We start from the raw sequence: 144179 nt of genomic DNA, 5'->3' as shown, positions 1-144179 counted from the left end.
GTTAAAGACTTTCTAATACTCTATAGCAATTGTATTAGATAATGGAAATCCTATGGACTTAGGTTGGCCTAGCAACCATTTGTAAATCCTTTAGTAGGGTGGCATTCCAAGTGAATGTATTGAAGTCCTCCATAGATATTCAATAGGGCTTTCCACATCTTGAATGTAGTATCACATCCTTTGATGTCATCAAATTCAGCATAGCTAAGTGCAGAGGCAATCTCTAGCATTGCCTGATTGTGCTCCTTCATTTTGTTCAAATCATCTATAGAGAGAGGTCTAGTTGGGCCTACATGCTCCACTCCTATTGAGGTTTTTTAATAATCACCTATTGATCCAAGGTGCAATTTCATCAAACTCTTCCATCCAATGAAGTTGTCTTTGTTGAGCTTGGGCACTTCTCTCTTAGACGTCTTGATCTTCCTACTTCTAGTACCTTAAAACTAAATTAGCAGATGGCTCTAATACTAATTGTTAAAAATACTTTATAATAACTGAGAGGTGGAGTGGGGGGGTGAATTAGTTATTCAAGGTCCAAATGTCCAATTCAAACTTTTTACTAAGTGTAGTGAGCCCATTCAACCATTCATTCATCCAAGCTTAAACATTCCTATTCAGTAAGTTATTGTAAATAAACATGCAAGCATAACACATAAAAAGATCAATGCATAACATAGTGATTAATGTGGAAACCCAATTTGGGAAAAAACACCAAGTTGTCAAATTTGGATAACTCAAATGCAATGAGTCTTTCCACTATACCTTCAAAGGTTAGTGTGTTTCCTTGCACACACCATAGCTCTTGGATGGCTAAAAATCTAATAGCATAGATGGGGAGTAGGGTCCTTAAGTATTTTCTATTGATAGTCTCTTCTTCCAATTGACCACCCAGACTTCTTATTGCGCTTACCACTTCTTTCATTCTAGAGCCATATTGAGCAACATTTTCACCTTCCTCCATTTTCATGTCTGAACATTCTAATCTTCTCCATAGATATGTGATAGGACTTTCCACATCTTGAATGTAGTATCACATCTTTTGATATCATCAAATTTAGCATAGCTGAGTGCAGAGGAAATCTCTAGCATTATCTGATTGTGCTCCTTCCTTTTTTTCAAATCATCTGTAGAGAGAGGTCTAGTTGGTTCTACATGCTCCACTCCAATTAAGGTTTTTGCATAATCACCTATTGATCCAAGGTGTAATTTTATCAGACTTTTCCATGCAACAAAGTTGTCTTTATTGAGCTTGGGTACTTCTCTCTTGGACGTCTATATCTTCCTACTTCTAGTACCTTGAAACTAAATTAGCAGATGGCTCCGATACCAATTGTTAGAAATGCTTTAGAATAACTGAGGGGGTGGGGGGGAGTAAATCAGTTATTCAAGATCCAATTGTCCAATTCAAACTTTTTACTAAGTGTACTGAGCCCATTCAACCATTCATTCATCCAAGCTAAAAAATTCCTATTCGATAAGTTATTGTAAATCAACATGCAAGCATAACACATAAAAAGATCAACACATAACATAGTGATTTATGTGGAAACCCAATTTGGAAAAAACCACTAAGAACATGCTGCTCAATTCTCACTCTTCTGAAGTGATTCCCTATGAAAGACTTACCCTGTTAAAGGCTACAAAACACTGTTAAATGTGACCTGGTTAAAGGATTTAACCACCCTATTAGAAGTGGGCTTGTTAGAGGACTTTAAAAAATTCACTTGGAATGCCACCCTATTAAAATATTTACAAATGGTTGTTAAACCAACCTAAGTCCATAAGATTTTCCTTTACCCTATTTTGGAGGAGTTGTAAATAAGAATGGAAGATACAGTACAAGAAGCAAAAATAGGTTATTCAGCATGAGACACATACAACATAGACTTTTGGTTATAGGAATAGAAATGGCACATCAGCTTAGGGGAATTTACAAAACTTTTAAGGCACACACACACACACACACACACACACACACACACACAGGGATAACTTTAAGAAACCCCTCCTGAAAAAAAAGCCTAAAATGCTGGCGAATCAAACATCTTGGGGGCAGGAAAATTTTAATATCGAGGGCAATTTTTTTGTTCCATATAGGAAAATAAAATATTATATGTTGCCGATTTGTTTCTTTCCCTAGCAAAAATCATTTTAAATGTGGTGAATTAATTTTTTTTTTCACTGACAGATATATAAATGATGGCTATTTTTCCCTTTCCAAAAATTAATTAATACGGTTAGAGGTGAATTACTTGTTTTGTAGTAAAATGAATAATAATGGTCTTGGCTGATCTTTAGTGGTAAAATAAAAAATTGTTTAATCTGAAAGCAAAATTTGCACATGTATTGGTCAGTGACTATATTGACTGCTAAGTAGTCACTTTCAAGTTTCAACTTGTGTACTATCTTAGGTGTGTTATTAATAATGTTGTAACATCATTATGTCAGTGTCACAATTACCAATTCGACTATTGTCACTTTTGTTATGTTAGTAGTAAATACAATAGTTTTATTGACTGTTGATTAGTTAGAGATCAATGATAGTAGATGCATCTTAGGGCCACTCACTTGAAAAGACTTGGAGTTGCACATATTTTTTTGGAATTGAGACACATGGAAAAGTTTACATCGAAATCATTAATCGTGTCAAGCACAATTGACCGTCCAACATTAATGTCAGCACATTTCGATGTTTCAAACACTTGAAAATTAATAAGAATACAAAAAAATAAGATATGGAAGATCGTGAATGCCACATCGCCAAAAAATTAGATGCAACTACAGTCTGCCATTAAATAGGCTCTTCAATTTCTCTTTCAATATCATTTCTCATATTCTAATTTCTTTAATCTGAATTTGGTTTGTAGTTGCACTTTGCAGAGTTTTTAGTTTCTTGAATCATAGTCATGGATACGCCAATTTTCCTGAAATGCACTAATATGCCTCTGGAAAAGCCCTTTCTAGTCAAAATTCTTGATGATGTCCTTGCCATGGTTTTCAAGGTAGATGGCCGAAGTCCTTTTATCCACCATGCTATATGCATGGTAGTCGGCCATGAATTCTTGAGAAATGATAAAAGGTACCGTGTGTCCATGGATATTACCTCTTTCTTCCTTGCATCTCTTCTCGACCTTGGAGGTAGGCAAATAGACATGCTAATGCTTCTACATAACATTTTTAAGGAAACATTTTTAGAAGATGATATCAAAATTATTGTATTGGCCGAGTAGGTACCGGGGCTAGGTATTGGCATCCTTTTTGTAGATGTAGCAGACAAGTGTTGGGAGGAAGGCATAGGGTGCATTATACATGAGCATCCTTTCTTACTTAGCATGAATGAATGACAAATGACTCACCATTAGAAGTGGGCGTGGCTTAGAAGGGATTTTTTGCAGAAATGGTTGTTGTTAGATGACAATGTCAGCAAGATGGACTTCACGTGGCTGGATGAGTTCAGTGACATCATCTTCTCCAATAGATTCCTCATAGATAGAATTGAAGACCTTTCTGATTAAAGGCTTCAATCCCTCGGCCCCTCAGCCCACTCATGCTTCCAGTCTCCCTGGTTCCCTGTTCCCTTGGCCCTTTAAGACAAAAAAATGTTTTGATTAGGGCAAAAGTTTGCCAAAAAAAAGTTTTCAAGATATCTGTATTTTTCTTTGGATTAGGCCCTGCCCTTTTTTGTAAATTACAAAATAGTAAAACCAGGTTGGTTAGTGATTTAATCAGCTATTTTGAATATTTAAGCTATGAATCAGTATTATGTACATTGTACAGTCTAAAATATTATCAATGAAAACAATAGTTTTTGGCTTCTCAAATCATTTTTCTTCTTAGTCTACGACTTTGTAAGTTTGTTTTTGGCATCTTGTTTCTCAAATTATGCACTATTGAAATGTTACTGTTAGTCTGCTACTTAGTTAAAAATAGTGAACTGTTAATAATTAACTATTTTTCTTTAATCTGATTGGTTAAAAGTTAACAAATGGAGCTTCAAGGAAAACTAAAGATTAATAGATTATAATCTTAACAAAGTTAAATATAATTTTGATAATTTATGTGTCAAATTTTTGTTTCATACCTATCTTGTCACCTATTCTTAGCTTTTTTTTCATTATAAAATCTTTTAAATGATGAAGAATAGTTTATAAACAATTATCACAATTTTCAATATATGTTAAATTTTAATAATTTATAGATATTATAACTATATTATATTTTAATTTTGAAACTAAATAATAAATATGAATAAAAATAGAGCATTTGCAATTATATTTTTAAATTGTAATTATAACCATATCATATACATATAATATGATTATTTATACTATAATATAATATAATATAATTATAATTTATAACCATGCATATAATATTTATATAATATAATAATAATAATGACAATGAGTATGACCATCTCAATCTGATAAATCGACGGCCCGGGATGAATTTCAAACTGATTTGAGAAAATTTTTTCTATCTGTCCAGATTCAATCGAAATCATGACACGTCATTGAATCTTTTCCCATCTGCCCAGATTCGTGATGGTCATTATATATTTTATTAAATTTATTATTATTATTATATTATATTATATTATATTATATTATATTATATTACATGGTTATATTTATATTTTATATGGTTATGATTATATCATATGGCTATAATTATATTATATAATAAATAATTATAAATAAAAATAATATTATTTTTATAATAATAATAAATCTTAAATGATTACATAATATAAGTAATATTATTTTTAATTGAATCCCCAAAACATATTATAATTTATAAAAAATATATATTATTAAAATATAAAATATAAACCAATGCACTTACATTAAAAAAAATTAAAAATATTTAACAACAATAATAATTTAATAATTTAATTAAAATAATAGAACATATGATATAATTATTTATACTATAATATAATATAATATAATTACAACCATATGATTTGATATAATCATAACCATATAATATAATATAATATAATTATAATCATATAATATTTATATAATATAATAATAATAATAATAATGACCGTCGAGTCATCGACGGCCATGTGTCACAATTTCAGATGAATCTGGGTAGATGGGAAAAGATTTCCCAAATCAACCCGAAATTCATCCTGGGTCGTCGATCTATCAGATTGAGTCTGAGATGGTCATTATATATTTTATTAAATTTATTATTATTAGTATATTATATTATAGTATAAATAATTATATTATATGTTCTATTATAAAATAAATAATTATAAATAAAAATAATATTATTTTTAATTGAATGCCAAAAAACGTATTATAATTTATAAAAAATACATTATTAAAATATAAAATATAAACCAATGCACTTACATTAAAAAATATTTATAATGTTTAACAAAAATAATAATTTAATAATTTAATTAAAAATAATAGAATATATGATATAATTATTTATACTATAATATAATATAATATAATTACAACCATATGATATAATCATAACTATATAATATAATATAATTATAACCATATAATATTTATATAATATAATAATAATAATAATGACCATCGAGTCATTGACGGCCGAGGATGAATCTCGATTTATCAGATTGAGATGGTCATTATTATTATCATTATATTATATTATTTAATATAATATTATATATAATATTATATAAATAATATTAAATAATATAACATAATAACAATAATAAATTTAATAACCATTTGATAGTCTATAGATCGACAGCCCGAGATGAATTTTGGGCTGATTTGGGGAATGCTTTCCCATCTGCCAAGATTTATCTAAAATCGTGACATGTGTAACTTATGTACATTACTACATTATTTAATATTGACTTTAAGTCTTGACAATTTATTACGGTTAGATGTACATTGTACATAAAAGTTAAAACCATTAATTACTTATTACTTTTGTTTTAACTATTAAACTTCAAGTATTACCTTTTTAGAGTATGAAGTTGAGAGTTCTGAAACTGTAAGACGAGAGTCCGATACAATAGCCATAGGGTTTTCAAATTTTAAATTTTAAAAGACTGGCAGAATTCCATTTTGTGTTCTGATTTCTTAAGACTAAAAGTGTGATTCGTGAAACTTGGGTATAAGACGACAACACCAATTATCCAATCTCAATTCCAGGTATTTAATTTTTTTCAAAAAAAATTCATTGCAATTTGCAGCAGTAGAAATCTTGATTTTAATTGCCTTAGGTTTACACTTTACAATTATTTTGAATAGGGTCTAAAGTCTAATAACTAGTAGCAGCCAGGCATGGGCAAAACAAAGTCAAAAACCTCCCAAACGAGTGCACCCATAAAGGAAAAGAACACCATTATACAAGTCACACAAGTGCTACAAACCCCAAGTTTCACCGATGAATGTCATGATATTTTTGATCTTGTTATCCATGGAGATTCGGGAATCATGGCAATTAGACATTCATTGTTTAGTAAGTGGAAAGATCCCCAGAAGGGGAGAATTTATTACAAATATAACAATAGTATTGGTGCATACACAAATAAACTAGCTACTCTGGTTACTGGATTAGCAAACCTCGCTATACCCGAAGTATTCCCTTGCCCTGAAATTGTAATGCTATGCGCTCAGAATTATGATGAAAATAGAAAGGCAATTATAAACCAAAACACTCTGGAGGAAATTTTATCAATAATCGAGAGTGAATTTTTCACTTTGTTAGACCTAGGGTTAGGGTTTAGAATAGAAAGCTCTAAGGAGTGCATTGACTTGGATAAACTAGCTCAAGCTTATGACAAGCTGGAAAGAAGTTTTCAAGATTCATTTATTAAGGGTTAAATACCCTCAGAGTCCACTACTAGTGTTACTATTACACTAGACAAAGACCATAAGCCTCATTATTAGTATGATATTTTTGTGCCATGGGTTCAAAATACTATTTCTTCGTTATCATTTTCCCTGGGATTGGACAGTAACAAGGAAGTGAGGGCCAATGTTCTTGAAATGATTTATAATATCCATTATCGACGTCAGTCAGTTGACAATGTAGCAATAAGATATGATTTTGTTTGGTACATTGTTGAATCTATGTAAAAACAATTACTAATGATTAAAAAAAGTACAACTACAGGCAAGATGAAGACATTTAAGTTCACAAGTTACTTGTGCTACCTTCTTTTAGCAAAGCATCACCCAATATTTTAAATAAAGAACAACAAGCTTGATATTGAGGTCTATAAGTTTGATGAGAAAACCCAGAAGAAATCGAAGACACCAAGTCCAGTATATGAGTGGACACATAAGATGAGGATGACTGCTATAAATAAAAATTACAACCATTTTGTAGACTTCCTTTTGGCACCTATTTACCAAAAAATTATAGGCACTACAATGCTTAGATTGCTTGTGTCTTGTAAAGATTGCATTCAATTGGGAAGTCAGATTCAATTGGCTGATTGGTTCTTCATGGAAGAGTACACTATCTTAAGGTTTTATGGTTCAGCGGTTGAACCTTGCAAACTTTCAATGCATGTTATAGAAAGGGTTTTTGCACTAGAATAGGTAAGGTAGATGGAGAGCGTAGATGAACTTTTCAGTGGACAACAAAAGAAAATGATATTTCCTTCCTTACCTTTCGCAATTGGAGGCCTCACATTTGAGAGAAAGGCTTTCAAAGTGGAAAATGAATTGGTAAATTTTTTTGGCTTTCATTTTGTTAGTCACTGGAATTATTATCCACTGAACATAATAAAAATAAGACTTATTGCCAATGGGAACTCTACGAGCAAATATCAACACTAGGAGATGCCATTGATAGAAAAGTTTAAAAACAAGGATTTGTGGGATGAGGTTAAGAAAGAGATGGAGAAACATGCAACAGAGAATAATATTTCAATGCAACAACTATCATCCCAAATTATGACATTGCACATATCAGAGTCACATAAATCAAGGCCTCTGACATACTTAAATTTCTACGAGAAAGCATCTGAACCTTCTAAGAAGTCTATGCCGAAAGCAATTAAAGAGGCATGCATATCTAAAATGTGGTGTCGAACTAAGAAACTGAGTTTTGGAAAATGAGGCAAAATTTGGGTGAACCAAAGACATCAACAAATTTTGAGAAAATTGATGAGGATGACCTTTTTAGCACTTATTGGGATAAAGAGCATCCAACTGCACTATATCAACTTGACAGTTGCAGTGACAGTGATATTCAAAGACAGGAGGACCTCCAATCTGATGCTAACATTCAAGGTATTTAGGATTTCAGGTCAACTAGGGGTAGAGATATTATTAAACTTAAAATGAGTGATTCTACTAAACAAACGTATGGTAAAGGAGCAACTATGATACAAAAAATGGGTTATGTAGGTATAGAGCCCATTGGTGCAAGTGGTGATGAGATTTGGAATCCAGTTCCACTACCAGACCCACCCAAAAGAGGAAGTAAACCAATCATTGGAAGCTCCAAGATTGAATATGATTCATCTAAAAAGGGAAAAAAACATTATACTTCTACTTCTAAAGGTCATCCCAACACATTATTTGTTAAATCTTCAAATCCAGTTGTAGTTGATTCCACTGGCATTGGCACTAGCATGGATGAACCTTGTGCAAAAAGGTAAAAACTTATGACAATTACACTGCAAGAAATGTCAATTATTACTTCAGCAATGTATGTACCAGTGGCTTCTATACAAAACCCTGAAAATAGTCCTAAAACGCTAGGATTTGGAATGGGCTATCTTCAGTATGTTGGAAATCTTCAAAATACAATTGTAGCTGGAGTAAGTTTAGTTGAAGATGGAGGAGCATCAACATTCAATGATACAGTTGATAATTCACCTTTCAAACACTCAGTTGTGTCAAAAAACCTAGATTTTAGTTTGAATGAGTTTGCATCAAAGTTTTAATAGACAAGCGAAAGAAATAGGCAAATTATGAAGACTTTGAAAAGTGATGCAGTTGTCAAATGTCAGGGATCTACTAACAAAATATTTCCAACATATGATCCAAACAATGAAATGATGAACTTCATGGTTGTTATGCCCCTAGGTAGAGATAATAATCCACCACAAAATGTAATAAATTGTAACTATATTCAAGTTACCAATCTTCAAATGGATTTGTCAAAAGTGACAAATATTGACAAAATCAATATATTAAAAGAGAGCAACAAAATGGTCTACTCTACACTTCTAAAAGTGGAGAGGGAAAAAAAAAGGCTTACAAAACAAATAGAAAAGTTACAGGCAGACCTTGATAATGTGAAGGCGAAGGAGAAAGCAGCAAACAATAGCTTCAAAGAATTTCAAAATAGGATAAAAAAATCTTCTCCTACAGAGGCAATTGTCCAGCAAGAAAAGATGAATGAACAAGTGCAACATTTGATTAAAGAATTGGATGAGTGCCAAAAAAGACTTACGAATGAACAAGCATTTACTGCATAGTTGTTCAATTCTATAGAGAGTAGTGCACAGGTCATCAATCAATTGAAAAATGAGCTGGAATCTGCTGCCAAGGAAAATAAAATTTTGAAGGATGATTGGGAGAAGGAAAAGAAAAAAGTGGAGTCTATGGAAAGTATGATTTTTAATTTGCAAAAGGAATTGGGGAATGAGAAGAAAAAAGAGTAGTCTATTGTAGACACAATCCACAATTTGAATAACCAATTGGAGAATATGAAACAAAAAGAATTGTCAACAACAAAAACTATCAGTGATTTGAAGGAGGAATTGGAGAATACAAATAAAATGGAGTCTAGTTTACTGCAAGCACTAACACAATCCACAAATTGAGGAGGGAATTTGAGAATGCAAAGAAAAAAGAGGAGTCAGCTACAAAGCAAAACCTCTATTTGAGAAAGGAATTTGAGAACACGAAGAAAGAGGAGTCTACTCAAAGTCTCCACGATTTGAAGAAGGAATTGGATAGTGTGAAGAAAAAGGAGGAGTCCACTTTAAAGACAATCCATGATTTGAAAAAGAAACTTGAGGAAACAAGAAAAAAGAGGTAACTACTGCAAATAAAATCCAAGATTTGAAGAAGAAATTGGAGGATGAGAGAAAGAGAGCAACTGATTGGAAAAGGAAACTAGAGGAAATGTAGAAAAAGAGTGAAAAAAAGATGTCTGAAATGAACAAAAAGGTGGAGAATGTAATGGCAGAAAATAGAATGACCTCTTCCGAAGACCATCATGTAAAGGATGCTATAATAAACATAGTTAAGCTTATCAAACAAGAAATTTGGGACAAAATAATGACGATCAGTGATGGTTTGGTTGAATGGCTTGATTTAAATAGCAATCTCAGAGTTGTCTTTGAAAATGTAAAAATTGATTTTTAGGCTAAAAGACAAATCTTCACCAGTTCCTTAAAAGATCTTTCTGACCAAGTTCTCAATAAACTAAAGAGATCCAATGATAGGGATTTGGAAAACCATGGAATAAACAACTACTTAGATGCCTATGTAATAGCTATTAATGTCTCTCAACATTGTGAAGAAGTAACACGAATTGGTGAATTGCTCAATTCTGCTTCCAAAGAGTTGATGAAGATGAATAACACCATAGTGAACTTGCTAAATGTTGGATTACCAAATCTAGCTAACTTAGAAAGCACATTCATTGGAAATGAAAATTACATGAAAAATTTGCAGAGCAGGATGAATTCTGATTTAGGGGAATTGCCTGCGGAATTCACTTCGGAGGGAATTGCAAGTTGCATCAAACCACTGTCAACAATGAGTGATGCTATAGATAGACTCCTCCTATCATATGATTCTCTCTTAGAAGTATTTTTTGTTGATGATGCTACAACTAATTAGCTAAAACCTCAAAAAAATAGGGCTTCCAAATGATGTAGAATGGAGCGCCCTAAAGAAATTCATTGAAACTGGGTCATCTTCTCAAACTGTTACTGTTGCTATCAGTGGCAGTCATAGCTGATGGCACTAAGTAGTAACACTATAACAACTTAGTAAGTGATAGAAATATAATTTTTTTGTTACTTTTTGCTCTTTAATTTCAAATTTTGGATTTAATTTCAACTTTGTTTAATGTTAATTGTTACAAGAATCAAGAGCTAGCATATCAGGATAGTTGGGCAGCCAGGCACTAGCACACTATGGCATATCAGGAATCAAGAGCCAGAATATTTGATCATATATACAATTACAAACTGACCTATAGCTATTGTTGCTCCCTTGTATCTATAAAAAGGAATTTATGATCATTTCAATTTGACATTGAGTCATTTGCAAAGGGTTGTAATTGTTTGTAGTTGACAATCGTTAAATGTATTATGTTACAGGTTGATTTGTAATTATAAATTATAATACATTTTTTTAAAATAGAGATTATTCTATTAAATTCATTATGTTACAATTTCTTAAAGAAACTAGAATCAATGAAAATCTTAAAATGTTAAAAAAATACAATCAATGAATATCTCCACATGTAAGTACTATGTTTGTAACATCAACATATTCAAACTTCAAAAAAAAGAAAAAAAGCATCTATAAAGGGACAATGAATGAAGGCTATAAATTAACTTCTACAAACATGTTACATAATTAATTAGTAGGTAGAGTCTTAGATCAGAGCTACTAGCCTACTACTTGACTCATGCAGAAGGTTGAGAAGCTGCTATAGTTGTCATTCTGCTTGGATCGGCTCAGCATCACTGTCATCAGAATCCTCCTCATTTATTGCTATAACATTTCATTTTTTGTTGTGTTTTCTTTAGATTCACTGTTAGCATCAGACTCACTATGCATGCTAAATTCAACATCATCTTCATTGCTTTGACTTTCAATATTACGATATGAACCACTGCCACCGCCACTGCCACTGCCACTGACACCGCCACTACCACTGCCACTTGTGTTTGAAATGTTGGCAATCCCTCTTCTTTGACATTGGTTTCTCCAAATTCTGATAGCCTTGTCATAAGGAAAACTTTCTACCTCATACCTAGAATTATAGAGCCTCAGACAATTATCCAAATTTTTGTCTAATTTGTTTCTAACCTTTGACTTAAGGAAGCCCAAAGTACTGAAAACTCTCTCATCCTCCACTAAACCCAATATCATTGTCAAACATAAATTGGTAAGCTTGAAATATTATGGTATTGCCTCTCTCAACTGATTGATCTTACCAAGGTTTTTTCAAAGCTTTGTTACCACTCCCTCTTCATTTGGGTTCTCCATAGCAGCATATTATTCCCTCATTATGTTTGCAAAAGAGTATGATTGATCTCTCAGTCAAGTTTCATCTAAAATTTCATTTATGGTGACTCCATTGATTACTTTAGGTGTGCAAAAATGTTTAGTCAGAGTCGTCATCCTTCTTCAAAAATTAGTTGGACTATTTAGAGACCAATATTGTGGAAAAACAATTGACATTGCTTCCAATAGTTCCTCTGGAGGGAATTTGAATCTGATTTCTGACAACAGATTGTAGCAAACTCGCTTGACAGAGTCAAGCATAGAGTCTTTGATCTTCTCGAAGGCTTTACTTATAACACGTGAAAGTACCTTCTCTGGTTTTGATTCAACTTCACTTTCATTGGGGTTGGAGTTGGGGTTGATGCAGGCATAGTACTGTATTGGTATGTCAACTCCACATACCCTTGCATATACCTCATTGTTTGCACCAATATGTAAAAAGTTCCTAGGATTATTCAAATCTGATATTTCTAACCACTTTGCAAACTTTTTTTTGTCTAATGGTAATAATCAGTACAGAGTATCCAAGCTACTACATGTCATTTTATGTAGCTTATTATATTTTGCAATGTACATAGCTCTGTATTGAACCTTTTTTAATAATATTTCTCATGTCCTGTAGCATGGGGAGAATAGTTGCTAAATTTAAGAGTACTTAACATTAGTTAGGCTTGAATATAGCTGAGGGAATGTGTCTCACATAGAGTGGATTAGTCCAAGCAATAATAGGTATTCAGATATTACTCGATGCACTAGTCCATCCAAAGAGATCAATTTGGTATCATTGTCTTTAAGAAGCTTCCTCCCATCAATAAGTCCTATAGCAAAGTGTTAAAAATTTTGGACTTGTTTTGGACTTTGACAGAAGTATTGGTAAATCTCTTTGATCAAAGATTCCACTTTACTTACACAACCAAAATTGCTGACAATTCCAAAAGATAGATTCATTCGATGGGCCATGCAATGAATGGGAATAGCGTAGGGTGTCAAATCATTCTTGATCTTTTTGCAAAGACCACCTTTATGACGTTGCATAACCGAAGCACCATTTGCTCCAACACACACCAACTTTTTGGCAATCTCCATGCTATCCAAACCTCCAAATTCAATTAGAGTAGTCTTTAATAATTCATATAAGTTTTCAACTGTCGCACTATGATTTAATTTAGCAATAGATAGTAGAAATGGTTGATGACAAAGATTGTTTACAGTATAAACATGCATGCACACCCAGGAAGTATTATCAATTTTTGTAACTTCATCTAGAGACAATGCAATGAAATTTGATTTTTTTATAGATTCCTGCATATCTTCTATTTCAACCTGTGCAAGACATTTAGCCCATTCCCACCCGTTGTTTACTGACCACTGACTTTTAGGATAGTTTTGTGTTTTCAAAAAATGCAATAATGTAGTCATTGTAGGGTAGTCCGTCATAGGGCATCCTCTACTCAATATATAAAAGACCACACCTAATTGAACTACTTTTCCCATATTTTGCACTTTCGTTGCTCTCCCAATGAAATCTTCAATGGAACCTTTTACTGCAGAACGCTTCTCTCGTATTTGCTAGTGTAACTCGTATATTTCAGCATTCTTGATATGCAGATAGTTTTCCTTTGTTTTCCAAGTTAGCACAAATTTTTTGACTCCATCTATAATTTCTTTCTTGTAAACTTTACCGACATGCTTTTCTATGGTATCAATTTTAAGCTGCAGCCTCTTCTCCTTCTTTGTTATCTCTGTGCAAATCTTACATCTACATTCTATAGGAGGCTCACCATCATTTGGATTGGGCAGTGGTTCAATGAACTAGTACTTTTTCACCCATTCTAACTGAAAATTCCTTTTGGACAAATCCCTGCAAGATCGATCTTTCTTCGATTCCTATTTTCTTTTCCCCTTTTGTGCATGAACCTGATTTATGGAATCAATTTTGGTTTTCTCAACCAACTGGTTTGGGACTAACTCCAACTCTATAATCTCAGTTTGTGACTCCCTACTTAGGGGAAGTTCCTCTAGATCTTGTTCAAATTCATGCTTGATTGAGATATCAGGTTCACCAACTTGAACTTCAATACTGTCTGAGGGTCCAACTTGTGATGAATCTCCTTTTTCAGTAACCACTGGAGATCTAACTTGTGAATCTTTTAGGTTGCCAACATTTCCACCACCAAAATATGCCACTATGGTTCTATGTTTTGGTAATGGTGGCCTTTCTTGGATTTTAGGGATCCGACCCCTCTTGTTTGACATGACAAATTGATAAAGGCTGCAAAAAAATCAACTTAGTTGTTGAAAAAAAGACTTAACTACTTAGACTACATATAATAACAATAATATGATTCATTCTAAAAAAAGGGTACTACTACTATAGTACTACAGTCTATGATACTACCCAATATAATTCACAAACCTAATACCTATAGGCTATCTTAGCATGTGAGATGTCCAGTCACCAGCAGACATTGGACAGTGAAACTAAAAAAAAACTAGTACCACTTACAAAATAATTTAAAAATCACTTGTCTTTTACAAAAACCAGGGTCCACGAGTCAATGGCCAATGCACTTAGCACTCTAAAAGTTTGACAGCAATAAGAAATGCTAGTCTCCAGACCAGAAAATAGAAAATTGTGTAGAATAATAATTTCTTATAGTCCAATCTAGGTTGGCAAATTAAGAAGGATTAACAAGCAGGAATATCAAATGTAGGCAAAATGCACCTTCCGATGCAAGCCTATAGTAGGAAACATTTAGCTAAATGGGTCGGGTGATCAACACATGTCGATAAAATGGTTGGCGACACCCAACCCAAGGGAAAATTTATATGGTTGTAGTAATGGTGAAATAACATCGACCAATAAGAAACAACATGCAAAGGTTGGCAATATGTTTAAAATAAATGTATCCAAACTTTATATCGAATTGGTGATTGCATCGATATTTTTGACCAATCATGTGATAACTAATGGGCAACCACCCTGGGCATTGGACCCAAATATGATAAATATCTGGTGATGTGGTTGGACCCAAATATGATAAATATTCACCAAATAATGATTGCCCCATCAGACAGGATCGCCAAGAGGTGAAGATTCATTGCTAAAGTAATCCTTGTATATATATATATATAGTTTTTACAAAAGTTTTAAAGTTTTGTATATATGACAAACTTTATGCATATTTTACTCAAGGATATTAGACTTTGATATATTGCGAAGTGTTTTTGACACTCATGTCAAAGGGGGAGATTGTTGAATCTTAGACTAGGTTTTGACTATTTCATGTCAACACACTTAAGATGTTTACTAATTTTATGCCAAGATAGTAACACATGCCAAGTAAAATATGTATAGATGTCAAGTAAACAGTTGATGTTGAGCTAGATAGAACTACAAGTGTCGAGTGAACTTCAGGTGCCAAACAATCTTCAGGTGCTAAGTGAAGTTCAAGTACTGAGCATAGTATAGGTTCCAAGTCACTATAGAAGATGAGTGGAACAAAATTGCTATAGGAGTTGAGTGAGCTAGTTTTTCTATATGAGTCAAGCATCAGAGGTAACAAGTGCTGAGTAACATAGATTGGACATAGTTGTTTGTAATTGCACAAATACCTATGTAAACCATTTTTTGAGTTGACATAGAAGAATCTTGAAGGATATTAGAGATAAGAATGAATATTTTATATTACCTATGCAATCAACATGCAACCAATAAGAAAAATGGAGAAGGTATGCAACTAGTAAAAAAAGTGCAATGAATTGAGCGGAACATGAAGAATGAATATGGATCATGGATTCATACCTAATCCTAAGTCTTTGAAATATTTAAAAGGAGGATGAAACACCATTGTATGCATGGATGAATGAAGTGTATGGGTGAACTATAGCAAAATTTAGAGGGAAGTGTGAAAATACTTAGAGGAATAGAGCAACATTGTAGTATTTAGTTGATCAAGAATATAGTATCAGAACTTTGAAGAGTGACATATTAGATCAAGTAAGGATTAGGTTAGTTAGAGGTGAAAAAGGATCTAGAATCAACAATTGGAGATTGCAAGTAATCAGGTTAAAGACTTTCTAATACTCTCTAGAAATTGTTTTAGATAATGGAAATCCTATGGACTTAGGTTGGCCTAGCAGCCATTTGTAAATCCTTTAACAGGGTGGCATTCCAAGTGAATGTACTAAAGTCCTTTAACTAGGCCTACTTTTAGCAAGGTAGTGAAATCCTTAAACTAGGTCACTTTTAACAGAGTGTAAAGTCTTTAACAAGATATTCCTTTCATAAGGCAGACCATTGGAAGTGGTTAAACATTGTAACCTTGAATAGTTACACATTGATGTAGTGATATTTTGTGGGTGTCATCCCCACCCTAGTTTTAACTTCTCATTTTGGAGGGTTTTTGGATTACCTAATTTGTGTGTTGTTTATTTTCAATCACATCTTTACTTTCAAGATTTATTAGATAGATTGAATGCATGTGAATTGTTTCAATTAAAAGAATTTAAATGGGTTAAAGTTAGTTACTTCTGATTCACCCCCCCCCCCCCCCCCCCCCCCCCTCTAAAAATTGTATCTTCCCACTTGTTAATTTCAACACTTAACCCTTTTTGTGGGCCTTCTCAGCTTCCTTCCCCCCTCCTCTTTTCCTTTTGATTGAGCTCTACACCTTCCTACTTGTTTGTGCCTTACTAGGTCCTTCTCTCATATTGCCTTCCCTATCCGAGTCCATCTCCTCTTCCTCATCATTATACTAATCCTCTAATTCCTCCTCCTACTTATCATTTTCTCTAAACCTTTCTATGGCTTCCTTTTGTTCTTCTTATCCATATCCTTCATGATTTTTTCCACCTCCTCTTCTTCATTCGAGTGCATACCTACACTATCCTTTGTGTTTGATGGGAGGTAGGAGCACTCTATTTTCTCAAAAGGAACCACCTTTTGGGAAAAATCCCTTCCATGAGTTTGATCTTTAAAATTCTCATATAAGTGTAATAAAAAACCCACATGGAAGGCAAGGTTAGAGTATACTTTCTTCTTATAATATGTTATACTCTTATTAGCAGAGAAAAATAGATAGTAGGGAATGGAAATCTTAGTACCATACTTGAGATAATTTAGAATAATGAAATGATGGGTTTGAATCCTATCAAACCTGGTTTCAAGCATTATATAGGAGATAATTTCCCTTAAGAAAAACTATCATAGCTTCATAATAGAAGCAGGCTCATAATAGGCACTCGTCTTTACAAGATCCTTCATTTCCTTCAAGTCCTTAGCAAAATCTTTCACCACATTCAGGGAAATTTTCTTGTCCCTATAGAATTTAATGCACTAGTTAGGGGATTTTATCACCTTAGAAATAACCACTTCATTGATTTGAAAGTCCACCCCATCAATCTTCACCTTCCCCTCTCTCCATGTCTTCACCATTAGGTCAATAATCTTTAGGCTCCAGCCATGAAGTTTCTTAATGAAGGATGAGATACCTCCTTCCCTCAATTTCTCCCACACTTTTGAACACCTTTTCCACTTCTCAACTTCACCCTCTAGCTCCCTTTTATGCCCCTCCCCTACCATATTGTTGAAAATAGATTAACAGAGACTCTATGCTTTCCCATCTCCTTGAGCTAAGACCTACTTTTTCTCCCAAAACCTGTAGTTGACATCAAACTTAGAAAATCAAAAGATGTAGTAATTACCAAAGGCCTTTAAGATCTCCCATAAAATGTGCCAATAAACCTCCCAATTATGATGCCTCTGGATGAGCTCATGTCAAACTCTCATTACAATATATATTAGATTTACAACATTATCTGCCATAATTACACTTTATGTTGCTTATTTTCCCCTAAATCCTCCCCAGATCCATAATAATTTTTGCATCCACTAGAAAAACCTCTCCACTTGACCATATTTGTGTCATGTCCCTCCTTAGTTCCTCGTTCACCATCTAATCAGTAGGCATGTTACCTTCATGGTACACATGTGACACAAAGACCTTTTTGAAGGAGATAAAAATATTTTCCATTTTCTCTATCATATTCTTTATACTCCATGCTAGACGGTGTTCTCCCCTTAGGCATTTTATAATGTTATTAGAGTCTCCCTCCACTCAAAGGCATTTGACCCCAACTTCTTTAGCCAATTTCATAGTTTGAAGAGCAACACTAGCCTAAGCATAATGGTATGAATGTTGTGTATTAATATTGATTTTTATTTAATTTTAATGAATATTATTATGTGTTAATGAAGTCCTGATTAGTATTGTGTATTAATGAATTTTGTATCATATTAATGAATCTTATGTAATTGTATTGATTGAATTTTATAGTTCATAAATGGATAAATGAATGAATGAAGTATGTAATTAGATGGTAATGGGTCATTTAAATTGATGTTAGGAGGAGGGGGTGAGACCAGATGAGCTTCCACCTTCATGTGGTTGGCCTTGTTAAGTAGATAATATTAAATTATTCTTAAAACCAAGTGAAGCTCACATTAATTAACGTATCAAGGAATCTTAAGCTCAATCCATCTACCTCTCAACTTCTTATCCCAGTAAGTCATCTTTTCCACTAATTTTTGCATATTCAATATTCTATTATTCAAAATCTTGATAATGGTAGCCTTCATCTTATCGATAAGTTGTTCCTATCCTATTCTTTTATTTTTTTAAATATGTATATTTCTCTCCTACCATAACTCCCATATGACAATAGATGGTGTTGTATTCCACAAGCCACCATACAAATAGTCCTTATTTCGAATAGGCCAAGCTTGAAACATGCTTAGGATTGACTTTGGTATTGTTGAGTTCCATCCAAGTTTTTTATGTAACCAGCTCCAACATTGGTGAGAGTATTTGCAAGTTAATAATATGCATCTTCTTGGACCTACATATCCTTTTTCTCTGAATGTATCAGCTATAAGGATTTTATTTTGTTGTGCTAGCCATGAGAACAATTCTACCTTAGGTAAGCACATTTTATCCCAATACAGTCACAATTAAATGTTTGTCTTTGGTCTTAGCTATTATCAAATTAGGTAATTATAGCCCTCCTTAGTGTTCTAGTTTCCAGTCTTTGAGCCATCCAAAACTAGTTTATCTTGCCTTCTATGAAACATTACATTTTTTAGATCCTAAGATTCTGATCAACTCCTCTTTTTCTTTGTCTAGGATATTAATGTTGTGTAGAGACTTCCATCTCCATACTTTCACAATGCCCCCATCCACTACGTCAACACTTTCACAATGCCCCCATCCACTACCTCAATAGTGTGACCAAAATAGGTCATGTTCTCCATTATCAAAATTTTGCATCATTGATGTAATAATAAGGCTTTCTTCCTTACTTCCTAGTTTTTTCTAGTGCTTACTGGATCATTTCTATGACTTTGATGGTGATTCTTGGCTCACCAAAATTAGGATCAATCCAAGATCCTTTTCTTTCACCTTTCTACCATCACATGCATACAAAGATTCTAGAGTATCTTTACTATAATTATAACATACAAAAATTCATGTTGAGATTCATGGAGCATCCCATAATTATGACCTTCACTATGTTTGTCTCAAGTTCTACACTAGAGTTGAATTGGTAACCTTGCTCCACTTCCCTCTGACATGGTTAATCTCATGGAGTGATAGAAGATAACACTATTTTGAAATAATAATAACTAACATAACAAAGCATAATTCTTCAAACTTCTATTTTTCTTCCAAGCATCATCCTCTTATACAAAATCCTCATTGAAAAGTATATTAAGTTGAGTGTCATATTTTCTCTATAATATTCTCTACATACAGCATTGATTTTCTGGATTCTAGGTCAGTTCCTATTTGATGTTCTGTGATGCCTGACCTAAAAATATTTTAAAAAAAATTGTAAAACTTGTGAGGGAAAGGGATAGGAACTACGGTATGAAATTTTTCTTAAACCTAAGAGGTGATGCACTTGGACAAGATAAGGGATTTTGATATTTTAGTGACACAATGATAGGAATACTGGCAACAATAAGATACAACTTTGACGAAAGCCTCTGCATAACAGTGTTTCAGAAGAAGGCTCAAATGAATAACATCAAAAAGATATAAACCACAATTGATATTATTTCCATTGAGATGCACAAATTATGACCTATGCATGAAAATTTTACTAACTCAAATAGATGCAGAAATGAGACATAAACTTAAAGGTTCTTTAGAAGAACACAAAAAATAAACATCAATCACCGATTTTGCACACAAAGAATGAGTCCCAAAGTAGATCCAGTTCACTATATTATTCCTTCAAAGGCCAAAAACATCAGCTCCCAATGATAAAATCCAAAAAAGATAAATGCAGAAGACCATAAAAATGGCACAATAGCTTTCTCCTTCTCCAAAACTGAACCCCCCGTACAATTAAAATACCCAGACTAAATACCAATCCCTTGGGGTCGAATCCATAACAAAAGGCTCTAAAAAAGGAAGTAAAACTCATCCAAATGAATGAAAAGTGACTGATGAACTGCGCCAAGTCATAGAAGAACTTATGACTTACTCATGATTACCCAGAAAACACTCCAGTTAGTCATGAGGACTCCAAATTACCATCACAAAGTTTAATTTTGACATAACTATGAGTCCAAAAATACTCTTTAAATGACTCAAAAACCATCAGTTAGAAATCCAAGTCTAAAATGCTCACTAAAACACTTGGCAACAGATTGCTAGCACTGTCAAATCACTCAAAGAGACTCCAGCTAACAACTTGAAACTAAAAGTCTAACCCCTGATATCTAGGTAATTAGAGTACTCACCTAGTTAAGTTAACTTCAACACGAAATTAACTTCACCCCCATTTCACATTGCATTTTAAGTTTATTATTAAATAATTGACTTATAATTGGTCAATGAAAATAATAATAATCATAATATACGTGCAATAATGAATAGAAACAATAAAAGACTTAATAATAAACCTTAAATCATATTATAACAAAAAAAGAAAAGAAAAAAGAAAGCGTGACTTCAAAAGTCACTTTGTGGACCCAAAATTCCTTTAGAAAGGAATTAATTTGCAATGTTAAATCACAAAAGGCAGAAAGGAAGTCTTCATTTGCTCATTTTCGATCCCTAAAATGTAGACATATAGGGTTTGAAACCCTAGCCGCACTCCTCACTCTTTTGGACCTACATGTGAAGCAATTCTATACTCTTTCAATGGAGGCACATATATCTTCGATTGTTCTTCATTGTTCTGGCTTGTTTGCTGGAGTCAAATTTGCATGAGTTCTGTTTGCCATAATTTATATTTATTGGGAATACTTTGATGAGGGCATTCACGGCATACAACTGTGAGAAATGTTGTATTGAAGACATGGTATATACTTGTAAGTACTCCTACCTTGTTGTTTGTATACATGGCATTTAGATATGTAACTGGAAAACATTTCTTTTGCTGTTGATATTAATCTTGAGGCTACCATTTTTTGTATGTTTATGGAAAGTGCTTAACTGTAGAACTTGATACTTTACCTCTGCTATTGTAGCTGTGACTAGAAATTGCATCGTCTTCTATATATCTTTGAACACGTCTTTCTCTTTTTTATCTTTGCTGTAGGTTTCATTTTATTGAATGAAATTGCACAAAAAGTGCATTCATTTAGAGTACATCTCACTGTTTGCCTTGCAAAAAGATATGCGTACACATACAGGTTTTCAAAAGTGTCTGCTGTTGACTACATATATTCTGCATGAAAATGATGTTTCCATGAACGAGGTCAGCAATTAAATATTCTTGGAATATTCTTAAGGTTCTCTATAGAGATGTGGTATTTGCTGTTTTCATTGATGCATTTTTAGTTTAGCAAAAGTCTTGGTTGAACTTGAAATCTTTGCTGTTGTAAATATTTGCTTGGTTACCATGAGCATACGTTCTTCTACACTTATGTTTATAGTTGTTTCCTTGCAATTTTATGTAGGGTTTGCATGAATCTTCAGAATACTGGCTCGCTGAAGTGGATGCTTCAAATGACAAAATTTTGCTCACTATTTTATGAATACTGAAAGTAGAACTTGCTGGAAATGTTTATGAATTTGAACTGTTCACTCTTTGGCTAGAAATGTTTACCTCTTTGATCGGCACGTCTTATGAATGTTGCAATTGCTCTTTAACCTGTAGCTTGTTGTAGATGCACATCGTATTCTGTATCTCATTGTATCTCCCATGTTTGTTCTTGCCCTATTTCCTCTTTTCATTTATGCGTAATAGCTTTCCTATGAATGCATTCTTCTTGCACCTTTTAATTGTATCATGGATACCTTTCTCGCAGCCTACATCATGTCCATGACTGAAAGAATTCATTGTATGGTGTTGTCATGGTTATTTGTTGTTGCTAGTACAACTGTATAGGATATGATCTCTGCTATAGTTGAAGGTGAATTTATGTATTTCTTCTAGTCTGCTATAGGAGGAACATGAAATATATGATCTGCATTCTTTCTTTTACTCTTCTTTGACATTGATTATAGCTTACTTTCTTTTGCAATGAAATGCATCAATAGATGGAATATATTTAACAGTAGAGATATTCAATCATTGCTTAGATCCTTTGGGATCTAATATCATTTCTTTTCATCTTTTGCAGTTGTTGAGGATTCAAACTTGGAGCTGGACAGAGAAATCATAGGAAATCTATAACCAGTCAAAGCAAAAGGCAATGACTGGTTATCTCTAAACTTGCTTCTTCCCTTTGAACATATTTTATCTGTTCATGTATTCCTTTATGAAAGAAAGTTAGCTAGGAAGCTATGCTCACGGCTTGTGTGAGAATCTTTACTTTCAGCATTTCAATCATTTTAATCAATTGTAAATGAAAATTGTACATATCAGTTATGATTTATACAATGAACATTGTTCTTCTTTGCTCAGAATAAAAATGATTTTAAAAATGGAAATGAACTAAGACAAATGCTTGAATGGATTATGAATTCTTATGCAATGTTACAAATAAACTAAATTCCAGCATGTGTGAAAATTTAGTAATATTCTTGGCGACCTTTGCTGTTTGTCTGCCTGCTAGACACCTTATCTAGTAGCCTTTGATACTCATTGGGCATGGAGTCTGAAAAATATGCACCTTAAGACTAAACCTAACATGACACGACCTTCTAAAATTATTGGTTGGGCTTGGAATGCATGAATAAACCTAATGAGACTTAGACTCTGATTGATTTGATTGATGCATATGACCAAACTCAAGTAGCAACTTTAGGAGCTGAAACTTTCATAGTTGGTCATCTGATATATGCATGGGTGAATGTGTGTGTTGAATGAATGCATATGAATGGTAGATATGTGGGTATACATACATGTATGGTTGGCGGCATGAACCTAGAAAGATGCAACCCTATATGGATGCATATGCATGTGTGTACTTGATATGTATGCATTTAACACATACATTGATGTATTCATGTGTGAGATGGGCAGGTATGGAAATTCACACTGAACAACTCAAACTAGCAACCTGACTAACCTGAAACTCTAAGGAAAATGGGAAACTAACCTAAGAAAGGAAACAACTAACATGTTCTTGGACAACACTTAAACTATTATGCAAATGCATTTATTGAAAGCATGAAACCTAACCTAGCATACACAAGATTGGGCTGATAGATCATACCTCAAAGCATGGCTTGAGGTGTATCCCATTTACAAGGATAGGTAGAATATCTCCCTCTACGGTAGCAAGCTGAAATGCATTGTGTTCTTTACATTTAGCTATCAAGAATGGACCTAGCCACATATGGTCAAACTTGTTATGGTGGCCTGGCTTGCTCTTCAAAACATCCCACTTCAGAACCAGATCACCCTCCTTAAATGACCTTGCTGTTGCTTTTCTGTCAAAAGTATGTTTAGCTTGCAGCTGCTGATACTCCATTGTTCGCAATGCTTTCCTTCTTTCTTCCTCCAATTCAGTTAATTTAGCATATCTTAGATTTAGAGGATCATTTTTTTCAAACAATAGTAATTGATCAGCCAACTCAAGTGAAGGAAACTCAGTGGAAATAGGTAACCTTGCTTGTTTTCCATAAACCAGGACATAGGGAGAATTACCAAGAATTTGCTTGGGGGTAATTCTATCCAGCCATAAGGTTGATCTCAGCTTTGCATGCCAATCTCGTTTATTCTCTTCCAATGTCCTTTTGATAATGCGCAGTAGATTCTTATTAGTACTTTCGGCCAAGCCATTATCCTAAGGGTAATAATTTGATGAAGTGTTCAGATAAATGCCATTTCTAAAACCCCACTCAGCTATTCTAGCCCCCACAAATGCTAAGGCATTATCAGAGATAATTGATTCTGGAACCCCAAAACGGGTGACCAATTCATCATAAAAGTTTAAAACAGAGCTTTCATTGGCATCCCTTAGTGCAACAGCCTCTGTCCAATGAGTAAAGTAATCTGTGGCAGTTAGGATCCATTTGTGACCAGCACTGGAATTAGGATTTATAGGCCCCACAAAATCGATGCCCCATCTCATGAACAGTTGTTCGACTAAAATGGGCTACAAAGGCATAGCAACCAGCCTTTCTTTTCCTGCAAACAATGCACATTGCTTGCACTTTCTTTCCCAAGAATGAGCATCTTTGAACAAGTTAGGCCAAAAATACCCAGCCCTCATGATTTTATAAGCTATTTTTTAAGGTGAAAAGTGGCCACCTGCTTCATGAAACTGCTCTAAAAACTTGTCAATCTGATTATTATCAATACACCTGAGTAGAACTCCATTCATATCCTTTCTGAACAATATATTGTCAATTAAAACATAGGGTATAGACTATAATCTGAAGTATCTTTGCTTGGCTCTATCAAGCAGTGGAGAACACTCTCCTGTTTGTAAGAAATGGACCATTTCTTGCAACCAACTAGTTGATTGTTCCTCTACAACATTCTCATCACCATTAAATAGAAAATTTTCATCATAAACAACTAGAACATTATTTACCAGTGTATTTCCTCCTTTTCCTGAAATTTCAGATGAGTAATCTGCCATATGCTCACATAGCCCTTTACCTCTCACCAATTTAGTAATTTTGATATCAACATCATATTCCATCACCTTAGTTATCCACCCAACACGCTTCTCATTAATATCTCTACTAAGAAAGAAATCTTTGACACTAGGATGTGAGACCATTAGATGTACCTTGTTGTTTGACAACAAATGCCTGAACTTTTTGAGACTTTTAATGGCTGCAAATGCATGTTTCTCCAAAAAACTATAACATTGTTCATAGCCTTCAAGCCTTTTGCTGTAAAAAGCAATAGGTTGTTCATACCCTTCATCATTTTTCTGTACTAGAACAGCTGAAATAGCATCAATAGATCCATATGCATATAAAATGAAGTCTTTGGAAAAATTAGGATTAACTAACATTAGAGCTAACGATAGGGCTTCTTTTAACAACTAAAAACTTTGTTTACCTTCCCTAGTCCAAGAGAAAACTACATTCCTTTTAAGCATTCCTGTGAGAGGCTTAACTAAGGTAGCAATGTTAGGCATGAATCTTCTTACAAAGTTAATTTTTCCAATGAAACTTTGTAAACCTTTCTTATGGCTGGGTAGGGGTAAATCCAGAATTGCTTTAACTCTTTTTGCATCAATTTTGATACCATCTTTCAAAATGATATGGCCCAAAAGCTTGCCCTCATGTACTGAAAAAACACACTTCTTGGGATTAAGTGAAATCCTAAACTATTTGCACCTTTCGAAGACCTGCCTTAGATGAGCAAAATGTAAATCTGCAGTCTTAGAAAAAATAGTAATATCATCTAGATATACAAGAACCATGTTATACAATAATCCTTTAAAAGACATATCCATTGCCTTTGGAATGTGGCACCAGCATTGGATAAGCCAAACGGTATTCTTTTGTAAGCCATGGTGCCCCACTTTGTAGTAAAGGTTGTCTTATATTGATCCTTGTTTTTAACCAATACCTGGTTATATCCTAAAAAACCATCTAGAAGTGAAAATCTCTCAGATCCAGTGACTACTTGTAGAATTTGTTCCATAGAAGGAAGTGGGTAATGATCTTTTAAAGAGGCTCTGTTAAGATCTCTAAAATCAACACATAGTCTAATCTCCCCATTCTTCTTCCTAATGGGAACAAGATTAGAAACCTAGTTGGTATGTTTGATTTCATATATAATACCCCCCTTAATAAGCTTGGTTAATTCCTTAAACATTAAAGGCTCTAGCTTTGGATTAAGAGGTCTTTGCTTCTGCTTTACAGGCTTGGCATTAGGAAGCAGTTCAATTGTATGTTGGGCTAAATTTGTGTCAAAACCCTTCAAATCTAAGTACTCCCAAGCAAATATATCAGGAAACTCCTTATATAGTTCAATAAATTCAGACTTTTCTTTTTGTGTACAGACTTTACCGAGTTTGAGGAACTTACCATCAGCCACTTCAAGGTCCTCATAATGATCCTTTTTGAATTGCATACCTATTTTTCTCTGTCTCAATTCATCACCCCTGCTAAAAATAGACTCCAAAGTGACTAACCCTTTTGGAAGTTTATTGGATTTGAGCTAAATAATTTGATCATCGTAATGCTTTTTAAACTTGTCCTAATTTGAAACCGAAAAAACATCCTCTTCTAGCAAAAAACTAAGTATTTTCTCATCATTATAAAAAACTTGCCAATTAGTTTTATTATTAGGGATAGAGGGTCTTACTACGATCTTGACATGTTGCTAGATATTCTCTTTACTGATTTCTGTAGGTATGTCAAATTGCACACCAATTTCCGCCAGTCTATCAGCGTGGTGATTCTGATTTCTTGGAATAGAAACTATATTGAAGGCAGAAAAAACTTCTATAATATCCTAGACTCTATGCTTATATAGCTTCAAGGTGTCATTTTTTGTTGTATTCAAGCCTCTCACCTGCTTGACAATCAATTCATTGTCCCCATATACCTTGATACATTCAATTCCTCTTTTCGTAGCTCATTCCAGCCCTTGAACTAACCCATCATATTCTACAACATTATTCGAGCATGCAAAAGAGAAACAAAAAGCAGAAAAATATTTTTAACCATGAGGTGATACTAACATAGCACCACCACCAACATCATTTTTACTCTTAGATCCATCAAAAAACATTTCCCAAAGCTGATTTGTCTCCTCTTCAACCAAATTTTCTGATTTGACCAAGTTTGGAATGACTGCATCTTGCTCCTGAATAACATAGTTCCCCAAACCAGTATGATAAAAATCTAAATGATGATCTTCAGCAGTATGACTTGCTACCCATTCATCAAGGAGGATATCTGGAATATCATCCATACGGGCCTTATCTTCAAAATCACTAGCATGGTCTTCTTTCTCAAAGGAAACTAAGTTTGCATTTATAGCACAAGGTACATAAGGCTCTATGTAATCTTTTGCGAGTGACTCTGACTTAATTATGACCTTAGTCCCATACCTAGTCCTAAACAACATATGTGACCAATCAGATGATAGATACCCCCAATCTTAGCAGTAAAGTCTCTAGATAAGAATATGGCAAAGTATGGAGGTAAATCTATCACATAAATATCCTGCTGAATGGCAAAATTAGGATAGGCATGAAGGGTAAGATTTGCATTTTTGATAAAACCCAGAGTATTAATAGCTGTTCCATCAAGCTAAAGAACTCCTTTCTCAAGAGGTTGATAATTAAGACCTAACTGATCTACTACCCTTTTAGGCATGACCAAACTCGTAGCTCCACTATCAACTAAATAGTTATGAACTAGCTTATTGCCAATTATCAATGAAAGATAGAAAGGAGGAGGCTTAATATTCTTACTTGATTTGATATCACCTCAGGAATTAATTCATCAGAAAAAGCCTTTTTTAGAAGATTAGTCTGCCCTGGAATTGCCAAAGTATCCCACATAGACATAGTTATATTCAACTTCTTCATATTGTCCACTATGTTGAAAGGTACAACAGCTTGTGATTTTTTATGTATTTTAGCAGCAACAAGCTTAGCTTGCTTGTGAATAGTATCCTTTGTGGGAAAAGCAGGAGTAGCAGCCTTAGCATTTGTAATAAATGATGATTCAGTAGCATTAGTTACTTTGTCTTTACTTGATATTTGCTCCATCTCTAGAGCCCTTTTTTTCTCTCTAGTATTAGCTGATATTGGTACATCATCATTTAGTGCGCAAAACTCCTCTTTTTGCCAATTAAGAAGACCAATTTTAGGAACACGTATATCATGTTGCTACTTGAGTACATCAGTATTGACATTTTGTTGTCCTATTATGATATTTTGTACCATTAAGGCCTGATTAATCATCCCATTCGTACAAGTGGATTGACTATGCGGTTCATTGTAGGGGTAAAACCATTCAAAATCTGCTACAAGGTTATTTTGCATAGGAATGATGTCCCTTACTAGATTAGCAGCATTAAGTGGTGTTGGGTTATAAGGCCTAAAAGGTCTTTGATTGACATTTTGCCTATAACCAGCTACATTGGCTTGATATGGTTGTCTATTTTCTTGAACTTGGCCTTGGTTATGCTGCTGATAAGGTTGATCCAGACCTTGACTTTTCTGTTGATAAGGTTGTCTAGTTTGAAATTGCTGCTTTTTTAGATTTATCAGTTCATTGCTAAAGGTCTACATCAAATTCTCAATCGTAAGCTAACTACTCTTAATTTCCTACAACTCTTGTGACAGGCCTGGTATAACTGTTTCTTGGCTAGGAACAGTAGGCAGAGCATTTAGAGGCAGGACTGTCAAAGGCATATTTGATTCAATGTCTAGAAAAATAGGCATTAGGGGTCTAGGGGCTATTTTGCCTGCTTGAATAAGACTGTTCTCAGATCTAACAGCAATATTATATGCTTGAGGCAGTGAAACACCTCCCATAGATTGGATCATTACAAAAATATCACTGTTTAAACTTTTTAAGTAATATAGATATGCATGATCTGCTAAGGGTCTTACCGAAACAGGTATTCTCGTCCATGTCCTTTGGAATCTATTGTTGAAATCCATCATTTGTTCTTGAGGAGCACGCTTTATGGTTGTGAGCTGCTCTACCAGAGACAAATGATCAGATTTATCTTCAAAATGCTTTGTCAACGCATCTCCAAGAACATCCCATGAGTCAATAGATCCAATGGCCAAACTTCTGAACCACTAAAGTGCTTTTCCTTTGAAAGAGGCTACAAGCAACTTGACTGCAACATCTTCTTCTGTAACGTGATAAACATTACATAAAGTTGCCACGTCTCTTATGTGCTCAAACATTGTATTTTGAGTTTCACCAGTGAACTCTGGTAAACTCTTCAAGGCAGCCAAGGGAACATCAAGGTGTTGTACAAGGTTCAAGGGACTCCCTTGATCAAATGGCACAAACGTAAAAACTCTTTGTGCAGCCATTTGTTGTTGCTGTGATGAATGAATTTGTTTCTGCTATGCAGGATTTGCACTTGCTATTGACACAATAGAAACAGTTGAATTCCTAGATTCAAAGTGCCCAATTCTACAAGTCGGGCTCGCTAAATGCCTTGTATCTCTTTTACTTGACTGATTTCTTCTTCTGTAAACTTGACTACTAGGAACTAAAGATTGTTTCCTTTTGGCTGACTTTGTCCTGGTAAGAGTTCTACCATGCCTTTTTGGAGTCTCCAACTATAAATATTCAAAAGAGCTAGAGCTCCTGGTCTGAACTTTTCTCATAAACTTTAATTATACTAGTCTTTTGATAATAGGGTCACCAGATACATAAAACTTTCTCTTTCATTAGGTAATACTCTGTTGTTTGTGTATCAGAATAGCTAGTAGTTTTAGAACTGATCAAATGTGTCCCACCGGGCGTGCCAAAACTGTTAACTCCAGAATTTGCACCCTAAAACTAAGCACTAAAGCACTTAGAAACTCTGGATAACATGGGAACAATCACGAGTTTGTGGGTAAACTATAAAGGTGACTAAACCTCTGGATTCTAGGCCGATTCCTATTTGATGTTCTGTGATGCCTTACCTAAAACTATTAAAAGAAAAATTGTAAAACTTGTGAGGAAAAGGGATAGGAAGTACAGAATGAAATTTTTCTTAAACCTAAGAGGTGATGCACCTGGACAAGATAAGGGATTTTGATATTTCAGCGACACAATGATAGGAATACTGGCAACAATAAGATACAACTTTGACGAAAACCTCTGCATAATAGTGTTTTAGAAGAAGGCTCAAATGAATAACATCAAAAAGATATAAACCACAATTGATATTATTTCCATTAAGATGCACAAATTATGACCTATGCATGAAAATTTTACTAACTCAAATAGATGCAGAAATAAGACATAAACTTAAAGGTTCTTTAGAAGAACACAAAAAATAAACATCAATCATCGATTTTACACACAAAGAATGAGTCCCAAAGTAGATCCAGTTCACTATATTATTCCTTCAAAGGCCAAAAACATCAGCTCCCAATGATACAATCCAAAAAAGATAAATGCAGAAGACTGTAAAAATGGCACAATAGCTTTCTCCTTCTCCAAAACTGAACCCCCCTTACAATCAAAATACCTAGACTAAATACCAATCCCTTGGGGTCGAATCCATAACAAAAGGCTCTAAAAAAGGAATTAAAACTCATCCAAATGAATGACAAGTGACTAATGAACTGCGCCAAGTCATAAAATAACTTATGACTTACTCATGATTACCTAGAAAACACTCCAGTTAGTCATGAGGACTCCAAATTACCATCACAAAGTTTGATTTTGACATAACTATGAGTCCAAAAATACTCTTTAAATGACTCAAAAACCATCAGTTAGAAATCCAAGTCTAAAATGCTCACTAAAACACTTGGCAATAGATTGCCAGCACTGTCAAATCACTCAAAGAGACTCCAACTAACAACTTGAAACTAAAAGTCTAACCCCTAATATCTAGGTAATTAGAGTACTCACCTAGTTAAGTTAACTTCAACACGAAATTAACTTCACCCCCATTTCACATTGCATTTTAAATTTATTATTAAATAATTGACTTATAATTGGTCAATTAAAATAATAATAATCATAATATACGTGCGATAATGAATAGAAACAATAAAAGACTTAATAAGAAACCTTAAATCATATTATAACCAAAAAAAGAAAGAAAAAAGAAAGCGTGACTTCAAAAGTCACTTTGTGGACCCGAAATTCCTTTAGAAAGGAATTAATTTGCAATGTTAAATCACAAAAGGTAGAAAGGAAGTCTTCATTTGCTCATTTTCGAGCCCTAAAATGTAGAGATATAGGGTTTGAAACCCTAGCTACACTCCTCACTCTTTTGTAATGTGAAGCGATTCTGTACTCTTTCAATGGAGGCACGTATATCTTCGATTGTTCTTCATTGTTCTAGCTTGTTTGCTGGAGTCGACTTTGCATGAGTTCTGTTTGCCATAAATTCTATTTATTGGGAATACTTTGATGAGGGCATTCACCACATACAACTGTGAGAAATGTCGTATTGAAGACATGGTATATACTTGTAAGTACTCCTGCCTTGTTGGTTGTATACACGACATTTAGATATGTAACTAGGAAACATTTCTTTTGCTGTTGATATTAATCTTGAGGCTGCCATTTTTTGTATGTTTATGGAAAGTGCTTAACTGTAGAACTTGATACTTTACCTCTGTTGCTGTAGCCATGACTGGAAATTGCATCGTCTACTATATATCTTTGAACACATCTTTCTCTTTTTTCTCTTTACTGTAGGTTTCATTTTATTGAATGAAATTGCACAAAAAGTGCATTCATTTCAAATACATCTCACTGTTTGCCTTGCAAAAAGATATGCGTACACATACAAGTTTTCAAAAGTGTCTGTTGTTGACTACATATATTCTGCATGAAAATGATGTTTCCATGAACGAGGTCAGCATTGAAATATTCTTGGAATATTCTTAAGGTTCTCTACAAAGATGTGGCATTTGTTGTTTTCATTGATGCATTTTCAGTTTAGCAAAAGTCTTGGTTGAACTTGAAATCTTTGCTGTTGTAAATATTTTCTTGGTTACCATGAGCATACGTTCTTCTACACTTATGTTTATAGTTGTTTCCTTGCAATTTTCTGTAGGGTTTGCATGAATCTTGAGAATACTAGCTTGTTGAAGTGGATGCTTCAAATAACAAAACTTTGCTCATTGTTTTATGAATACTGAAAGTAGAACTTGCTGGAAATGTTTACAAATTTGAACTGTTCACTCTTTGGCTGGAAATGTTTACCTCTTTGCTTGGCACGTCTTATGAATGTTGCAATTGTTGTTTAACCTGTAGCTTGTTGTAGATGCACATCATATTCTATATCTTGTTGTATCTCCCATGTTTGTTCTTGCCCTGTTTCCTCTTCGCATTTATGTGTAATAGCTTTCCTATGAATGCATTCTTCTTGCACCTTTTAATTTTATCATGGAAACCTTTCTTGTAGCCTACATCATGTCCATGACTGAAAGAATTTGTTGTGTGGTGTTGTCATGGTTGTTTGTTGTTGCTAGTACAACTGTATAGGATATGATCTCTACTATAGTTGAAGGTGAATTTATATATTTCTTCTAGTCTGCTGCAGGAGGAACATGAAATATATGATCTGCATTCTTTCTTTTACTCTTCTTCTTTACAAAGTTTGAGCACGGGCTCGTGGCACTTGTAACCAAACTGTTACTATTCTTTGACATTGATTATAGCTTACTTTCTTTTGCAATGAAATGCATCAACAGATGGAATATATTTAGCAGTAGAGATATTCAGTCATTGCTTAGATCCTTCGAGATCTAATATCATTTCTTTTCATCTTTTGCAGCTATCAGGGATTCAAACTTGGAGCTGGACAAAGTAATCATAGGAAATCTATAACCAGTCAAAGCAAAAGGCAATGACTGGTTATCTCTAAACTCGCTTTTTCCCTTTGAACATATTTTATCTATTCGTGTATTCCTTTATGAAAGAAAGTTAGCTAGGAAGCTATGCTCATGGCTTGTGTGAGAATCTTTACTTTCAGCATTTCAATCATTTTAATCAATTGTAAATGAAAATTGTACATATCAGTTATGATTTATACAATGAACATTGTTCTTCTTTGCTCAGAATAAAAATGATTTTAAAAATGGAAATGAACTGAGACAAATGAATGAATGGCTTATGAATTCTTATGCAATGTTACAAATAAACTAAATTCCAGCATGTGTGAAAATTTAGTTACAAGTATCAACATCAACAAACACATTGAAAATAATGACCTTTCTTGGGCCAGGTCTCCAAGAGTTTGACTTAGGATCCCTTTTTAACCTATTTTCATAAAATATCCTTATTATCTTAGATAGGCCACAACCTCATCCAACACAATGAGGCTTGTCCAACCTTTTATTTGATCTCAGTGAGTTAATAAATATACAGGTTAGTGCTCTAAATACTTGTTGATATTGTAGTTAGCTGCTCTGAGTACTTGCTAATATTGTAGTTAGCTCCATTCATGGGAGTAGTAGATTTAGTTCTTCAATCACTTTTATGTTCTTAGAATATTTTACTTGTCAAAATAATAATTTAGTCTCTCTAATGAAATAAAGTTAGCTCATAGATTTCTTTGGTAGGTACATATTGAATTGATTATTGTTGATGTGGTAGTAGTGGAAATTATCTAGTATCACAACATGTTTCAATGGTTGTGATAGTTAAATATACTACTAATGGTTGTGATAGTTCAATATCTCTTAAATAGATGCCATAATTTTTTGCAAAAAATAGGGCTCCATCACTACTAACTCTTCAATATCCTTCTAAGAGAGGTAAAATTATATTATCAATCAATTGAAATTCCAGTCCAAAAAACCATTCATCACTGCATTTTCCATTCAATGTGTTCATAAAATGAATGAAAATAAAGATCAGATTTCATTTTAGGGGTTTATTCACCTTTTATATGTTTGGAAGAGTAGAAAAAGGTCATAATATGTGTGGATGGTCTAAATTCATATGCAATTTGGAACATTTCATACTTGGGTTCAGTAGGTAAAACATCTGATTTGCAACATAGGATACTTGTAATCATTTATGAATATTTAGAAATTGCTATAACTTGGGGCAATATACTTTTTTCCTAAATTGAGCTAAAAGGTGGACAAAAGGTAAAGAAGGGAAGCTTTATTTGCATTGGAGGGAATAACTATGGAAAGCATTTTCTAATATATAGAAATTGGTCATGTTTTTGTTTTTGGCAATATACTAATGAAATTGAACTTTTAGTCTAAATAATTTTTAGGAGCTGAGTGAAGACTTGATTGGTGAGTGGGAAAATAGTAATAAAAGAGGGAATGAATGTCGATAACAATTTTTTAATATATAGAAATTGGTCAATTTTTTGGTTGTATTCCATTTGTCTAATATATTCATTCATATGCATCAATAAATTAATTATAAACTATTTAATATTGTCTACTTCTTGCCTCACCTCTTAATTCCATAAAAAAATATTGTTGTTTTCAAGCTTGATGTATAATTGATCAGAATTTGGAAGTTTTTCAAGTTTTTGATTACTTTTCACATTAGATCTTATGTTGATTAAAGTTTATTATACATTAATCCTTGTCTAGCATTTCTATTATCCTTAGCTTAAGAAGTTTCAAATGATAATTTTTGCTACAATGCTTTACATGATTACCACTTCCCACCTAGATAGGTCATATTCCCCACTTTCTTGTACATGTCATATGAATTCTATGGACATAGCTTTACATAGATGTTTTTTTTTTTTCATTTTCTTGTAGTATATTTAGTCCAATAGTTTGTCTTTGTACAAAAAAGTCCCAAATAGAAGTAGCTAAGAAGAGTAGCATACATTCAAATAAGTGTTGAAGAGGCTTGTGTGATTAATTTAGGATTAGGGTAGGATGTATGCATCCCATTTTTTCACATTAATAATCAAAATGAGAGAAAACAAGGGATTATAAAGAGGCTAAATATTCTGCTTGGTTGTATTTGACATAGAAGAAGCAGTTGATGAGCAAGCTTTGTATAGAGATAGTAAAACATTGTTGATAATTTTAGGTATTATTATGTCATCTAATTATAGTGCCATCGCATATCTTCCAAGAAATCTTGAAAATAAAGATGAGGGCATTCGTCAGGGTGTACTGATAACAAGCATCTTAACTCTAATGACAACATTACTTATAATTGTTGTCCAAGTGATCATGCCCACTTTCTATCTTAGGAGAGTGAAGATTTTGGTAGCCCTATGTATCATTTTCACTACCAATAGCTACATAGGTTTTTGTTCCATGGAGTTGGGTCCAATCTCTCAAGGTACGATTTTTGCCATATCATCATTTTCGTTTATACGTTTTTCCTTGAAATTTTATTTGTTTTCCCTAAATTTAAAGTTAGACTATACATGCTTTTTTTCTTTGTATGAATGCTATGCTAATTTAGTACACAAAAAAATGCCAATGTTCATGAATATTCTGGCGATGTATGCCAAAAATTAATAATTTATGTTTCACTTGGCTTGTTTATTCAATTATTTGGGCATTCGTCATAAACTAGAAGAGAAGATTCTCTCATCTTCAACTTCAACTAATATTGCCTTCATTTTCTAATTTTAATGCATGGACTAGTCTAGAATTTGGATAATTATTAAACAATATATGGTTTAGATATGAGTATACATGGAATTTGGATAATTATTAAACATTATATTTGTACATTCAGAATAATGTGAATTTGTTTTAGTGCATAGAAATAATCTGTAATACATGAGACCCATGGGAATACAACTTACCTTTTGTCTTTTTAGTCATTTAATTTATTAAATTATTGTATACAAATACTATTGTGAAGAATGTATTCTTTTACTATCACTCAATCAGTTGGATTAACACTAATGGATGATACATATTATGTACACCAATAACACTCATAACTTGTATAATTGTCTATTAAGATGGTTCATTACAGTTACTAAAAAGTGGGGATATGAAAAATCAGAATTGACTAGCTATAGACATGTCCTATCTACGAGTCATGGTTGATAGAAAGAGAGGAAAAGACATTACAAATGACTTACCTCGATTAGTGCTAACACCTAAAAGATAATACACAAATTGCCATTCTCTCCTTCCATCAATCAAAATCATGGGTTTGTGTAAGCCATGGTGCAAGGTTAATCACCTATACATATTCCATTTTCATCTTCTAAGGATGCTTATTTGATGCTATTATATTTCAATTGCTCATCCTATCAAGACTTGATCAGAAACATGAAAATGCCTCTTTTTTTTTTTTTTTGTAGAAAGAATTATCCTACATTATACAAGGCTTGATTGATTCTTAAAATAATCTCCTATGGAAAAATTGTGTGGTATTACTTGATACAAAACCCTCAAAGTTAGAATCCAAACTTATAATTAGGTCTTGCATGTTTGTGGACTTTACACTAATAGGTGATAGAGGGTTCCTAGAACTTGTGTTATTGCTTGCATCCTATTGATTATTGAGTGTATTACAAATGACTCCAAACCACTTATGTATAGGGCCAATATCCTTTGCTCTTAGGACATCTTTCATTTAAAGGGACAATTTCATAGAACCATAAAATATAAATATCCACTAGTGGTGATTTATTCAATCATTCTTCTAAATTTAAATCACTCAGAGGAGCACCTTTACCTCCAACATTTCATGTTGATGTAAAAATACCCTAAAACATTGGACAACTATTTCTTAAGAAACACTAGTTTCTATTCTTCCATGCTTTATTTTCTTAGAAGTCTTCTTCAACCATTTTTTTGTCTTTTCTTTTCGAAAGGAATATGAGTCCTTCTGAAGAACAACTCCACCTTTATCAAAAAATGATTCTTCCCTACCTCTTGTTTTGTATCCTTTTAGAATATCATTTGCATGGAATTCATTACCTTTTCTCTTTATATTTAAATATTTCCCGACTAAAGTCTATGGCAAGTAAAACTTGTTATTCTTCTCATTAGTAGCTTTCATCATTGAGCTAGTATTTACAGATCTCTTCTTACATGTAGAATTCAAATTTGAAAACCTTGATGATAATAAATAGAGTACAATCATGCCAAGGAATCTTCTACACTGTTCCATCAGAGAAAAGGGCAAACAAGCCTACTTTTTCCAGCAAGAACAATAGATAAAGAGAAAGAAACAAAATAAGGGCAATCTAAATCCCTTTTTTTTCATAAAGGAGAGAAAGGTATCTATGTGTTCCCTATCTCTATAGTTCCCACTTGACCTCCATACTACTACTAGAAGATAATGATTCCTTTTCCTTCTCAATATTATCTAATGACAATCTGGTAGGTTCAATCACTAGATGTTGTAGAATCCTTGGACTCCTTGATGTATTCAATTGGTGAACTGCCCTTCACAACTTCATTGGCATTGACATTAGTCGGGCTTAATCTTTGGAGGCTTAGAGATAATTTGCAAAAATTCTCTCATTTTTGGTCTCTCCACATTGTATTCCTCAACATAAAGTAGTTACATATAAAACCCATGCATCACCTCATGCAATAGAACAATAGAGAGCCTTACATGTAAGATCTTGGGAACTCCTTTAGTTGTAGATTCTACCATCTTTCTCACCCATTAAACAATGTCCACTCCATCACCAAATTTTCCAACATGCCTTCTTCCTATAACCATCTCTAAGAGAACCACATCAAAGCTACATACATCACTCTTCTCATCTACTTTCAATATGTGTGCATACTCTGGATAAAACATGCATGAATCAACAATTATAGACTGACTCTTAGAAAAGGTATATTGTACATAACTAATCGAGACTTGATATATTAATAGTATTGTACATGAATACTTCATGAACCCAATAGTTAAAAATTTTGTGCATCAAATCCTAGTTCATAAATCCTACGAGTATTAAAGATCCTAAAAGATAGACAAACACATTTGAAAAGAATGTGTGAGGAAGTGTCATGTGAAACACTAAAAAAAGGTTACCTAGTGTAATGTACCCATAGGAGCCTGGTATAGAAAACATGCATTTAGATTCTCTAGAGTCTTGTAGAATCATAGGTAAATAGAACTTAGAACATTGAAGCCATATTTGTTGATTCTATCATAGAAGAAAGTAAAAGTGGCAAATTTGGTGTAGTGTTGCATCAACCATAGCTGGAAAATTGTTATGTGTAGTAGGAGACATAGCTATGAGGGTCACTCTACCACTTTCACCCTCATATTTGAAAATTGGGAGGCATTTGGTTAATGGATTAATGACTCACTTCAGTGAAGATGATGTCTCTTTGGACAAATAAGGTTCAATAAAATAATTTGAATATTATTTTATGGTAGTTTACAATGTAATATGCATTAGTTTAATGTAATCATTTTTTTTACAATGTGTTATAGATTGGAACACAAAATGTGACCAAATTATGCAACACATAATTAGTAATTGTGATAGTGAATGGAAAGTTGTCTGGCCCCACTATATATGTTCATGAAGGCAATAATCTTTTCATTGATGTGAACAACAATGAGCCCTATAATGTGACTCTTCACTGGTAATTATAAAACACTATGCTCTAACTTATACTATCCATGTCTTCATTATTTTTATTTTTATGAATATTAGACAGATCTTCTATTGAGATTTAATTATTTGTGATTATTACAAGCATCGGGTGAAGCAATTGAAATCATGATGGGTAGATGGACCTTGATACATAACACAATGCCCCATTACACTAGGGAGTAATTTTACATACAACTTTACAATCACAAAACAATAAGGGACATTGTGGTGGCATGCACATATTATGTAGTTGAGAGCCACAATGCACAAAGCTTTGGTCATTAAACCCTGGCTTGGAAAGGCTTACCCTTTTCCTAAAGCAGTTGTTGAGTTTCCCATTGTTTTGGGTAGGTTTTTCTTTTCATATTGTCTATATAGAGATCAAAATGTGTACTACCCCATTTTATTGTATTCTCATTTAGATAATGTATTTCCATTTAGTTAATGAATATAGAATAAGAAAATTTCATCTCTACATATGCATCCCCCTTTCTTCAATGTAAACCTCTTTTACATTTTATGTTCTCTATCTAAAATCTTTACTTTGTTAAAAGTCATATATATTTTTATTATTCATTTGTTTTGTCAATATAATAAATGATATAAGAGATCTTGTATCATATAACTATCCCAATTATTTCAAACTATAGCTTTCAACAAAGTCTCATATGAATATTGGCTTATGAAATAAATTTGGTTGATTGTTAAAGTCCTTATCAATGTTGAATTATGAAGTAAAATTAGTTTATCATTAAAGTCTCTTATTGAATGTTGAAGTATGGGCTAATTAAAATGGTTTATCTATGGTGTGTATAGGGGAATGGTGGAATTAAAATGTGGATTAGTGGTACAAGACACAACAAGAAAACACTTTCAATGTTGATTAATATTTATGTATAGTTAGATGATTGTGCAAATGTGTTTGCTATCTTTGAGGATATGTTGAGAGTGGGTTTTCAGTCTAATGTTGTGACTTATAATATCATTATCAATGCATTTTTTAAGCTTTATAATCTTGACTATGTTGTTAGAATTCTTGAAGGAATGTGCAAGGAAAGGAAAAATCCATTAGCTCAAACATTTACCACCATAATTTATTGGTATGCAAAGTCTAGAGATATGAAGATGGCTTTAAAAATAGTTAAACAGATGAGGTCATGTGGCTACATCCCACTGTACAAACATTTAATGTTCTCCTATATGGTTTATTTCAAAAGAAGTAGGTAAGTTCCCATTCACCTTTGATTATTTGGGACACATTGGTGTTAGAGTGTAATATAGTCAACTCTCAATTCAAGGTTTTAGAAAATAAGTACCAGATATTTACATCATTGAGTATTAATATCTTCTCCTATAATTCAAGAGACAAACAATTCATCTTATATTTAGGATTGTTACAACTTTCCTCTTTTGTTTCAAATAGGAAAGTAATTAAATTGCCTTTGATAGATCATTGAAATTCTATTTCAAAGTAGATGGATAATGCTCTCAAGATTATTAAAAAACATGTCATTAATCGGGGTATCTTCAAATGAGCGTACATACACCACTATAATGAAAGTTTATGCATCTTTTGGTGATATTGATAGAGCTTTTTGAGTATTTTACAAAGATGAAGAGTGAGGATTTGAAACTTCATGACATATCATATGGAACCTTGCTTAAGGCATGATGCAAGGTAGGAAGGATGTAGAGTGCTCTATTAGTCACAAAGGAAATGAATGTGGTTGGAATCAAGAAAAATGCCTATATTTACAACATTTGGATTGATGGGTACTTAATATTTATTTCTTGTAGTCCTTATTATTTTGAATTTGATCTTTTTAGGTTACTAGAAAGACCATTCGGTTCTCATTGTTCTAGATAGTACTTTATAAACTTGTTAGAATATGATCAAATTTTGTTATACATAATTTTGTGAGGAGGGTATTTTAGTGTCACCTAGGAATTATTCTTTTGAAGAAGTTTTTCTTGGTGAAAAAGCATTTGGATTGTGGTAGCATGGAAAAATAACTGATGTTGATAGTATCATTATTTTTTTACTACATTTTTTGGATTTGATTGATAGCATTCACCTAATATTAGTTGTGCATATCTTGTTTAGGAAGGTTTCATTTAGTCTTGTTCCAATTTTTGTTGATGTGATTCCATATCAGTTATTTGCATGCTTTTCTAGTAGGAAAGATTTAAGGTTCTTTTAGGGCCATTTGAAGTGCCTTAGGAAAATAATTAGGAAGCATCTATTAATAGAAAGAAAATGCTTTACTGTAAATCCTTTTAATGAACTTCTTAAATATTAGCATGATAAATTATTTTAAAATAGTAGATTTCCACAATTCATTTGTAAAATAAGTTGTTTTCTAGATTATATTGTGTGTGTGTTTTTATCATCAATGTTTTGGATCACACTACATGATCTATCATTAGGATGAGAAAGTGCAAGATAGCAAGATATTACCATTGTAATGCACCTTTGTCAACAAGATGAGCTCTTATTATAATCAAGTGAAAGCCTACAACCTATGAGCACAATAGTCCCATGAAGACACATGTCTTGCAGATACATCATCCCAATGAAGACATTTGACTTATGGATGCAGTGATTAATGAGATTTTGAATTTTGGTGATTTTCACAACAATGATTCCATTTATGTTGAAACCTTACTATCATGGAAGATCTTCATGTTCATATTCATGGTGGTTGATTCTTTGAAGGGCCTTCCTGAGAATATCAAACTTGATACCCCTAATTTTTCATGGATTCAAACTCTGCTCTTAACAATTCATTTGTGGTTGCTAATGGTGCCAATAACTCTACTCTATCTAGCCAGGCTTGCATAATAGAAGCTCCCCTACTCGCTCACAAAAACATCCCAAGTACTAGATGCAAACTCTTCCCTTAGCATCATTTTATAGATCACCGTAATGACACACTAGAATGACAACCATTGTCAAACCACACTCCCAAATTTGTGGAAATGGAGTGAGAAAGAAAAGCATCTTTAGGGAGTCACACATAAAAAATGGGTTGCTACTTCATTCTACTCCTATAGATTCAATGTCATTAAGTTCATTTGGAATCTAGGACTACATTCATCATTTTCTTACACAAGCAATGGTTCTATTCAATGGTAATGAGGAGCTTCCTATAACAAAATCTCCCTTGTCACTCATGATAAGTAGCCTAATTGCTAGATGATGACTTGCCCTTTAGATTGCTTTCCATGCAACCACAATGACACATTGGAATGACAACCAATACTGAACCATTCCACAAATTGTGCTAATGAAGTTGCATAGAGATGACTTTAGGGATCCCTCACATAGAAATTGAGATGCTTCACAACCCTCCAATAGAAAGGATGCTAATGCCAATATTCAAAATCTAAAAAATGTGTCTTTCTTGAACACCAACACTAATTCTATTTAAGGGTCACTAGGAGATTTCATTATCAAATATCCCATTAGCCACAATAGGTTCATAACAAATTTCTAGAGTAGACAAGGGCTCACCATTAGATCAACTTCAAAGTCGCTAAACATACGTGCTATAGAATGGCAACTACTGCCAAGCATCTTCTAAAATTGTGTTGGTTGAGTGATTGAAGAAGATGGTCTATGAGAGAGTTCACGAGTATACATTCATTGGGGGATTCATGCACATATCAAATTTCTATAGTAGCTATGTAGCATATTGATGGTAATCAATATCCACTACAACTTGTTAGATATTTTTTTAAAACAAATCAGTTTGGTCAAAATTTTGACCAACTCTTCAAGATTTTCCACCAATAATTGGTCAAAATTTTGACTAACCCTTTAGTTGTAACCATGGCATCTTGGTCATGGGATTGGCTAGAATTGGTTAAAATTTTGATGAATTCTTGAAATTTTTCCACCTATAATTGGTAAAAATTATAAACCAACCCTTTGGTCATGACCATGGAATCCTAGTCATGGGATGGGCCATAGTTGGTCAAAATTTCAACTAATTCGTGAAAATTTTCCACCAAGATTTGGTGAAAATTTTGACCAACCCTTTGGTTGTGACCATGACATCCTAGTCATTAGATGGACTAGAATTGGTCAAAATTTTGAACAATAATGACAAATTAGGCTCAAAATAAATATAATATTTTCAACCAAAGGGTTGGTCAAAAATTTTACCAACTTGAGGTTTGGTCAAAATTTCAACAAGAAAAATTGTGATGTACTGCTTGGTCACACTTTTGACCAACATGGGTCAAAATTTCAACCAAAATTCGTTGAAAATTGGGTCAAAAATTACTAGTGATAAATGTGAGATTCTACTTTTTAAATTGAACCCTTAGGATGTGGTGGATGAATGGGTGCAATTTTAGAAACTTTGTAGGAATTTTCTATAATTTTTGGATAGATTTCAAGATAGGATAAGGATGCATGATAGATGTTGATAGAATAATTATAGGATTGATGCCAATTGGTTAAAAATGAACTCTTTTTGGTGTTTCCTTTTTAGTGAATTAGTGGATGAGATGAAATCCATTTGAAGCTTGAGCATGAGATTCTCTATAAAGAGAACCACAATGTTTAATATAGCAATATTGGGGACTTTCCAAGGTTACCAAGAACATTAAGACCTTGTGGGCACCACAAATTCTAGTGTGTACTTCCTTTAAATGAACAATGACCTCATTCGAGTCTAGACATTAAGAAAGAGTATTTTGATAACCTCGATGGCATAAGGTGTTTACCACAATAGGGGAATATCTATGAATGAGGTTTAGACATTTGTGTTTTTTAAGATGGGTGAGGATGATACTATCTTTAAGGTAAGCATGAATTTCATGTTATTAAGGGGATTCAGGACAAAAAAGAACATAAACCATCACCGATTCATCCTTTTCATAAGCACTATCATTTATTGTTTGACTAAGAATTGGTACCATGAAGCTTCATGTGGAATATCTAGGAGTGAGCTAATAGTAGCCATACCATCCATGACCTTATTTTGAAGTCATGGGATCTATGTGAACTAGATCTTGGTAAAGTGTTCTTTCATCTTGTCAACCATCTCTTTACAAGGAAACAATTTATCATCTTTTGTTTGATACTCATCCAAGACTTTTTTGATGGTGAGTTGGGAATCACCAAACACTTGTAATTCTATAATGTTGCATATAATGGCTATTCTGAGTCTTGCAATGAGAGCCCCATATTTTTCTATATTGTTTGTGTATGGAAACCTTAGTTTGAAGAATGTATGTGATAAATTAGTGTGCTAAGAATAAAAAGAATAAACTAAGCATTCACAAACTAATAACAAAGAAAACAAATAGAATAACCAAAAAGGAAACTAAACAATAGAACAAACAAAACTTGTATCTTTGTGGCTTCCTTGATGTGTAGATATGGTCATGATTATGGATGTGTGCTCAATTGTATGCTTGATGCTTCAACAATAGAAGATTGTGCATAGATGCATGGAAATCTAAAAATTGCCAAATAATGCTTTGAAAGTAATTAGCTTTCAAAACTAGTTAATAATTCTACTCAGAAGGTGGATGATTTGTGAGGAGCAAAGGGTTCAATTTATACGCAATTGGGTGAGGAGGAGATATTAATTTCTAATGGATAGTTAACTATGTGAGGTGTGAGATAGGCTTCAATTGATTGTTATAGGTGGATGAGATACAATTCTAGGTTTAGAAGTGGATGAGGGAGATGTGGCATGAGAGCGGACTTGGGCTTGAGTTAGAGGGAATAAATCATGCCTTAATTTATGCAAGTGATTTGGAGAGAGGTTTTAGACATGGAAAAGAAGGTGATGTATTTTAGTTAAGGTGTGTAATGTAGATTAGTTAACTAGAGGATGTGGGAGGTGGATGGATTTGTTAGAGAAAAAGGATGGTGGGTGAGCTTAATTAAATAAATGAATTATTTAATTAAAAGTGGAATTATTAGTGCACGCAATCTAATTAAATACATATATTATTTAATTAAAACACAAATTATTGGTGCATGTGATTTAATTAAATAAATTATTTATTTAATTAAAAGAAAAATACTTGGTGCATATTATTTAATTAAATAAATAAATTATTTAAATAAAAAAAGAATATTTGGTGCATGAGATTTAATTAAATGAGTGAATTATTTAATTAAAAGAGGAATATTTGGTGCATGATATTTTATTAATTAAATGAATTATTTAATTAAAAGAGGAATATTTGGTGCATGAGATTTAATTAAATTAATTAATTATTTAACTAAAAGAGGAATTATTGGTGCATGAGTTGAGTTTGGGTAACTGTTAATTTAGAGGATGAGTTTGTGGGTGGAGGGATTTAATTATATTAATTAAATAGAGAGGAGTTTTGGAGATTAAATTAAATGAGTTTTTTTATTTATTTAATTTAATAAAGGGAAATTTTATTAATAAACCATATTATTGGTTGTATGTTAATTTATTAATCGGGTTATAATTAATTTAATTAATTAATTAATTAGGGGATATCTTTAAAATAAATAAATATTTAATATTTAATTAAAATATTCTTTAGAAGATTACTAGAAATGATTACAAATTTATGTGATCAGATTTAGGTGTCTACATTTTTCCCCTCTTTGATATAGTATTGGTACAACACTATTTCAAAGATGTTTTTAAATAATAGATGACATGAAGAAGGTTTTAAAGAAACTAGGTTGCCTTAGTCTTGATAAAAGATTGTACTATGTGATGCCCCCTTGAGAAGGTGATAGGGAGAGATAATGAGACTAGATGACATCTCAAAAACTAAGAAAATTAGAGTGAGATAGAGGATGCCCAAAGGATGAAAGATTTAAAAGTGGTTCACTCTCTCACTATGAGAGCACAAGAAAAGGGGAGACTCATTCAAAAAATTAGACAAATTTGTGAGATAGGATAGAGGAAAGAAGGGATAAATGGGGGATTTTTCTTTTTAAATTGAACCTTAGGGAAGTGGTGGATGAATGGGTGGGATTTTGGAAACTTTGTAATATTTTTCTGCAATTTTTGGATAGGTTTCAAGATAGGATAAGGATGTACAATAGATGTTGATAGGATGATTTTGATAAGGATAAAAAAGACTATTTTTGTTGTTTCCTAGTTGTGAAATGGGAGGATGAGATGAAATCGATATCAATCCTCAAGTGTATGATTCTCCATGAGGAGAACCACCATGTAGTTGAGAACTTAAGTTAATATAGAAATATCGAGGACTAACCAAGGTTACCAAGAACATCAAGACCTTGTCACCATTATTGCATAGGACTAATTCAAAACAAAAATGAAAGGATTTCCCCAACATCATACATGAAACCCAACACGAATCAGAGTGGAAATGACATTGGGTAACCTACAAGCAAGTGATATTTCCTAAGTGTAACATGTAATCATAAATAATCATATATTTGGATTTGCACGGGTTATACCCAATTTACTCATAGGCAAAAAAGAAAAAAATGAAAGATAGATCAAGACCTTGCTCACTGATTGCTTCATTTAGCACACAACATTATATGGATGATCATGGCGACCTTGAGGAGGGGATAAAAAAATTGCTTGGAAAAGATAATCAAGAGCCAAAATTGAAATCCAACATCAAAAGCAAGAGTAAATCGACAAAAAAAAACTGTGTGACAAAAGATCGATAAGACTCAATACTGATGGACCTATGTCTAACAAGAGGAAAGATGTATCCTACAAGGACTTATCAATAGCACTTAGCACCTAGACTCAAAAGAAACAAAAAAAATCTAAGGACAACACTTTAGTGAAAAATGATTGCACATAAGGACTTTCTAAAGTACGGAGTAGTGAGAACTAGAGGTCCTAATCTGACATGAACTAACATGAGATTGTTATGTATAATTGGACCAAAAAAAGACTAATCAAGACTTTTCTCTCTTATTGCCCCATTCTCAACAAACCATGATATGAGTGATCATGGAAACCTTAAGGATGGGTTAATCAAATTTCTAGGAAAAGATAATCAAGAACCAAAATTGAAATATAACATTAAAAGAAAGAGTAAATCAACAAAGAATAATTGTTTGCTGGAGAGATCAATAAGACTCGATACTGACAAACCCAAGTCTAATGAGAGGAAAGATGTATCCTACAAGGACTTATTAGTAGCACCTAGCACCTAGATTCAATAACAACCAAAATTTTTAAGGACAACACTTTATGGATAAAGTATCTCACATACAAACTTTTTGAAGCACAAAGAAACAAGAACTACAAGACCTAATTAGACATGAGACTAGTCTATGCATAATGGGACTAGATTGAGGATTGATAGTTAATGATTTGTGAGGGAAATAGTGATGACTAACAACTAATATAGGGTATGGTATGTAAAATTAAATTAACTAAGATCTTTACAAGGATGACACCATATAGGAGCTATTTATAGGGGATGGTGAGGACATGTTGCTGCTATGTACATGGGATGGTAAAGATTGTATAAGATGCATTTATATAGTACATATTTTGATGGTGAAGGATGGTGTCATAGAATTTTGGATATAATGCATGAGATATGCCATATTTGGATATGTTTATAGCACATGTGAAGATCTAATATGGTATCATACATGGTGGAGCTATAGTACATAAGGATCATGTAGAGTACAAAGTTTTTGGATTTTTTGCAAGTATAACATTTGGTAGAAGTGTTATCGTGTAATTTTGGAACAACTTGGGGATTTGGATAAGTGGATGGAGAAATGATATGGGGATTTGATAAATAATAGAATGGCCCAAGTATACATGGAGCCTATTTCTATGGTTTCACCAAACTATCTAAGGTGCTTAAGTGAATTGCCAAGTTTTCATCATCAATTTCTTATTTTTGTGCTTTTCTCTTTCTTTCTTTTTTCCTTGAGCTTTATATGATGGTTTTGTACTTTTTTTAGGACTAGCATGGTACAATAAGTGGCTTAAGCATAGAACTTCTTGAAGTTATTGATATTGGTGAGATCATTTAGAAGCTCATCTTTTAGAGTAGATAACTAATGTGCTCTTGAGCCAAAATATATTGTGACAACATATGGAGCTAGCTTGATTGGCTCAAATTTTACCTTTCTTCTCTCTATCTAATTAGACATTCATGTTCTCTTTTAGGACCATGTCACCCACTTGAAACTAATGGGTGTGAACCTTTTTATTAAAGTCTCACTTGAGTCTAATTTGGTAAACCACAAGGTGGTCATAGGTCTTGCTTGGCCAAAGAAAGGGATCAAAATTCTACAGAAATGGGCTGCTTAAACCAAGATTGGGCATCCCAAATGGTTATAATCCAACTCATTTGGACTCATTTAATTTATCAACTAGGGATGTAAACTTGAAATGGTGTTTGCAAAATATATGCTTCAAACTTATCTCAACTTAAGAACTACTCTACGAAAATTCAAGTGCTTAAACTATAGGAAATTTATGCTAAAGCTAAGAACCACATCTATTTTAATAAAGCATCAAAATATAGTTGAGAATTACTTTAACTATCTATGCTGCAAGAACAATCCACTAATTCTGTTATTAGTGGTTGTAGGAACAACAGAGTCTACTTGGGTTCTACGAATTGAATATAAATCCTATGCTAACTAATTAGTTCACTCCCTGTGTGGGCCCCCATAGAGAAGTGAAGTAAAATAACTCAAAGATGAAAACCTAAAATGATCTTTTTATTCATAGAAATAAACTATACATACTAATGAACATCAAGATTATATTCAATACTTAAAAACTCAGTTACTTCTTATTTCTATTGAAAAATGACTGACTAAAAACTAGCACTTCTGGAACACAGACTTCCAGTTATTTTAAACATAAACTAGGAATAGAATTCCTAGATTTAAGACTCATCAACTACTAAAACAATTGATGCCATTGATTATAATAATAGGTGCATTAATTTTGGTGCCAAATAGAATAGTAATTTAGGAGTTCACGACTCCTAAATTTCCTCTACTCAAGGATGGTCTATTAACACAAGCAACTGCTTTGACTCCCACTTGGTTATCTTGACTTTCCTTTATATCTGCAAAATATTAGTGCCTCCAAAATAATAACATACATCAAGACTTATTCAAAACATGTTATCTAAATTAATTTACCTTATGTCACATTGTTGCAAGAGAACTACCTATCCTAGATAAAGAAGAAAAAGAATCATTCTCATTATTCTGTAATTAAATGGCATATCTTTTCACAGCATATTCATTTTGATCCTGAAAAGTAATTATACACACATTTGTCTAAAATCATCATAAAAATCATGTTCTTAAACATCCATTTTTTTAGAAAGTTTTTAAATTAAACTGAAAATGAAATGACAAAATAGACTATATTCTGGTCTCATCATTCACACCAACTAAAACTTTGACTTGTCCTCAAAAAACATGAATTTTTTTACCCTTGCAACCATCTTGAAATCTGAGGCAACACTTTTTCCTTTACCTCCTGTAGCAATGTTCCAATAAAAACCTTTACCCTCCCTGTACCTTTCCCATCTATAGAGCTCTTCTAACATATCAAATTTCTCTAAATCTTTTTTATTAGCAAGCAATGGGGACAACAATAGTGGAGGCTGAAAAGTTAAAGGAATCTAATCATTTTTTATTTCTTCCCCCAGCTTGATATACTAGGGTGCTCGCCAAGTGGCCATGATAAAATTTAGTGGAGAATGAGGTTCCCTCTTCTACAGGTCTTCACTCAATCCTATCCAGCACCATTGATTTGCCTAGTTTGCTATAGGAAGATCTATTTCTACCATAGCTTTATATTCTTGATAGATTGTTTCCCTTAAAGGAGGAATAATCTGAATTCTAGGTTTTGAGTAAGCAATTTTTAACCATTCATAGTACAAAGTTTTGGCATCCTTGGCCTTAGGCCTGAGAAAAAGTGGCATCTCATGCTCTAATTCCATGTATTGATGGGCCTAGTTTTCCCTACTAATTTCATTTTGGATCTAATACATTCAATGCCCCAAGTTGAATATCACCCACATAAGGCAGAAGGTTCCAAACTCTATTATCAATGACAGCTAAATTATGTAAAAAGAGTTCATAGAGAAAATTTTTAATGGCTACAAGGGCAACATGAAAAGCTTGGAAGAATTCATGAGGAGTATTCAATGTTAAACTTTTACCCTACATTACATAGGTCATTTGGTAATCGACAAATTGTTCTTTCAAAAAGAGAGCATAAATAGGAGAAGAAGAGTGACAAGACATTAATTCAGGAATCATGGCAGTGACTTTTGTAATTTTACCAGTTAACTACTCAATCTCCTCATCCTTCTCATTCAAATCTTGAGTTTGATTGAAGATGGTTTTTGTTAGGCTCTCTCTCTCTGTTTGTTTTCCATTCTTCCTTCTCCTGAATTAACTAGTTAGATAATTGTGAAATAATGCTTAACAATGAAACAATGGAACCAGGATAGAAAGTAACATGTGTCTTAGGTGAAGGATCAATAGGATCAGTTTGTTGGGTTGCAGATCTTAAAGCATCAAGTCCTTGAGAAAGAATATGTTTAGCAACAGTATTAACTACATCAAAATTTATTCCAATATCTTCTTCATAAAAAATTTCTCTTTGAGGTGGAGAAGAATCTAAAACTCCAACAGATACATTTTTTTATTGTCTGAATCTATGGAAATGATAGGTGGTTGGATAGAGGATGTTCCTATTGTTATAGGTACACATTTTTCACTTTCACCCTCTTCAATGATGATCTTATCTTTTTTTTTTATAGATGGCTGGCTCCTTTGAGTTTTACACCTAAGGGGTACTTCTACTACTTTTGAAGTTGAAGGAGGTTTTGGAGATGTTTCCTATACATTCCCCCTTTTCTTCTTATAAACCCTAGGAACTACAGAAGAGCCAGTATTTGGGGAAATTTTAACTTTCCTTTTACCCTTATCAGATGGTGGTCCTAACCCAGAAGTAGAATCTATGGGAGTGGAACTTGAGGTTCTTTGTGACCTCCTAGGTCTAGTTGAGGAAGAACCTAGCGCTAGGTTTACAAGATTTTCTTGAGGTTCTCTTTCCTCTTCAACTTGCTCTATAGGTTTTCTAATAGGGTTTTGTACTTTGTTTTCAACAAAATCATCCTAAGATATCCCAAGTTGTTCCCTAAGGGCATGTTCTATGATGAGCTTAATAAAATAGTGGTGTGAAACATCCTTCAAGGTTCCTTTTTGTACTACAACGACTCTTTTCAACAAAATATGACACATAAAATGAGGAACATTCAAAGGGCAATCATCATGTCTTAGGCAACTCAAAAATTTGAAATGTGTGGCATGCAAATATGAATGTCTCCCCTCACAAGTAAAATATCTCACAATACAAGTAGCACATTCATTAGATAGTGTTGGTAAAGATGTGCAGATTGTATCTTGTTTTTGATCTATCTAAAGCCATGGGTTTATATGTATTGTAAATTGGGCTCTGGCCAAAACTAGGTCTAATGTGTTTGAAAACTAATCTCCTTCCAGTAGCAATTCCATTATATTTGTTGTAATTTTGGGTGAAAATGGAACCCTTACTCCTTTGACTATAGCAAAGCCATCCCTCGACGTTCACAAGAATTCTAAGGAAAGCTCCTCATTCCATGCAGATAATTTGAACATGTAATTCATCCACCCCCTAGCTCAAAATATAGGTAGGAAAATTGGGTCTCCTAATAATTTTGTATGGTCAACTAGTTCTCTTCTTAACAAACCACCCCCCATTATTCCTCTAGAGTGATTACAGGAGTAATTTCAAAAATGGAAAAACTTGCAATAGACAAGAAGACAAGTGATAGTACTTGTTTTCAGCAACTAACATTTTTAGCATTTAAGATCACTTAATTTTACATTAAGTACCTTAGTTGGAACTCATACTTACCAACTTTTGAAAAATGTGTGACATAAAGGTGATTGTCACATCACATTACTCTCCTATCATAATTTATGGAAAGGACACAATATGTGGTGGCACATAAAGAATAGCATAGATATATAACTGACATTTAATTATAACAAAAAAAATGAAATATAATTACCAACCCCCCCCCCCCCCCCCCCAGCTATATTAGGCAATAGCTCCTGAAATTACTAGTGATAAAGGTAACGAAAACTAGAACAACACATTAAGAAAAAGTTTAAAGTTGAGTATGCATATAGACCTATTAATTCATGTTGTGATTTGATACCATCATGTAAGTTGATGAAGGGTGAGGTGAGGTGGAAGATGAGAAGAAGTGGAGTGAGGTAGAATTATTATGGAGAAAATACTTTCACAAAGAAAGTAGTTTATTATGATTAGTGAAATTCTTTTAGAGAGAGGATAGCAAATGAGCAGGAAACTCGTCTATAGTTACTGTAGGAATTGTAGGATCAGTAGATGACTAGAATTTCTTTTTGCTACAAAATGACCCCCACATGGTTCGTCATGACATACGCATGGGATGTCATAAGTTTCATCTTCCCTTACACACCGATGAGTTACTTGATCTAGTCTAGTGTAGAACATCAATCCAACTATCCATGAGAAATTGAAACTCTTTTCCACCGAGAGAGGACACTGCTTGGGTGAAATGTGTGGTGGTTTTCTTCCTATAGCAAGGTAATTTTCTATATCTACAAACCATGGGTTATAAATTTCTACTAAATATAGATGATCATTAGGAAAGCTATCATCTATGGCTATAGGATCATCAAGTACTTGAAGTCATGACAACAAATCTGCTACTACATTGGCTCAGCTTGGTTTATCTATTATCTTTACATTAAACTCCTACATGAGGAGTAGCCAATGTGCTAATCTACCAGAGATAGCAAGTTTTTTCATCAAGTATTTTATAGCAGAGTGGTCATTGTAGACAAAAACCTCATAGCTTGTGATATAATGCTGAAATTTATTAAGTGCATACACAACAACAAGAAATTCTTTTTTAGTGATAGTATACTTCATCTTAGCACCCTATAAAATTCTGACTAATATAATAAATGGCATGCTCAATAGTACCTTCTTTTTGTCTAAGAACTGCCCCTAAAGTAGTGTTAGATGCATCAGTATGAATATGGAAGGGTAGCTCCCAATTAGGTCCTCTAAGAATAGGTGTTCTTGTCAAAACATCCTTCAATTGCTGGAATGTTGCTTCCCAGTCTTTTGTCCACTCAAATTCATCTTGCTTCTTAAGTAGGTTATACAAAGGAGTAGCAAGCTTACTGAAATCTTTGATGAGTCTCCTGTAGTATCCAACATGTCCAAGAAAGCTTATAACATTTTTTTGCTTGGTTGGCATTGGTAAATTAGTAATGACAACAATCTTTGTAAGATCCACTTAAATTCCAAAAGAGGAAATGTAGTGCCCAAGAACAACTCCTTCTTCCATCATGAAATAACGCTTCTCACAATTAAGAGAAAGGTTGTATTCTTGTCACCTTTTTAACACCTTCTCCAAGTTGTAATGGTCTTGTTCAAATGTGTCACCATAAGTGGTGAAATCATCCATATAGATCTCAACACAATTAGTAGCTATGTCAGAAAATATGTTAAGTACCACTCATTGAAAAGTTGCAGGTGCGTTACATAATCCAAATGGTAAGATAGAGTAAGAAAATATTCCCCATGTATAGGTGAATGTTGTCTTATCCTAATCTTTTGGAGAGATCAAGATTTGATTATAGCCACTGAAACCATCTAGAAATGAGAAATGTCTTTTTCTCGCTAAATTATCTAGTACTTAATCAATGAATGGTAGAAGGAAGGGATCCTTTTTAGTGGTTTATTAAGCTCCCTATAGTCTACACATACTCTCCATTTTCCCCCTTTTTTTTGAACAATAACTAAAGGTGACACCCATTGGCTATTAGAAATAGGATAAATGAATCCAACATTAAGAAGTTTTTGTAACTCTACTTTGATTATATCTTTTAATGTTGGGTTTACCCTCCTTTGGTGTTGTCTCACTAGCTTACATTCTGAGTTGATAAATATCCAATGTGTACAAAGACTAGGATATAGACTCTTCATGTCAATATAGTCCCATGAAAAGGCTTGTTGACTATCTTGCAATAGTTTAATGATACTTGTCATCTGAGATGCAGTAAGTTCATTATTGATATTTAGCTCTTTTCTTGTAGCAATATTTTCTTCCTTTACCTTTTCCATCATTAAAATCTCTACTATTGATGGAGATTTAATTCATGGGGTAATAATGTATGAAGGTAATCAAGTGGTATAGGAGATTGAGTTGCATCACATTTAGGCAATACAATTTGCAAGGAGCCGGTAGGATTTTCAGAAGTAGACTCCTCAGAATCATATTGATTAGTAAGGATTGCTACCAGTATGTCATCTTCTTCTTGGGATACAAAAAATGGGTTTCTTTTTAGCATCATGAGCTATTGAGAAAAATTAACTTTTGGAGGATCATCACCAAGGTCTGGTCAAGAAACTTGGTCAAGATATAGTTGAGGTTTTGTAGGAGAGTACAGAGTTAACTTTTTAGTGTTGGTACCATCTGATATTGTCATTTTTCCTAATTGACATGTAATGCATGCATCTGTAGTGACCAACCATGGTCTTCCTAAGATTAATGGATATCCTCCAAGGGTGCCTCTTGGTGGCAACACAAAAAATTCTAAAAGAAAATCTAAGGAATCCAAGGTGACTATGATATCTTCTATTATACCATCGGGTTTGACAGTTGAATTATCTGCTAACTAAAGTATTGTAGGAGTATCCCTTAATCCAATAATGCTAAGTCTTAACAAGACTTCTTTGGTCATGACATTAATTGATGCTCCTAAATCAATCAAAACATTTTGAATTTGTATGCCATTTATATGTATGGTAACAACAAGACTTCCTAGATCAAAATATTTAGGCATCGGGGTTTTTCTCAACATTAAATCAAAAAGTTGTCCCAACACATGGATAGTAGGAGGATCCTTTTTCTTTATAGAAAACTACTTGACACACACTTCCTTTAAAGTTTTATTGTAAAGGGGAATCTCCTTAAGTTCATCTAATAAGGGAATCTATATAGTCATTTTCTTAAGTTGGTCTAGGAGATTAGTTGCTATAGGATTTGGTTTGGATGGAGTTGCAAGAACTAACCTTTGTTGAAATAGAGGAGTAGGTGCTTGTACAGATCAAGAAATTGGAACATCAACTGGTTGACTTGATGGAACATTTTTAGTATTAGCGACCTTAGTTATTATAGGTCTTTTAGGTGTAGGCAACTTGGTTCTAAACCTAAGATGAATATCATTGATCTGCAAAGAATAAGCCTATTGCTTATTATTGGGATTTGGTGTTGGTTGAGCAGGAAGTTTTGGTTTCTTCTTTGGGCTAGCATTGGCTATAGGAGGTAGAGGCATCAGGGAGTGTTTCTGAGGTGGAGGCATCAAGGCTTGTTGCTGAGGTGATTGGATAGGACCCCACTAAGGTGGTTGCTATCAATTCCCTTGATACAAAGGTTGTTGATTAAGGCCCCACTGAGGAAACTAGTTATTTTGTGGAGCCCATTGAGTATTTTTTTGGGGATACTAATTTGGTTAATGGTAGGCTTAACTATACTGAGGTTACTAGTTGGGCCAATTATTATTCCAATTCTATCCTTAAGGGATAGAATTTGGAGGAATATTTCCTTTCCACTGATTACTATTATAACACAAATTATCTAGAGGGTCTTGAGGCATACCTTATCTTTGAGCCCATGGTCTTTTTTGAAAAACATAAATCACTTCTCCTATATCCTCATCAATTTCTTTGAACTTAGTGGGCATTGGTTGTTCATTCACTACTACAATGGTATTACATGTGCAGTTCTTCCTTTCTCTGCAATGAGGGAAAATTTTAGTTAGCATAGTATCAACTTCATCCTTTTTCCTTCAGGCTTGCATGGTATCTAATTGAGTAGTAACATCATTAATGGTATCTTTCTTGAAGTTAGATAGTAGATTAGATAACTCCATCTTTGATACTCTTGACCCACCACTAGTCTTATGTGGTAGGCTCCTTAGTCCTCTACCTTTCTTCATAGTAGCCCTTGAATAGTTCTAACACATCTCCTTGATGTCATTCCAAGTTTTTTGTGTAACATCTCCTCTAGCCATTAGATCCAAGGCTTCCATGCTATCTTCTTGCACACCTCTCAAAAAAAATTCTTTTTAGATTCTTCATTTAGGTTATGCTATATATTTCATTGCACATTAAACAAGAATCTAGAAACATAATTTTCCAAGGTTTCACCCTCCTTTTGTGACATTTTAAAAATGGAATCCCCCTTCATATCTTGACCTCTACAATATTCTTTATATTTTTGAAGAAACAAATTACTCATTTCCATCCAATTTACTACAACATTTGCACCCACACCATGAAACATCGAAGAGGAACCTCCTTCAGAGTAGAGGGAAACAATTTCAACTTATGGGCATCAGTTGTGTAGTCATAGCTTCTAAAGAGAATGTCAAATTCAAAGAGAAAGGTTTTGGGGTCTTCTATAATAAGGCCATAGAATTTTGGAAGTGTAGCAGTAGACATGTTCTTCAAATTTTAGCTCCCTTGCTAAGGTGGGATAGGAAAAGGAAAGGTAGGAACAACCAATCTTGGAGGAAGAGGTGGTGCTTGATAAATAAAAATGGTTAGTTAATTATCTTGATATTCAAGCTCATCAAAAATTTCATTCAAGTGGAGTGATTCTTATGATTCAACATCAATATCAGCAAATGGATTTTCAAAGGGTTCATCTTCGTCATTCTCTCCTTGGGGTTCATCTAGTTTAGGTTGAAAATCATTGAATAGTTCTTCCTGATTATCATGAGGAAGGAATCTCCCTAAGTGGTCTCTTCTTCTATGCATAACATGCTTCTTTACTACTAAACTCTATTCTACAAGGAATAGAAATACAATTAGAAAGACTAGTTTGAATTAACACCATCGCTAGCAACGATGCCAAAAATGGTTGGCCAAAGAAAGTGATCAAAATCCTACAACAATGGGTTGTTTAACCCAAGAGATCCCAACTTAAGAACTACTCTATAGAAATTCAAGTGCTTAAACTATAGGAAATTTATGCTAAAGCTAAGAACCAAATATATTTTAATAAAGAATGAAAATATAGTTGAGAATCACTTCAATTGCCTATGTTGCAAGAATAGTCCACTAATTCTATTATTAGTTGCTATAAGAATAGAAAAGTCTAATTGGGTTCTACAAACTGAATAAAAATCCTATGCTAACTAATTAGTTCACTCCTTGTGTGGGCCCCCATAGAGAAGTGAAGTAAAATAACTCAAAGATGAAAACTTGAAATGATCTTTTTATTCATAGCAATAAAACGTACATACTAATGAATAGAAAGATTATATTTAGTACTTTAAAACTCAACTACTTCTTTCTATTGAAAAATAACTAACTAAAACCCCTAACACTTTTGGAACACAGACTTCTAGTTATTTTAAATATAAACTAGGAACATAATTCCTAGATTTAAGATTCATCAACTACTAAAAAAAATTATGGCATTGATTATTAAAATAGGTGTATTAATTCTGGCACCAAATAGAATAGTAATTTAGGAGCTCATGACCCCTAAATTTCCTCCACTCAAGGCTAGTCTATTAATGCAAGCAATTGCTTTGACTCTCGCTTGGTTGTCTTGACTTTGCTTATATATCTGCAAAATATTAGTGCCTTCAAAACAATAACATAATCAAGAATTACTCAAAACATGTTATCTAAATTAGTTTACCTTATGTCACATTGCTACAAGAGAACTACCCAACCAAGCTAAGGAAGAAAAAGAATCATTCTCAGTATTTTGTAATTAAATGACATATCTTTTTACAACATATTCATTTTGATCCTAAAAAATAATTATGCACACATTTGTCTAAAATCATCATAAAAATCATGTTCTTGAACATCAAAGTCTTTAGAAAGTTTTCAAATTAAACTAAAAATGAAATGACAAAATAGACTATATTCTATTCTCATCAAGCCTATTGCCTTTTCTCATCACGTAGATCTACCTAGGTGAGTCTAGCAACTTTGCAGTCATCATCAAATATTTCATCATGCAAAGATATGTACAAGGATGGGAGCTCAACCTCTATGGGTAAAACTTCTTCATATTCATAAACAAGGGAGTATGGGTTGTGCCACTCGATGTATGAATGAGGTGTAGTATGCCCAAAGGGCTAGATTAATCTGTAGATGCCAATCTCAACCAAAATTATTGATAATATTCTTTAGGATTTTGAGTAGGGTTTTATTGGTTTATTCCACATGACCATTACCTTGTGGAAAGTATGGGCTAGAATATAGTAATGTATGTGTAAATAGGAGTACAATACCTCTATATTAAGGTTTTTTTAATTTCCCCCATGTTCTAAAAATTTATTATTTGGAATACCAAAGTGAAAAATAATATGGTAGAGGATGAATTTAGAAACTTGGACTCTCGTGGCATTAACAAGTGGAACTTCTTGAACCTACTTTGTGAAATAATCAATAGCTACGAGTGTAATATCCCAAAATTAACACCTTGCCATTCAAAATGGTTTTTGACCAATTGTCCCTACTTGATCCTAGTTTCAAATAGCAAAGAAACCCTAAAATTGTAATAATCACATGTCTTATTTAATTCCTAAACATCAACTTAAATTGGCTAAATCAACATTCTAATTGAATTAATTTAATTATAAGTCCTAGCACTTTAATTAAATAAATTCACACCCTTTAGCTAATTCACATGACAAAAAGAATTAAATATCCTCATCTCAATTATTCAATTGAATTATTCAATTAATTAGAATATATAATTGTGAGGTCATTTTTAATTTTTTAAATCAAATATTCTCTTTAGTTCTAAACTGGAAACTTTGAGTTGACTTTAATCAGAAAAGTAAATAAAATTAGTTAACTCCTTATCCACTCCAAAAGAAAACAATTAACTCCTTTTATAAGGAAACTTTCCAATTAAACAGAATATTCTTCAAATCTCAACTATTTATCTAGTTCAATCTTAACCATTGATTGATTGTGGAATTCTACAAAAAGAAACCTTTTGCCTCTCATTTAGGAGGATGCAATTGATTAGTGTCAAAAAACTATCGATTTGAGAACTCAACTTTCTTGCATTCAAAAGGCTTTCTATTGCACTTTGTTCTTAGATTACACTCATTTAGATTATATTGCATACATCTAGATTAATTGTTCTTTACTTTCATAGCTTAAATCTATATTTATATAACTTAATCATATTTATTTTATTAGCTTAATCTTGCATTACATGCATTAAATCTTTCATTCTTAGATTAGTCTATGGTTATTGAACTCTCAATTTTGAGAGCACATTTAAACCCCATCTAGAAAGAAGGCAACAAGTTGCCTTGTTTAAGGTGAAAAATATCATGTTCATTCTTGGGTGAATCTAACAAATAATGACTATGTTGAAGTTTATTGTTAAATAAGAGGCCCACATTTAGCACTCATATTTCTAGTGTCGATTGTAAAATTTCTACAAATTCGACTAGGAATCAAATTGAGATATAATACCTTGTTTCAATGCTTGTTGTTGATGATCTTATATAACCAGACTTTAATGAAGTGATACCATTAATATAAATATTATTTTAGAATTGTTTTATATCTACAAGTATTCATTTAGGGAAATATTTTTAAAGGATCAGACTATGTTATCTTGTGTGTCCTTTATCTACCACCACACACTATATAAATATGCAACCAAAGGGCATGTCCCTAGAAGATACATATCCCTATCTAGGTTGGCCCTAAATAGTTTCCTTGAAACTGGGGTCCAAAGGAGAAGACCTTTAGTTAGTGTTTAACCTAACTAATTTGACTAAGTTTAGACTTATCAAAATTATCCAAGGGAGACACCAATTTCAACAAAGAAAAGACAAATATTTATATAGCCTATGATTAGTAGGGCAATTAATTCATACTCAGATCTATACAATTTATACTATTAGACTAGCATGATTATGAAGTTACACAATTAATGCTCCCTCTTAACTTGATAATCATACTGAGAGATAACATATTTAGTATCATAAATTAAGATGAATAAGCATATATTGATACTCTATATCTATTTGAAACTTCTAAGCATGTGGTGTCATGAACACATGATACTATTTCATATTACTATACCTGTGATATGACTTATCACTCATACTAGTGATAATGATATTGCATGGAATGCAATATACAAGATAAAATCTAGAAAATTCTTCCTTTACCCAAGTTGTGACTCATAGGTACTAGTAGGCCTATATCACAATATGATCTTGAGTTAAGATCTACTAGTTCATAGGATAAAATCCAGAGAATAATTAAATTCTTCCTTTATCCAAGTTGTGACTTATAGGCATATACATGTCTATATCACAATGTGATCTTGAACTCATTATGATCTAATAATAGTTCTCTACTATTCAGCACATTATCTAACAGATCATCATCTCTCATAATTTCTTTCATACAAGTGTTCATTATCTCAAAGATCATCACCTCATAAATAATGAATACAAATGGTGAAGCCCATATTAGTCAATAGCCTGACAATAAAAAATATTTTATTAATAATTTAAAGAATACAAATGTTTTATAATTCAACCATACCAATTCTTTTATAGAAGTGATATATCTTCACTTGAAAGAGAGGTTTGGTAAGAATATCTATTGTTTGATCTACAATGCATATGTACTCTAATTTTATAGTCTTTCTATCTACCATATCTCTTACATAATGGTAAGGAATTCTAATATGCTTTGACCTATCATGAAAAAATAGATTCACAGAAAGCTTGATGGAACTTTGATTATCAAATGAATAATAGTAGGATTCATGGGTTGACAAAATAGTCCCACAAGTAACTTTCTGAGCCAAACTACTTCTTGAGAGGCCATTTTTATGGCAATGTATTCAAATTTTGTAGAACTTTGTGCTATTGATGCCTACTTTCTGCATATCCAAGATATCATCGCTGAACCTAAACTAAAACAACATCCTAAAGCACTTTTCCTATCAGCAACACTTCCAACCAATCTGGGTCTATGTATCCATGTAAGTCTAAGTCAACTTTATCATACTTGATCCCAAGATTAAGAGTGCCTTGTAGGTATCTCATGTTGTGTTTAACTGCAACTAGGTGAATCTCCTTTAGCTCACATATGAACTAACTTAAGGCATTAATAGCATAGAAAATATTAGGTCTTATAAGTACCAAGTACATAAGAAACCCAATCATTTGTCTATAAAGAGTAGAATCCATGGAGGGTGATTCTATAATTGCTTCCTTAAGTTTGTGTAGATTAGTCTCCATTGGAGAAGACATAGGTCTATAGTTCAAAATTCCAAATCTCTTCAAGATGTCTAATGTATACTTACCTTGATTAAGTATAATGCTATCAAAATTTTACCACATCTCTAGTCCTAGGAAGTAATGAAGGAGTCATAAATCTTTCATCTCAAATTCTCTAATTAGATCTTTCTTGCATTGATCTATAAGATGATCATCAGCTGTTATTAGTAAATTATCGACATACAGTATCAAAATCACCATTTCACATTTATCCCTTTTATAATATACATTTGGATCAACTTCATTCATGGAGAATCCTTAGCTAGTGAGATACTTATCAATTCTTTTATACCATGCCCTTAGAGCTTGTTTGAGCCCATAGATAGCTTTCTTTAGCCTACAAACAAAAACTTTAGGGTTCTACTTCAAATCCTTTAGGTTGCTCCAAATATACCCTTTTATAATCTTTCCATTTCAAAATATTTTTTTTACATTCATTTGATGTACTTTCCATCCCTTTGATGTTACAATATCTAGGACTAATATTATAGAATTGTTTCTAGCAACAAAAGCAAAGGTTTCTTCATAATTGATTCCCTCTTTCTACGAGAATCCCCTAGCTATGAATCTGGCTTTATAATTTTCAATGCTACCGTCAGTAGCATGATTGGTTTTAAATATCCGCTTAGAAGAAACAATAGATTTTCCTTTAGGTCTTGGAATAATTTCCAAAACATCATTCTTAATAATGGATTGGTATTGTTCTATCATGGCATCCTTCCAAATTGAATATTTAATAGCATCTAAAACATTGGTTGGTCTTGATTTAGATAAATCACTCATGTTTGCTACATGACTAGAATTTTTTTAGGGTCTTTTGCTTTCTCTAAAGGTTCTACATTGTGCAATGAAGTCTTGTCCTTCCTCTACTATCTTAATGGTACAAAGTGGTCTTTTATTTGGATTTTGAGTTTCCTCAAGATTAAGATCTTCAATTTCATCTTCAATTTCTTCAATGTTCTCCCTCTAAAACTTGGATTCAATATTTTCTTTAGAACTAGGTAAGGGAGGGGGTTCTTGAGAACTTAGGGCTCTTTTGAATGTTAAATATTCTTCAAATATTACATCCTTTTCTGACTAGGTATGAAAATCCTAGATGCTTTAGATGTTTCACTATACTTGACAAAAATACATTTTCTCCCTGAGGGTTCTAACTTAGTTCTCTTTTCTTTTGGAACATGTATATAAATTGGGCACCCAAATATCCTAAGATGTCTTATATTGGGTTTAACCTTAGTAAAGACTTCTTTAAATTTTTTATTTCTAAGGTAGGAGTGAGGACTTCTATTTTGTATATATAGAACAATACAAGAGGCTTTTTCCCAAAGATAATATTGTCAATTTTGATCAAATATCATAGCTCTTGTTGCTTCTATAATTGTTCTATTCTTCCTTTTTTCTACCCTATTTTGTTGCAGGTGATGAGGAAAAATATATTCCCTCTTAATTCCTACTTCTTTAGAAAACTCTTTAAAAAAATATGAAATATATGCTAATAGTTTTAGTTTTATGTCTAGATAAGTTTTCAGTTAAGGTTTTGAATTCCTTAAATCTGTTAAAGATTTCTTCTAATTCCATACACTTTAAGAAGTAAATCCAAGTTTTCATAGAGAAGTCATCTATAAAAACTATATAGTACCAAAATCCTCCAAAAGAAGGAACAAACATAGGTCTGCATATGTCTAAGTGGATTAATTCCAAAACATTGTTAGTTTTTCTAGTGTTGTCATGAAATGGACTTTTGGTGTTCTTACCCAGAGTGCATCCATTGCATATATTTGAGTGATCTTTAATCAACTTAGGTAAACTAGTTACCATCTTCTCCATAATTGATAAGGTTTTTTAATTTAGATGTCCTAATCTTCTGTGTGATATTGCATTTATATCAATAGCTTCATGAATTAAGGCATGAATAGGTTGACAAGGTTCTATATTTAATTCATACTAGTATCACTTTCTTTGATCAAACAACTTTGATTTTTTAATGAAGAGTTTTTAGGCTAGGTCATTACTTTACAATCCATGAATGCAAAATTATTTCCGTCATCTTCAAGTCTTGTAATTAAGATTAGATTCCTTTTATTCCTAGTAAATAGAGTACTCCTTTGAGATGTAGAGAACTCCTAGACTTCAGTTTCAAGGTCCAACTCCCAATTCCTTTGATTGAATGAGTGGAATTATCACCGATGGTAACTTTGCCATCAAATTCTTTAGATATAAAGTCTAGTGCTTCTTTGTATACAGTAATGTGTTGAGATGATCCACTATCAATTACCCATGCTTTGCTTGATACTTCATTTGATAGTGTAGAATACAATACATGATTCTCAGGATCATAGTTATCCTTTTTTCTAGTAATGTTTGTATATTTTACTTACTACTTTGTATTCTCGAGAAAATTAGATCTATAGTGTCCAAACTTTTCACATTTGAAGCATTTTATTTTGAATAGATCTTTCTTATGTTTGTCATTTCTTTGATTACCCTTTTTCTTCTTAAAGATATTCTTCTTACCTTTATAGGAATTTTTATTGAGAACATGAAGTTATTCATCTTCAATTTTCAATTTTCCTCCTTTCTAAAGTTCCCTAGATTCTTCTTGCAGGAAATCCCCTTTAAGTCTATTAAAGTCTAGAATATTGTCTCTACCACTTACTCAGTGTGAGAAAGTTTCCCATGAATCAAGTAACCCATCTATAGCCATAAGTGTTAGTTCTTTGTCTTTAATTATAGTTCCTATACTTGTAGGTTTGTCTAATAGACTATCCACCCTTAGAAATTAAGAGTTGATAGATTATCCCTTCTTTATTTGTATATGATTTAGTTGTCTTTTTAGTGCAAGGGTTCTAGTCGCATTGTTAACCTCATATGCATTTAATAATGCCTTTCATTTACATAGGTACTATTTCATTATTTACTTCATCTAACATGATCTGCATGGATTTCTTGTTTCCTTTACTCGAGATAGTTTTATTAGGTTCAACAAAAGGTTGCTTGGATATTGAATCAACAAACTATTTCACATTATTGTCTTCAAGAATTATCATAATTTTGAATGTCCAAGAAACAAAGTGTTCTTTCTCATCAAACTTGTCCTTGGGTCTGATTGTGCTTGCCATTGAGGATAGAAGGATGTTGCTAGATATGAAAGTCTGATTGTCAATTTACAAAGCCTAGGTTTGACAACTAGGCTCAAATACCATGTAAATTTTTTGCAAATTATACTAGGAATTAGATTTAGATAATACCTTCTTTCAATTCTTGTTGTTGATGATCTTCTATAACAAGACTTGAATGAAGTGATACCAATAATATAAATATTATTCTAGAATTGTTTATATCTTCAAGTATTCTTCTAGGGAAGTATTATTAAAGGAGAAAACTAGGTTATCTCATGTGTCCTTTATCTACAACCACACCCTATATAAATATGCAACCAAGGGGCATGTCCCTCCCTATCTAGGTCAGCCCTAAATAGTTTCCTTGGAATCAACGTCCACAGGAGAAGACCTTTAGTTAGTGTTTAACCTAACTAATTTGACTAAGTTTAGACTTATCAAACTTATCCAAGGGAGATGCCAATTTCAACTAAGATAACAAAAATATTTATCTAGCCTATCATTAGTAGGGAAATGAGTTCATACTTAGATTTTTATGATCTGTACCATCAGACCAACATGATTATGAAGCCTAAGAGAGCATTCTCTCACGTGGCACAAAGAAAAATCTTATGTCACCCTATACAAAGGCTCACACAAGTCTCATCATTAACATATTCAAAATATTTATATCTTCCATTCAATTCTTATTGTTTATTTCTGACCTCTATTTTCTAAACCATTTTTATGATCTCTAGAAAAACATAATAGTAGATTTTAGGACACATGTCAAAGACACCTTGAAACAAATATACAAACTTGCTAATTGTTTGATTGTAGGATTCTTGTCAAAGACATTTCAAGCCCACAAAAATAATTTTCTTCTTTACATGCTTTATTAACATAGTTTAAATAGGCCCTATGAACTTCTCTGGGGCTCTAGACAAAGGGATAGGGGATTATGTTCTTTACTACTTGGAAGTGATGCCCAAGAGTAAATAAAAAAACTAGACCCCTTTGGATGATGGTACCCTCTGAAGGAAAGGAAGTTAGTGGTTCTCCCAAGTGAATATTTTCATTAGGGGATTATGCTCTTTTCCCTTTTGAAAAATTAGAAACCTAGAAGCTTTTAGAAAAGTTGGGATTGATAAGCTATCTCAGTGATGAGTCTATTTGGTGTGTTTGGGTTAGGTGAAGAGGTAGACAAGTATGCTCTTTTCCTTTTTGGGAAAATCAGAAACTTGGACCCTTGAATCCAAACTAAGTCTTAGTCAACCTTTAGTAGGCCTACTAGAGTGATCCAGCCTTGGGGAATGACATAAGTAAGCACACACCTTTCACTGGTGATTCCATCTCACTATAATAAAGAATTTTTGTAGAGTTAAACACTCCAAATCCATATTAATTCCTTCCTCTTGACTCTGGATATCATATATCTTAATGAGGCTTTCTCTATTGTACTAAGTGATGCTTCTCCTGTCCTTACTTTCCATGTGTGTACACTTTTAGATGTTAGTGTGGTTGAGAGGTCTTAAGCTCACATGTGAGGTCATTGGGGGATAATGTGAATAGAATCCTATTAAACACTTTTTCATTAGTTGCTACCTAGTTCATATTTGAAAGAGGGTATAATCTTTGTGCAAGAAGGGGGAAGAATATCTGTCGTAGATCCTCACCATACCTATTTACCCACATATTGGAAGGTTGTATATGATACTGGCCTCTACCTCAAGGGTAACCTTTTAACATATTTTTTTTGAGTCCTTGGAATACACCACAAACATGGGCACCCTCTAGTAGGGTGAGACAACTTTGTAAGGTGAGCACATGCACATAAGATGTGAGACAAATGTTTTACTTACTCTACCATTTTCTTTTATATGGATTAAGTATGTTTTTTTAGAGTAAAAAGTTGTCCAAACTATTCAAAATAAAGGTCAAGACTCCCTCATCCTTTCAAGTTGCTTTATCCTTAGATTATTTATGACTAATAACTGTGTTCCTATTGTTCATCTTACAAAAAATCTAGAAACAAATGGTTATAGTTGAAAATTGGTCCAAAAGGTCAAAATACCAACTCTGTCAATCTAAAACCTTGTCGAAGCCTATTTGAAAACTAAAAACACTTTCTATAACCTATCAAAACCGGTCTAAATCTCTTCAAAATTGGTCAAAACTAAGAAACATGTTAGTTACTCACCTAGTTTTTTGTGAAAGTTTGCACAAGCTAGAATCTTTAGATCCTACTATTACACTTACTCATGTCATTCTATGTACTTTCTCACCTAGGAATCCTTGTATTCTCATGCAAGCTTATGTAGGATTACTATCAAAATTGGTCAAAATTCTAAAAAATAGGTCTCAACTAGTCAATCATGTCACTTACTTGCATTTTCTATTGTATAATCTCACACAAGTTAGGATTTTGGGACTTCTTGTTCAATTTACTCATGCCAGCTTATGTACTTTCTTTCTCAAGACTACCTACATTCTCATATGAGCCTTCACCCTAGTACTATCAAAATCTTGTCAAAAATTCTTGTCATGTCCATTTTCTTACTTCAAGAGACATTATCTCACTTGTTCTAGCATTTACTCACACATCCTCTATCATAAACTCATGTCAAGAAGCATTTTTTTGCACAAGCCTCTCAGAAATGTTTCAAAATAGTGAGCTATTCTCTATTTTCCTATCAAAAATCTATCCAATTTGGTCTATGTTTAGGAACACATATATAATTTTTTGTCTTCAATAGTCTAAAACTTGAACAAACTTACTTGATTAAACACTTGCGACTCATGCATGAACTAGTATCATCACTTTGTTGTCCCACTTGTTCTACTATATTGTCAAGCCCTATTCTTACAATAGTCAAATCCCTTAGTTGTTCTAGCCACTTCTTTGATTACTCATACCTTGGTATGCCTCACTCTTTATTTCACTTCAATTTATCTTGAGATGAAGTTCTAAGTGTGATCCTTGTCTAAACCTTGTCACTCATCATTTTCTATGATTGTTGCAACTAGTAGTGGAAATGTGTTTCATTCCCATCGACCTAGAAGAGGTACAGGTAGAAGTAGGAATCATGGTAGAGGTTGTTTCTAGTTCTATACATAGTCTAAGTGTAGTGGAGGATCCTCATAGTCTCCTTCACCTGCTACATCTAAGGAAGGATCATATCAATCTTTGTCCCTTGTTGGTCAACCTTATGTTAGACGAGTCTTTTCCATAAACTTGAATCAAGTTAGGAATCCATTGTTTCAAGAACATCCAAACATTAAAATATCATATCCTAAACCTAACTTTGACAACAAAAATAGGAACCTACATATATAAATAAAAACATTGAACCTATGTACAAGAAACTTATACATTCAAGACCTCTATGAACTAAAAAATTACATACTGATGGAATGGTAGACCAAGACCGAGAAACTAGTTAAAATTGTAGAGGAGAAAATTGAGACAAATACCAAAGAACTAGAAGGTTCAAAGGTCACTAGACCTCCACAAATGCATGGTCCAATGTAGTCTAGGTGGTCAAGCTATGTAGTGGTTCTCATGGTTACCCACTAGGATTATTATTTTTAATGATATTTCCAACATGTTCATACAACAATACTCACCCAACATCCAACATCCAGTTAACATAAGAGATCTTTTTAACTTCAAATAGAGAGTTGGAGAACCTTTCTTAACATTTCTCTAGAGCTGGAGACAACTATACACCAAGTATTCATGCAAGATACCTAAAAATGAGAAACTTGACATATTCATGGATAACCTCTTACCTAATTTTGGGCACAAAATGCATTTTGAAGGGTCACATACCTTTGATAATATGATCACACAAGGCATCTACATAGAGGAATTCATGATTAAGAAGGGTGATTTAACCCTCCAAAAAGACAAAAAAAACATGGGTCTAACTCTAGCAAAGAAAAGTCCAAATACATTAACAAAAATTGATATGTGATACATGATGTAGTAGTGGATAATAACACTCCCAAGCCTCTTGAGGTATCTTTCAATATCACAAAAAGAATACATGTAGCCAAAGCCACTGAGAAGGATACTATAGACACTAGAACATCTAGAAATAATGCAAAAAACATAACTTGGGCTTCTAGACCCAAATGTGAATACACACCTTTGAGTGAACCTCTTGAAGTGGCCTACAATACTCTTCTTAAAAATTAGATTCTCACTCCTTCGAACAATTCTCATCCATCTGATCCACAACCAAGACCTAAATAGTGGAACAAGAATGCATACTATAAATACCACCAAAAAAAGGTCATAAAACCAACAACTACATTTAATTTGATACATATGATCCATGACCTCATTGATGATGGTGATGTAGTTGTGTGAGGACATAAAAAACACTCAAATCATAAAGCTTTCAAAAAATCATTTACTCCATATGAAAAGGGAGAAACTTCTAAATTGAAAAACAAAAAGGTCAACTATACATATACCACCAATGACAATGTAATCCATATGGTTGAACCTCTAGACTTTGAACATTGTGATGTCATCACAATGAAAGGGAAAACTAACAATCCAAAACCAAAAATTCTATTTTCCCTTAGAGGGGCTACATCTCTCAAATTTGATTAAGAACAATCATAGTTTTGTGCTAACATCGTCACATGATCCCATGCTAAGATATTACTCAAAGGCACTGCACCTTCTACTCCTGAAACTAAACAACTCAAAGACAAGACTGTTGCTAGTTCAACCAGTAAGAACACAAAACTTGCAACATATTCTACTACTGAAAATTATAGAACACTTGAAATGTTACAATGTGCTAATGCTCAAATAACCATTTTGAACTACTTAAAATTTTATCGACTCATAAGAAGATTCTTGAAAAATCTCTCATTGAGGCTAGCATACCTAAAGATCTTGATCTTGATAAGTTTCAATCCATGGTAGGTCACTTGACTTTACCTCACTACTTGTCCTTCTCTAAAGAGGACAATATTTCTTTGAGTCATCCTCACAACCAACCACTACACATCGAAGTCATGGTCCATTAGAAACATGCCTATCATATTCTTATAGACAATGGTGCTAGTCTTAACATTTGTTCTGCTAGTTTTTTACTCATCTGGGCTATGATGAGGAGTCTATTTATCCTCATGGAAAAATTACCATCAAGGCATATGATGAATAAGAACAAAAATCCAAAGGTCTTAATGTGCTACTTATAAGAGTAGGACCTATATAATGAGATGTCATCTATTAGGTTCTTGATATATAAAACATACTATTAGGAAGGCCTTGGATTCATGAGATGTAAGAAGTACCTTTAATGTATCATTAATGCATATAGTTCTCATCCCAAGGGACAGGGGTAACCATACCTACCAACACTAGCTACACTTGTAACATGCTCAAACCTGCTAATAGTTTTGATCTGACTAATAGAGAGTCTATTGATAATCATGTTAACAAGATGAAACAAATGGAAAAGGTTTTCAAACTAAAAGAATTTAGTATGGGAGAATATCAAATTAAACCAATACTATCTTTGATTTCTCAACCTATATCTCCCTGTCACTATGGGAGACCATTTGAAATGAAGAGACCCTCTATTATATCACCTAAGATCGTCTTTGATGAAACTTTTGTATGGCCTACCATACCTTTCGAAGATGAAGATGAGAAAAAAGGTATTATTTCTTGGCTGTATAGGGAAGAGATCCTAGCTGATCTCACACTCCAGTCTCATAAAATAACTCCTAAAAGTTATGGACAAGGTTTCAAACTGATGAAATGAATTGGTTACAAAGGTAATGGTACTATAGTAAATGAATTGGCTACAAAGGTAATGGTACTATAGGACACAACAATAAAGGACTAATACACTTTTTATAGAGCCTGATGACTTTGTCCCATGTGTTAGTACTATCAAAACTAATAGTAATTCTATTGAGAATACTATTGATACTCCCCTGACTCAATTAGAACATGGTGAGACTAGTCAAGCTCTTACTATTGAAAGAATTGAACAAAACCAAGATGACACTAAAAGTGGGGAATTAGTATACATGACTATTGGGGAATACTTTAGTTTACCTCCATGTAGTACTAATTTTAAAAAGTATGAATTCAGTTATGTCTCAGATGCAACTTCTAATAAAGAAGAGAATGTAGACACATATGAAAACCAACTCAAAGTAGGAGAGTAGTCTAAGGTTTGGTCTGATGAGTCTAACTATACCAATGTTGATGTGTCTTCAATTTATATTGTTAGGACTTAGATGAATTAAAACATGCCTCTGGAAGAAATTATGCTAGGCCTCAATTTACTCGTTCACACATTTGATGACTATAATATGAACACACTTGAACCTGACACTTTTCTTTCACTCACCCATTCTGAGCTAATATAATGTAACTCAAGCACTACATATAGAATAGTCCCTATGTTCTAGAATGAATACACTCTTACTTGTTACCTACACATTGTTAAATTTAGCATCTTCCACCAGTGAACAAAGTGTCAATATTATTGAAGTTGGCATTAGATATCTCAATCATATAATCAAAAGGAAAAAGAATAGGTGCTCTAATGGTAAAAACCACGTTGTGATAGTATCAAAACCTAAAATAGTAAAAATAAAAGATGTATCTTAAGGTAAAAAACTCTCTAAGGTGCCTAAGGATGGGATATTTGATACACTTCTAAGTCACTTTTAGGAACAATCATTAGTGCTAATAGAACCAATGCATCCAGTAAATCTAGCAACTAAAGAACATCCACACATCATAAATCTTGTATAATCATTATGAACTTTATGTGGACATACTCAATTATGCCAAGATTTGATCCTAACCTCATTATGCATCACTTTTCCATTATACTAGGGATAATGTGTTTTAAATATAAACTCCAAAAGATGCACACTCATGTGGCACTTCTCGTCAAAGAAAAATTAGAAAAATTATTGAAAGATGGGTTCATTTGAGTCATAAATTATGCTAAATGGATATCAAATATAGATCTAGTCTCAAAACATGATAAATATAGCAAAGTCTATATTGATTTCTAGGATCTCAACAAGGCATGCCAAAAGAATCCACTACCTAACATTGATATGATAGTGAACACGACGACTGAGTATGAAATATATTCACTAATGGATGGTTTCTCTAGCTATAAACAAATCAAGATTGCACTAGAAGACCAAGAAAAGACTTCCTTCACCTATGTATGGGGGACATTATGCTTGAACATAATGTCATTTAGTTAAAATAATGTTGGCACAATGTACCAATGAGCTATCAAAATAATATTCCAAGATATGATGCACAAAACAATGGAAGATTATTTTGATGATACTCTAGCTAAGAGCATGCATAGAAGAACTCATTTACAAGTCTTGGGTCTAATATTAGGTTGCATGGAAAAATTTAGCCTTAGACTGAATCCCAAGAATTGTGCTTTCAACATCGCATGATGAAAATTATTGGGGTACATTGTTTTTGCAAAAGGCATAGAGGTAGATCCTGGAAAGGTTCAAGATATAATGGAAATTACTCCACCTTAGAACATCAGTTAGATGAGAGGACTATAGGGAAGACTTTAATCTATTCTCCAGCTCATAGTACAATTAGTAGATAAATAAAAACCCATTACTAAGGCTTTACATAAGGGTTTAAAATACAACTAGAACACAAAATATGATCAAAGCTTAATAAAGATCAAGGAATATCTTTCCAACCCACCTATATTTATGCCTCCCATTAACAGGATACCACTTATTTTTTGCAACACTGCAATTGACTCATATGTGGGTGTCTTGCTAGCTCAATAAGATCACAACAATAAGGAATGAGCTATTTATTACATCAATCATACATTAGTCATGTATGAGATGAATTACAATATCATTGTGAAGAAATGCTTGGAAATTGTTTTTTCTTTCCAAAAACTAAGACACTACATGATTTCTCACACTACAAGACTAATTAAAAAAATTGATCCATTAAAGTATCTACTAATAAAACCTAATCTAAATAGACAACTAGAAAAATGGGTCATGATATTGAGTGAGTTTGACATTGAGTATGTGGAAAGGAAAGCCATCAAGGGACAAGTGATCACCAATCAACTGGCAGAAGCACCATTACAAAGTCACCAAGCACTAAACATTGAATTTTTTAATGATTCATTTCTACTCCTAACTCACCAAACATGAACTATGTTCTTTGACAAATAATTCACATAACAAGGATCTGATGCTAGAATACTATTCATCACCCCACAAAAACACTCTTTACCCAAGGCATGCAAGATTCTTTTCCCTTGTACAAACCATATTGCTAAAATATGAAGCCTTAATCAATAGAATGAAGATCTCCATTGAATGGAGGGTAGACAAACTAAAAAAATTCAAGGATTCACAATTGGTGATCAACTAAGTCAATGACATTTATCAAACAAATGATGAAAAATTGATGCCCTAAAAAAGAATGGTTGACAATTTGAAGAAGTGCTTTGCACATGTTACTTTCTAGCAAATTCCTTAAATGGATAATAAGAAAACTAATTGAAATGGTCACTCTAGCTTCCATATTACAAATGCCAAAAAATGACTCCAGACATGAATTCCTAGTGGAAACATTATCCTACCCTTCTTTTGTCTCTCTTGAATCTTAAATGATCTATTCTATCATAGGACATGATTCATCTTGCTACAACCACATATACTCCTTACATGACTAGATTTTTCTAGATACTTTGACTTGGAATGAGAAATGTCACATTATCCAAAATGTGTCATGATATGTCATCGTAGCTAATGAACTATTTAGAAGAGGTCTGGATGGTACACTCCTTGGGTGTTTAGAACCTAAATAGTCAAAATGCATGTTAACTGAGGTACATGAAGGCATTTGTGGATCCCACTCAAATGGCCTGACAATTTCTTGCAAACTTATTAAAGGTGGTTACTATTGGCCAAAAATGGAGAAAGAGGCAATTAAGTATGCTAAGTCTTGCAAGTACTACTAACTCCATGAAAATCTAATTCATACTCTAGCCAAGGAGTTGATTCCATTCATTACACTTTGGTCATTCCAATAATGGGCCTTTTATTTAGTGGGTTAGATTCATCCTTCCTCCTCAGATTGACACAGGTTCATCATCACAACTACAAAATATTTCATAAAGTGGGTAGAAGCATTACCTCTTGCTAAGGCCAATGGAAAAACTATAGCTATGTTCATTCTCAATTACATCATCTATAGGTATGGTGTACCCTCCTCAATTATAACTGACAATAGGGGGATATTGAGAACAAGGATCAAAAAGAGGTTTTTTCAAAGTTCAAAATCATGCAACATTGGTCTTCCATCTACTACCACCAAGATAAAGGGCAAGTGAAAGCATCCAATAAGGCTATTTTTAAAATCCTACATCGCATTGTTAACAAGTGTTGAAGGGACTACTACCTTCAATTTAACCTAACTCTATGGGTTTATAGAATAAGTATCAAAACACTTACAAGGAAAACACCCTTTGATTTAGTATATGGAGCAAATGCTATGCTTCCAATTGAGGCCACATTCATACTATATGAGTCTCTTCAGGGATAACTTTAAGAAACCCCTCCCTAGAAAAATATGTAAAATGCAGGCAAATTCAACATTCAATACAAAGGAAACTTTTTATATCGAGGCCAATTTTTCTGTTCAAGGCAAGGAAAAAAATTATTTTCTATTAGCAAAAATTTCCTTTCCATATCAAAATTTAATAATAATTGTGGCAAATTAAATTATTATTTTTTGCATGCAAATAAATGTAGGTGAATTTTTTTTGGTCATAAACATTTTTGTAATGTAAGAGGTGAATTAATTGGTTTATATAACGCAAATTATTAGTATAGTTGGCTAATTTGTTAGTTGCTACAAAGAGATGATCTAATTTTATAGTAAACTTATAGAGTCACAGGTGGGCCATGACCCATATGCCAAGTGTACAATGCCCAATGTACTTGTAGTCTATCATTCCATTAAGATTAAATTAATAATGTGTCATTTCTTATTGCCAACTTGGTCAATGTCACTTTGCATCTTATCATTGTTATTATAAAAGGAATTGATGTAGGCCATTGATGTAAGATAGATCAATGGCCTAAACTCTATTTCAAGCCTAATTCTAAATGCTATAACATAAACTCTAAATCTTCCTAAAATCAAGACATGTGTCCCAAAGTCCAAAATATAAAATAGTTGGCTAAACTAGGGTAGTTGGAGACATGCATTGATAAAATGGTAGGCGATGCTCAGCTCTAGGGAATATATTATTTTATTGTAAGGGAAAAGTGACATTATCCAATAAGAAGAAATTAGGTAAAGGATGGCAAATTAAAATAAATATGTTCTAAATGTATATTACATTGGTGATTGAACCAATATTTGGGACCAATTATGAGTAAACTAATTGACAATTAGCCTGGGATTTGGAGATGAATAATTTAATATCTTGGTGACCTATTTGACCCCCTATGTAGGTTTTATTTGCCAAATTGTGATTTCCCAAAGAGATCAAATAGCCATTTGGCAAAGATTTTCCACTAAAAAAATCATTGAGTCTCTTTGAAGGGCCTCATTACTAATGATCAATATATAACATCTTGGCTACAATATCTAGAACTATTGGATGAATGTTGACAAGTGGCATTTAATCATCTACAAGCTTACCAAAAGATGAATTCCAAGAGCTGCAACAAGAAAGTTAAACCGTAGGACTTCCAAGTGGGTGACCTAATTTTGAGGAGAACCCTAAGAATCAACAATCAGAAGGGATAGTTTAAGAAAAACTAGATTGGTCCATACATCATCACTAAAATTTTTGGATTAGGTGCTTATTAAATCTCAACTATGGAAGGAGAATCATTCAAGGAGTCAAACACCTTCTAGCTCTATCTAATAGAGTACCTTCTAGCTCCTAAACAATCACTTCCCTACATTGAATTATTTTCTTTTTGCTTTAGTTTGATGCTCTCATCACTCTCAGTTATCTTTGAGACTCTTCTTGTACCTACATGGGTTGAAATTGGTCATATTCTAGGGTGAAACACCCTATATTCTTAGAAAATGTCTCTTGCATCAATCACTAGTTGTCTTAACTATGTCTATCTACTATCACTTAGTCTACTGATGAGATTCATCTTGAAGAAAATCTCTCTTGTGCCAATTACTAGGTGTCCTAACTACATCTATCTATTGTTTCTTAGTCTACTAATGAGATTCCTCTTGAAGATAATCTCTCTTGCATTAGTCACCAATTTTCCTATGTGTGTTTGTCTACTAAAGAGATTTCTCATAATATGTTCTGAACTTCAATAGTTGACATCAATCCTTTGACATTGAAACTGAACTTGAAGATTGAAACTAAACTTGAGAAAAGAAAATGTTTGAGCTATGCTGAGATTTTCTTTGAGTTTTTTTCTTTGACTTTGTCATTCCCCTTAAAAAAACCACTAGGATGACTAATTCTACTAAGAGGAGCAAGGACTAGGGTATGATCTTTTCTTTTTTTTATGTTTGCTAGTTTAGTTCCAATGATCTAAAGGGTCCATATAAAAGGGGTGTCCATTATAAGAGCCTCTATCTTGTGTTTTCTGAAGTGAATTATCTATGCTATAGTAAAATATTGATACCCGTCCTATGAAGTGAGCGTATGAGTCACTAAAAATATGCTTAGCACAATTTTGTCTTAGGTTATGAATGTTATGGTCATTACGAATGAAATTATTATTGATTAATTAACATGAGGAGGATCTCTCTCATTTTTGCTATGCTTGTACACAAGAAACATTATGGTCATCCTAGCATTTATAATTTGATGCTTGTGTTTGCTTGCTAAATTAACAAGAAATTTTTTTTGATCATTTTGGATTCTCCTACCTTAATGGTTACATATCATTTTGACAAATCTAGGACTCATGTCATATTCATATTCTCATGATTGCAATTTTAGTGAGGTTTATTTGACATCCGGTGGCCTTAACAAAATGCTCTATGATGAAAACCATATATTATGGGTTCAATAACGTAGTCCTAGGGTTTGCATCTAGCATAGGACTACACTTTATTTTAGACTTGCATTTTGTCATTATCTCAGTAGCTCATTTGATTGCATTCCTTGACTTGATAGGTAGATGACTTCTTATACGTATCATATTTTCATCTTGACTACACAAGCATTATTCAATCCCATAGAAAATCTTCAAGAATATGATGGAGCACATGTCATGAACAACACAAGTGAAACCTGCATGAGATGTTAGTACATATTAATTTTGCATTATCATAACATCCATTTACACCTATGCATCATAAAATCATCTCATCTCACAAACATACATCATATGTCTATTTCTAATTCATCGCATTTTCATACATATGCATATGCATCGCATATCACCTATGCTTTACATAAATACAATATAACATCTAGATAATCAAAATCCATCTAGGATACATCTCATGATATAAAATATGATGCTAATACATATGATATACATGATATACATCAAAATAGACAAGAGAGAGTGAGCTAGCTACATCCTTCCCCCTCGTCTCCTTGTGGAGGAAGAGGAGGAGGATATACTCTCATAGGGGATGCACACCCTTTGATGCTCTCACATACTTTGAGAAATGGGGCACCTACTTTGTAGCATCTAGAAAAACCCTGACATATGTAGCATAATAATACATGGCTTGAGTAGTCTGATGATAGGTCTCCTCTTGCTATCTCTCTAACTACTCCCTTAGCTCTCTAATCTTATGATCATACTCTATTAGCCTAGCATCATGAACCACCACCTAGATTTTCATCTCTCCTAGTTGTCACTACATTGTATACACTCTATTCCTTGATCAACACAAGGCCTCCTACATCTATTCTATAAAACCTTCCAAAGGCCCTTGGGGGGTTGATGTTGCATATCCTCATCTCCACTCGTCTATTATTGCATGCCCTAACTAATCTATTGGGGAGGTTGATCCTCCAATCTCTGCCTCTGAGAGTCATCACCAGTAGAACCTAGCGTATTCATCCTCCCTAGGGGTCATCTCTATCCTAACCCACTACTACCAATACCAGGGTCAATCATCATCTAACAAGGTATAATAGGAACCTTTTCAACCCTCTAATGGTCCCTCTTATTGTGGCTCCTACTATGCCTCTACCACCAGCTAAACTAGTGCTCCCATACCTACTAGATCTATCAATCAAGGGAATAGATGACTCACAAAATACTTCTTTTAATTAGGAGTAAATCCTCCATTAGTGACCCCTACTAGTAATCCCACCAAGAAATGGTGAGCCCTCAAACATCTATCATCGATCAGCCTAGATTCATCCTTGTTGATCAACCCTTATTCACCTCATCAGTGAAGTAAGAATATGAATAGTACTCCTATGATATGTCTTGTGGATGTCCATACTAACACCACACCTGAGGCAAAGCGAATCTCTTGATGATTTGGATCAATCAATCGATTAGTGGCCATGATACAAATATGTAGCCCATCTATGGTCAAGAATCATCTTATGCCTCAATCTCTCTCCACAGCCTCCATGTCATTGTCGTTATATCATCAATTTTTTCCCTCCATTGCTTTGTCTTACCCAACATGGTCTAGGTCATTTGGCCTCTATGCATACATATGTAGGGCTCTTTTAGTTGTTGGAGGTCCTTGCAAATTGGTCTCATGATGGGAAAGTGCTCCCATGACCATATCTAAAGTAAAAACACTCCTACTACCATTCTCTTTGTCTCTCTATAGGCAATCTCATGCATCTCCTAAAACATGTGTGCCAGCATGCATTGACCCCGTCCAAACTGTGCAAGATGGTCCATCATCTACTTTAGTATCCTACCCCATTAACTTTCTAACGCATGCTATCCCTTATCTTGAATCAAGTAGAATCTAATGAACTCAACTAGTACTATGACTGGTCTATGCCTCTAACCATATTGTCATATCAACTCCTCCCGTAGGATAACCCTTCCCATGATGATGTCATCTTGAAGATATCCCTCGATGCTAAAGTCTCAGGTCTTGATTATGTATTGTACTTAATACAAGGACCATGGAAGGGGAACCTCACTATCATCTCACTAAGAGGTAGGTGGAATGTGTTTGTCTCTAAATGGAAATACTCTACCAATGCACCCAATTAACCATGATTCACCTGAATATTGGGTACCTCATGGAGATGTGATAATCTTAAATAATACATATTACCTACCTCAACACTGTCTAACTATATCAATAACCCTCAAATGGATGTGTAGTGTGGTTGGATCAAAACATCTAAAAAGTCAACCTACAACCAACCGAACAACATAATGCAATCAGTGCTCAATCAATCAAAATGATATTCCAAAAAAAAAATTAATGCCACTATAACTTTCTATAAACATGTTACAAAGAATCATAGTGATGCTAGGATGACAAAAAACATGAAAATAAAACTCTATGTTGATGAAAAACTTCTCTTAAACTTGTGTGAGATAACATCTCATGATAGACTTGGACACTCTTGCACAAGAAATGGGTGTTAGTAACACAAAAAAATAATGTAATGTGAGTATTCCCCACTTTTGACATGATCATAGACCCTATAATTGAGTTTTCAATGTGACATATGGGTGCCTATGAAGTGAGATTCCTTTAATAGCTACACAAGATACTATTTTGATAGCATACTCTCGACCAACATTTTATACACACTCACGTAATATACAAGCTATCATGCGAGGATTCAACAAACAACCATTGAAATGACTAAAATGGGCAAATTTTTACCCTAGTGGTCCATATTCTATCGATGAACTATGACATCAGGATCACTTGAATCTATGAGATTGCATAGGGACCACCATGATGCTTAGAGCTCTTCTCCATAAAAGAAAAAAGTGCAAATGGTTTGAAAAAAGATTTTGGGGTTTTATATAGGGTTTGACGTAATTTTAAAAAAGTTTTATGATTGGCATGAAAATCACCCCTTGGCTAATTTGACTAGTCTAAATTCATTTTTGGGATCAAACTCAAAATCTGATACTACTAAACAACTCAAAATAACATTTCAAATTTTTGGGACTCGATCGTTCTATTATGCAGTCCATCTTTCAAATGCAATATTCATACTAGAATTTCATCACATCAACATTTTCTCAAAATTTTAACTTTCTCATCAAAAGTCAACTTTGGTCAAACTTGGTCAAACAAACCTCAAAATCACTCTGAATCAACTCAAAATATTCTACATGCTCTTTTGATCTATTATGCATCCTTTTGAATCTTTGATCACATCAATATCTTCAATCTACTAATTTACATCATTGTTCTAACATGTCATCTTTCGATTTCACTCCTGAGGGGGTAGGATGATTACATCATTCCATCAACAAATCTTGCTTCTATCTGATCTGAACTTAATATCCTATCCACTAGGAGCATCTCATCACTAGGGGCATCTTTGGTCCCTTTATCTACTATCATATATTATCCATCTTATCTATCAATCAACTAATCAAACTTATAGCAATCCTCATCATGGTTCAATGGAAAGGTATCTAGGCATTCTAGCTAGACTCCTAAGGGTTAAGTCTTGTTCTAGGGATATTCCTATGACTTATGATAGGTTTGGTTATCTCTTTTATTGACTAGTATTTAAGTGTTCTTTTTTGACTTCGGAGGATTAAGTTTCATCCTAGAGATAATCTTAATCTTTCTTTTAGTCACCTTACAATGGACATATATCTAGATGTTCTATCTGGACTCTTGAGGATTAAACCTTGTTTTGTGGAAAATCTTATGAATCATGATTGATCTTGTCATATTTTAATGGATAGTTATTAGGGCATCCTAAGTTAGACTCTTGAGGATTGAGCTTCATTCTAGGGACAAGCCTATAAATCATGATAATCATTGTTCTTTTAGACTAGAATCTAGGTGTTCTATTTGGACTCTGAAGGGTTAAGCTTTGCTCTGAAGACAACCTTGAAAATCTCATAGATAATCTTAGTTCTACTTCTATGCTTTAGACTTTTGACTATCCTTTGAATCAATGTAGTGCTCGCACATTAATTCAAAGAGGGGAATTTGTAATATCCCAAAATTGGTACCTTGTCATTCTGAACCAATTTTGGTGCATTAATCTCACAACATCAATTTCTTGATCGACAAAGTCCCATTTTACTAGACATTTCTAATCAATTGTCTCTACTCAATCCTAGTATCAAATTGAAAAGAAATCCTAAAATTTATATTATCACATATCTTATTTAATTTTGAAACATTAACTTAAATTGGCTAAATAAACCTTCTAATTGAATTAATTTAATTATAAGTCCTAGCACTTTACCTAAATAAATCCACCCCCTTTAGCTAATACACATGACAAAAGGAATTTAAATATCCTCATCTCAATTATTAAATTTAATTATTCAATTAATTATAATATTCAATTGTGAGGTCATATTTAATTCTTTAAATCAAATATCTCCCTAGATCTTCTCTTTAGTTCTGAATTGGAAACTTTGAGTTAACTTTAACAAGAAAAGGTAATAAAATTTGTTAACTCCTTATCTACTCCAAAAGAAAATAATTAACTCATTTTTATAAAGAAACTTTCCAATTGAACTAAATATTCTTCAAATCTCCATCGTTCATTTGGTTTGATCTTAACGGTTGATTAATTATGGGATTCTATTAAAAGATACATTTTGTCTCTCATTTAGGAGGATGCAATTGATTAGTATCAAAATTTTGTCAATTTGAGAACTCAACTTTCTTACATTCAATGAGCTTTCTATTGCACTTTGTTCTTATATTATGCTCATTTAGATTATATTGCATACATCTAGATTAATTGTTGTTTACTTTCATAGCTTAAATCTACATTCATATAGCTTAATCATATTTACTTTCTTAGCTTAATTTTCATTACATGCATCAAATCCTTCATTATTATATTGGTCTATGGTTAGTAAACTCTCGATTCTGAGAGCACATCCAAACCATGTCTAGATAGAAATAAGTTAGCTCATTTAGACATTTAAGATAAAAAAATCTCATGTTCATTCTTGGATGAATCTGAAAAATAATGACTATGTTGAAGTGTGTTATTAAATTAGAGACCCATATTTAGCACTCATAGTGATGATCCATTTATTTTCATCAAAAGATAGGGGTGTGATTACCCCAACAAGGTCAAACCCCCAGCATGCAAAGGGCCATGGTGGTGCAATGGGTTTTAGATCTTAAGATGGTACATGTATTACATTAGTGTGTTGCTGAAATGATAGACATTTCTTAACAAACTCACAAGCATCATCTTCTAATTTGGTCCAATAATACCCAACCCTTAATTTTTTCTTAGCTAGGACCATTCCACCTGTGTAGGCACCACAAATTCCATTGTGTACTTCCTTTAAGGCCATAATGGCCTAATTTGAGTCTAGACATCAAGAAAGAGTATCATAATAACCTTAGTGATATAAGGTGTTTTCCATAATAGTGTAGCAGGAAAATATGTGAATGAGGTTGAGGCATTGGTGTTTTATAAGATTGGGGGAGATGATATCATTTTTGAGGTAAGTATGAATTTAATTGTACCAAGGGGATTGAGGATCAACCAGAATGCAAACCATCATTGATTCATCATTTTCATATGTGAGATCGTGAAATTTTTCAACTAAGAATTGGTACTATGAATCTTCTCATGGAATGTCTAGGAGTGAACCAATAGTATCGATACCATTGACAGCCTTCTTTTGAAGCTATTGGATTTGTGTGAATTGGATCTTGGTAAAGTGTTCTTTCATCTTGTCAACTGTCTCTTTATAGGGCAACAATTTTTCATCTTTTGTTTGATACTCATCCAAGACTTATTTGATGATGAGTTGGGAATCACCAAACACTTATAATTCTATAATCTTCTATTCAATGGTTATTCTAAGTCTTGTGATGAGAGCCTCATATTCTATTATGTTGTTTGTGAATAGAAACCTTAGTTTCAAGGATTTAGGAATGTAGTCACCTTGAGGGGGTGAACAACAAAATTCTTGCCCTTGATCCAGTAGATGTATGAGATCTATCAAAGTAAAGTGCTTGTGGAGGTTGTTCTTATATTAGATAGAGATATTCATGAGGAAATTCTATAATCAAAGGATGGTCATCTTCTACCAACTGATCTGCAATAACTTATATTTTCACTACTTTTTAATCTACACACTAGATGTCAAACTCACTAAGAAGCACGACCCATTTTACAAGACATTTTGTGAGATCATGTACTTCAATGGGTCAATTGTGGAGATGAGCTTTACTGTGTGGTTTAGCATGTAGTTTCTAAGTTTCTAAGTGGCAAAGGCCGCTACCAAATAAGCTTTATTCATAGGTGAAAAGTTAAGCTCATAGCCAATAGGAGTACAACTTATGTAGTACATAGATCTCTCTTTTCCATTTTCATCTAGTTAGGGCAAGAGTACCCTCACAACTATTGGTGTAGCTATTATATTTAGGATAGATAGTTTGCCTATGATTGTTGGCACTAAGATTGGTGAATTTTTAAGATATTGCTTGAGTGTTTCAAAGTTACATTGAAAAATTGGATCTCACTTGAAACTCTGGTCCTTTTTTAACAAATGTTTGAATTTATGATGCTTATTAGTAAGTTGTGGGATGAATCTATGTATTGATTACAACTTTCCTTGTAGGCTTTTGAGTTACCTAAGTGCCCTAGGAGGAGGCATGTCCATGATATCTTTTACCTTCTTGGGTTTGATCTCTATAGCTCTTTGTGAAACTATGAATCCTAAAATTTTCCCTAGCGTGACACCAAAGACACACTTCTTTGGATTCAACATGAGAAGGTACTTTTCTAGACAATTGAAGGCCTCTTCTAAGTGATACAAATGATCTAATCTATAAAGTGATTTTACCAAGATATCATCTACATAATCCTCAAGATTTTTGTGGATTAATTCATGGAAGATAACTATCATGGCTCTCTAATATGTGGCTCCAACATTCTTTAACCCAAATGGCATCATGTTTTAACATAAGATACCCTAGGGGGTTATGAATGCTATCATATGCTTATCTTCTTGTATAATGCAGATTTGGTTATATCCTAAAAACCCATCCATGAGTGACATCTCATGTCCAGTTGTAAGGTTCATAATCATGTCTATATTTGGTAAAGGAAAGTCATCTTTAGGACAAACCTTGTTGAGATCTCTAAAGTCAATGCAGATTCCAATGTCACCATATGGTTTTGTAACATCTACCATGTTGGATATCCATTCTAAATAATCAATAGCTTTGATAACTTTTACTATAGTGTCTCTCATGTGTTTGCATTATGTATGTTGTTATATTTTGATTTGAGAGATATTTTGATACTCATGTTTGATGACATTCAAGATGACCTAATGGCCAGATACTATATTTTGGTTGTCAGTATTATAGATGATAGATATTGTGTTGTTTAGTTTGATCATATCTAAATGATGATGATTATGGATATGACATGATGCTTTATGATGATATCTAGTTATTTTTTATTCTGAGATAAATTCTATTTATGATTATATGGTGGACTTATTAGATTCTAGATACTATGATTCGATACTATGTATATTTATTTCATTTTTGCTTTGAGATATTATATGATGTAGTGAGTGATGTAAATAGATTATTTTAATGTAATTAAATAAATAGTTAATTACATTATTTAATGCATTTATCACTTTGGCTATATTAATATATGCAATTGCACTTGATCAAGTTGTTTAGTGTGCATGATTTATATCCTCGATAGTCGCACATGGAGTTAGTGATTTGGTTGTTTGTACCTACAAAATGCCATCCCTATATAGGTGACCATCTTATTAAATTGTTAATTAAACCCTTCAGTGATTTAATAAATCCATATTCATTTTTATTTGTGACAAGACTAGTATTATGTCTATGCATTTAGATATCCCCATTTGTCACAGAAAGTATTAAGGAATATTGTGATTTAATGTTTTAAGGGTATTTTGCTATTTGATCTTGTTATTTTACCTACAACTTTTCCATAGTTGCATTCCATTTAATTGGAATCACCCAATTTTGTTTGGGTTAAAGAGGTATTTATTTTACTGAGCTAGTTACTTTCCTATTTTAATATTTCACTTTTAAAGTAAATTATTCCTCACTTTTATCTTTCAAATTGGAAATTGAAGACTAAAAATCCCAAATTCTCTTAAGGAGGTGTTGTTGTTTTACTTGCTGTGAGAGCTAAAAGTGTGGGATCATCGTGAGATTGATCTCGTTGGATTTGACTTGGGGATACCTCGCTTTGTCGGGACTTTTGGTGGTGATTATTTTATCTCAAGCATTCCTATTTTTTATCTTTTGGCTACGAGGTAGGGCTCTTCTATTTTTGTGTTTTAGCTTCATTTATGAGTTTTTTTTGGTATTGATATGTTAGAAGGCAAAGAGCTAGCGTTCCCCTTCATTCTTGTGTGTTTACTCTACCTAGCTTGGTAAGTATGAGCATTTGTTGCTTTTTGGTGTGGGCTTTGGGGGCTTTGGACCAGTATGCTGGTCATTTTTGCATATAGACTCTGAACCCAAATTTTTATTTGATATCTGAGGTTTTTATACCTAATTGGAACTAGGGTTTCAATTTTTTTCATTTTTGTCAACATAGGTTTCTGCATATTTTTGACTTTGCCTCGATTTACATGTTTCTTAGTTTTCCTTGATGTTTCTTGACACTAACATTGGTTGTGGATTTGGATTATCCATGTGGAATCCAATATAACCATAGATGTATTCTTATTGCATTGGGATTTGTACCAAATCTATACTCCTGACTATGTGTTGGGTGGAATGATTTTATACTTGGTTATTTTATTGTTTCTCATCCAAACCTTATTATTTATGATCTTCGTGCTGTTGGTGTACCCAAACACAAGCATGTAAACATGCACTTGTTAGGTTCTTGCAAGACCTAAACTCCCAATTTCTTTTGATTGAGTTGTATTCATTAGGGTTGGGTTGGAAAACTACATTTCCTATGGGCACTCATCATATGATGAGCATGGATATGTAGGGTATACCAATGGAGGGCCTTCTCTAATAACCCCAGGTCATGTTCTTGACAAGGTTGACATGAAGAAGTTTATAATAAGTGATAACTAAATGAATTAATGGGTAATAAAATTAAGATAATAAAATGTAAAATACCTATATGGCTCATCCAAGGGTATGTGCTTGTACAATTCATCTAAGGGAAAGTGTCTATACAGTTCATCTAAGGACATAATCTAATGGCCTCTTAAGCAAGAGTTTCTACACAATGTTTAGCTTGGGCTCCACAATGCCAAGTGATCTAATCTCCACTAGAGTCCCTATGTAGTAGAATCATAGAGCATTTGACCAAGACCTATTGTATTGCATTGTCTCATGATCTTGGTTTCAATCCTCTGTAGTATTTGGCATGAGTGTTAGCCATGGATGATTGTATTTTGTGTGTTTGTGATTGGATCACTATCTCCATCAGTATGGTGGGAGTGGACCTATGGGTTCCATGTGGTTGGGAGGCATAGATACCTATACCACTATTGGATATCAATGTATAGAGTTGGCCTTCCTCTATCTTCAGTTCTGGAGCTGGATGTTCACATGGTTCTACGTACCATTCCAAAGTATGTTCACTTGTAATTTTATTATTTCCATTTATTAAGATAGTTAATTTATACATATGTATGTTCACTGCAATGTTGATTTCCACATGAGTACATCAAATGTTATGATTTAGATGTTAGATTTATTGATATTCCTTATGCTTTTGAGTGTTTACCCCTCGACTATTGTGGTTTCAATACTCCCCAATTGGAGGTTCTAACTCTATTTTCTTTCTAAATTGAGTGTTGAGTTTTTTCTTGTAAATATGGGCAACATTTGTCTAGTATCAAGCAATACTAGAAAAGTATTTCATGACTATAGGGAGAAATATTGTGCTATACTAGAAAGTATTGCACAACAATAGCAAGAACTATCATTGAATAATGGTAAAGTATCACATGGTAATAGTAAATTATATCATGTGATACTAGAAAGTATCACATGGTTATTGTAAAAAGTATTGTGCGGTACTTGTAAAGTATTGCCTAGAAGTAGTGAATGGTATAATACAATATTGGAAAGTATCGCATGGGTTTTGTGTGAAAACCTACTTGGAAAAACAAAAGGAATTTTTGGACTTATTGGTATTGTTTAAGAGGGATTTTTGGATACCCTATTGGGTTGTGCACCTTCCTAGGTTTGACAGTTTAGGGATTAAGTATTTCTTGTTGTTTGACTTTCTTAGTTAGTTATTAAATGCATTGGTAAGTAGAGACACTTGGAGATCATTGGATGCTTGGATTGTTTGGTTAAGTCTCCATTGTGGTCTTTTGATCAGTTACATGTTGATGTTGTCTAAATCCATGATTGTTACCTTTTTAAAAATGTATTGGCTTTTATTCATCTTGTTCCAAGGATCTCTAGGTGAGGTATTACATCTAGTATCAAAGCCCATGTTGCAACATTAGGATCTCTATGTTATGCTTCCATTATGAAATCACTTTGGTTAAGTATAATAATACCTTATTCTGGCTTATGTTATGGTACTTTTTTTTGTTGTGTATGAATTTGATTCTTATCTTGTTGCTCCCTTAGAGATGTCTCTTGCACAAAGACCTAGTGGTCAAAGAACTAACTGGTAGAATAATGATGAAGAAGAATACCATGAGTTAGAGAAGTATCAAGAAGGAAGATCACACTATTGAGACTCCTAGATTCATGGCATAGAGGAAAAGAAGAGTTCTAGCATGAATGTGAGCATTCTCGCACACCACTTGCTAGTGGAGATTACTATAGGAGAGGTTGTGGTTGGGATGATGGAGATTCCATCCAAATGGATATGATGGGAGACCTTTAGAGGTCTAAACCACCACTGTTTGATGGCTTAGGAGGTGGTCTTAAGGTTGACACATGGTTACTACATATGTGATATTTTTTTTCCTTACATCCTTATAAAAGAAACTTGAAGGCCCTTGTGCTATTACACAACTAAGAGACCATGGATTTTTATGGTGGGATATGGAGAGAAAGAAGCTCCAAATCATTATAATAGATCCAATTGGTAGATGTTTGAGGAGAGGTTTAGGGGAAAAAAATTCCCTACAGTACCGAGAGTCCTGAGCTGATGAGTTCCACGAACTCAAATAGGGGAACATGTCAGTGGATCAATATGAGACACAATTCTTCTAGCTGAAATAGTATTTGAGCTATCGTTATGATAAGGTACTTCTGACAAAAAAATTTATCAAGGGTCTTAAAGACTCTATGATTTGGGATGTCTATCTTCACTAGCCTAGGACACTTGCATTTTCCATAGAGAAGGAAACAATTGCTAAGAGTAATGTGGCTAGGGGGTTCAATGTTAGATTAGGCTCTCAAAACCATAGTACATGTTCTATAGAGTAGAGTGTTCTACCCCCTCAGGCATAGTTCACAAGGTAGGGCCATGCCTAGTCAACACCCTCACAAGGTGGTCATAGTCACCAGTGTCAACAACATCATCCATATCAGCCTAAGGGAGGACAAATTTCAAGTACCATAGGAGGAAAGTGTCATGACCAAAGTTGAGGTTAGTAGTCCTAGAAAAGGCATCCATCTCAGGGTAATCAACAGTACTCTAATAGAGGGAGTGCATCATATGCTAGTGCTTCCCAGGGTGGACATGGATCTAGTTCCAATTTTAGAGGAGTATGTTTTTCATGTGGTTAGCTCGACTATAAATTAATGGAGTGTCCTATAAAGAAATATTCATGACCTAACAAAAGTGCATCCATTTTTGAACCTATCATGGAAGATGTAGATAGATCCTACAAGGTTTTTGTGATAGTTAAAAATGTCAAGCTAAGCACTAAGGTACCATAGTTGAGGCTTAATGTACATTGCATGGTATTTCTACTATAGTATTATTTGATTTAGGTGCTTTAGATTCTTTTATGTCACTAACCCTTGTTTACTGATGTGGGCTAGTGGCAGCATGACAAGTTGATAGGTGGTAGGTTGAGTTAGCCATAGGTTTGAAGGTTCTCATGGATTCCATAGTCAGTGATTGTGTGTTGGACTTGGGCACCTTCACCACAATAGTTGATCTTTGAATCCTACCCTTAGAATCTTATGATATCATGTTGGGTATGGATTGGTTAGCTGCCTATTAGGTGAATATAGATTTCTAACATAAATTGGGATAGTGTGTAATTGACACAAGTGGTTAGGTAGATATTGTAGGGATCTAGAGACTATTCTCACTATGGATGATCTTAGTTAAGTAGCTAAAGTAGAGTATGCAACATGAATCTTAGATGTTTGTGGTCTCTTTCAATGACCTCAAGGAGGTTGAGAGGCATGGGGTGATGTTGGATGATCACATACTCCTTCATGAGTATGCAAACATATTCCCTAATGAGATACTAGGTATGCTACTAGAACATGACATTGATTTTCATATTGATCCCATTCCAAGAGTGGAGCCTATTTCATGAACTCCCTATTGTATGACTACTTAGGAGTTACGTGAGCTCAAATTGCAGTTGGAGGAATTATTGGCTAAGGGCTATATTCATCCTAGTGTATCCCCATGGGGTGCACCAATCATATTTATGAATAAGAAAGATGGGTTATTGCATTTATGCATTGACTACTGTCCATTGAATAAGGTGATGGTGAAGAACCAATACCCCTTGCTGAGGATTGGTGACTTGTTTGATTAGATGAAGGGAGCAAGAGTGTTATTGAAGATTGATCTTAACTTGGGATACCATCAACTTTGGATTCATGAGGATGTCATTCATTGGATAGCTTTTCATATATGCTATGGGCATTATGAGTTTATGGTTGTACCCTTTGGGTTAATCAATGCACCATCGATGTTTATGAGTTTGATGAATCAAGTATATTGCATGTACCTCAATCAGTGTGTCCTTGTTTTCTTGGATGACATATTGATCTATTCCAAGATTTTTTAAGACCATGAGGTCCATTTATGATAGGTTTTGTAGTCCTTATGAGACCATAAATTATATGGAAACCTAGGTAAATGTGGATTCTTCTAGTCTAAGGTGAAGTATTTGGGGAATATCATCATAAGTGATGGTATTGCAGTAGATCCAAAGAAAATTTGAGCTATCATGGATTGGCTAGCACCCACTAGTGTTTTAGAGGTTTGTAGTTTCATGGGATTAACATGTTACTACCACCAATTCATGAAGGAATTCTCACGAGTGGCTCATCCAATCACTTCTCTTCAATAGAATGGAAAAAAGCATGTTTGGTCATATTAGTGTGAGTCAAAATTTGAGGCTCTAAAGGACTGATTGAACATTGCACCATTTCTTGTTGTGCCTAATCCTATAGGTGATTTTATGGTTTGCACAAATGCATTGTTTGAGGGTGTGGGTGCAGTATTAATGTGGGACAGTTGTGTGTTTGTATATGATTTTATAAAACTCAAGGACCATGAGCTTAACTACCCCACTCACTATTTGAAACTTGTGGTAGTTGTGCATGTGCTTTTGTGCTGGAGACATTTCATTTTGGAGCACATGTTTGAGCTAGATAGCAATCATCATAGCTTGCAGTATATCTTTACTCAACCAAACTTGAATGCATGAAAATGTCATTAGATGAATTTTTTGTGTAAATATTATTTTGATGTTCACTATATTAAGGGGAAAGAGAATTTCCTCACAAATTCCTTGAGTAGAAGAAACAACATGAGATATTAGTTTTGTCATTGGGAGTGGATTTATGAGGCTTTATCATAGAGGTCTTACCTAGCGACACATGGTATCAAGAGGTGAGGTCAGAGATTTAGTCTAGATGTACCCTTAAGGAAAGGTTTTCAGGTTATTCCCTAGAGTCTGATGGATTGTTGTGATACTTGGGGAGCATTTATGTGTCAATGTCTAGTGATATTTGTACCTTGATTTTGTTGGAAGAAAATCATGCACCATATTCTATACATCCTGATGTCAAGAAGATGCATGCCAACCTTAGACAATTGTACTTTTGGGAAGGGATGAGGAGCAATGTTGCTAATTTTTCTGCTTAATGTCTTGAGTGTTAGAGAGTGAAGGTAGAGCATCAGCAATCTGAAGGGCCTTTTGCAGTTTCCTTCCATTCCATAGGGAAAGTAGGATACTATATCCAAAAAAATTATCACAGGCTTTCCTATGTCATCACAACAACATGATTGTATCATGGTAATAGTGGACAAGTTGTCCAAGGTAGCACATTTTCCACCCATGAGAGCATCCTACATAACTTCTTCTATAGCACATGTTTTCTTGGAGAACATTGTTCTATTGCATGGAATTCCTCATCAGATTATATTAGATAGAGATCTAGTGTTTACTTCATCACTATAGACATCGCTCATGGATGGTTTGGGCACATGGCTCAATTTTAGTTTGGCATACGACCTAAAGACCGATGGTTAGACAAAGAGAGTCAACCAAGTTCTAGAAGATATGTTTCACATGTATATGATGGAGAGGTAGGTGAAGTGGGAGGACTATTTGAACCTTATTGATTTTTCCTATAATAATGGGTACTATAGTTCTCTTGGCATGTCACCTTTTTAGGCCTTGTACAGTAGACCATGTTGTACCTTTTTGAGTTGGAATCATCTAGAGGACTGAGTAATTTTAGGTTTGGAGATGTTTCAATCTATGAAGCATCATTTTTTTTAATATTAGAGAACATTTGGTTACTGCTCATGATAGGTAGAAGAATTATATAGATGCCCATAGGTTGGATCATCACTTTTTAGTTGGTGACCAGGTGTTTTTAAGAGTGCATCTATGGAAGAACCCCATCCATTATGGGAAAGGCTTTAAGTTGACACTTCAGTTTGTTAGACTATTTGAGATCCTTGAGAGGATTGGTCTTGTTTCTTATCAACTAGCATTTCCACCTAGCCTATTGCACATCCATGATGTTTTCCACATTTATATTTTGATGTATTATATTCCTGATGTGACCCATGTACTTAACTAGGATGCTTTATAGGTGGAGGATGGGAAACTTACTTTGGACCCTATTGGTATCCTTCAACATTAGAGGCTGATCCTCAAAGGTCAGGATCTAGAGTAGGTAAGGGTCCAATGGGACCCAAACGATGAGACTTCTCCTACTTGGGAGGATGCTACATGGTTGAAAGATTTGCACCCTTATATTTTTGTAGGTTTCTAGGAGTAAGCCTATTGCTAGTGGGAGAGGATATAGTGCCTCTCATGTTTGCATTTTGTACCTTGTTATATTTTAATTAAAGAGATATTTTGATACTCATGTTGGAGGACATTCAAGATGACCTCATGGTTAGATACTATGTTTTGGTTGCCAGTATCATAGATGATAGATACTATGTTGTTCAATTTGATCATATCTACATGATGATGATTATGGATGTGACATGATGCTTTATGATGATATATAGTTATTTTGTATTCAGACATATATTCTATTTATGATTATATGGTGGACTTATTGAATTCTAGATACTATGATTCGATGCTATGTATATTCAGCATATTCTTGCTTTGAGATGTTATATGATGTAGTGAGTAATGTAAATAAATTATTTTAATGTAATTAAATAAATGGTAATTAATTAAATGATTTAATGTATTTATCACTTTGACTACATTATTATATGTAATTGCACTTAATCATGTTGTTTAGTGTGCAGGAATTATGTCCTTGGCAGTGGCACATGGAGTAAGTGATTTGACTATTTATAACTAGCAAATGTCATCCATATATGGGTGACCTGTCCTATTTAATTATTAATTAAACCCTCCAATGATTTAATAAATCTGGATTCATTTGCATTTGTGATGAGACTAGTATTATATCTATGCATTTAAATATCCACATTTGTTGTGGAAATTATTAAGGAATATTGTGATTTAATGTACTAAGGGTATTTTGTCATTTGATCTTGTTATTTTAATTACTAATAACTTTGTCATAGTTCAATTCCATTTAATTGAAATTATCTAATTTTTTCTGGATTAAAGAGGGATTTATTTTGGTGAGCCAATTAATTTCCTATTTTAATATTCACTTTTAAAGTGAATATATATCCCAAAAAGTGAATTATTCCTCACCTCTCTCTTTCAAATTTTAAATTGGAGAGAAAAAATATGAAATCCTCTTGAGGTATTGTTGTTTTACTCATTGTGGGAGATACGGGTGTAGGATCATCACGACATTGATCTCATTAGATCCAGCTTAGCGATATCTCAATTTGCCAAGACTTTTGGTAGTTTTCATGAAGTAATTATTTTATCACAAGAATTCCTATTTTTTCCCTTTTGGCTGTGAGGTAGGGCTCTTCTATTTTTGTGTTTTAGCTTCATTCTAAGTCTATTTATGGAAATCATATGTTAAGATGTAGAGAACTAGTGTTCCCCTTGGTTCCTGTGTATTGGCTCTACCTGATTTGGTGGGTATTAATGAGACCAAAATTTTCCTTTATTTTATGATGTTTAAGATAATTTGTTGATACTCTATTTTATCTTTGTCAAAACATTTGTGAACCTATGTTTACCGAACCTATTATAAACCTACGGGGTAGAAACTATGCTATCTTTTGCTAATATTATATATACTATGCAGTATTTCATATAGTTATCAGAATGTGCATTCTTATATTTGAATTTAATTTGATTTATGTTTATTTGGAAATGTGTCTTTGTAATGAAACTAACCTATTAATGAAGACTGAAAGATGATTGGAGGAATTCAAAAGTTAAGTGTCAACAGCATTCAAGAAGAAGAGAATGCTAAGGAGCAGCCACAGTGGATGAAAGTTGCAACGGTTCTGGAAGACACAGCAGCGAGAAAGAAGAAGCAATGAAGACTTATTACCTTCTCTACATTTATTCTTTGGTGATTAGATGTTCAGACTTTATTATTCCTACCTTTAATTGTTATTCTCTCTTCCCACCTTCAGTTGTTATCCTCCTATTTTCTCTCTTGCAGATGTAAAGCTAGGTCATTTACTTTTCTATTATGGAATAAATGTTGATTTCCTATATATACAAGAATCGACTTAAGTGTGTTAAGTTTATGAACCAGTTAGAAGAAATAGTTTCTAAGAACAAACTATTAACTTTTACAATTGTGTTTTTACAGTTTTGTGTTATGTAATGAATTTCTAAATTGAATGAAATAGTTTTCATCTTTTATCTTGTGTTAGTAGTTTAGAGAGCCCAACCAAGGGGGGCCACTTGGAAGGTAGATTATATTAGGATAGAATAGATTTATTTTCAAGCATTTGTAGCATCTTAAGTAGAAGTTGTGAATTCCTTCTTGTAGCATCGCACTTTGTGAATGTTCCTGCAGCATATGTGAGAATAGTTTTAGTGGATGAGCCAAGTTGAAATATTTGTTATATTTTCATTGTATTTCTAGTATTCATAGAGTGAAGTGTGTTAGTTTCCTATAGTGATAGTGTAAGTTCTTTTCCTTGCATTTTTACTTTCCATTTGTATAAGATTAGTGACTCATTAAGAGACCTAGTGTACATACTATGCTGACCATTTCAAGTATATGTCCCTAGGTTGATAAGATTAAATGCACCTCATAGTGGGAGAAATAGTCCTTAGTTTGAATATATTATTCCTAAGCAAGGCCTAGTGCATGACTATGATACACCTATTTTGAGGTGGGTCATTTTTGGTGTTGTTATCAGGGATGGTGTCAAGCTAGCAGCATTTTTGAGTCATAGTTCCTACATAAAGTTTTTTAGAAATCTCTAGTTTGAAGTTTCTTCCACCAGTGTGAAAATTTTAATTGCATGCATTGAAGAGGAAGATGATGAGATGAATATGGAAGATTTCTTCCATGAGGATCTGTTAATTTGAATGAAGAAGTTGAAGAAGAAGTTGAGTTACCTTTTGAAGATGCAAGTCCTATTTTTCCCATAGCATCATCATCAAGAGCTGAACCAATAGAGATAAGAAGTCTTCAACCCTTCACCGAAGTCTTGGCTAGTTTTCTTGATAACTCTACTCTAAATCCACTAGTTGTTAATTATCTAGTGCCCAACATCCTTTTTCACTAGCAACCTCAAAATCTAATACCTCCAGTCATGGCACAACCTACTTTTCCATTTCTGCTTCCAAGTCTTGTAACCAATACCAATCTAAAGAACATACCTCCCACTACTCTTCCAAAGTTCTATGGCCTTGCAACTAAAGACCCTGATACTTTCTTGTTTGAATTTGATATCCTTTGTTGTAGTTTTGACTACAATACTAATGCCCATAAGCTTAATTTTTTTCTAGCAACATTGAAAGAATTAGCTTTATGCTAGTTCATGGGCTTAGGAGCCAATGTAGCAAGAAGTTGGGATGAGATGCAAGCTTTGTTTCTAGTTAAATATAAAGAATATTGTAAAACATTTGGTTCAAGAGGGGATGATATCTTTAGGATATCATAAAAGGAAGAGGAAACACTGGAAGATTATGTTTCATATTTCTTATACACACTACAAAAGTACCCTCAGCATACATTGTCTGAAGATTCACAAAAGCTAGTCTTTCTGAGAGGTGTGAATGATGACTATTTAGAAGCATTGGACTTGATGACTAGTGGTGATGTATATCAAGCTTGCTGGGATGATCTCAAGAAGATCTGTTAGAACTATACAAGGTCAACCATGAAGAAAGCCAAACGACCTCGTTCCACAATCACTAAAGAAATTACTCAACGCATTTTGAAGCTTGAGATATCTAACCTATTGTTAGATTTCAAACAAGATATCATCAACGATGTTACTACATAGATGGACATGTTGACTACAAAGAAGAAGCAAGCTAAAACTGAGTTACAACTAGCTGAATACTACCCTCATTACCAGAAGTAAAAGAAGGATTGCCAATGTAAACTGGTCACAAGCATGGAGAACCAGCATCTTCCAACTGAGTACATCAAGATAGATGGAGATGATTAGCAAGTATTCTTTGTTGATCAATGCTGACCATGGCTGCAACATCAAGGTATGCCTCAGGACCCATTGCAAAGTTCAAATTCATATGGTAATCAATGGTAAAAATTTAATTTCTAAGGTCCTCCACAAAATCAATCCAATTGGAACAATGCTGGGAAAAATAACCCACAACAATCCCAATGGTCTCAGAATTCCCAACCACCCTAGCCTAATCAATAGAGTAACCAATGGCCACAAAACCAACATAACTACTAGAAAAACTAGGAGAACCAATAGCAACCACCCCAAGGGAATTGGCAATCTACGAACCAATAGAAGGGGTCTCAACAACGGCCTAACCAAAATACTGGTGCTTCACAATTATCCTTAGAGTTTTATGTTCAAATTTAATTGGAACCAAATTAGTATTGCTCCTAAAGATCAAGATAAAACCACATTTACATGTCCATGGGGTACTTTTTCATATTTTGTTTTAGCATTTGGTCTATGCAATGCTCCTACAACATTTCAACAAGCGGTTATTAGTATCTTTGCTGATGTATCACATGATTGTATGGAAATCTACATGGATGACTTCACAACATTTGGAGTCACTTTTGAAGAAGCAATGGTGAATCTTGAAAAGGTTTTGGTAAGATGTCAAGAACATAATTTGGCACTTAATAGTGAAAAGTGTTGAATGCTCATGTAGGAGGGCATGTTACTTGGTCATTTCATATCCATTGTAGGAATACAAGTGGACCCAGCTAAGATAGAGGTAATTCAAACATTGCCCATACCTATAAAATAAAAAGATGTAAGATCCTTTCTAGGTCATGCTGGATATTACAGACATTTCATAAAAGATTTCAGCAAAACAGCTAGTCTTTTGCATAAGTTACTCACAAAAGAAGCTGAATTTAGTTGGACATCCGAATGTGATGAAGCCTTCCTAGAACTTAAGAAACTTCTGACCATAGCCCCAGTTTTACAAGGCCCTGATTGGAATTTTCCTTTTCACATATATACAGATGCCTTTGATTATGCCATAGGTGCAGTCCTAGCATAGAAATCCCAAAATCTTGAAAATGCCATCTATTACATTAGTAAGAGCCTTTATGGACCAAAGCTAAACTACACTGTGACTAAAAAAGAATTGCTAGCATTAGTTTATGCCTTGAACAAATTTTGGCATTACATAACTGGCTATTCCATATTTGTTCATGTTGATCATGCAGCAATTAAATATCTAATGAACAAACCTACTATAACAAGTAGGTTAGCAAGATGGTTACTATTGTTGCAAGAATTTGACATAACCATAGTTGATAAGCCTAGAAAATCCAATGTTGTAGCTAATTATTTATCACAAATCCATCATGATGATACTAACACTACTTTGGTAGATGATGCATTTCTAGATGAGCATTTTTTTCATATTGTTGTTCAAACTCCATGGTATGTAGAAATTGCTAACTACATTGCAGCCAATAAAATACCAGCACAATTTTCTTACAAGGAAAAGAAGTTACTTATAGAGAAAAGTTTCTAGTTCTCTTGGATAGATAATCTCTTGTTCTACATTGGACCTGATCAAGTTATGAGAAGATGTGTGAGAGAAGATGAGACATATGACATTCTACATGCATGTCATAATGAACCATGTGGAGGACACTTTGTAGGAAAAAAGAATAACTTTCAAAATCTTAACAACTAGTTATTATTGGCCTACACTTCACAAGGATGCAGTCAACTATACAGGGAGATGTGACAAGCGTCGAAGGATGGGCTAGCCAACTAGAATAGATGAAATGCCTCTTAATCCTTAGATGGCATTAACACAATTTGACAAATGGGGAATGGACTTCATTGGTCCAATTGATCCTCCATCTAATGGGAAGTCCTATATTCTGGTGTGCACTGACTACCTTACAAAATGGGTTGAAGTTAGGGCTAAGAAGCATGCCCATGATCAAAAAGTTGTTGAATTCCTATATGAAGAGATTTTTACTCGCTATTATGTACCCAAAGAGCTAGTCACTGGTCAAGGTGCACAATTTACCTCTAATTTGATCTCAAAATTGATGAAATAGTATAACATCAGGCACTAGAAAACCAGTCCTTATCATCCACAAGATAATGGATAAGCAGAGGTTATAAATTGGGAGCTAGAAAATATTCTAACAAAAATAGTCCATTTGCACCATCAAGATTGGACCAGTAGATTACAAGAAGTTGTTTGGGCTTACAGAACAACCTAGAAGACTACTACAGGATTCACACCATTTGAGCTCCTATATGGAAAGGTGGCAATGCTTCCAATTGAATTTGAACATAAAACTCTAAGGATAGCCTTGGCATTGGATATTGAGCTTCCTATAGCACAAAGAGAACATCTTCTGCATCTTAACTCTTTGGATGACATGCACAAAGTTTCTTTGGAACATACTAAACTAGTACAAAAACAAAGGAAACAATGGCATGATTCTCATATTATCAGTAAACAATTTCAAGTTGGTGATTGGGCATTATTATATGATTCCCAATTCAAGGATATGCCAGGGAAGCTACAAACAAGATGGCTAGGACCATATGCAATTAGTCATGTCTTTGAGAATGGAGCTATTCAGTTAACTACAATTGATCAGGTACCTTTCAAATTGTTAGTCAATGGTCACTGATTCAAGTTATACAAACGGCCACAAAAAAAAGTGGATTTCTTGTAGTAGTTCCAATGGCTGGATTCAAATAGGACTCAAGTAACTCTTCCTACAACCGAAGGTGTCACCCTTTTGACTGCTACTCTTCAACATTAGTTTTTTGTTTGTGTGCATGCTCATAATAATGAATTTATGTTCACATAAAGTGCATTTTTTTCTATTTACTTTTTCTTTCCACCTCATCTCATTTATTTATCTTCCATCCACCTACTTTCCACATCATCAAATTTTCCATGTTTTCAATAAAATTCTGTGAAATGCTAATGGATGTTGCCACTAATATTATTTCCGCCACCTTGTGGTATGTGTGACAATCAAATTGACAAGTATAACATTTTCAAATTATATTTCATTTATAGTCCATATACTTTGTTAATTATATTTAATACTGCAGAATCTATATAATGGCAGCGTTATGCCAGTCCCTTACTTGTATTAGGTCTGACAAGTGAGGAAACTTGTCTAAATTTAGTAGGGGGTAGGGAAGGTCATAATATCCAAAGGCATGTTTATTTATCTATGATGATTTTATAAATCTTTGCATTACCCTTCATTAATGAAAATTTATTGCCATAAGCATGCAAAGTGAGGTGTTGTACTCCCTATTTTTGAAAGATTTTCTGTGTCAAGCTGTGATTTGACCTACATTTAATTTTTTTTGTCATTTGAACCCTATTTCTAGAAAATTTTCACCCAAATTTATGATTTACCTTCATTCAGAACTTAATTATTGTGCATAACAATTTGTTATGACAATTAATTGCTTCCTAAAACAAAGAAGTGTGATGAGTCTGAAGAATAACACAACAGTTTGAAGTGTGAATCCAAAAAGGGACAAAAAAAAGTAAACAGAGGAAGTATTAAGGAAATGGGTGGGCAGTTGCAAAGGAGAGAGTCGGTAGAGCATACTATGTTGCTCTTGGATGTAGAAGCTATAAGAAGGTTTAATGCATGTGGATGGCTAGGGTATTTTTTGAGTTTAACCACATATGATGAAGAGGCAGCTATAGAATTTACAAGGACATTTGACAAGGGTGAAGCTTCTATTTGGGGCTTAATAGTAGTTGCAACAAAGGAGCACATCACTGAGGTAACTGGGTTACCTGCAGTTGGAGAACACTACCCTAGCACGCATGACACTAGGTCAGTGAGAGCCCAATTTACCAAGTCACCTAATCCTCAATTGGATGTCACAAAACAAGGTTGTAAGAGAATGTCACTTTCGCCACCATACAATAAATTAGCCATGCACATAATTAGGTATTTTACATGCGAAGGAAGATTTTCATACCTGCGTGCACATCATTTCAAGCTACTTAGTTGTGTAAGGCATAATCTTGCTATGAATATTCCAAATTTCTTATATCGTATGCTTTGCATTAGTGTAGAGGAGATTCAAAAAGGAAAAAAGAATTTTGTTACTCATCATGTTTTAATTAAGTTGTTAATAGAAAGGTTGCTTAGGGATGTATCCCCCTTAATGTGGGATGAATTTGTGCAACTTAAAACCTTGCAACCCCAAGCTGGCCCTAGTGAACAACATAGTGAGGGAAATGTAGCTCCCACTAGTGAGCCTACCAAATAAACATTCAAGAGGTTGAAACTAAAAAGACTCAAGGAAATGAACAAGAAACTACCCCTATTCAAGAAAATGTGCCTCCACTTGTACAAGAAATTCCTAAACCTACTACTAGCAAAGCTAAGAGGAAATGAAAACTGTCAAAAGAAATTTTTGTTCAACAAGAACCAAGCCCTACAATTGTAAAACAAAAGAGAACAAAGAAGGGTCCTGCAGTAACTGCTCCTACAGCAGAAACACCCAAGGGGAAAAGTAGGCAAAAGGTTGTAACACAGGAAGAAACCCCTATAAGGAGAAGCCCTAGAATAAGAGGGAAAGTTTATAAGGATCATATTTTGTCTAAAACATCCACCAGGGAATCCCCTATGCAAATTATTTCAGATCATTCTCCTCCTCATCCCAAGATTACAAGCACTCTTGATAATCTTACTAAAGAGTGCAGGGAATAAATTAAAGAAAATATAGATGATACCCCAGTAGACTTACCAGGCACTTCCAGCTATAAGGATGAGACAGTTCCTAAATATGTTGATCCAAACACTACCTTAGTTACACATAGATCAACATGGATCATTGGTTTAGTAGAACATCTATGGTAGGAATAAAGAAAGAGGAAAAGGGATCATGAAGAAGACAACATCACTATCACACTACAGAAACTCCTCTTTCAATTGTATGGATAGTATTTATTTGCTGAGGCTTTGTGGAAAGAAGAAAAGAAAAAGATGAATAAGATTATAGTATCTCAAAATGAGGAAATTGCAGAATTAAAGTAATAGCTAGAAAGCCAAAAACAGCTCTTAAGCTAGCTGACCAAGCCCTTGCTTGTAGGCCACCACCTAGAGTTTATGCTCTTTTCTTGAAAGAGAAATTTATTTTGTTTCAATTAATGTTAACCCTCAAGAATGTGAATGTAGAATTTAAATCAGCATAGGAATTTTATTGACTATATCAGACTCTGCCACCATGGCAATAGAAGTTATTGTGTGAATTATATGTTCATAATTTTGTCATTCCTTTAGAGACTGAATGGAATCCCTTGCTTTACATAGGATATGTATGCCTAAAAGCCCTCATGTCATGGATGTCCAATAAAGTGAATTATGATAGGCAGTTGAATAAATATAGGGATGAGGAACGAATAGAACCTTTACCTTTACCTTTACTTTTAAGAGTAGAAAGTAGCAAGCTGGATGAAATGCTCAGGGATTGGTTCACATTGACCTATGGAAAGAAGAATCCAAAAGTAAGGGAGAATATCTTTGCTACCAGAACTAAGGTTTATGCTAAATATGAAAATTTTTCCTACTTTGCATTTTAGAGAGCCATGATCGGTGCTAGGAGTAGGTGGGCTAGACTACTTGAATCTCTTAAGAAGTTAGAACCACACATCCCTATTAACTTGGAAGTAACACTTCATAGAGTTCCAAAATATTTAAAATTAGGGAAGCAGCCTAGATCAGAGTTGTGGTGCCCCTTAACAATGCAGCCTCCAATGTTCTTGTGGCCCTTGTATGACATTAATGTTGATAGATTTGACAAGTTGCAGGAAGATCATAGGAGAGAAGTGTGGGAGAGAACCAAAGGATTTTACTACACTTTTAAGAGCAATAGAAAGGGAAGAATAGAAATTGGAGACTTTAGGTCACTAAAAAGGAAGTGCAATGCTTGAGGAAAAGCATTAGTTTGGCAGGGGGAAGATGATGAGACCAAAATTTTCCTTTATTTTATGATATTTAAGATACTTTGTTGATACTCTATTTTATCTTTGTTAAAACATTTGTGGACCTATGTTTACCAAACCTATGATAAACCTATGGGGTAGAAACTATGATATCTTTTGCTAATATTATATATAGTATGCAGTATTTCATATAGTTATCAAGATGTGCATTCTTATATTTGAATTTAATTTGATAAATGTTTATTTTCAAATGTGTCTTTGTATTGAAACTAACCTATTAATGAAGACTAAAAGATGATTGGAGGAATTCAAAAGTTAAGTGCCAACAACATTCAAGGAGAAGAGAATGCTAAGGAGCAACCATGGTGGATGAAAGTTGTAACGGTTCCAGAAGACACGACAGTGAGAAAGGAGAAGCTATGAAGACTTATTACCTTCTTTGCATTTATTCTTCGGTGAGCGGATGTTCAGACTTTATTATTCCTACCTTTAGTCATTATTCCCTCTTCCCGCCTTCGGTTGTTATCCTCCTATTTTCTCTCTTGTGGATTTAAAACTAGGTCATTTACTTTTCTATTATGGAATAAATGTTGATTTCCTATATATATAGGAATTAACCCAAGTGTGTTAAGTTTTTGAACCAGTTAGAAGAAATAGTTTCTGAGAATAGACTGTTAATTTTTACAGTTGTGTTTTTACAGTTATGTGTTATGTAATGAATTTCTAAATTGAATGAAATAGTTTTCAGCTTTTATCTTGTGTTAGTAGTTTAGAGAAGCTAACCAAGGGGGCCCACTTGGTAGGTGGATTAGATTATGATAGAATAGATTTATTTTCAAGCATTCATAGTATCTTAAGTAGAAGTTGTGAGTTCCTTCCTGTAGCATCACACTTTGTGAATGTTCCTGCAGCATATGTGAGAACAATTTTAGTGGATGAGCCAAGTTGGAATTTTTTTTATCTTTTCATTGTATTTATAGTATTCATAGAGTTAAGTGTGTTAGTTTCCTACAGCGATAGTGTAAGTTCTTTTCCTTGCATTTTTACTTTCCTACAACATAAGCTTAGTGACTCATTAGGAGACCTAGTGCACATACTGTGCTAACCATTTCAAGCATATGTCCCTAGGTTGATAAGATTAAATGCACCTCATAGTGGGAGAAATAGTGCTTAGTTTGAATATATTATTCCTAAGCAAGCCCTAGTGCATGACTATGATACACCTATTGTGAGGCGGGTCAAGTATGAGCATTTATTACTTTTTGGTGTGGGGTTTGGGGGGTTTTGGATTGTTATGCTGGTCATTTTTGCAAATGATCTCTGAACCCAAATTTTATTTGATATCTGGGGTTTTTCTACCCAATTGGAACTAGGGTTTCAATTTCATTGATTTTTGTCAACGTTGGTTTTTGGGCATTTTTGGCTTTGCCTCGATTTGCATTTCATCTAGTTTTCTTGGGTGATTCTTGGCACAAATGTTGGTCATGGATGCAGATTATCTATCTGGAATCCAATCTAACCATAGATGTATTATTCTTGCATCAAGATTCATGTCAAATCCATACTCCTGGCTATGTGCTGAGTGGAGTGATTTTATACTTGGTTATTTTATTATTTCTCAACCAAACATTATTTTCTATGATCTTTGTGTAGTTGGTGTGCCCACACATAAGCATGTGAGCATGCACTTGTTGGGTTCTTGTGAGACCCAAACTCCTAGTTGCTTTTAGTTGAGTTATGTTCATCAGGGATGGGTTGGGAAACTACATTGTCTATAAGAACTCATCGTGTGCTAATCATGGGTATGTAGGGTAGACTAGTTGAGGGGATTCTCTCATAAGCCCCAATCATGTTCTTGACAAGTTTGATGTGATGAAGTTTCTTGTAAGTGATAACTAAATGAATTAATGTGAAATAAAACTAAGATAATAAAATGTGAAATACCTGTATGGTTCATTTGAGGGTATGTGCCTATATAGTTCATATGAGATCAAGTGTTTATACAATTCATCCGAGGGAAAGTGTCTATATGGTTCATCTAAGGACACATTGTGATGGCATCCTAAGGGAGAGCTTCTACATGATGTTTAGCTTGGGCTCCACAATGCCAAGTGATCTACTCTCCACTAGAGTCCCTACATAGTAGACCCATAGAGTGTCTAACTAGGACTAGTTGTATTGCATTGTATCATGATCTTGGTTTCAATCCTATGTACTATTTGGCTTGAGTGTTAGCCATGTATGACTTTATTTTGTATGTTTTTGGTCAGATCACTATCTCCATCAACACATTAAGAGTGGGCCTATGGGTTCCACATGGTTGGGAGGTGTAGCTACTGAGAGCACTACTGGGGACTGGCGTGAAGAGTTGGCCTTCCTCAATGTTCAATTATTGAGCTAGATGTTCACATGGTTCTACATACCATTCTGGAGTATGTTCACTTTTGATTTTTTTTTTCCATTTATTGAGATAGTTGATTTATGCACATGTATGTTCACTGTGATGTTTCTTTTTGCATGAGTACATCAGATGTTATGATTTAGATGTTAGAGTTATTGATCTTCCTTATGCTTTCAAGTATTTTCACCTTGACTATTTTGGTTATGGTAGTCCTTGATGTAGAGTTTCTAACTCTATTTTTCTTCTAAATTGATTGTTGAGCTTTTTCTTCCAAACTTGGGTGATATTGGTGTTAGATTGTGGTGACTGATCAGGAAAGTACTGTACATACTGCATAAATAGTGGGGTCCCCGAAAAAAAAAAATTTTGGAAGTAGCCGACATCGACATGGTAGCCGACATATTATGGCCGACATATGGCCAACATGTTATAACCCTAAAGCGGTTTAATACTTGTATAAAAAGGGCTTAGGGTTGGGTATTTTTGATATGTGGTGATACGAAATTGGTTCTTGCGGCGGTATTGAGCTGTAAGGGATTACGGATTGTAATCAGGTTGTAATCACTAGATTGTAATAAGATCAGACTTGCTGTTTGGTGGACGTAGCCCAGGGATTGGGTGAACCACGTTAAATCTTGGTGCCTTGTGTTCATTTCTGTGTGTTCTATTATTTTTCTGTTATTGGTTATATTTGCATGTAGTTTTTATTTCTGTCCGTGGTTTATCCTAACAAGTGGTATCAGAGCCTAGTTGTTTCTTAGTTATCCTCTGCAGGAAAGTCTCACGGTTAAGTGGGAGTCTCACGGTTGAGTGGGAGCAATGGCAGATGATGGTAAGCTGAGGGTTGATAGGTTTAATGGGCAGAACTTCCAGTTATGGAAGATGCAAATGGAAGACTATTTATATCAGAAGGATTTGTGGAAGTCGTTGGAAGGAAAAGCCAAGAATCAGGGAACTATGTCAGAGGCTGAATGGGATCTTTTGGACAGAAAGGCACTTGGAAGCATTCGGTTATGCTTGGCACCATCGGTGGCATTTAATATTACAAAAGCAAAGACGACAGAAGATTTGATGAAAACCCTAGCGACACTGTATGAAAAGCCCTCTGCTTCAAATAAGGTATTTCTCATGAAGCGTTTATTTAATATGAAAATGGCAGAAGGTGGATCTGTTGTAGATCATTTAAATGAGTTTAATACTATTACTAGTCAATTATCTTCTGTGGGTATCAATTTTGATGAAGAAATTAGGGCTCTCTTGATTTTGTGTTCTTTGCCTGAAAGCTGGAATGGCTTGGTAATGGCGGTGAGTAATTCTGTTCCTGGATCTAGTACCCTAAAATATGATGATGTGATCAGTGTTATTTTAAGTGAGGAAACTCGTAGAAAATCCTCAGGTGGATCTACATCAAGAAGTGCTTTAAATGCACAAAGCAGGGGCAGAACGACTGAAAGAGGAAGTAACTCTGGAAATCGTGGGAAATCAAGAGGAAAGTCAAAGGGGAGGAGGTCTCAATCGAGAGGACCAAATGATTGCTGGTACTGTGGGAAACCAGGGCACAAAAAGAAAGATTGCTGGACTCGAAAGAAAAATGAAGGAGATAAATCAGATGGAGACAAAGAGGCAAATGTGGTAAGTAACAAATCCGAAGAGGATGCTTTGCTTTTGTCTTTAGAGAGTGTTGATGATTCATGGGTTTTAGATTCTGGTGCTTCTTTTCATGCTACACCTCATAGAGGTTATTTCATTGATTATGTCCAAGGGGATTTTGGGCTTGTTTATTTGGGGGATAATGAACCCTGTCAGATTGTTGGAAAGGGAAAAATTAAGATTAAGTTGCAGAATGGGAGTCATTGGCTACTACATGAGGTAAGACATGTTCCAAAACTAAGTAGAAATTTAATTTCAGTAGGGCAACTCGGTGATGAGGGTTGTGTAGTTACTTTTAATGATAAAAATTGGAAGGTTTCAAAAGGTTCCCTTGTAGTAGCAAAAGGTGTGAAAGTAGGCACCTTATATCTTTGTACAAGTCATATTGTTCCTTCTACTTTGATTGTTTCAGAGAAAAATGAATATTCAGGAACAATTACTGCAGATGAGCAGGGAGAACAAATAGCTACTGTGGATTCTGATACAGCGTTGTGGCACAATAGACTTGGGCACATGAGTGAGAAAGGTATGAAAGTACTTCATTCAAGGAAAGTTTTACCAGGTCTAAAATGTGTGAATATGGATTTCTGTGAAAGCTGTGTGTATGGAAAACAAAAGAGAGTGAGTTTTGTAAAGACAGGGAAGGAAAACAAAAAGGAGAAATTAGAACTTGTACATACAGATGTATGGGGACCGGCTCAGGTATCTTCCCTTGGTGGCTCTCATTATTATGTTACATTTATTGATGATGCAACTAGAAAAGTATGGGTTTATTTCCTTAAACAAAAATCTGATGTATTTCAAACTTTTAAGAAATGGAAATGCTTGGTTGAAAATGAGACTGGTAAGAAATTAAAATGTCTCAGATCTGATAATGGTGGTGAGTATTGCAGTCATGAATTTGAAGATTATTGCTCCACTAATGGTATTCGTAGACAAAAAACTGTTCCAAGGACTCCACAGGAAAATGGAGTGGCTGAACGCATGAACAGGACTATAATGGAGCGTGCAAGGAGCATGAGGTTGCATGCTGGGTTGCCCTTAAACATGTGGGCGGAGGCTGTCAATACTGCAGTATATTTGATTAATAGAGGTCCCTCTACTCCTTTGGGCTGTGGTATTCTAGAGGAAGCATGGACTGGTAAGAAGGTGAGTTATTCTTTTCTCAAGACCTTCGGTTGTGAAGCTTTTGCTCATATAGACTCTGAAAATAGGACCAAGCTAGAAGCTAAATCAAAGAAATGTGTCTTTGTTGGATATGGCATTAATGAATTTGGTTATAGGCTTTGGGATTTTGAAAATCATAAAATTATAAGAAGCCGGGATGTCATATTCAATGAAAAAGTGTTGTACAAAGATCTGTTGCAGCAACATGAGAAGAAAGAAGATGATTATGTAGTGCTGGATGATACTCCAAAAGCTGATGTTCCAGCCATTCCTCATGATGTGCAACAACCACAACAACAAATACCACATACACCAGTGAATGTTAGACGGTCAACAAGGCCAATTAGACCTCCACAAAGGTTTTCTCCCTCTTTGTATTCTATTTTACTTACTGATGCTGGTGAACCTGAAAGTTATGATGAAGCTGTGCAGGTGGATACTAAGATTCAGTGGGAGTCTACAATGAAAGATGAAATGGACTCTTTGCTGAAAAATAAGACATGGGATTTGTGCAAGTTGCCTGCAGGTAAAAAGGTTTTACAGAATAAATGGGTTTACAGGTTGAAAGAAGAGGAAGGAGGTAAGAAAAGATTTAAGGCCAGGTTAGTTGTAAAAGGATTTGCACAGAAAAAAGGAATTGATTTTGATGAAATATTTTCTCCTATTGTTAAAATGACTTCTATTCGTACTGTTTTAAGTCTTGTGGCTACTGAAGATTTGCATTTAGAGCAGATGGATGTTAAAACAGCCTTTCTTCATGGTGATTTGGATGAAGAAATATATATGGCTCAGCCACAGGGTTTTGAGGTCAAAGGTAAGGAGAACTTAGTGTGCAAATTGAAGAAAAGTTTATATGGCCTGAAGCAAGCACCTCGGCAATGGTATCTGAAATTTGACAGTTTTATGCATGAGCATGGATATAATAGGTGTCATTCAGATTACTGTGTTTATTTTAAGAGGTTGGATGATGATAGCTACATTATTTTATGTTTATATGTTGATGATATGCTTATAGCTGGGTCTAACATGGATCATATTAAGGGGCTGAAATGCCAATTAGCACATGCATTTGCTATGAAGGATTTGGGGGCAGCAAAACAAATCCTTGGTATGAAGATTTGTAGAGATAGGAAGAACAGAACATTGACGCTATCTCAAGCTGATTATGTTGAGAAGGTGTTGCAACGTTTCTCTATGGAGAATGCTAAAGCTGTCAGCACACCTTTACCTGGTCATTTGAAATTGACTAAGGAGATGTGTCCCAAGACACAGGAAGAGGAGGATAAGATGTCCAAGGTACCCTATGCTTCAGCTGTAGGAAGTTTGATGTATGCTATGGTATGCACTAGGCCAGATATTGCACATGCAGTGGGAGTCGTTAGCAGGTATATGAGTCATCCAGGTTTTGAGCATTGGAATGCTGTCAAGTGGATTCTCAGATATTTGAGAGGAACATCCAATAAGTGTTTACACTTTGGGGGCTCTACTACTGATTTACAGGGCTATGTTGACTCAGATTTGGCTGGGGATATTGATACCATGCGGAGTACTACAGGTTATGTCTTTACTGTTGGTGGGGCAGCCGTGAGCTGGGTTTCTAGGCTACAGAAGATTAATGCTCTCTCCACTACAGAGGCATAGTATGTTGCTGCTACAGAGGCCGCCAAAGAGATGATATGGCTTCAGTTCTTCTTGGAAGAATTGGGACATCCTCAGAAGGATAATTTTTTGTTCACAGATAGTCAGAGTGCCATTCATCTTGCTAAGAATTCAGCTCTGCATTCTAAGACCAAACACATACAGTTGCAGTACCATTTCATTCGGTCAGTTTTGGAGGATGGACAGTTAAAGCTGGAGAAGATACATACCAATGAAAATCTAGCAGATATGTTGACAAAGGTTGTCACAAGGGAGAAGCTGAACTCCTCTTCAGCTTCAGTTGGTCTTTTAGACTAAATGTGAATAAAAGAACAGCAGAGTCCAGGGTGGTTTGATCCAGTGGGAGCCCCATGCGGTAGTTGTATTGCTCCAGGATTAGTCTCCAAGTGGGAGATTGTTGTTTAGTGTGGAGCCTAATCAGTCCCCAAGTGGGAGATTGTTAGATTGTGGTGACTGATCAGGAAAGTACTGTACATACTGCATAAATAGTGGGGTCCCCGAAAAAAAAAAAAATTTGGAAGTAGCCGACATCGACATGGTAGCCGACATATTATGGCCGACATATGGCCGACATGTTATAACCCTAAAGCGGTTTAATACTTGTATAAAAAGGGCTTAGGGTTGGGTATTTTTGATATGTGGTGATACGAAATTGGTTCTTGCGGCGGTATTGAGCTGTAAGGGATTACGGATTGTAATCAGGTTGTAATCACTGGATTGTAATAAGATTGGACTTGCTGTTTGGTGGACGTAGCCCAGGGATTGGGTGAACCACGTTAAATCTTGGTGCCTTGTGTTCATTTCTGTGTGTTCTATTATTTTTGTGTTATTGGTTATATTTGCAAACAATTGGTTCAGCATTGGGCCATACTTGAAAAGTATCACATGACTATAGGGAGAAATACTGTATGATACTGGAAAGTTTCACACAAAAGTAGAAAGAACTATCATGTGATACTAGAAATTATTGCACAATAGTTGTACGAAGTATTGCCTTGTATTAGTGAACAATATCATACAATACTACAAAGTATCACACGGGTTCTATGCGAAAGCATGCTTGAGCAAACAATAGGTATTTTTAGACTTGTTGGTTAAGTTTGGGAGGGAGTTTTAGATACCCTATTGGGTTGGGAACCTTCCTAGGTCTTGATAGTTTGAGAATTATGTGTTTTTTTCTGTTTGACTTTCTTAGTTGGTTATTGAACATGTGTGTAAGTAGTGATGCTTGGAGATTGTTGGTTGCTTGGATTGATTGGTTAAGTTTTCCGTTATGGTCTTTTGATCGATTACATGTTGATGTTGTTTGAATCCATGCTTGTTACCTTAAAAAATTGTATTGGCTTGTATTCATCTTGTCCCAAGGATCTTCGGGCAGGGCATTACATTTGCAGTGAGCATTTTTCCAATTTTTCTTTTACTAAAAAGACCACCCTAGGGTGCATCTTTCTCATTTGTTTCTTGATTGGCTTTACCTTTGGATCTATGGCTAATTAATTTAAAACTAGTTGTAGATCAAATCCCAATATGTCTTGATAGGACCATGGAAAGAGACCAATGTTTTCCTTTATTACTTTATCAAGTGCTTCATCTTGGGGTACTGGTAATAATGTGGAGATGTGAACAAGCCTTGGGATCTCTATTGTACTGATGTTGATCAAATTTGTTTCCTCAGTGATGATAGATGATACTTCTAGTCTATTGTCCTGTAAGGGAAGGATGAATATCCATCTTTAGGTGCCTCTAAGAATTTTTCATCACCAGATATGTCCTTTATTATTATTTCATTTTTTATTGAGTCTGGTGGTGCCCTAAGGAAGTTTTCACCAAGAGACCCTTTGATTTTCTAATTTTTCTTTTTTTTTTTCCTTTTTTTAAAAACTTTTGTGAGTAGAGATTTCCTCCTCTTCAAAGTAGCCCTTTGGATCTAGTTTGTAGACATATGCCACTAATACTTTAACTTTTTGGTGTGATGTTTCAGCTCCCATGAACCTTAAGAGTGCAATCTCGCTTCAAAATTCATCAATATGGAGTACACTAGGTTGGGCCCAATCAATGAGTTTGGGAAGTATAAGTGGGAGGTCAATGAGATGAATTTATAGTTTGTGGAGGATAAATTATCCTAGGTAGATGTCATCAGGGGTATTTTTGGGTAAAACTGAGGTTTAATTGGATGGTTTATTTACGGATATGATTGAATCAAAAATACCCTAAGAATGTCAATCTGGGATTTGTAAACTTGTGAGAGATATAAAAGTTGTTTTCTCAAGGGATGAAGATAATAAATTAAGAGGTTTATGAATATAGATTATTTCTTGCTAATAAATTGCATTAAGAAATTTGTAATCATCCAAATTACCACATTATCTAAGATTACAACTACGGTGAGTTTTTATGATTTATCTTTATATTTAATCTAAATTTTAGGTTCTCATTAATTCACTAATGATCATAAACACACTTCTAAATAATTAATCATTGACCACTATATTTTATAAATGCTATTGTAAAGTTGTGTCTGATTAAGTATTAAAATCAACTTTGATTGCTATAGGGGGTTTAGTTTTGGTAGGAAGTTGTTCACAACAAATTGGATCTAAACATAGTGCGACAAGAAGTATTATGAATGGAGAGAAGGGGTTTATGAATAAGTAGTTGGGTGCAATAGGAAGATTGTAGTGGGAAGTATTTTGCAATGGGTGATGGCTTGGGGATGATAGCTAGATATTTGTGCAGAAATAGAATAATGATGTATAGCAAGTTGAACAAGTAGAAATGCCACAAACCACTTACCTCATCAGAAAATTAAATCTGTAATTAATAGCAAGCATTACATAGATCTTATTCAATTAAAAAAAACATATACCAACATTCAATTCAATCTATAATTAAATTCTTAAGAAACACATACAATTAATCAATGCTTAAATACTCACAACACAAATTGAAATAATCTCATCAAGCTTCTTGAGAGGGGGGCCTTCCTCTAGTTCATGTGGTGAGAGATATTCTAATCCCGGTTGCTATAGAGACTCCACATTCTTAATACCAAGAATTTCAGAGATAGTTTTAAATAGAGTTTTTCATATATTATATGCATATTTTCTTATGATTAACATTTTCATATATAGGTTCAAAATGTTCAACTAATCTAATAATTAAGCTATAATGGCCAATGGCCTTCACCCTAAAAATAGAGGAGTTTAGATTATAATTTTGGCCAATGGCCACAAATACTTAATTACAAACAAACTTGGCTAATATAACGTAAGGCCCTTAATCGATCTATTTCAAACATTCAAAACAAATTGCCCAAAATACACAACAAAACTACAGCTATTGAATTACTTCTTCAACTAGCTGGCTAGTTCCATGTCCATTCATGCATTCTTAGTTCCTATAGTACCATCAATCAAAATATATCATTTTCATATAATTGAAAACTTTTAGGCTTTTAGGGATCATTCTTCAATCTTTAGAGAAGTACTATATATTCTACTTTCCTATCAATAATTTGGCAAAAAGGAAGTTTCATGACAAAGAAGTAGGAGATGTAAAAGGTAAAAGGCTAATGGAAACAAAGCACCATTAGCACTCATCATGTATCACCATATGATCTCTTTTCTACTTCTTTTGGGATGTTTTTGATTTCCATGAGCTTGTTTTATATGTTAAGGAAAGCAAGGCCATTCTTAATTGTACCCCTAGTGGTGGGTAATCCAAAACCAAGGCTTTTCTTATGTGTATTGTCATATGCTTTTATATGCTTCTATAGGTTATGTGATGCATGACTCTTTTTGGCCTAGTCTACCTCCTTGATAGTCATATTATTCTATCACAAGCTTATGGGATTGGGGATATTTTCCTTTCAGATAGTTTAGGATATCTTTTCCCTTAGGAGGTGGTTCCTTGCATAGGTAGGTGCTTAATTTTGGTGCCATTTCTTTACCATTCAGTTTTCCATTGGAAAAAAAGTGCATTTTCCCATATGCTTGAGCTGAGGGGTGGTGTTCTTTGTTTTCTTGGTGTGATGGGCACCCTTGTGTACATGGGTCAAGGGGCAAGGCACAAATTGCAAATAATTCTATGAGGCTATATTCACCACATCCCTCATGGTTGTTCTTAGACATGGATAAAGTAGAGGTGAGGATGGTATGTAGATCATGGTAAGTATTGGAAGAGTTGGAAATGACACACTACAACATTTGGGGTCAAATTATGACACCAATTTGTGATGACAGTATCATTTGTGTGTGAGTTTTATGTCTTTTTTTTGGAAGTGTCCCCGATGCCATCGTAATACAAATGGTTCATAATATGCCGTCATTATTTTGAAACCCATGATATTATAAAAGAAGAAAAAGAAAATGAAGGGCACATTTCTCCTTTTCCCCAAATCAAGCTACACACATGAAGAGGTGGAGCCATTCTCAAGGCAATGTCAAGATTCCCATCTAGCTAGGTATGGTAGTTATAGTTGTTTTAATCTTTGTGCTAGTTATTGATTTATATCTTTATAGCAATATCTAAATGAATGAAACTAAAATGGCTTTTCCTTTTGTTATCTTAGCAAATAAAGAGTCTATTATTGCTATTATTTATGGAACACTCTTCTTGGTTTCTTAGTTCTTTCCTCTTAAATGGATGTTTCTCTAGCTTCCTAATTAGGGATCTGCTATGGAAGAATTATGGGAAGTTATCAATTTAATATTTTCTTCTCTCTATAGGAATTTGTAAAAGTTCTATCTGGACTCCTTTCCATAACAAATTTAGATATTTATCCATTTGGATTATACAAACCCATTCTTGCAACATTATGAATAACAAATATGAATGGGGTTGTAGTAATAATCTAACCTAAGAATGTAATAGGAAGTTTCATCCACCTAGATTACTCTAAATTCATTACTAATGCTAGTCATAGTAGTTTCAAACAAAGTTTCTTGCAATATTTAAACTTCATATTTTGCAAACTTGTATGGCTGTCAAGACACACCCAAAATTTTATCTTGCGTTTTTATTCTTCAAGTCTAAAGTAAATCACTAAGAAGATCTATACATGACAATTAATACCCGCATCTATCATAAATAATCTCTCTTCATCTCTACAAAATCTTTACTATTAAATCATAATATCTCAAGTTAGCAGTGCAGAATCAGTTAAACCCAAGTCACCATGTTATAGGTCAGATTAAACCTTAAAGTTTAATGAGAATGTTGTGACAAAATTCCTTTCATCATGAAACTACCAAAGTTACAACAATAAACTTAGAAGATAAATGGTCATTCTTAAGGGTAAATGACCAAAAGGAAGAAGTCCTTTACACTTCTAACTCAAACCAAAGAAACTAGTTATGAGCCAAGATCCAAGTGAGATAAGAGAGAAGTATGTGAATGGAAAAGATCATTTGATAAGGGAGAAGTACATGAATGGATAAAAAGGACTTAGAAGGGTAATCATACCTTATATATGGATCAAAGATCATATGCACCAAAGTGTGTAGGGTGTTTCATATGAAAAAGACAAATCATACAAATTAGTAGAGAATCATCTTGTAATTGTGAAAAATGTATATGCTGAGAAAATAATCTAAAAGAACATATGGATAGATATATAGAAGCTTGAAGGAGGTCAGAACTTCTTATAAGGGTTAAATTCCATAAATCAATTGTTGTAGAGGCTTCCCATAAGGGATAAATTCAATAAATCAATAGTAGTAGAGGTAGGTATAATATCATTCCTCAGTTGCCTTACATTAGGTTAATATATGAGAAAAAGCTCATAAAAAGTATCACATGATATGTATAGAATGACTTGTCACACATGGTACTAATGAAATGCAAGTTGAGATTAAATTATTCCAATTCCCTTGATAGTGATGGAGCCTATATATCCTAATAATAGAGTTTGGAGTATTAAAAGGGTTAGGAATGTGCTTAGCACAATTCAAGAATATGATAGATGATGATCAAATGATCAAACATTCTTTGATCATAATGTATTCACCTTGGTTTGATGCACCTTATCAATTTATAGTAGCAATTATGTATAATTGGATAAAAGTGATAGAGTTTCATGGATATGCACCTCTATGCATTTACCAAGAGTAAAGAATGTAAAGGTTGGACCAAGTAATATGAATATAAGTAATTAATAAGGATGTGTCAAACCAACCATGAGGACATTATTGGCAACAAGAGAGAAAAAAATGCCAACCATAATCTTTTGAATTTTAAAATACTTCATATTTTTCATAATAAACTCTTGCCTCTTGTTTCATTATTATGTGTCTAGGTAGATTAAGTGCTTATATGTTTTCTTATATTTCCATTTTGTCTATCAAATTATTGATATAACAAAAAATAATGTTTTATAATAAATACATTCTTTTCAAATTTAAATGAATATTTAGATTACCATTTCTTTGTAATTTTACATCTATCTTATTACCTCATTTTTTAATTTAATTTTAGTTTTGAAAATCTATTTTGAAAGGTGGAATAGTTTCATTAATAATGAAACCATGTGGGACTCTTCATTGCTCCAACCTTCAATTTCATTTATAGCTTTTCTTTGCTTTGTTGATTTATTTTGTATCTCCTAGTTTTACTATTGATGAATTGATTTATTTTAATTGGAAGATCCTATTCTAGTAGTTTTATTTGTATTTGTTACCTTTCTAGGCATGTAGTATAGTATTCTAAATTTCAAGATAAAAGCATATGCCTATATATCCTTTACGACTTGCTAGTCAAAATGTCTATTCAACAAGTATTTTGTATTCTAATTTTCATTATGTAAATCAAACCCTAATTTACATCCTTATGAAAAATAATCAAATGCATATTCAAAATTTATCTTATTTATTTTGTAAGGATCACACCAAAGGAAGAACAAGGTTAACTCGACCAAATTGGTGTGATCTTGAGTTCATTTATTTTATTTATTTGCATTTTAGTAGTGCTTTTGATTTGAGAATTAAATTATAAGTAGTTAAAGTGATTTTAATTGAGTTTCAAGCATACATCTAGTTATACATAGTTTTTTATATTGTAACTTTCAATATAATAATTTTTATTACATATTATGTTCAACAATCTATAAAATAGTCCCAGTTTTTATAAGTTTTGATAAAAAATAGATGTTAAATGATTTAGTAGTGTTTTTAATGATGATTAAAGTTAAGTATGTATAGAAACTTTACTGGAGTGTGTTAATGAAATTCAGATTCATTTTCATATGTGGGCTTTAAAATAGTCTTTTGATTTTTTTACAAGCATAAAAATATTTTATCGACAATAACTTAGATTAGATTGGAATCCTATCCAGTAGATTAAATTTGAATTTTATTGAGTAGAATCAATTTCAAAAATGTTAATATATTAATCTTTAAACTTCAAGTTGTTAATAATTCCATGAACCAATAAAAAAAAAAACTCTACTCGATCCAAGCTAGAGTTAATGCATTCCTAGTTTAAGATTTAATAGGTACTGAGTTAGTGATTAGAGAAAAGTTTAGATAAGTTTAGTAGGAATTAGAAAATTAGAAATAGTTGTAAGAGAACTATACAAAGATCCTAATAGATCATGACCTACACCAATGTCATTGTTTATAATGCCAAACACCCAAAATTACAACACTCCTTATTAGAAACATCTCTAAGACGAACCTACTTCAATTGTTGAATTGAACAAATGATGCAAGTTGTGACATTGAAATGACCTTGCACATTATTGGTACCCATATACCTTTGAGGACCACTCTATTTTGTTCTTTAGTGCAATTTGAAAGCCAAAAACATAAAGAGTTGTTATATGAAATACAACTCTTAAATTTTTCTAACTAAAGAGTTCATACCACAAGCAAATAGGGTGACCATTTTCTACCAAAACCATATGTGCAGATATAAACATTAACTACAACATATCTAATTATTTTATAGATATACACATTAAGTACACCATTTTTTTTTTTTCAAAATCACATGTGTAGATATAAATATTAAGTACACCATGTCCAATTTGTTTTCAAGGTTTTCTCTCTAATGTTAATGTATATTGTGAAATGGTTATCAATGATAGATCTAGCAAGTACATCCAATTGAATAACGTATAAGCATAAGTTATTCCTATGAAGAAGGATCATGTCAAATAATACAAGGGAATTTGATCAAAATAGGGAGAAAATGGTTAGATTATTTTCTAACTTTCAAAGAGAAGGAGATGACAAATGTTATCCTTGTAAGAGTTGTAATGACTTAAAGACAAGAAGAATCAAAATCAAAAAAACTAAGAGACATTGTAGGGTCAATGCTCACATTGAGAGGGGTTTGATTATCATCTATTGGTAATTTTTTTGTCATATTGTTTTCACAATTAATATAGATATGAACCATGGAAGGGGGGCTCTGATTATCACATTGAAGGGGGGTTTGATTATCATCATTTTTATATAGGTCAATCTCCCTAGGTTAATATGTGATATAAACCACCACATCTTGGAGGAATATAAGGAATATGGAGGTGTGAGTATTGAAGTTGAAGATCATGATCCCATGGAAGATGATGATCATGCATCTGAAAATACATTTGAAGATGATGGTATGAATGCATTGGTCCATAACACATTTGGTACTGGTGTTTCTACTACTACTAATGATGATGATGATTATGATGAGGATGACATTGAGGTCGTCCATGACATACCTCTACTTGAGAAGGAAAACACAACACTTTATGAAGGCTCCCAATTAACTCTTCTCTTTTCTATATTGTTGTTGGTGAATTTGAAGGTTATGAATGGTTTATCCAACATAAAAATGTCACTTATGCTAAGGTTTTTCATATACATCATTATAGTCTAGAAAAGGTAAAACATGTACCATTAAAATTGTTTATACTAATGACTTATATTTTTGTTGTAGATTGATATGTGTGTTTCTATTACTACATCAAATGTTCTCCCTTTCTCATACTGAGAATTATGTGCCACTATGAAACATATTGGAATGGAGTATCAAGAAATAGATGCTTGTTCCAAAGATCATATTATTTATTATAAAGAACATGAATATGAAAAAGAATGCCCTGAATGTAATACAAGAAGATATCAATATGATAAAATGACAAAAAAGGTGCCTTTTAAGGTTCTTTGTTACATCCCATTATTACTCATCTTAAATGATTATTCAGGTGCAGTAGCTTGGCACAATTTATGGATTACCATGCACACAATAGAAGTTGAGATGACATTATTTGAATGTCTATAGATAGTTCAACATTTATGGACATAGAGGAAAAGTGCCCATGCATTAAAGAAGAACCTTAAAATCTCAAGATTTCTCTAGAAACATACAGTGTCAATCCATTTGTAGAGATGAGATCTATTTACTTAATGTGGCTTATTTTTATTATCAACAATAACCTTCCTCCATGGATGCCAATAAAGATGGAACACATTATGTTGGCAATTATTATTCCTAATATTTTACTGTTATTTAGTTATCTACATGTAATTATAAGTCTTGGAGTGAAATAGACACAATAATTATTTGATATTGTTGTTCATTCAACTAGGTAAGTACCAAGTTAAAGATATGAATGTATATATTGTGCCTCTTATTGATGAGTTGCTAGTGTTATGGAATTCTTTCACTGTGTATGACATCTCTAGATTAATTAGACAAAGGAAATTTCAATTCCATGCAATTCTTGTGTGGAAAATTCATGATACCCCAAGGTTGACACATTTTTTTGGTATGTTATGGTGAACTCTAGTTTTACATGATAATTCTAAAAATTAACATATTTAATCCAATTGTATTATTATCTTGTAGTTCTTCAAAAAAAAGGAAAATTTGCACGTCCAATGTGTGGTCCAAAGATGAAATCTTGTCATTCCAAAATCTTAGGAAAGTAGGTGTTTGATGAGGATAGGCACTTCTTCCACAGAAATCATAATTATCGAAGTATAGAAAAATATTTTTTCAATGGGAAAGAAGAGACTGCATCAAAGCCATGAAGAATGACACCTCAGTTGTGATAGTTGGAATATAATATAATTTGAGGTAATACCATTTCACCTAATGGTTTAAGTTTTGAAATTATGTATTTAGATTATGTTTTATTGGCTAATTATGTTATTAATGATCATGAAGGTCATCAAGGTATCACTAACCACCTTCCAAAGGGACTAAAATGTAATCCTAGAGAATTTATTAGGCTTCCCTACGATGAGTATCTACAAATTATGCATTTGTTTGATACTATGCATATTGGAAAGAATGTAACATAGACACTATGAAAAATATTGGATGGAATACATGACAAACAAAAACTTAGGTGAAATTTGTAGTAACATTCATGATTTCAATCAGGAAATAAAAAATATCATCGATTCAAAGAGAAATGGAGACTAGATTAATGCAAGTGCTCTTCCTTGGTTATTAATGAAGCAGCAAAGTAATTCCATAAACGAAGTCATACAAAAAACTCAATTTCCTATAGGATTTTCTTCGAATATAAGCAATCTCATATCAAACAAAAGTGAATTTGAGCCAGGTTTGAAAATGCATGATTGGCATACTTTCACCAAGGTAACTCATAGTCTTTTGTATTTATAATATATTTGGTGAAACTACATTTAATTTTCATTGTATTATCTTAGAAAAGAGTGAAATGATCAGTTTACAATTGTTGCAGCATGTGCTACCCCTATCGCTCCCAAAGAACTTTGACAATAATATTAAATAAGTGATATATGATCTTGGAAAATACATGAGGTAAGTAGTGATCTGTATATTCAATATATCAAACAATAATATTAAACAAGTAATATATTGTAAAGTTTCATCTTTATATGATTTTGTGTCTTGAATCCCTTGCAGGTGGTTGTCATTTAAAGAATCCATAAAGAATATATAAACTATCAGAAGAAAAGAATTCCTCAACCAATGTGTTAAATGAAAAAAAAATTATCTTCAACTTTTTCAATGCACAAGAACACTACCTCATACACCAAGTTGAGGAGATTTAATTGTGTGGACCTATACATACTAGGTCAATGTGGATGGTTGATAGGCACTTGAAATTTTTGAAGGGTTTGGTTTGGTAAAGAGAACATCCCTAGGGTTCTATAGTTGAGGGATATATGATATACTATATTATGGTATACTTTACTCAATATAATCCTAATTTTATAGCAAAGACCCATATAGATCACATTTGGAATCTCGACTCCATTAATTTTTTTTAAGGGGAATACTTAGTGTTGAGCGGTAAATTGAGGAAAGTGAAAGGTAATAAATTATGAGATGTTATTGTAGTTAATTAATTATTAATCTCAAAAATAAATCTATTGTAAGTCATCTATTTACTTTTGTATAATTTCTATAAAGTGGGATGCAATACATTTATTTATTGCAAGTAATCAAAGATTGGATGGTGATATGGATTGAACGATGTCAACATTTTGGTCATAGATTTAAATGGGAATTCATGTCTTCATTGGTTAAAAAAACTTATCATAATGGAGATCCCAAAGTTACACAAAATGAAATACATTTAGCATATGGTTTAAGAGATCTCAAGGTACTTATAATTTTGTTAATCAATTGTATGTTTTTCAACTCATGATGCAATAATTTATAAATGTTTGACATTATTGTAGGTGAAACACCACAAGGCTATTTTATGCAATGGTTATAAATTTTGCATCAAAAATTTGGATGACACGAAGAGAACTTGTAATTTTGGGATAAGTGTTGTCTTCTAGGTGACTAATATTCATCTAGAAATGACTTACATCAATTAGAGTCTCAAAATCAATACTATGGCATTTTGGTTGATATACTAGACTATGACTTTAATTCCCTCAAATTAGTTCTCTTCATCGTCAAATGGTATATACTATGACTCAATCAAAATGATCCTATTAGAACTATTATTAAACATAACAATGGCTTTCCAATGATTAATACAAGGTTGTTTGAGCTAGTTAGGGATGAGCCTTATGTTCTTCCAAGACAATGTAAGCAAGTACTTTACTCAGAGGTTTCACATAAATTGGGTTGGTTATTTTTTGTTATACATATCCAAGGGGAAGATTGATAAAGTATAATTTGATGGAAGAAGAAAATACCGAGGAAGAGGAAGAAGTGGAAGATGATATAGATAATGATCACGATCAAGAGTTAGGCAATGGTGTTCTTGATGCAAATTTTCTTGAAGAAGAAGAAGACAAAGATGCTACTACTGATGATGATGATGATGATGATGATGATGATGCTAACAATGATGACAATAGTGGTGATGATGATGTTGATAATGATGATGATGTTGATGGTGAGATGGATGAAGAATAATATCAATTACATGAATAAAATTTATAGTTATGTGATTAATGCATATGTTATTCAATATTGAGTTCTTGATAGATCAATGATTAATCTAATAAACTTGTGATGTACCTTTTAATATTTATAATTCATATGTGATAAGTACATTTTTATTTTTTTTATTAGTAAGAGGTTGAAGCCAAGATTCATTATTATTATGTGATGTGATTAATTATTATTATTTATTAAGCTTGTGTAGAGTCGAACCCAAGACCTCTCAGATAAGAGGCTCACAATTTACCATTGTGTTGTAGGCTCTTTCCTTATAAGTATATATTTATTATTGATGTTGATTTCATGTTTATTTTATTATCTAATGCTTCTACTTTTGATGGAAATAGGTATTTGACTACAACATCATCGACCCAACTTCTTAGTTGATAACATAAAGGTAAGGAATACAAAAAATATAATGATTATGATGACTACATATTTTTTATATTATCTACTATGTGATTTTGAGTATATGTATCATGACTTTTTTAGCTAACATAAGACAATTTATTTACATATGCAAAGCCCCAAACCCCTTCCATGAGTATCTCATACAGTCTCATGGATTGTCAAATACAAGTCAATACACCCCATAGAGATTCATATCTTTACATTTTTAAAATATCTCTCTCATTTCCACCTATCTCTCTCATTTCATGGAGTGTAGGTACCAACAAATAGGTATTTGTCAAATTTGTCTTCCTCCAATGAGAAAAATGTAGGAATGGAAGAATAAAATGAGACATTTAGTATGTTTAAATCAAGAAGATCAACTCAAGGTCAAAATATTAGAAAGAAATTCAATAAATGCATGAAATTTGTCCTTTCTCAAGGGAGGTCATGTTCTTATGATGATGAGAGAAAATACAACTCCAAGGTGCCCTTTAGGTATAAACATCTATAGAAATAATGGGTTCCCTATCAAATTCCTCCAATAAAATTTAATTTTTGTGTTAGAGAGAGGATATATCACATAACACCATCCTCATTATATGGTTTGGGCCTATTTTCCATGGATGGAATAAAGGTCTCTTACACCAAAGTTTTTGAATTGATGGAGCATGGCAGGCCTTGTTATGATTACAATAATTGGATGCATATTGTTAGATTAAAAAAAAAAAAGTATGTGTAGGTATGCACTCATGGAAAATTGTATACAAAAAAAGGCCAGTGAACAAAGTAAAATAGTAGCTATATACATTGACAAAAGGCCAAAAGCATCAAGAAGTATTGCAAATTTTATAAATAGTAATGACTTGTGTCAACTGAGAAGAAACCCAATAACATATTTTAGGTGCACGAGAGAAATTACATATTTATATGTGCGATAAAATCAATATGTGGAGATGAAGAACTTCTTATTGATTACAATTTGAATTTCACAGATACAAACAAAGCCACTATCATGGATGAGGTGGTATGTACTATGCACCATTTAAATCAACTCCAATTAATGACTCCAATACACCATTAAATTATCAAAAAAATTGCTAAATTTTCTACTATTATGTATTAAATAGAAAAATGAATATGTACATGATTTAAAATTGTTTAAAAATAAAAAAATATCTCTTCTTTTAATTTAATCATTCTAATAATTGTCTATTATTCAATGTAACTTAGAATAAGAATACATGTGTTTTACCATGTCTCAATATTTTTTTGAAATACAAGGCTATGGTATGGATCAACAACCACATGATATGTACGACGATGATGGTTCTCATGGGACTTCTTCCTCCTAATAGATAAAACTCAATGTTTTTGTACAAATTAGATACAAGAAAAATCTTAATGCATATTTTTTATTATGTTTTATTCTTAACTAGTATTTTGGATTGATTTTAAATATAGTGCTAATAATATTGTTCTCACAAATGAGTGTTGATCATAAAATGGGAAAGGAACAAGCAGTCTATGAGGAGCCATGAGATGAGCAGGGTCCATTCATTGTTGATTTTGCATCAGTTGTTGATCTAGTGGTTGCACTGCAAAACTTCATTCATACACTACCAAGAGAATTAGATCAATTGACATCAAATCAACATCAAACTCTTGAAATACTGATAAGAGAGGATGAGTTGATGCGCCTAGTTTATAATTATATAGTAATTATTAATGTAATTATTAATCAAAATAAAAGTTCAATAATGGTTTTTATAGTATACTCTTTTATTTATGTCAGTAACTAAAATGCCTATGTGATATTTTTACAAAGGATGTATAATACTTTAAAGGGTCATGCCCCAGATGTGGATACTTCAAGTGGTTCAAGTACATCACATGCTCTATCCTCTACTTGTGTTTTTCTTGAACAATTTTCTTTTAATAGCTCTAACAACCATGTCCATGGTTGTCCATATTCTTTTATTCTCTAACAATATTATTTTTTAGCACCTAGCATTAATCCTATGTTGAGTACAATGCCTTCTATGAGAAGCAGAATTGTAGAGGAAATTCTAATTACAATGTCAACAACACATAGCATGGCTACAGATGTGATGACAATGGCTACCAGTACATAGATTCCTCATTTTCTCTCTCATTTTCATGTGTTTATTTCACTTGAACTATTCTTTCTTAGGGACCATTATTAATATTGGATTCATTTTATGCAAGAGGTGATGAAGATATTCTTGGATGTATCTATGTTAGATGTACATGAACAATATAGAATTATGACCAATTGCTTGTGAGCATTGAAGATGGACTTCTTGTGAGAGTAGCCCAACTTCTAGGTACTTTAAAGATTGATCCTTTCTTTTGCTATACAATCTTATACTCATAATCTAATTCACTAACCCCCTATGTAGTCCCTTGCAATAACTAATAATCTAATTATTATTTTTCAGGGAATAATCTATTTTATTCAAAACTTAATGATGAATGTTTGCGCATATTCAGGTTGACCTTATACACATGGTATGATATTTTGATTTTATTGCTAGATCAGATTTACTTCAATCCATTTCTTCAAGTATATTAAAAGTTATCTTCACTTAATTTTTGAATATAATTTTATTTTTTCTTAAAAGGTGGCAATTATAATATAAATAGTTAAAGGCTAAACTCATTAACTCTTTGACAAAACTTTTTGGACCCAACATCTTTCAAAGACTTGGGCTCATTGAAAAAGTGGTCCAAGAATTAAAGTATATTAGGGACAACTACATGTCCCAAATAGAATGCAACCCTTATTACAAGTGACCCCCTATGTTCCTTTTAATGAGTGGGATAATCTTAAAAGGGATGTCATTAAGAGAAGCACAAGACATAGTGGGAAACACTACCACCCGATGAAAGAATGTATGTCATAATCTTAAAAATTAAATTATGTACTAATTACTATTTTTACTTATGTGATATAACATATTTCAAACTTCACATAGGTTTCCTGACACATCAAAGACAATAGAAGCAAGAAAAAAAGAACGGGCAACACAAGCTCCACTCAGGTGGATATTCAAAACTTGTTGCACGAGTTGTAAGTATTAGTAAATGAAAAACCATATGCAAATATTTATAAATTGCAATCAATACAAAAAAAATTCATGATACCGAGAAAAAATTTAAGGCTTCGAGTAAAAAAAATATTTCTGAAGAGGACAAGAAAATAGCCTACAAACAAGGTTATACAATTTCAAATTTAATACTTTACCAATTACTATATTTGATGTTTAGTTCCAACATAAAGTAAATATATTTATTTTAAGTAAGGAAACAATGATTATATATTTTTTTAAAACTTTAAAGTGAAAATATTTATATTTATTAAAGTGAATGATTAACAAGTCTTAGTATTTGTCGTGTATTTATATGTATATATTATTGATAAATGCACTAATTATTTATATTGGAATACAACCTACCCATCTTGATACACCATCCAAGCATCATGGAGGTGTCAATTTGAATGTGCATTGTAGTACTCAAGGTATACATTTTCTATTTGAATTTTGATTGCTAAATTATTAATACAAATTAACATTTTATATTGAATTTGGTATAGTAATACAAATTTAATTATAATATGTGTTGAGATTAGTAAAACATTTTGTATCATAGCTGAAGGGGATGTAGAGGTTATTCTTGATGAGTGTGTTGAGGTTCAAGCCATCGGGCAAAATGATGTGGTTGGACAAGGTAAAGAGCACCACACTTATGTTCTTTAAAGTACTAAAGTAATTGTAATAATTATGATAATATTTTTTTTATTTAACCCCAATTATGATAATATGTTTTTAATTTAACCCTTTTATTTTTTATTGCAAAGGACCTACTTTTGCAAAGGACAGTGATATCATGTGCATGAGCAAGAAGAAATAATGATGATGGCATGGATATGCCTCTACAACAATTCAGGGAAATAGAAAAAAGAAAAAGACAAAAACAAATGGTTCTCATTTATGTAATTTATTTGATAATGACTAATGTATAAATCTTGATGTTTTAATTATGTGTTATTGAATTTTCATGAACTATATAATTTGTTAATAAATATTGATGAATGTTGCATGTTAATGAATTCTAATGAATCTTATGTGTTAATGAATGTTATCTTGTGATCATTCATAAATGTTACATTTTATAAATAGATGAATGAGTGAATGGATTTTAGATGTTAGTAGGGAATTTAGAGTGATGTTAAGGGAAGGTGGGGGAGGTTAGGGCCAAATGAGCTTCCACCTTCATGTGGATAGATTTGATTAGTAGAGAATATTAAACTATTCTCAAAACCAAGTGAAGCTCAACATTAACCTATGATTGCATGACAATTTTGTAACTCCACCTAGGAATCTAACTATTTTAGGCAATACATCTAGGAGTGTCCTATATTTTCATGCATGTTCATCTCCAATGTATATATTTTTTCAAGCATGTGGATATACTTGTGCATGTATTTTTTTTGCATATCCCACACTCATGGCTTGCCACGAGACCATATTTCTTTGAGGCATTCTATAAAATGATTCACTATAGGAATTTAGTAGTAAATAAATTGACAACATTAAATTTTTAATGGTAAATATTTGGAGTAGGGTCAATTGAAGGTTTTTTTTTTACTTGTATTTCTATAGGAATATAGTAGTAAATAAATTGACAACATTAAATATTTAATGGTAAATATCTAGATGAGGGTAAATTGAATCTATTTTTTTTACTTGTATTTTAATAGGAACGCAGTAGTAAATATGGTGCTAATTTTAGATGTTAACTATGCCAACATCTTGGTTTTAGGCAATGCAAAAAGAAGCCCTAGTTTAATATGAAATCTCAATTTATGTGCATAGGAAATCAAGTGGAGTTGAAAATGCAACAAGTTTGCATTTTTGTTAGAGGTCTTTAATTAGGCCTTTTAAGTTATAGAGCATCACGAACATTAGAACTTTGACTCTTATAGGGGAGGGTAATGTCCTCAACATGCAAGAAAATTGAGACTTTTTATTTGTTGGCTTGTTGAGGATATTATCTTGGCCATAGAAACCAAAGTTCTAACATTCATGATGGTCTATAAATTAAAAAACTTATAGATGTACCTATTAAAAAATGTAAGCATGGTGCATTTTTTCAGCTCAACCTATTGTCCATGCATATGGAATGCATCTACACATACATTCTCAATTTAGAGTGGCATACTCTTATTTTGGGTGTGAGGGAGTGAAGCTAGATATAAAGGACATGCACCAAAAGATGGGAAAATAATGTCACTTTGCAAGTTTTGAACCTTTTTTTATTATATTTTGTCACACATATCCACATGAGTATGAATATTTTGTAGAGAAATAGTAGTAAGAGTCTTCCTTGAAAATTTTAAAATCATAATAGTTTTGATGTTATTATTGTATAGAATACAAAATGAATTACAATACAAGATTAAAAATGAGTTGACAAACATGAGTGGTACATACTATAGAGACAATAAGGATTTTGGATGTTTGTTTCAAGGAGAGAAGGATAATAGAAATAGAGCAGCACAATAACATGTGTTACATCAACATGGGAACCAATAAGAGAAGACGAAACAATAGACATTCTCCAAGAACAAGAACAACATGGACTCCACCTATCACATATATTCGAGTTATTGAATCTCCCTCTTTCTCCATCGGCATATTTTTCCTGCCAACTTCAACTGTTATTCCACTACATGACCATGCTAACATGACACTATTCAAAAAGATTTTATATGTCTCTATTCATATCAAAGCTTATGATTGGCTCGATCCTCATTCCACACTTTCCCTCAAACATCATTTCCCAATAGACTATAAGTTAGCTTTTTCACTACTCATAATTCTCTTCTTTTTGCAATATATTTTTAACTTTAAAGCATTACAATCATCAGATAAATTGTGTTCTCCTAAACCCAACTTGGTTATGTTACACCTTTGCAATGAAGTTGGCAACTTTAAAAAGTGGATGATGATTTCAACACTCCCCCAAGACTATTCACATGACCATGACAAGATGGGTATTTTTGTTTATCAATATATGTATGAGATGAGATAAGTTTAAATCATAGCTTTTAAGTTTTGATTTGTTTAGATACATTATTTGAATTTATAATAGATTTTTTAATAAGACCCATTTTAGATTAGTTGTTTAGAATTTTTTGTTTAGGTCAAAATGTAATGAAAGAACATGAGAATTTTTATAATGTGAATGCTTTAGAGAATTTATGATGTAAGGTGATGATTGCATGCATGCAACCAGAGACCTAAAATTGGCAAAAGCAAGGTAATAATGAGAGAAGTTTCCAAGACTCATCAAGCCATTCAATAAGTTTCTTGTTCATTACTAGAAATTGAAATAAATAATTCTTTTCATTTGGAAAATTTTACCAAGAATGATATTATGACTAAATAATATGCTTTTAGCTTTATTTGTTTTGTCATCTGAAATTATTTCAAATAAACTCAAAAACAAATTTCTTTTTGAAACATTAACTTATAAAACCCATCTTATAATGCTAGATTGAACTATGGTGTTATCATCTAAGATATATAAATATATGAGAAGTTTAAATTAGCTGAATTTATTGGGATGAGTAGTATTGTAATGGATAGTTTTAAGATTCTTTTTAAAAAATCTAAAGTATACAAATGGATATGAGTGATAAAGGTCATTAGACAAAACAATATCTTCACTAGAAATGGAATTAGGAGCAAAAAAAGTTGTGAGTAGAATGAAGATGAATGGAGTGGAGAAAACAAATAAATCTTCTACCAAAAAATAATTTATTTTGGTGGGAATCAACACTTCTTTTAGCAGTAGAAAATGATGTGATTCTGTCCAACAGACTTCGATGCCACAAGGTCAAAAATTATACTCAATTAAAACATTTGTAAAAATCATAGCTTTTTTTAAAATATTACTATGTCTTCTTTGAAGCTCATGAATAAAATGGAAATGAGAAATGGAAATGGTAGGAGCAGAGATGAAGAAGTTGGAGGAGTAGGAGGGGACAGTGATAAGGTTTGTGATTGACCGCAATGCTACACTAGGTGGCATTTTGGATTGTGCAGTTGAAGAAGAAGATGTAAAGCATAATGACTTCCTTAGACTTGAACATGTTGAAGGCTACCATCAGCTCTGAAGAATACCAAGATCAATTTCTCTACAACACTCACTAAATGGGATGTTGATTTCTATGTTAAAGTTGATGATGACGTGCATGTCAATCTAGGTATATTATTATCATTCATAGATTCATTTAAATAGTATATTTTATGTTATAATTGCTCAAAAAATTAGGTAATTGTATGTTTTCTTTGATTTTATAGAAGATTTCAAGCCTTACTGAGAATGTCAGTGATTTTCAAGCTCACTTAGGCATTGAAGATAGTGTTTAATGTATGTTGAGCATTCTAGTTATAACCAAGTTCAGAGTTAGTTATTACCGAGCTCACTTAGGCATCGAAGGCAGATCTTGTGTTAACCAAGTTCACTTAGTTACAAAAGAAAATTCAATTTAGAATCATTATTGACTAAGTTGGGTTGGTTAACAAAGAGTTTCTCTGAGTTGAGCGAGTACTCAACTCTATATTAGCTGACTGATAGCATACTGAGTCTAATAAATTTATTGGTTAATTCAAGACAACTTAAGTGATGAATTTTTTTTATTAAGAGTATATTCAAGCTAACATGACAAGATTATTCATATAAGTATAAGGTCAAGTTGAGGATTGAAGAGTCTAAAGCACAGGACTAAAGAAGATGAACTAAGGAATCGAATTGGAAGGATATTAGAGTATCCAAGTTGACTGAGATGCAAATAATATTTTGATCAAAGAGGGTCAAGTATTCAATCTAGAATAGAGATCTAAAATCAGCAAAGATAATTACATCATCAATTAGGTCAAGTCATTGTTACTCTCTAATAATTGTAGTGGTGAATCAAATCTCCTAACAGAGTTATCTTAATAGCTATTTGGTAAAGCCTCTAACAAGGTGGAATTTTTTGATTGAAGTGTTTGAAGACCTCTAATAATGCCACTTCTAATAGGGTGAATTAAATCCTCTAATAGGGTCATACCTAATAGCGTGTTTTGTAACCTTTAACCAGGTTAGCTCCTAACAAAACTCACTTCAGAAGAGTGAAAAACATTAACTAGTTGCAATTGGCGATTTTCCCAAATTGGGTTTCCATGTTAAATCTTGGTGTCTCATGTGTTCATGTTATTTTCTTTATGTTTCTATAACTAACTTAATAAATTTTGATCATATTTCATATCTTAAGATCTCCATGTTTAGTGCTAACCAAGTGATGATAATATATTTAGTATTAACCAAGTTACAATAGAATATTTAGTGTTAACTGAGTTATAACAAGTTATTGGCTTTATATTGTGTTGACATATTAAAAGGAATTTTGGACTTATTTTTGTGGTAATTGATTCACCCCTCCCCTCTCAATTACTCCTTTCCATTTCCAACAATTGGTATCAAAGCATTAGTGCTTGCAGATAAAGTTTCAAGGACCTAAGCTAAAGATCAAGATGTCTTACAGAAAGGAGATTCTTAAGATGAATAGAGATAGCTTCCAAGCATGGAAGGAAATCATGAAGATATATTTGGAAACCATTGGAGACATGGACCTAAAATATCTAGATAACAAATATGTGGCACCTATTGGACCTTTGTCTATGGATCAAATTATGGAAAAGAAAAATCATAACATAATGATGATTGACATTGTCTCTACTCTCAATTATGTTGAATTTGATGAAATCAAAAATTGTCCTACTACTCATGAAATTTGGAACAAGCTGAAATATATCTATGGAGGAGATGAAAATGTGACGAGAGCTAAGGCAGAAAGTCTATGAAGTCAGTTTGATCATATGAAAATAAGAGAAGATGAAAACATTGCACAATATAGTGAAAGAATCAAAGCAAGTGTAAGTACAATTAGAGCCTCAAGAGGGAAAATAGGTGATGCGATAGTAGTCAACAAAGTACTCAAAATTCTTCTTCATGTTTTTGCAATTAGAGTGCTAGCTATTCAAGAGATGAGATGTGATCCTAAAAATGATATAACTTTGGATGCACTAGTGGAAGGTTGGTAGCCTTTCATTTAGATAGCTTTGATAATTATATTCCTAACTCCGGTAGCATTGAGTTTGTATTTCAAGATAAATTATCACTCAAGAAGAAAGGTGGAAAATCTAAAAGCAAAAAGTCTAATAGTGAAGATGAAGACAATTTTGATGATGATCTTGAAGTCATTAAAGCCATGTTTGCAAGAAGATTCCCTAAAGGAAAAGGAAAGTACAAAGTTAAAATACCTCTAATCTATTTTTCTTGTGAAGAAGTTGGCCACATTACTGTAAGGTGTCCAAAAAATGAAGGAAAAGAAGAAAAGAAGCATGACAAGTACAAAGGCAAAAAAATTTCAAAAGCTACAAAAACTAAAAGGTTAAAGGTGAGAAATCTTGTTACATGGCTAAAGACTCTAATAGTAGTGATGAAGATGAAATGGTTTACATTGTTGTAAAATATGAATCAAATGATGAAAATGATAAAATGGCCCTCATTTCTCATATTAACAAGAATGAAACATTGATTATAGATAGTGGTTTTTCTCACCATATGACTGGTGATAAATCTAAATTAGAGCACTTGGAACATTCTGATGGTGGAAGTGTCAAATTTGGAAATTATGAACCTTGTTATGTAAAAGGAAAATGTTTCCTTACATTGACTAATGAACTCAGATGTGATAATTCTTATTGGGTTGAAGGAATGAAACACAATCTACTTAGTGTGGCATAGTTGAACAATATTGGATAAGGTAGAATTCATGAATGGAAAGGCCAAGTTGATGGATAAGAAAAGAAATCTAGTCAGAACTGGCAATCAAACAAAAGGTAAGTTTTTTTACCCAGACTTCAATGAGACTACATGTTTGCTAGCTCAAACAGTGGAAACCAAGTCTTAGATAGAGGAGACCTACTTGCAGCTAGTGTAACCAAGTTAGAAATAGTTCTAACCAAGTCTCAATCAGAAGAATTCAAGTTACAGATAAAGGAGATATTGAATAAATTTGGAATGGAAGATTCCAAACCAGTTGGAACACCTATGTCTACTAGACATAAGATTTCCAAAAATGATGATTCCAAAGAGGTAGATCAAACTACATACAAATCAATGATTGGAAAACTTCAATATGTGGTATACACAAGACCTGATATTGCATTAGCAGTTGGTATGGTGGCAACATTCCCTACTAATCCAAAGGAAAATGATATGATGACGATAAAAAAAATTAAGAGGTATCTAAAAGGTACTAAAGATTATGGTCTATGGTATAAGAAAGGAGGAAACATTGAATTGAAAGCCTTCACTGATGTTGACTGGACAAGAAGTATTGATGATAGGAAAAACACTAGTGGTGGAGAATTCAATCTTGGAAAGATTCTAGTGTCTTGGAAAAGTAAGAAACATAATTGTATCGCTTAGTTCACATCGGAAGCATAATATGTTGCAGCAACAGTTAATTGTTCCAACAATATTTGGTTCAAGCAATTATTGTTAGGTATGAAGGAAGAAATCAAGGATCTAATAGTTATCTTGTGTGATAACACTAGTTTAATTAATATATTCAAGAATCTTGTGATGCATACCAAGACAAAGCACATTGCAATAAAGTATCATTTTCTGAGAGAAATAGAGCAAGAAAAGGAGGTGAGATTGGAATATGTGAATACAAAGCACCAAATTGCAAACATATTCACCAAGTCATTACCTAAGGATGCATTTTTGTATCGAAGAGGTAATCTAGGGGTCGTTCTTCTATCTGAAGCTCACTAATCAGATTTAAGTGATGCATCAACCAAGTATTTTGAATATCAGACAAGTTGATGCAGTATTGTCAAAGAAGATTTCATATGAATTAGTACATCAAGTATATGGCATATCCATTAATTATTATCTTTTTCATGAGATGTCAAAGAGGAAGAGTTTGTTGTCATATTAGAGAAATTTTGTATTTGTATTGAGGGGGAGTTTGCTATCAGAGGGAGTAATTGCAGTTAGAGAAATCAAAGAATCATTCTAGAGGAAGAGTTTGACATTAGAGGGAGTTCTCACTGATAGAGGGAGTTCTCATAGATGAGAATCATAATGAAACTAAGGATATTATCCATACTTCTATTTTTTTCTCTAAGTTTTCATTGTACATGACATATTGTATTGCCATCAATGCCAAAGAGGGAGATTGTTGAAAATAATTATGCAATTGTATATTATCTTTGATGTTACATGAAATGTCAAGCTTTAACAAGAAATTTAGTGATTCCTGAGCTTACTTGGACATTGAAGACAATTTCTTGTAAATGTCAAGCATTCTAGTTATAATCAAGTTCTAAGTTAGTTCTTATCGAGCTCACTCAGGCATTGAAGGAAAAAAGTGTATTAACCAAGTTCACTCAATTACCAAAGGAAAGTCATTTCAGAATTAGTATTGATCAAGTTGGATCAGTTAACGAAGAGTTTCTTTGAGTTGACCAAGAACTCAATTCTATGTTAGCCAACTAACAACATATTAATTCTGATAGATTTGTTGGTTAATTCAAGATGACTTAAAGGATGAAAGTTATTTGATTAAAAGTATGTTTAAGCTGACTTTACAAGATTAGTCATATAAGTATAAGGCCAAGTTGAGCACTGAAGAGTGTGAAGCATGAGACTGAAGAAGATGAATTAAGGAAGTGAATTGGAAGGATATCGGAGTATCCAAGTTGACTGAGCTACAAAGAACATTTTGATCAAAGAGGATAAAGTATTCAAGCTATAATAGATATCTAAAATCAGCAAAAAAAATTGCATCAACAATTAGGTCAAGTCATTGTTACTCTCTAATAATTGTAGCAGTGAATCAAATCTCCTAACAGAGTTAGCCTAACAGTTATTTGGTAAATCCTTTAACAAGATGGAATTTCTAAATTGAAGTGTCTAAAGACCTCTAACAAGGTCACTCCTAATAGGGTTAATTGAATCCTCTAACAAGGTCATACCTAACAGTGTGTTTTGTAACCTTTAACTGGGTTGGCTCCTAATAGGGCTCACTTCAAAAGAGTGAAAAATAGTAACTAGTTGCAATTGGTGGTTTCCCAAATTGGATTTCCACATTAAATCTTGGTGTCTCATATGTTCATGTTATTTTCTTTATTTTTTTGCAACTAAGCTAATAAAGTTTAATCAAATTTAACATTTTAAGATCTACGTGTTCAGTGCTAACCAAGTGACAATAATATATTCAATGTTAACCGAGTTACAACTGAATATTTAGTGGTAACTAAGTTATAGAAAGTTATTGGTTTTATATTGTATTGATATCTTAAAGGGACTTTTGGATTTTTTTTGTGGTAATTAATTCACCCCTCCCCTCTCAATTACTCCTTTCCATTTCCAACAATAATTTGTTAGATAGTTCATGTGATTATTTTTTGGGTAGAACTTATTTGTTATTTTTATTTGAGATGGGTAATTATATATAAAAATATAGTGTCATGTTATCATGTGAGAAAATTTATAATTTAGGTTATTCAAGATGAAAAGGAGGAGGAAGGGGAAGAAAACACTCAAACCACTATTGATAATACCAAGATGGATCGTAAGGAATTACTCAAGTTATCTAAGAAGTTGAAGTTGAAGGTAGAAAGGGATAGAAGAATAAGGATAGTCTAGTAAAAGAAGCTAGATATGTTATCGAAAACTTAGTTCCACATGCGGAGTGTGACATTGATGAAACCATGAATGATCAAATGGATACATTGATAAAGACCATTCCTAGTCAAATTCTTAACTTGGAGATTTATGCAATGAATATGTTTGAGATAAATTATTAGAAGAAAAGGACTATTGAAAGTTGATGGTGACAATTTCCAAAGACAAGAAGATACTTTCTAAAATTGTGGATTAGGTAAGGCCACACTAAAGGAGATGAGTAAATTATTGAAAAAAGTATCAAATATTATGAGTTTACTAAGGATTTGGAGACAAGTGGAGATGACACACAAATGGAACTTGATGCTTTAGTTGAAATATTTCATCCCATCACAAGCTTTGCAAAATAATATAGTGTAAAAGTGAAAATGATCACATATAATAGAAAGTACTTATAGGAATATAACAATAAAAGAGGGTTATTAATCTACTATAATTATAGTCATATGTATCCCCTACAATAGAGATGATGCAACATAATTCAAATAATCCAAAAGTTATACTTGGTTTACCAAATATGAGGACTTTAGATTCTATGGAGGAGTTTGTAATATATCTTGATGGGAAGATCATTCCTATGAAACATTCAATATAGTCATGGGAGTTGTTAAAGAAATAATTCAAAGAGGTATTTGACATAATGTGAACATGAAATAAAGTATACTTGTAAATATTTGAGTTTTTATACCTTTCTCATTGTTGAAAAAAGGAAATGAATGAGTTCATTTATATAAAAATTTGACTCATTCATGTATTGTATAATGTTTGGGGGGCAGGATTTATATATCATTTTCTCTAATTAGTGATGAGATAATTTTGAGGAGGTTTTCTAATAATTTTTTATTTTAAAACTATAGCAGTTCATCACAATTACAATGCCACCCTAGGAAGGATTGATGACTAACTGTTGGAACTCTCTAACAACCCTTCTATTAGTTGTACAACATTACTATCACAGTTACATCACAATTACAATGCCACCCTAATAATGACTAATGACTAACTATTGGAACTTCTCTAACAACTCTTATGTCAATTGTATAGCATTACTATCATAATTAAGATGCCACCTAAGAAACACCAATGGCATATTGTCAGAGCACTTTGGAAACCATCAGTTAGTTATATAGTATTATTATTACAATGACATCACAATTGCAATAGTAAATATAATTTACAACAAGCTCCTAGGGCCATTTTCCCTCAAGGTTCTGACAATGTTTACCATTTCAAAAATGATGAATACCATCACCATCAGAATGACCAATGACAAAAGTGTGATATGAGATTGTGTTGCTTGGTTGAAAGGTAGACATCAAAATTATGACGGTCATCCATCATAGAAAGGGCTCAAATGTACTGGTGGCAATGCCAATATCAATCCTGAGATAATAATTGTTGTAAGATTCTTCTAATATATTATAATAGTTCAAGGGTTCTAGATCAACATGGATGGTTACCTTAGTGCCTTGATGAAAAATTTTCATATATGATGATATGTAGATGGAACAACATTCATTAGATGAATCCAAGGTTGACCAAGGAGGATGTTAAATGGTAGGTTTAGACCAACTTTGATAGGTAATTTGATGGTTCTTTCTGATGTTCTTTCAAGGTTATCATATGTATTAATTTTGATTAATTCATCCAGGATGTCAGTCTTAGTATACCATGTCTCCTTAATGAGTTTTAGAGTGCACAAGTTGAGGGTCAAACGATTATCTATCTAACTCTTTTGATAAAAAAAAAAATTGGAGACCATAACTACTTTGCAAAGTGGAAGAATATGATATGGCTCTATTGTAGGAATGTCAAATGGCTTGAAAGATAGAGCAGATGGTATAGATAGGTGTCCTACAATATTTTTTAATTTAGTGGTATTTATGTTAGTGAGAACATGAGATCCATGGAGGGTATTATTTAAGATCTCTTAATGAAGTGGGCTTGTGTGAAGAAGATCCAAGATGAAGATTTGGGCTAGTGTATTCCCAAGGTGTTCCATGATGTTGTATTGGGCTCTTGAGGTGGAAATTATAGGTTAACCTTGGGTTCTTGAGGTTTGTGTGTTTCATCCTACTATGATGTCATGCCTGACCACTACTTCAGTTTTTCTACATATCAGGACTTTGTTGTTATAAGTTCCTTTCATATGTTATGTTTTTATTTTTGTAGAATTTGGTTATATTATTGTCCTTTGGAACACAAGACTTATGCTGAACGTATTTTCTGTTCAGAACTATTTTATTAGCATTGAAGGTTACTTAGGATTTTATGATTTGAAAACTAGCATATATATTTGCATGTTGATTGGGTATCGATTATGTTTATTATGTTTCTAACTCATTGTAAACTGCATTTTGTGTTTGTATGTATAGGAAAGAAAGTTATATATTGTATGTTTAACTTGACATTGCAAATACATTTGTATGTTAATATGTTGTATGTATTTGGAACTTGTCATTATTTTCTTATGTGTGAATGAGAAGGGATTGAATTAATGCATTGGATTTGTTTTCAGTATAGCTTATAGGCATTTGATGTTAAGGGTTTAGATTCTTCTAAATACATATAACCCTAAGATGGTTTTGATTACATGAATTATATTAACTTGTTATTATAAATGGCAGTTGGCCTTGTATTTATACTTGTTATTGAAAGGGTCTAAACACCCTAAGTTGAGATTAGCATAAACATTTCTATTTTTTTAAATCTTTTTTTAAGTTTTAATTACCTCTTATGTAATATGTAACCCTAAATGGGTTTCAAATGCTATGTAAAAGGTAATATATTCATTCTTTTTGAAAGCCAAACATAGCGGTGGCATTGAGACTGCCATATGCACGGCATTGTGAAGTGTCGCAGTTGAATTAATGCAAGTTAATGAGGGTATTATTGCATTTTGGTTTTGGTTGGCCATTTCTTTTCGTAAGTTGGTTTCTTGCTGAGATTAGGCCAAAAACTTGGCCGCATTGCTCTGTTTTCTTAAACACCTGTGATGCTTGTTGCTAAGGAATTGGCATCATGGAGGAATTTGTTGAAAGAACATTCATTCTTATGAGGTCGAGCATTGTTGAGTTTCTCACTACCAATCATTCTCTTGCATTGCATTTGGTTTCTTTTGTTGAATACTTTATCCTCTATTTCAAGCAAGTTTATTTGTTTTGGCATTTTGGAAGTGTGGATTTGAGTTGGGTTTTTGGCTCTGATGGCGGGTTGCTGAAGTGTTTTGTGCTGAGCATTTACCCTCTACTAATTTCAAGTAGGGGCAATTTCTTACCCTATTCTATCTCTCTCTCTCTATTTATATTTGCATTTTATTTCGATATGCACATATTAGTTTTAAATGATGAATATTTGACACTCAAGCATGGATATATGCAAAGTTAGGCACTGTGTATAGCGCAGGCCTGCACATATCCATACTTGAATGTGAAGTATGGTGAAATATTTTGGGATTTGTTGTATGCATATATTTTGGGCTTTGCCCCAAACATGTGGTTCCCACCGAGTTGAACATGGTCAGAAACACATGCTTGTGACAATAAGCATGCATGTGATTGTATACAACATATGGGTATTCAGCTTCCTCAGAGCCAAGCTCTAAGAGAACCCATATCTTAGTGTCCATGGGTTTGCATGGGTCGGCCACAAGACACGAGCTCACATTGGATTGCAGACTCATGACTGATCAAGGGCACAGTCACTCTATTAAAAATTTCACATGACCAAGGGTTAAGTAATTATATTGAATAGTGCATTTGAAAACTAAGGCTCGATCATTATATTAAAAACACTTTATTGAAACCCAGGGATTTAGCTAAGGTACTGAACCATTGTTAAATGAAGACATAGATAACATAGTGAATAGTATATGACAACTGATGGTAATGACATTATGTCAAACAATTAAGAGGGAGCTTGAAACAAGTAGAAATATCATTGCGACAGCATAAATTACTTAATATGTTATGGAAATTGTAGAAAGGTATCAAGTTATATTAGTCGATATTTTATTGAATTGTGCATGTGATCTAGTTTCATTCACAATTGTATAAGTATTATGTGATTGTTGAAAAATTAGATAGTTGATGATTACTTAAATATCAATATGGACATTATGTTGAACAATTTGTTTGCAACCTTAAACATAGTTGAATTTCCTTTTTGTCAACATAGTTTAAACTAGCTCTTGGAATCAGATCTATCTGATGACTGATTTGCCTTACTGGTGGAAATCCATCTGGAACATTATCAGAGATGATATCTCCAAACTCCCCTAGTAAATCTGAAACTTCAAGTGTTATTTTACTAGTACCTTCTTTATCTTTCCTAGGAATCAAAGCATAGCACATATGTTGATGTTTCATGCCATCTAAAAACTTCCTTTCATCAACAAGACAAATCCTAGCACTGCTACATACCTTTTCACCTTCCTTTTTCATGGGCTTCAATTTGTGGCAAAATCCATCCTTTGTCAGAGAGTATGTGTTTGCATGTCCATCATGTACTGCATGTCTATCAAACTTCCATGGTCTACCCAACAATAGATGGCAAACATCCATCGAAATAACATCACAGAGAACTTCATCATGGTAACTCCCAATTTTGAATTTCACTAAACATTGTTCACTTACTAGGACCTTATGATCATCTTTTACCCAAGCAATCTGATAGGGCTGGGGATGTTTCTCCCTCTTGAGCTTCAGCTTAGAGACCATCTCTTCTGATACCAAGTTATCAGTGCTACCACCATCAATGATCATGTCACAACATTTATCCTCACACTTACATCTGGTACGGAACAAACTCCTCCGTTGTCCTGGTTCAATCTCACCACTTAGTAGGACTCTTTCATTTACCAAGGTCTCTCCTCTTTTTGCATCCTCTGAATGTGATGATTGTGCATCTTCATCCACATGAGCAACCCTAGCTTGGCCCTCAACTCTCCTATTTGTCCTTCCTTGTCGTTGAGGGCATTCAAAGGCATGATGACCTTCTTCATTGCAATGGAAACAGGTACCACAGAAGCCTCCTCTTCCTTGTCCACGTCCTCTACCTCTTCCTCTCTGATTTCCAAAGTCTTGATCATGGGAGCGATTGAAACCCTCATTCCTCTGGTTCCTGCTAGTACCCACATCTTCATTTTTCTTTTGGGTTTCATTGTGGCCTCTAGATGATCTACCGCTTCCCCTTGCTCCTTCACCGCACCCTCTTTGTCTTCCTTCAAACCTTTTATTCAGCTTCTCTTCAACTCGTAGGGAAAACTGGTATGCCTCTTCAACACTGGTCATTCTTACCAAACTTAATTCCTCCTAGATGCTAGGTCGCAACCCACTGATATAACAAGCAACCTTCTACTTATTTTCTTCTGCATGCCCTACTCTAATCAAGAGTCAGTAAAATTCCTTTGTATATTCTTGGACCGATCTTCCTACTTGCTTTAACACATGCATCTTCTTAAACAAATCAAGCTCGTAGTCCACAGGAATGAACTGCTTCTTCAATTTGTCCACCATGCGATCCCACCTTGTGATCTTCTCCTTTCCTCTTCTATTTCTTTCCAATTGGACCTCTTCCCACTAGATTTTGGCATGGCCTTTCAGTTTGGCCTTTGCAAACTTAACCCTATCTAGGTCCCTGATATCCTCATACTCAAAGTATTCTTCCAGTTCATTGATCCAATCGATCAACTCATCTGGTTTCAGATTTCCTAAAAATACACCCACTTCAATTGTAGGTCTTTTCCCAAACTTAGTAATGGCCCTAAAAAGCCTTTCCTCTGCATGATTTAGAAATTCCCCGTCAAATTTCCCTTCTGGTCCAATTTCGTCTTCTTCATTCTCTTTTTAACTTTCATCACATGCGGCCACAATTGTTCCTCTACGGAGCTCCTCCTGCAATGCTTGTACCTGCCTTTGGAGGGCTCTAACCTCCTCAAGATTAATAGCTCTGGCCCTTCTGCCATGCTCTCTTCGTGGAGGCATCTTCTTAACTCAAACCCACAACCACACAGTTCTGGTGCAAACTACCTCACAATCGACGCTCTGCCTACACACTCAAGAAAACCAGCTCTAATACCACTTGATGGGGACACAACCCAAGAACAGAATGGACACAACAGAAAAGGGAAATTATATTAACTGAAAAATAAGCTAATACATTTAGTACAAAGAAAATAAACTTCAAAACATGCCCTAAGGGCTTACAATAGCATAAATGTGGAGATAATTTCTCCTTTCAGTACCTCCTCTCAATCTCCACTCCGAACTACCTTTTACAATGCCAAAAATCTCCTTAAATAGATCTCGAAGGTTAAGGACTAGGAATACATTCTATAAAGTGCTAGTAGGCATCCATCGACCAAATAGAAGGTTCCAGAAGCTGCGTTAGAAGTCGGCACAAATCTAGAAGAATCCAAAAATGGTAACCGAACTTTCGGGAGGCATAACTTTTGAACCGTAGCTTCGATTGACGAACCGTTTACATTTTTGGAAAGCTCTCAAAGCGCTCTATAGCCCTATGGACCAGCTTCACTTATCCCCCTTTTTTTGGCCCTTTTCAAGGTCATTTAATGCCCCTTACCTGACTTTGAAGCATTCTTAGGAGGTCTCCAAAACTTGAAAAACTACAATAACTTTCAAACCATGGGGACTTTGACCTGATTCTTTTTCTGGAATGCTCTAAATTACAATTACATTCATCTGGCCAATTAACACCTTCTAGTTCACCAAAATGATGGCCCAATTACATGCTCCTATTTTTTCAAGATTTTCTAGCACACTAATAGTGGAACTGTGAGAGTTGGAACCTTTATTTGACCCAAATGGGTGTCCAAAAATGAAAACACATGAAATAGAAACTAAGTCTAAATACTTTTTTTTTAGGTGACACAAGATTTCCCTTATACCTCTGGATGCTCCTTCATCACAATGCATGTAGAGCTCTCTGACATGTGTTACAGGATCTCCCTTCCCCCTAAACTTGTCAAACTTTGGTATCTCAAAATGGTTGGGAAAGGGTATAGTTGTGATAGATCTATTAAATGAATAGGGGAATATAGCATCAAACTTGAAAGTCTTAGGTTCATTGCCTACCTTGATCTCTTTAAAGGATTTTCTCATTTCTTCCCACTCTTCGTTTACTGGTGATGTGGGGAGTGCCACCATTTCAAGTGCATATGGATTTTTTGGAGGAGGAAAATATGATGAGTTTTGCAATATGAATGTTGGTGGTTGAGATGAGTATTTTCATACTACTTGAAAAAGATTTGGTGTGGATGAGGATGTGTTGGTACATATTATTATGATAGATTGTGTAGACATTGTGATACTAAGGAAATGGGTGGTCTTTATGTAGATGGATGAGTTTGTGTTGGTGCATATGGAATGTACTATTACTATAGGTTTTTTTGTGGTGGATGAAGTTGCATATTGGTTTGGGTAGCTATATTTTTTCCATTATATGGTGGTGGTGTATTGGTATGAGGAGGTACATGGGTAAGGGGTAGTATAATATAGTTGATAAGGGGGTTACCCTTTTCTACTACTGGAATGGTGGATGAGTGGTGCAACTAATTCCAAGTGGTGGCATTGTGAAGTAGTTGGGGATAGGTTTAAAGACACTTGCTGATGGTGGAGTTGGCATAGTGGAGTGAAGGTAGGGATACCTCCAGCTTGTATTTGTGCTTGGTTCAAGCTCCATGAGGAGAACATAAATGATGTGGACATACTTAAATTTGTTGTAGATGGAATAAAAGTAGTAATAGGTGGTGGGGTGGTTTGACTAAAGGGCCCCATGGATGACATCCCCATAGTGTATCAGGGTGTAGATTATGAACCTTGTTGGGTCTTGTTGGCAGAATTGTTAGTGGAAGAATTGTCATGCCCAATAATTGAACAAGACACACACACACATACATACTATTCAATTTAAATTTTTGAAATGCTTTAAGAAATCATACCAAATAATTAAGAGATTATTGCTATAAAATTTCAATTTCTTTTAACCATATTCAAGGAATTATTTAAAGTGAAATGTATTCACAACATTGAAAATTTCTTTCAAATATTACAATCATAATTGTATCCTTACAAAAATACAAAAATTACATAAATGAATATCTACTTCCAATATTTTACAATAAATAACTTTTATGATTAGTCATAATAAATTATCATCAAATCTTCAACAAAAAAATGAAAATCTTCCAAGCTTTTCTTCAATACATATTCATTTAGAAGCCTATATAAAATAGCTCTAATACCATGGAGAGCTCACCTCCTAGCCTATATCTCTATGAGACCACCCATTGATCTTGGAGAACCAAGACTGACTAGGTAACAATCAAGCACAAACACATAAATCAACAACTATAGGATACAACATTTAACACCTGTTTTGAGCTTACACAGTAGGTTACCAGAGAAACCAATAAAATGGGTGAAGGTGTGCCTAAAAACCCTAAGGAGAAGCCAAATACAAAAAACCAAATTTTTCTTCACAAGGCATAGAAAATAATCACCAACACTCACAAAATTTATCCCCTCATCACCCCCAAAGTGAAAAAGAATGTACTGGCACATGCAGCCCATACTACATGCTTATCCCTCTTCCTTCCATAAAAGAGACTCTACGATCATGGGATAGACCCAACTAACACCTTCATTTGAATGCCACTTCTTCTCTCCCAAGGGTGAGTGATATCCTTCCACACCCATAACATCATACTCTCAAAATCAAAGTAAAAATATAGAAATTCATCCACACCTAGCAATATAATAGGGACAACGAGCAACACACATGCATTTGTAGCAAAATTTACACATCTTTTATGTAGAAAAATAATGCAGCACATAATTTCTAAAACATGACAAAATCTCCAACATTTCTCCAAGCTATGGCAAAAGAACCTATTTGAGAAGAGCCTTTTATCCTTCCTTGATCCAATCTCCAAAATAGAAAATCTCTAAAACTAGAGAGTGGTTGAATGATAACTCTATTTTCCAATTCCCTTCTAAAATAAAATTAAACTCCTAATTTTTCTCCATCATGAAAGAGAACAAGCGCTTTAACTCAACCTAAGTTTCCCTATTTGGTTGAAATTTTCAACTCACTAAAGATAAGGTCGAAAGTTGGGTAAGAATTCTTTCATTTTTGCAATACTTGAAAAATAGGATTTTAGAAGTGTTAGAAAAGTGATTTTAACTCAACTAAAGTCAAAATTAAAGCCCTAACTTATAGTTCTAATATACAGGTAATTTAATTTCACTAAAAGAACACTTTAGGACTCAAATAAGCCCTCCAAAGTCACCCTAAACTAGAATTCCGAAATTTGATCTAAATAAAGCCTTAATATGATATTTTTATGTAAGGTAATATAACTTAAACATTTCTAATTGGTTAGGAATAAGGTTGAGTGTCTTTTGCCAATATCTTGATCTGACTTGCCACTTAAACACATAACAACACAAGTGTCAAGTGATACTATAAAATATACACTTTAACATTACGAGTGACAAATCAATTTCCACAAAAAGAATCTAATCCAACACACTCATTCACATTATGTTCACAAACTAAAATACTTAACAATGAGGTTAAGATCTCTTCATTAGATCTAACCTTGGTATTCTTAGTTAATACAAACATATAGTCTTAGTTCTCTATTTTACCATGGTTATTTCTTGCACACTCAAACCACATATGAGTAGTGCAAGAAAATGAATCGTGTGCATATATAAATCTAATATTAATTCTATCCATAACTTAATGAAACATAAAATATTTACCAATTGAATTTCAAATAACATGTTACCAATTCTAAACCATTATGCATATATAATACTAGAATAATCATGCTAAACATGATATGACCAATTTACATCATTTCATGATTTTCAAATATATAATCCATATAATATTTGCATTAAAACATAATTTCCTACTCATTAATAAAATAACCAACGAAGTACATGAAAATAAATAATCATCAATAAGTTCTAACTTCATAAATAATTACCATAAAATAAATTATCCCATGGTATCAAATAGTCTGATTAATAGTCCAAAATAGTCCAACATATAACAAGGTCTCAAAATATAAAGTATCTAAAATGCAAATAAAGTAATATGATATGATATGATGGTCCAAGGTGAGGCCTCACATTCTCCCCCCTAGGCATGAACATCCTCTTGGAATTCATCAAAGAGGTATGGGTAATGTGCTCTCATCTATGTTGTGTCCTCCCATGAAGTTG

The sequence above is a fragment of the Cupressus sempervirens genome, chromosome 8, assembly GCF_028749045.1.
Source record: "Cupressus sempervirens isolate cs-2001-9-10 chromosome 8, ASM2874904v1, whole genome shotgun sequence".
NCBI lineage: Eukaryota > Viridiplantae > Streptophyta > Pinopsida > Cupressales > Cupressaceae > Cupressus > Cupressus sempervirens.
Note: the sequence above shows the minus strand (reverse complement) of the source record.